The 144,179-nt window shown below is 38.5% G+C and overlaps 2 protein-coding genes across 5 annotated transcripts; one reads left to right on the forward strand and one right to left on the reverse strand.

Moving 5' to 3' along the window:
- Positions 1-2,482: 2,482 nt before the first annotated feature.
- Positions 2,483-95,211, reverse strand: APLF (aprataxin and PNKP like factor). 2 transcript variants are annotated; one of them, XM_081253495.1, is made up of 10 exons: positions 94,911-95,211; positions 78,505-78,576; positions 60,752-60,924; positions 51,271-51,415; positions 50,816-50,948; positions 43,665-43,849; positions 31,252-31,607; positions 25,848-25,973; positions 9,887-9,933; positions 2,483-3,001 (listed from the first exon to the last, which is right to left on the reverse strand). In XM_081253495.1, the coding sequence occupies exons 1-10, from the start codon at positions 95,004-95,006 to the stop codon at positions 2,799-2,801; spliced, it is 1,536 nt and encodes a 511-aa protein (XP_081109621.1). In that variant the 5' UTR covers positions 95,007-95,211; the 3' UTR covers positions 2,483-2,798. The 2 variants fall into 2 exon arrangements, with proteins under 2 accessions (XP_081109621.1, XP_081109622.1); XM_081253496.1 differs by lacking the exon at positions 60,752-60,924 and having other exon boundaries at positions 94,911-95,210.
- Positions 95,212-95,457: 246 nt separating this feature from the next.
- Positions 95,458-98,799, forward strand: FBXO48 (F-box protein 48). 3 transcript variants are annotated; one of them, XM_081253990.1, is made up of 4 exons: positions 95,458-95,538; positions 96,237-96,382; positions 97,741-98,087; positions 98,540-98,799. In XM_081253990.1, exons 3-4 carry the CDS (start codon positions 97,782-97,784, stop codon positions 98,699-98,701), a joined length of 468 nt encoding a protein of 155 aa, XP_081110116.1. In that variant the 5' UTR covers positions 95,458-95,538; positions 96,237-96,382; positions 97,741-97,781; the 3' UTR covers positions 98,702-98,799. The 3 variants fall into 3 exon arrangements, with proteins under 3 accessions (XP_081110116.1, XP_081110118.1, XP_081110117.1); XM_081253992.1 differs by having other exon boundaries at positions 95,466-95,538; positions 96,267-96,382; XM_081253991.1 differs by having other exon boundaries at positions 95,471-95,538; positions 95,681-96,382.
- The last annotated feature ends 45,380 nt before the right edge of the window (positions 98,800-144,179 follow it).

Consider the following 144,179-nt stretch of genomic DNA (forward strand, 5'->3'; position numbering starts at 1 on the left):
AGCAGAATCAGCGCCCATGTGTCACTGAAAAATCTTCATGTCTCCAGCTTCCCAAGATCCCAGAAAACCCACCTCCCTTCAAGAAGTCAACAAAAAATATCTGCTTTTAGAATTAAACATGTAGGTGAGAAATGTATATGTGATCATTTTTAGTTTGAAGGAGGAGGCTGGGATATAGTTTAAATTCCATGAACACCACGATAGGGAGAGTTGGCTCTTTTCCACGTTCAGGACAGCAATTAATTAAAGAATCAAGTTTTTGTTAATATTGCTTTTGAGCCCACAAATGTCATCAGTTTTCCCTCTATTTTGAGAGTCATAGACTTAAATATAGTCCAATTACAAGTGGCAAATTTTTCTTACACTTTAGTCAATTGAGTTACACATTTATACCTTTGTTATACTCCAAAGTGTCTTCAGGATGATTATGAAAGGCATATCAAACTATCCTTAAAAAACAGCTACCATGAATTATCATATAACACTACTTCCAGGAAGAATATATTCTGATATTGAATGCTTCTTTTTCTTTCTAAAAGACGAGTGTCACCTTTTGCATTCTTTTTTTATAATACCCTTATTGAGATATATAATTCATATGCCATAAAGTTCCCCCTTAGAAAGTGTATAATTCAGTGGGTTTTAGTAAATTTACAGAATTTTGCATCATCACCACTAATTTTAGGACATTTTTATCAATTCATAAAGTCTTCTATGCATTAGGAGTCACGCCCTACCCCCCTCCCTCCTCTAGACCCTGGCAACCACCAATCTACTTTCTGTCTCTATGGATTTGCCTATTTCGGATATTTCATATAAAAGAGTTTATACAATTTGTGGCCCTTTGTGTCTGTCTTCTTTCACTTACCATAAGGTTTCCAAGGTTTATCCATGCTGTAGCATGTTTCAATCCTTCAGTTCTTTTTAATGGCCAAAAAATACTTGGTTGTAGAGAAAGACCACATTTTGTTTATCCATTCATCAGCTAATGGATATTTAGGTGTCTCCACTTTTTGACTGTTACGAATAATGCGTCTAAGGACATTGTGTACAAGTTTTTACGTGGACACATTTTTAATTCCTTTGGGATAGATCTATGAGTGGATCAAGAAACACTTTAAGGATTAAGTTAGTGCAAAATGAGAATAAGTTCAAAGAATTTTTTTCACAGGTTTTTCAAGCTCCCAAGACTAAAGGGACATTAGGAAAAAACATTAGTTCCTAAATAACAACAGAGAGAAAATCAGAATAGACAATAGAGAAATACTTACCTTTTCCTTGCTGTAATTTAAGTAAATTTTAATATTATACAACTTCTTGAAAACAAATTTAAAGACACTAAGAAAACAATTATAAATCTGTCTTGCTCTTTCTAGATATACATTTTTAGGTTCTTTTAGAATAGAAAATATTATTGTTTAACAAGGAAACTTTTGATTTATGATTTATGATTTCAATACTGTATCTACTGTGTTGTGTACATACCCAAATTAAATATTCTAAACTATATTTCAAAGATTCTAAGTCATCTAAAATGAAGAGTATTACAGAGCCTAAAGTAGTTTAAGAACAGAGATACAGGGACTTCCCTGGTGGCACAGTGGTTAGGACTCCTTCTGACAGTGCGGGGGACATGGGTTTGATCCCTGGTCTGGGAAGATCCCACATGCCACGGAGCAACTGGGCCCGTGCACCACAACTACTGAGCCTGCGCTCTAGAGCCCGCGTGCCACAACTACTGAAGCCTGCACACCTAGAGCCTGTGCTCTGCAACAAGTCACCTCAATAAGAAGCCTGTGCACCGCAACAGAGTAGCCCCCGCTCGCCACATCTAACGCAGCCAAGATAACTTAATTAAAAACAAAAAAGAACAGAGATACACTACATAAAATTGGAGAAGGAGTTTCTTCTTGAAATAAAAGGCCAGCATCTTGAATGCTGGCAGACAACTTGCTACTTTCATCTGAGGATAAAAGAACTAATATCATTTGAGAAAATTATGGTTAAAAATAATTTCTTTATTCTTAATGTAAGGACAGCACATTGAGAGCTAAAATAATCAGGTAGGACTTCAGTTTGAAAAAGAAATGGTCAATTCTTTGAGTTTTCCTAAATACTTTTAAACTCAGACATACAGTAAATTACAGAGTTGGGACACAAAATAACATCCCCAACATGGTGGACATTTCTCTTCTACAGTCTAGTTGAATCTATTTGCAGTATCCATTTGGTACTGATTTCCCTGTTTCAAAGAATAAAAGTGGTAAATGAAATTGCAAACCTCACATCTAGGGTTCTAGAAAAAATAACAGCCATTATATGATGGCTGCTATTTTTTAAAGCCTCGTTCTGCTTGAAGAATTACTTTAATAGGAATGAAAGAAGCATGCTTTCCCACCAATTATGTAATCTGCCTGGTTATACTGGCATAAGTATTCTATATAAAGACAGAATCTCTGGAAAAAAAGAAAAGAGACCAGTGTTTTGTGCAACCTATGGCTTTTACTTTTATCATAAACACACAAAGTACATGAAAAATATCAATTATTTCTTTTTAACTCTGTCTGCTTATTATTTCCAGATGCTTTAAATAGGATAGAAAAAGCAAAGCAACAAAACAAATTCCATCCACTACACTGAAGGGTGACATTTCAGTGTTTCACTTGTAAAGAGTCAATAGTAAAGTCATAACTATAAAAAGAAGGAAAACAATTATCACTTAAGTGCTTCCTTAGTTCCTGAATTATTTTTCCACGAAGAAATGGCAAATATGAGCCATATATTACTGCAGAGGAGAGTTACTTTTTTCTTTTCATAAACTTTTTCGCTTCTTTCAAAAGCCCTTCCATATCTTCCTTTTCTAGGTCTTCCTTTCCTGGCTCCCAGTCGGAATCTTCATCTGTTGGCTCATATTCTTCTTCCTCATCGTCTGTAATGCTGTCATTCAGGTTGTACTCACTGGGTTGGCCAACATTGTCATCTTCATCTGAAATGTTTCTCACTGAAAAACAGTTTAGTACCTAATGCATTAGTTGCCACTCAACCTGGGATTAGAAACATCTAACTGTAAAATATCCTTTTCTGCCAAGAAGAATTAATTTTACTTAATACAAAGCTAACTACTACGAATTTCTAGAACGGGGGATAAAGCTCTCATTTGTTATAATTCTAACTTTTTTTTAACATTTGCTTAATTCTAACTTTTCCTACCATGAGGCTCCCAAGACTAAAATGTCCTCTAAGATTCATCATAATGGTTCCTTAATAATATCATAATCATATTCATGCTACCCTACCTTCCACTGTGGTAGAATGTATTTTTGTCCCAGTAATTCACTGTCGCTCCCTGTGATGTGATCGTATTTACCCACCCCCACTGACATCAGACGTGGCCAAAGAAAAGTGAGTGGAAGTAATAGCTTCCATGGAGAAGCTTTAAGGGCCTTTCTGTGGTTCTGCTATTGCCATTTCCCCTCTGCTAGAAGAACAGTGTGTCCCAGATAGAGGCCGATCCTTCAGCCTGGAGTTAGGATGAGAACACACGTGAGACAGAGCCACAGCCAACATGCAGCTACATGCATGTAACATGAAGGAGAAATACATCTATTTATCGTTGTAAGGCACTAAAATTTGAGGACCGTTTGTTATCACTGCAAACCTAGCACAATCTGATTGACACACCAGGGTTGTGACCAAATGAGGAAATATAAGCTTACATACTTTGGAAAATTTAGCTCATGCTTCAATAAGACTAGGATTACTATGGTAACAGCCATTAGAATTTACAGATTTCTAAATAACATTATAATAGTAGAATTACAATTCTAGAATTCTTCTGTCTCAAAACTCATTTCTTCCCTCATCCCACTCTGTTTTCTTTTCTTTCCACAGTGAGCAACAGAGTTGGTTTAAAATAAGGCAGTGAGAGACTCTAGGATGATGTGGAGCATTTAAGAAACAGGTAGGGAGCTTCCGTGGTGGCACAGTGGTTGAGAGTCCGCCTGCTGATGCAGGGGACATGGATTCGTGCCCCAGTCCAGGAAGATCCCACATGCCACGGAGCGGCTGGGCCCGTGAGCCATGGCCGCTGAGCCTGCGCATCCGGAGCCTGTGCTCCGCAACGGGAGAGGCCACAACAGTGAGAGGCCCGCGTACCGCAAAAAAAAAAAAAGCTGTGGAGGCACCGTGACCAGCATCTGTGCCCCGTGTGGTGCTCTGCTCAGACTTTCAGGGTGAACCGCTGCAACCTGAAGAGCCAAAGTCATGATAAGGGCAAGTCAGTGCCGGAACTCAGCTCTGTGTCCTTTGTTAGTGGTCCCAGGTTGACATTTCAGGATTTTGAATGCTGATATCTTTGTGGAATCAATTAAATGGGCCCACTTGTAGCAAATTCTATAGTAGTGACTTTAAATATTCCACAATACAAATGCCATCTAGATGGGAGGGGTTTTTTTTTTTTTTTTAAGTGCTAAAGGTATTTTTAGAGAAATAAATTTCTGCCTTTCAGTGTAACTGGGCCATAGAGATAACGCAACTTTCCTTACTTGGAAAATGCTCTGAATCCGCGCACCTGTTGATCTGAATTATTTCATGATTTCTTGAATCGTGGGATTAATCTCAGGAGGCATGGATCTGAAATAAATATGACTAGCACCTAACCTAGGAATCAAATATCTGTTTTTACCATAACAATTAATAAGTTTTTATGCAAAGGGAATTCAGAGAAAGCAAGAAAAAACACATATGCAAGTATTTTCTGAGCAAGCTGAAGCATGGTATCTGAATATCCAGATTTAAAGTGATGAAGCCAGTAAAGTTCATATAAACCCTCCTGTTTGCTACACAAAAATTTCAAAGAAAGCCTCTCAGACAAGCTTGTTGGTTAGAAAATCAGACAACTCAGTCATGGGAGTCACATCATAGAAGATCCCAAGCCAAGACCCCAAAACTGTACACAGAACACCACGGTTAGTGAAAAGCTTATTGAAGTACAAAAATAACAGGAGAGGGAGTAGTAGCTGTTTAATATTTTTAATCAATAGCAAAATATAATTTTTATAGTTTTATTTTTTGTAGTTGTGACTTCCAATAGATTTCCACAGAATTAAATAGCGTAATACCGTTTTTGAAAAAATAAGAGCCTACATTTAACATTTTCTTACACTGCAGCTACCTTATTTGAAATATAATTGTTGAACATGTCTAAGAAATCAGAAGTGAGCTTGTTTCTTCCAAATCAAGGTGAACTTGGAAGGAATAATTTTTCCTCTATCTTCACATAAGTCACTTTTAAGTTTCTAGCTGCTAGTTTTTGCTGTTTTTATGTGGTGTTCCATTCCCCTCAACCAACAAGAAGTCTCTTTAAAAAATAGCATGGTTTAAGAAAGAGATAGACTAGGAGTGTAGAAGTATAAAGATCTGTGTCATGAAGCCCATGACAATGAACAAGGGATTTAATGGAATTTATCTTTTTATCTGTGAATCAAAGGATGTTGATTAAATGACCTCAAAGATCCTTCCCAACTCCAAAGTTCTAATTTTAAGGACAAAGCAGGAATTTTCATTTTCTCTACAGGAATATGAAATGCAGAGACAGGCTGACAGCTTGAGTATTTGAAAGCAGCACAAGAGAAATAAGCTGTCACTTTTTTTAAAAATGGATGGGTAACACTGTTCTACCATAATAATGAAAAATAACAACCTCTAGAAAAAGTAACAAACTCTTTAACATATTTGAAACAACATGCTATTAACTATTTGGTATTAGGATATGGTAATTTCTGACTTTTCTATTTATGCAGAGGAATTTATAATAACAGAATGACAACTCGGAAGTTTGTATCCAATATTTCCTGTACAATTTAAAATTTCACCATCAAAGTCTTATCCCAAGAACCAAGTCTGCAGAGCTACTGAAGAGTATACTGTGTCACATACATGCTGGAAGATTTTTACATGGAGAAAAAAATCTTTCCAAATTGCTGACTTTCTCCAAATAGTTTTCTGGTAATAGGCAATAATAAGACAGATGTCTCATTACAGCTTAACATCAATAATTCTTCAGGTTTTATTTTCCTTTCTTTTCTAGTATATCTTAGGACTAGTTAGGATATTTTCATTTAAGTGAAAAAATACTTTAGCCCAGCATCTCTAAAGATGAAAGCTTACTACATACTATAAGAATAAACATTTTTAAATGCCTCATTTTACTACTAAAGACCAAGCTACTAGTTGGGTATTCATATTTTAACTTCGGGAAAGCAGTTTGTGCAGGTCTGATCCACTTTATTATACATTAAGTTTATTTCTTTTTTTAAAACACCATTGCATTAGCCTTTTATATGTTCCAAAATCTCTCAGGTTTCCCCACAGTAAGCAGCAGTTTACAGAATCTCATTTAAGTTTCACCAACCTTCCTTAATAGCTTTCTTTCTAGATCTTTTAATTTCTACTTCTGAAAAGAAGAAAGTCTACATAAGCACATGTGTGCATACAACTGCAGAACTAGAGAAATATGAAAATAGCTATCAGTAGTACATTCTAAATTTTGAGCCATGAATGGTACTGATCACCTAGAATCATGACTACCACATAATAATCAAAGCCAGAAAGAATGACTGCAATAATCAGGTAATAAAATGCTGATGATAATTTCTTTCAAATGCTGTCAACAAGTAAGGTAGCTAAGAAAGTTTAAAATAAAATTTTCCTGGCATTGATTACTCTTGTATTCAATATGTTGTGCTAAAACTGCAGCACTATGAAAAAGTGTGGAAAGTTAATGAAATTTTAAACCAATTAGATATACAAGAAGCTTAACAGATGATAGCAGTCAAACCTACAAAAATTGGAATACACTGCATAAACTGTTACATGTGTGGAAGAACTTTACAAACTGAAGTGTTTTAGGAGTGCTACAAATCAGAAATTAAATAATAAGAATTTCATGTAGTTATTCTGTATTATAAAATTCTATAGTATTTGGTATATAGTATATGGTCTATATTAACTTTTAGTGTTTTATTATGTATTTATGATACCCCCATCTCAAATTTAACATGTGTTAAAAAAAAAAAACCCACAAACTACCTAGTTCTTCCTCCTGATCTCTATTATCATCTCCAGCCTCCTGATAATCTGTACTTTAATTTTCAGTCATTCCTATTTCCTTTACCTCATCCTACCCACCCCCCACACCACAACCAATCAGTTGTCAAATCCTATTGACTCTTCCTTCAAAATCTCACTTGTATCCAATCCTATCTTCCTACTCTCATGGTAGACTAGTTCTGGTCCTTTATTCAACTACCTAACTAATCTCCAGAAGGCTTCCCCTACTCTAACTCAGACTGCTCATCATCAGGGGTAAAATACTGGCTCACCATTGTTTGTCAGTGCAGGTACCTCTTTGGTCTAGCTTTCAAGAGCTTCTATTATCTGACTTCAATACATCCCTTTAGTATCATTCACAGTAACTACAGAGACTCTCCCTGTCAGTTAAACTGATCCACCTTCTAACTCCAAACACAACTTTCCATTTTCTACTCAATGTCCTTGACTCATCTATTATTCACTTTGTCTGGGATGTCCTATACCCACCCACACAAAGCTAAGAAACAAAGATAATTGAAATCCTACCATCTTAAAGACCAACTTAAAATTCCCTTATCAAGTCTACCCTGATAAACCCTGGCAAAAAGTGCTCCATCCCTTTCCTCCAAGATTTTAGAGCATCTCACCCCAAGCATGTAGAGCCAGAGCTGGTTCTCATGTATCTCTGTAACTTTGCTCACTTGGAAGACACATAATAAATGAATAAATGAGTGAATGAATTGTTACATAAATCAGATTAAGATCTTGGGTAATGTTAAACTTTAAAGATTTGGGAAATAAGAAAAGTATGTTAGCATTTTATTTTAGATGTCTCTAAATTAAGAAATATGAGACCTCAACATTTAATATTTTAAATACCCCAGTCACCTTAATTTATAGGTTTTTAGAGTAGGAAGAGATATTCTGACTATATTGCCACATAACAACTCTTGAAAGTACCTTAAATATATAAGGCTAAACTGTTACATTAAAATATCATACTTAAAAAAAAAACTGTCTTTCCAACAAAATAAACAGTTTTTCTTAAGAAAAGTTAATTGTTCTAAAAATACGTTCTTCATTCAGAAGACACTTCAGTGATAATTCAAAGAGATTTTTCAAAGAAAATTCAGATACTTTTAACTATGCCATATGATGCATATTGTCGGTTTTAGGAAAATGGTTCCTAGTTCTGTAAAGATATACAAATGTGTCAAATGCTCTTTCATGGGGCAGTGCTGAAATCTGTCAATAAAATAGAGTTTTAATCAAATATTACTACATTATTGTTCAAAGGAAAGTTAATTTAACAACCACAAATGCTATAGCTTTAGATACAGCCCCAATAAAGAAAAGCATAACATATAAACTCCGTACCATATTAGCTCAGATAAAGTGATTAAATCTGTATATGGAGTATTAAAGCACTGAAGTGTGTTTCAATAAGAAATAGCAAATAGAATTCCCTTGTGGTGAAATTAATTATTTTTATCACTTGGTTACAAGTTGGCTGTGTTTATACATATACAAAGGCAAGTGGGCATAGCCTGGATAGTACATTTTATTCTCTCACTCTGTGGGCAGAAATACTGGACGATGAATCGGCCTCTGCATTATATAAATGATACGAAGAAGCCAGAATTTGTTAACGGGAAAAAATATTAGAGTTTAGAAGCAGGGGAAACAGAAGGTAAAACAGACTGATGTAAACAGAACTGACGGTCATTCGATAGTTGCATCTCTGGTGTCTATCTCCCCTTCTCCTTCTCCAAAACTAGTTTCTACTGGGGATCCCTGTGGTTCTGAAGAAAGGGACTCTGCCTTGGTTCCAAGGGTGGAACAAACTAATCAGTGGTCACAGTGATTAATTCAAGAATAAGAATGTAACCTAAGCCAGTTTAAAAAAGTTAATTTTATGATTTTTCCTAGGAATAGTGAGAGTCTCTCTCTCTCCTTACATGTAAACATGGGGAGTTCACCATGTTAAATGGAGTTTAGCCAGTTGAATAAGGATGCATATAGTTCCTTGGTGGGGAGAGAAGCCAGTCTTAGGATAAAAATCACCCTCTAAAGACAGGATGATGGAAGGAAATTGGGTTGTTGGTGACATTATTGACATTATTAATGAGCCAAAGCAACAAATCTTGTCTAATCTAGCCTTGCTTCTGGACTTTTCAGTTATAGAAGCCAATATGATCTCTTTATCATTTAGGCCAGTTTGAGATTTTGTTTTAAGGTATTTGCAAACAAAAGAATCATAACAGATACCAAGGCAAATATATATTGTTGGACAATGATTGTAGAAAACATCTGCTATATAAAAACTCATCAGTTGGGCTTCCCTGGTGGCGCAGTGGTTGAGAATCCGCCTGCCAATGCAGGAGACATGGGTTCGAGCCCTGGTCCGGGAAGATCCCACATGCTGCGGAGCAACTAGAGCCCGTGCGCCACAACTACAAAGCCTGTGCGTCTGGAGCCTGTGCTCCGCAACAAGAGAGGCCGCGATAGTGAGAGGCCCGCGCACCGTGATGAAGAGTGGCCTCTGCTCGCTGTGACTAGAGAAAGCTCTCGCACAGAAACGAAGACCCAGCACAGCCAAAAATAAATAAATTAATTAATTTAAAAAAACCCTCATCAGTTATTAAATCTAAGAAAATTATTAAAATCAGCAATTCAACAAATTCACAGAAGCAGAGATTTAAAAAATTCACAATAACTGGAAACTGTATCTAGGTTTAACAGGAGAATCCATTTGAAGGTTTCATTTGGAGTTTCCTGAAGTAAAATTACTTACCTGGAAATGTACTATGTCTATATTCTATCTTGTGCTGGGGATTCTTCCTTAAAAAAAAAAGGGCGGGGGGAGAAAGAAAGCAAATATAAGGTCTAGTTTGACAGTCACTGGAAAGGAATAGGACTATCTAAATTAAACTAAAGCACTCACTAACCTATGAATAAAATTAGCAGTAAACCTCTTATTGAAAAGCATTTGCTTTGTTACTGTTGTTGCTGTTAACTATAGTCACCATGCTGTACAAAGCATTTGCTTTTTAATTACATTTACTGAGTGCCTACTCCATGCCAGGCATACTTCTAGATGCAAAGACAGAGTGATGAACCAGATAAAGCTCTGCCCTCATGACTGACATTCTACAGAAAGGCAGTATGAGACAAATAAAATATAATACAATATACTGTATTTCTAAAATGTCAATGCCATATATCACATATATAAAGATATGAGGTAAATTAGTATATAAAGTATATAACACAAAATATCAAATTGTGTGTGTGTGTGTGTGTAATATCTAAAAGGATATTTCTAAGGCTCTTCTAGAATCCAAAGACAAAAGCATGTAAGTCATGTCTCTCCAAAGAACACCAATCAACTGTTATGAGAAAACAAGAAAGTCAGTTTGCATCCAGAAATTTATAATAACATATCCCAAAGTCAAACAGAAACTACTGTTGGAATATCTACTTTTGATTATATATATTGATGATCGCTTCTATCATTTTATTAAACAAATGTTTGGGTACACTGCGTATACAACACATCCTCCACAAAGTACAAAACTACCCAGGCAGCAAACCCCAAAGCAGCAACTGGTTGATCATGATCCATTTGGTGGGTACTTTTCTCTTAGGGGACTGACAAAGGAGAGCGGGGGAGCGCTGACAGTAGACATGTGCTGAGGTATACAGTTCAGATGAAGCTGTTGTGAGGATTCAGGAGTAATACACAATAAGTCCTCAGTTTATGGGCGTAGTAGGCAGTAAGTAATTAATGTTAGCCATTGATTCAGTCATCAGTGGTCCAAGAAATAGCCATGGGCCACTTATTACATTCCAGGCTCTGTGTCAGGTGTCAGCGACTTTTCTTATTGCTAATATCTCTTCTTTTGGGGTAACTTTTCCTAAAATATGAGCATTAAACACAGTATGAGAGTGCAACCACACAATTAACTGGGGTCATAACTCAATAGTTTTGAAAAGTGGAAAAATGATTCACCAAAGATTGTGTGTTTGGGGTAATTAACACAAATTTTACCTTTTGATGGAAAAGAAACTTCAAAGTTGAAAGAAATAAACTGGATAACTTAAATGTGATGAAGGGAGCTACAAATGAAGAAAGCTGCCATGATGCTTCATGGGAAGATCTTTCCTTACTGAACATGCTGGCACAGGTCATTAACTTGTTTAATTCAGTCTTTATTAAAGTACAATTAATGTTGGACATCAGGGGAGGTAAAACAAAAAAATGGGGGACATTAATACCAAAGGTATTTTTCATCAATAATCTGGAAAAAATTGCTGATTGAGATTGTTTTTGGTAACCTTTTTAAAATCTTGTGGATTTTTTTTTTTTTTTTTTTGTGGTACGCAGGCCTCTCACTGTTGTGGCCTCTCCCGCCGCGGAGCACAGGCTCTGGACGTGCAGGCCCAGCAGCCATGGTCCATGGGCCCGCCCGCTCTGCAGCATGTGGGATCCTCCCAGTCCGGGGCACGAACCTGCGGCCCCTGCATCAGCAGGTGGACCACCAACCACTACGCCACCAGGGAAGCCCTAAAATCTTTTTCTTAATTACTGTGGTAAAATATACTAGTAACTTTTTATTTTGAAAAAATGTCAAACTACTGAAAAGTGGCAAGATTAGTACACAGATATTCCATATATCTTCATCAAGATTCTTCAAGTGCTAACATTCTACACAGATGCCTCATTATTATTATTATCTATCTACAGTCATTTGAGATTTAAAGGCTTTTTCTCCTTCCTTTTAATACATGTTTGCTTCAGGTACCAAGAAGTCCTAACCTTTTCCTGCTTTGCCCTTAACAGAGCAGGATTATTGAAAAGTTCAGTATGGTCTTAGTTGTTTGCTACTGGAGCCTCCTTCAAAAGCTGCTTTCGAAACTCTCAAGTAACTAAATGTCAGACTTTAAAAACAAGTATAGAGGGCTTCCCTGGTGGCGCAGTGGTTGAGAGTTCACCTGCCAATGCAGGGAACACGGGTTCGTGCCCCGGTCCGGGAAGATCCCACATGCCACGGAGCAGCTGGGCCTGTGAGCCATGGCCGCTGGGCCTGCGCGTCCGGAGCCTGTGCTCCGCAACGGGAGAGGTCACAACAGTGAGAGGCCCGCGTATCGCAAAAAAAAAAACAAGTATAGAAATGAAACCAAGTGAGTTAATGGAGACAAGTACAGTTTGTGTACCAAATACCAGTTAAAAGACTGTGGACATCCACTGTCAGGCTAGCAAGACTGAAAGGAAGAGTAACTTTTTTTTTTTTTTTTTTTTGCGTTACGTGGGCCTCTCACTGTTGTGGCCTCTCCCGTTGCGGAGCACAGGCTCCGGACGCGCAGGCTCAGCGGCCATGGCTCACCGGCCCAGCCGCTCCGCGGCATGTGGGATCCTCCCGGACCAGGGCACGAACCCGTGTTCCCTGCATCGGCAGGCGGACTCCCAACCACTGCGCCACCAGGGAAGCCCCAAGAGTAACTTTTTTAAAAGGCCAAATGAAGACACAGTATCAGGACTGACATATATATATTAATATGTATAAAATAGATAACCATTGAGAACATGCTGAATAGCACAGGGAACTCTACTTCACTGTACAGTAGAAACTAACACAACATTGTAAAACAACTATACCCCAATTTAAAAAAAAAAAAAGAAAGAAACCACGGTGGGGATGGAGGTAATGGTTCAACCCAAAAGTTGCACAAGGTGGTTCCCCATCATCTTGGAACACATTCACAGTTGCACTCACATACTCCATTTACATAATCTAACCTCACACACTACCTAGGAAAAGGCAAGCCATTTCAGAATAAACGAATAGGGAAAAAAGTTTACACTGGTATATTGCAAAAAGGAGGAGCAGAAATATGTGTTATGAAATTTTGTGCTCAGAAAATTTCAGCTCCATGTGCAGATTCTCATCTGCCTTAGAGGGGAAAAAGCTGTTTCTCTGAGGTTCTGCTAATAGTTTCCATCCTTTCCTAGGAGAACTTGCTATTTTCATTAAAAGGCAGATATTAAGACTGCAATGTAGACCAGAAGACACTAGCTGAGTTGGTACTTTTCCACATTTAACTTAGGGATCAAACTTCCCATTTAAAACAAAAGTATTAATTAATTAATATCAATAGAGATTCTGCTAGTTAATTCATTGAAAATGAAGAAAAAATATCCTCTGGGACAGGTTCAAAAGTTTCCTGTTTTGGGGTATTTTCAAAAAAACTTTATTCTTTCTTGATGCTATAACTCACAGAATAGATAGACTTCAATATGAAAATGAGCCAAAGCAGAAACAAAAATGTATCATCACATTTATATGTGCAAAAGCACATACTCAAAAACAAATTTTAGGCATGTTTTGTTTACATAGCAATTTAAATGTAAAGAAGTTAAGTATTCTGAATGTTAAATTATCCTCTCCTTCAAGGTCCCTCCACCTTTATTTGCAGCCCAATCCTTCATTTCTACTTCGGGAAAAAAGTTTTTGATTTTTTGCCATTGATAGGCACTTGCTCACAGCCTTTTTTCTTTTTTAACATCTTATTGGAGTATAATTGCCTTACAATGGTGTGTTAGTTTCTGCTTTATAACAAAGTGAATCAGCTATACATATACATATATCCCCATATCTCTTCCCTCTCCCTTCTCCCTCCCTCCCACCCTCCCTATCCCACCCCTCTAGGTGGTCACAAAGCACTGAGCTGATCTCCCTGTACTATGTGGCTGCTTCCCACTAGCTATCTGTTTTACATTTGGTAGTGTATATATGTCCATGCCACTCTCTCACTTTGTCCCAGCCAGCTTACCCTTCCCCCTCCCCATGTCCTCAAGTCCATTCTCTAGTAGGTCTGTGTCTTTATTCCCATCTTGCCCCTAAGTTCTTCATGGCCTTTTTTTTTTTTTTTTTTAGGTTCCATATATATGTGTTAGCATATGGTATTTGTTTTCCTCTTTCTGACTTACTTCACTCTGCATGACAGACTCTAGGCCCATCCACCTCTCTACAAATAACTCAATTTCGTTTCTTTTTATGGCTGAGTAATATTCCATTGTATATATGTGCCACATCTTCTTTATCCATTCATCTGTCGATGGACACTTAGGTTGCTTCCATGTGCTGGCTATTGTAAATAGAGCTGCAATGAACATTGTGGTACATGACTCTTTTTGAATTATGGTTTTCTCAGGGTATATGCCCAGTAGTGAGACTGCTGGGTCATATAGTAGTTCTATTTTTAGGTTTTTTTAAGGAATCTCCATACTGCTCACAGCCTTTTTGCCAAGAATATTCTTCTAACTCTACACTGCCTGTCTAAGTACCTTGCGCGGGAAAACAACTCAGATAATTACTGGGAAATATCTCCAGAACATCTTGTCCATATCCACCGTTTGATACTTACCACATAATTTCTTATACTGTCATCTAAATTTTCAACACAAATGTGTGTGTGTGTATTATCTCATCATCTGCCAAATGAGCTGCTGGAGGTCATGGGTTTTTCTTACAATTTTAAATATCTTTTATAGCACTTACAAGCGTACCTTTTACAAGGTGGCATTCAACTACATTTTTCATAAATTATCTACCTACTACAATATAATCAACTCTTTTCCTTCAAAAAGAGTTTTTTTTTAATTAAGCTTTTACATGAGTTTCCAAAATGATGATATATTTTCTATTTTCCTATTTAAGAGGAAGAAAGACACTTGTTTTTGCTATCTATACTATTATTTCTTAAGAAAATGATTGTTGAAAAGAGCTTGAAAGAATCATTTGTGGGACTTCCTTGGTGGCGCAGTGGTTAAGAATCCATCTGTCAATGCAGGGGACACAGGTTCGATCCCTGGTCCGGGAAGATCCCACATGCCGCAGAGCAACTAGGCCCGTGTACCATAACTACTGAGCCTGCACTCTAGAGCCCATGTGCCACAACTACTGAGCCTGAGCTCTAGAGCCCGTGCTCCACAACAAGAGAAGCTGCCGCAATGAGAAGCCCGTGCACCGCAACAAAGAGTAGTAGTCCCCACTCCCCGCAACTAGAGAAAGCCCGCACACAGCAAAGAAGACCCGACGGAGTCAAATAAATAAATAAAATAAAAAAAAATGTCAATCTTTAAAAAAAAAAACATTTGCAATAAAATTCTCATTGGTTGGTACAAAACACGATTTCTAATAACTTCTAGACTGATGAGTTTTCTTACATTAATGTTAATTTTTTTTATTTTTGGAAATTGTAATCCATGGATCGTGATGTTTTTAGCAGTCTATCCTTTGAAAGGCAGTTTTTCTGTTGGATATAAGCCAAAGAATGCCTATTCTCATTAGGCTGAAAAGAATGTCAATGTGCTGAAATTGCTCTGCATTCACACCTACAAAGTTAATAATCAAAGTACTCACAGAAGCTTTTTACACAAACCTAGGACTAAAATATGTTAGAATTTCCTGCCATTAACAATTCATATTACTTCCCCAGGAAACAATGAAAATCTGATAACCATATTAAGGAGACTCCACTGCAATCAGGTTCCTGAGATACTGACTGCTCAGCATCATAGGACACTTAGCTCTAGTCAATCAATCACTCCGGTTAACAGGAACACAGAGTGTCCTTCACCAACGCTTAAGAGACAGATGCCACTGTGACTTGGACCAGTTCTCATCTGGCTTGTTAAACTTTAGATCACCAGCATTATGTTGTGGAAGGGGTTCAGGTTTCGAGATCAGAAGAACCGAGTCTGAATTCAAACTACAGTTTACTGGTTATGTGATTCAGGGCAAGTCCTGTGACCAAGTCTCCACTTCCTCATCTGTAAAGCAGGGAAAATACTGCTTTCCTCATACAGGGTTGTTTGAAGCATTAAATGAAGTGATGTGCATAAACATTTGTAGGCCATTAAGCATTTTACAGGTGTCAACTATTTATAGAAACAGAAATCAATTTTACTTTAGGATAGCCAACAGGGCTTCCCTGGTGGCGCAGTGGTTGAGAATCTGCCTGCCGATGCAGGGGACACGGGTTCGAGCCCTGGTCTGGGAAGATCCCACATGCTGCGGAGCAACTAGGGCCGTGAGCCACAACTACTGAGCCTGCGCGTCTGGAGCTTGTGCTCCACAACAAGAGAGGCCGCGACAGTGAGAGGCCCACGCACCACGATAAAGAGTGGCCCCCGCTCACTGCAACTAGAGAAAGCCCACGCACAGAAATGAAGACCCAACACAGCCAAAAATTAAAAAAAAAAAAAAAAAAAAAAAAGATAGCCAACAATGTCTAAAAATTCTATATGCCAGTAAAAGTAATTGTCAACTAATACTAGAAAGCTGAATTTTTCCTTCAATAATGCATATAATTATTATTGTTGAATATTTCTCCAATTGCATTTCACATATTTATAGAATATTTTATAACATTTGCCCATGCATATCCTATTTTTAAAAATCAGTTATTAATAATAAAGCAGAAAGTCTTTTTCATATAACCCTGGGTTAAGGCTAAGTGGCAATACTGTACAGCTCTTTGGGGACATATGAACATCTGAAATAACTTTCAAGGACAATGCAAAATTCCACCCAGGACTTATTCCTAATAATGAATGGAAATACTTAGAATTCATTCATAAAAGATTTATATCAACCTTTTCCACAAATAACATTTTCTGTAACTCAGCAGGCCTCAAAATCCTGTTTTTTGACTTTTTTTAAATCTTTGGGTTCTAAAGATAGATGTATACACTCATAACTACACCAGGTTTTTATGAGCTGTTATATTTTAAAATATACACTTTCCAAAGCATTTCTGGTGTTAATGATATAGACACATGAATAACAAATACATATCTGAAGGAAGAACACTCAGTAAGAGAAAATAAAAAATGTCTTCAAATTTGCCATGGCCCTAGGGTATTTGGAAAAACAAAGATTTGTATAGCTCAAGGAGAATGAGGGAGAAGGAAAAGAGTAGGCAATGAAGTCAGAGAAGAACTTGTAAGCCATGGTAAAGAGTTTTGTGGGAGGCTATCGGATGATTCTGAGCAAGAAATCAACATGATATGACTTATTTTTAGAGAATTGCTCTGGTTGCTGTGTGGAAAATGAACTATTAAGGGGCAAGAAAAGAAACAAGGATATCAGTTAAGAAGCTATTGTCGTACACCAGGTCAGAGATGACGGTGGTTATGACTAAGACGACTGAAGTAGAGGAAATAGGAAATGGTCAGGTTCTTAATGTATTTAAAGGTTGAAATGGCAAGAACTGCTGATGGATTGAATGCGTGATGTGAAGAAAAGAGAAGAGGGCTTCCCTGGTGGCACAGTGGTTGAGAGTCCGCCTGCCGATGCAGGGGACACGGGTTCGTGCCCCGGTCTGGGAAGATCCCACATGCCGCGGAGCGGCTGGGCCCGTAAGCCATGACTGCTGGGCCTGCGCGTCCAGAGCCTGTGCTCCGCAACGGGAGAGGCCACAGCAGTGAGAGGCCCGCGTACCACAAAAAAAAAAAAAAAAAAAAAAAAAAAGAAAAGAGAAGAATCAAGCGCACCTCTTGGTTTGGGGCCTAAACACTATGTGAATGGTGAAGTCATTTACAAAGGTGGAGAACACTTGGGAAAGAGCTGTTTTCATGACAAAAATCAAGAGGTCTGTTTCTGACATAAGTTTGCCTTATTTTACAACGAAGTGCAGGCATTTAAATAAACATTTGAGTCTGAAGACATTACCCTGAATTAGCTCACCTAGGGAATAAGAACAGAACAGAGAAGGGAAAGGATCAAAGAACTGAACCCTGGGGCTCAGCAATAATTACAGGTGGGAAAAAGGAGACAGCAAAGAAGGTTAAGGAAGAGTAGCCATGAATGTAACTGATCTGACTTTATGAATATGACTATATTTCTCTCTGTCCTAGATTTCCCCACTATTGAATGGAGGCCCCCAGAGCACAAATGATCCAACCTTCTTGTTTTCATGAGGAACTGAAGCCTAGGAAAATCAAACGACATTCAAAGTTTTGCTACAGAATTGGCATAACCATAACTAGAACCTAAGTCTGCTGATCTAAAAACCCATTATCTCTCCATCATAAAGAGCTACCTAAAAATTAACTAGGCAGTGACAAGAACAGAATAATAATTCTTATTTTTGTTTACTTCCAAAAATTTGATAACTTAATACCAAACCTACCACTCAAAATTTTAAAATGAACCTAAAGTACTGTTTTACATCAACTTCTATAAAACTGACTAGTATATCAGATGCTCAATGTTCACTCAATGAATAAATGATCATACTATATGTTTTTCATTCCAAAATAATTTATCTTGCACTTCTGAAATTCAACACTTACTTTAAAACCTAAAGCAAAAACATGAATCCTATGTTTTCAAATATCTAAGTCTCAAATTTAGGAGAAAAAGGAAAATTAACAGATATGGTCTTTATTAAATACTGAAAGAGTAAGCCAGCATAAAATAAGAGAAAGTAGTCAATCTGCTAATTGAAAATCATTACAATTTACTATCTCTGCCAAGAGAGCTCTGAAAATCTGTATACATGTGCAATTAACACTAAATATAACAAAGAAAAACAAACATTAATATGAAAGGGAATGTATATTCAAATAAAGGAGAAAGAAAAACAAAACCACAGAAGACACTCCAGCACATTTTGTCAAGGCTATATGACACATTACATGTCAAGTAGCAATGTTGTTACTGCTACTTCTTTTTTGTTGCTGTTACTGCTATTTCTAAATGAAGTTAAACAAAAATTTATAGTCAAGTCTCAGGTAAAACTGTGCAGCCAGTGATTAACATTTACTGTAAGATACTTTCTTCTAACATTGTATTCTTACATATGATTAAAGAACCGTAAGCGTGGCAAGTGATGACAGGTTACTTCCTATATATACAGACCCTATAAAAATGCGATCAGGGCTTCCCTGGTGGCGCAGTGGTTGAGAGTCCGCCTGCTGATGCAGGGGACACGGGTTCATGCCCCGGTCCGGGAAGATCCCACATGCCACGGAGCGGCTGGGCCCGTGAGCCATGGCCACTGAGCCTGTGCGTCTGGAGCCTGTGCTCTGCAACGGGAGAGGCCACAACAGTGAGAGGCCTGCGTACCGCAAAAAAAAAAAAAAAAAAATGCCATCAACTTTGATTATTCTTAACTACAAATAAAATAATTGACAGCCTCACATGACTGATTCTGGGAATCTCAACTACGAGGCAATTAGAGTTTCCCTATTAAAACCTATTTATTTTGCCTCAAATAATATAATATGAATTTACACTAAACACACACATTCCTATTTTTTTAATTAAGCAGCTTCTAAAGATCAGTATCTTGTAGTTTAAGGTGTACATTTGTATACAGGATCAATTAAGATAATACTGCAATAACTTGGAACACTTTGAAAATAAAAGAGAAAATAGGAAAAGACTAGATCATAGCTATAAATCTGGATCAACAAATAAAAAAAGATAGCAATTTCATTTTATTTATTTATTTTTAAGATAGCAATTTTAATATCAATGAATTATGCTTGTGGCAAAAACACTTATGCTTTTTCACACTATACAGATCATATTGCAGATTTACTACAATGAGAGCACTTATAGTTGATGACTGATACACTTCCTTATGTGATCCCTCTTAGAAAGTATTATAATTAATATAAAAAAAATGGGGCATTGGCTTCTGGAAAACATGAAGGCAATAACACTTTCATTTGTATTATACATGCCTACCTAAGGTTTTGTAAATCTAGGACAATATACGTGTTTGACTTTACATTTTTACACTAAGCTGGTTGAAGATGGATTCTGTTCATTTTAGTGTACATATATTCTAAGTTTAGTGCTTAACTTAACAAATAAGAACAGGAGTAATGCACTGAATAAAATCCTATTGTGCACCAGAGGAAGTGGGTCAGAGGCAAGCACAGCAATCACTGGATTATCCTGGACATTAAGTATCTAATGTTCTAATTTAGACAAGTACCTTAAGCTAATCAAATGCATTAAACAGAACGAGTCTTCTGACAGGCTGCAGTGTACAGCGCAAAGGGAAAAAAACTGGTTAAATGCGTGAGATACTGAAAATGATAACAACTAGTTCTTTCAAATTATCATTTTTCAAGTTGATTTAATTTTGCTAGATTTTTAAAAGTATAATGTCAGAGAAAATATTAATAATGCCTGTAGTTTTAGAAAAAATAAAATTTAATAATTAAAGATACTTTTTTCAACATCAATCTCCTATATTATATGGGCTATAGGAATCTTTATTTTTATTATAGAATACATTTATTAATATGTGAGCCATATCTGTTTTTCTATTTTACTCATGTTTTACTCATTGGATGAAATGTCTGAAAATTAAGTATACCCATGTATGTACAGTTTTATGTTTGCATATTTGCTCTCTAGTGATAAAAACTTTGACCACAGATGACAATACTTGTAACTACCAAAGGATACCATATAAATTTAGGTAGCTGATACAGTATAAGATTAAGATTATTTAATGTATTATACAACATTTGAGATCACCTAGATTTATCAAAACGAGAAACTGACTTGGACACGTTCAAGGGATTAGAAGGTAAGATTGGGAAGCAAACAAATTAAAAGCCAACCTAGTATTTCACCTGAGAGAATACTTGTTTTTACTTGAGAATAATTCTTATCCTGTTTTGTGAAGGCAAATTTTTTTTTTTTTTTTTTTTTTTTTTTTTTTTGTGGTACGCGGGCCTCTCACTGCTGTGGCCTCTCCCGTTGCAGAGCACAAGCTCCGGATGCGCAGGCTCAGTGGCCATGGCTCACGGGCCCAGCCGCTCCGTGGCATGTGGGATCCTCCCAGACCGGGGCACGAACCCATGTCCCCTGCATCGGCAGGCGGACTCCCAACCACTGCGCCACCAGGGAAGCCCTGAAGGCAAATTTTTAAAGATAAAAAGCAAACAAAGATGTTTTAGCTCATGAATTTCATCTCTCTTCCAAATGTGTCAACCATCATGGAATACAGGCTTATCACAACTTTACTTTTAGAACATATATATCTTTACTTTTCTAAATATATTAATTTCTGGCTGATTTTGTGGGTTATTTTATGATCAGTGAGGCTTCAATATTTTTCTTCTATGGCTACAGGAAAAACCTGGCATGCATTTACCTAAAAACTTGCTTTTAAGCAAGCTAATTTAGAACATTTTATCATTCTGATACAGTAGGCTTATATTCTAGCACTATTGAAACAAACATCTAGGACCAAGATGGAGCCACTCCTGCCTAGGGTGCCATGTCAGCAAACTGAAACTTAAGATAACTTTCAGGTCCCTGTAAATGCTCTGCTTGACCAGAGACACCGTGTATCCAGTCAGCCAATCCCCACAGGCCAAACCAACTCTGGGCTCTATACTTATTTCTTTGTCCCTTCTCACCCCAAACAAGGTTGACTATGGGGCCCCAGCCAATCAGACATTTTCTATTTTTCTCTTCCTTGTTCTTTATTCTTCATCCTATAAAAACTTCCTGTCTTCTGCCCCATGTTGCACTTCTCCAAATGGAGACCATCTGTTTCATAAAGTGTTAAAGTTAATTTGTATCACCCAAACTGTCTTCTTTAAATCATTTTTTAACAGCACTAAACAGTATATGGCTAAAAAAATAATTTATTCTTGCAAATCAGTATTGTTAAAAGAAAAAATAGCTCATAACATTATATCAATTTAGTTATAGAAATGATACAACATAAATTTACTACATGTGTTTTTTGCCTAACTAAAAATGATAATGTGACAAGAAAGGATATATAAATATATAGCATGCTTCTACAATCTAGTTTCTTGTATCTTGTTGATTTGAAAAATTCACGATTTCTTCAAAGTACTTTATCTGGGTTTTGTTTTTTTTTCTAACTCCAAAATATTATTTTGCCATGTGGCTAAAAAGGCAAGCACTATCAATACTTTAGAAGCGCTAACAATGGTGGAATCAGGCCACAACACAGAGAAGTGCTGGACTGGAGGAGGGAAGAGACTTGGTTTTGAGCTCACTAGCTTTGGAGTCTTAGGCAACTCAATCTTTCTTTGTTTCCATTCCCTTATTTGTAAAACAGTAGTCAGAGTAAGCAATCATATCTAACATTCTCCAAGAGTCTCTCTAAACTATAATTAAAATTAATGAGGGAGAAAAAAACTTAAGATTTTATCTTCAAGTGGAAACAAGGACACCAAGCAGCTCAACAGATGAAAAAGAAAAATACAATATACATACATACAAATATATTTAGATATAGATATGAAAGTTTCTACTAGTACATGTGAGTCACTGGCCTTTGAGTAATTTCTCTTGACTACTCCCTACTCTGCCCCCATTTAAAGAGATTGATGAAATAAAGGCAGCAATTTTTGCCATCATTATTATTCTTAGCAAGGCTTTGCATTTTGTTTTTATTCTCCTCAAATAGGCATATTTGTATTTTGCTTCTGAAAAGGGTGCAGGACATCACGGTAGACCAATACTCTTGTTTTAACAACTAGAAAAAAAAACCTTGATAAATGGTTAAAAATATATTTATGAGTGAATTGTGGGAGCAACGAGAATTTTATATTATCTAAAATTCCAAAGAGGAAAAAGTCCTTCCTAGGTGAGCTGACAATAACTGGCTCCTTTCTTCCGTAGAAGCCTTTGACAATTCTTAGTGTGGGCTAAGGATAAGAGATTTGGACCAAGTGGGGGCACACTATTTTAGGAAAGAGAAATTAGTACAGCTTATCATGATCTCATGGTGTTGTCTCAACAGTCTAGAAACTAAAGGAACCCCAAACACAAGGCTGATTTTTCCCAAGAAATATTTGCTGAGTTCCTGGGAGGTCTGAGAGGCTTAAGTTCTGAATCTGAATCTTCAAAAAGGCAGAGTGAAATCTCTAACTCAGGTAGTGTTTCAGAGACAAAGTACTACTAAAGTAAGAGATCTGTAACAAACACATAACTAGCTTCTAACCATCAATTATAAGGAAGTACAAGGGAACATAATGAATGACCATTTGGTAATGCAATCAGCAAAACCCAGACTAAGGGCTACTCCTCAGTACAAATGGTCAGCTTTCTTACACAAATATATTGCAAGGGAAAAAACAAAGAGAAACCTAGTGATTAAATAACTTAAGAAACATGGCCACTTTTTGTCATACATGGACCTTAACTGGATCTGGATGCAAAGACACAAAAGGAAAAAAAAAATATTATGAGACTGTAAGGGAACTGGGATACCTGACAGAATATTGAGATATTAAAGATTTATTTAATAATGCTATCATAGTATTGGGTTGGCCAAAAAGCTCCTTCGGTGTTTAAAGTAAAAATAAAAGACGTATTTTTCATTTTCACCAAGAACCTTACTGAACAACATATTCACCGTTTTGTTCCACTACCATCTGCCATTTTCCAGGCAACTTCAGAATTCTATCTTCTCAAAACTTTTTATCTTTTTGAGCAAAGAACTGTTCCAGGTGCCTTTTACAGTCTTCCAGGGAACTGAAATTTTTTCCATTAAGAGAATTTTGTAAAGACCGAAATAAATGGAAATCTGAAAGTGCAATGTCTGGTGAATATGGCGGATGAATCAGAACTTCCAAGCCAAGCTCTAACAGTTCTTGCCTGGTCATCAAAGAAATGTGCAGTCATGCATTATCCTGAAGGAAGATTATGTGTTTTCTGTTGACTAGTTCTGGATGTTTTTTGTCGAGTGCTGTTTTCAGTTGGTCTAATTGGGAGCAGTACTTGTTGGAATTAATCATTTGGTTTTCTGGAAGGTGCTCATAATAGAGGACTCTCACCATATACAAAACATCACCTTCTTTGGATGAAGACCAGCCTTTGGTTTGGTTGGTGGTGGTTCATTTCACTTGATCCACGATCTCTTCCATCCCACACTGTTGTACAGTATCCACTGTACAAAAAATGTGTACAGTGTACACTTTTCATTGCCCGTCACAATTTGTTTTAAAAACGAAATGTTTTTGTTACATTTAAGTAGAGAATTGCACGTGGAAATATGGTCAAGGAGGATTTTTTTGCTTAACTTACATGGAACCCGAATAAGATGACATATGGTCACCTTATCTTTGATAAAGGAGGCAAGAATATACAGTGGAGCTCAATATCAAAAAAACAAACAACCCAATCAAAAAATGGGCAGAAGATCTAAATAGGCATTTCAGCAAAGAAGACATACAGATGGCCAAGAGGCACATGAAAAGATGCTCAACATCACTAATTATTAGAGAAATGCGAAGCAAAACTACAATGAGGTATCACCTCACACCAGTCAGAATGGCCATCATCAAAACATCTACAAACAGTAAATGCTGGAGAGGGTGTGGAGAAAAGGGAACCCTTCTGCACTGTTGGTGGGAATGTAAATTCAGCCACTATGGAGAACAGTATGGAGTATAGAGGTTCCTTAAAAACCTAAAAATAGAGCTACCATATGACCCAGCAATCCCACTACTGGGCATATACCCTGCCTTCTTATTGAAAACCAAATCATAGAAATAGCAACAATTTCAAAAACGGCAGTAGGTTCAGTAACCTATATTTCAAAATTATCTAAGAAAGACAGTTGTCTAGAATTAAAGCGCTCTAAGAATGGAATCCTATTTCTTTCTTTGGTAGTTTGATTTATTTCAAGTTCATTCATTCATTCAACAAAGTTGCAGATAAAAAAGTCCTTACTGGAGGGACTTCCCTGGTGGTCCAGTGGTAAAAAATTTGCCTTCCAATGCAGGGGACGCGGGTTCAATCCCTGGTCAGGGAACTAAGATCCTACATGCCGCGGGGCAACTAAGCCCACATGCCGTAACTACTGAGCTTGCGCTCCTCAATGAGAGAGCCCACATGCTGCAAACTACAGAGCCCATGCGCTCTGTACCCTGTGTGCCACAACTACAGAGCCCACACACCCTGGAGCCTGAGCACCACAACTAGAAAGAGAAAACCCATACTCTACAACTAGAGAAGCCTGCGCGCCACAACGAAGAGCCCACACTGCAACAAAAGATCCCGTACGCTTCAACAAATACCCCAATGCCGCAATTAAAACCCAATGCAGCCAAAAAAATAAAGAAAATAAATAAATAAAAAGGAAATAAATTAAAAAAGAAATAAAGATGCTTAAAAAAAAAAAAGTCCTTACTGTCAAGGAACTTACTGTCTGGAGGAGAAGCCAATTCAGGAAAGAACTAAACACAGTCTCATGAGATAAATTCTACTGTACATGATACAGACGAGTACAAGATGCTATGGAAGGAGAGAGGGGAGGTACTGTTTCGTTTTAGGATTGAGTTTCATGTGCTGGCAAGAATGGTGGACTGGTAGGCATAGAGGGAGGCAGAGATAACATCCTGAATTGATTTATGTCAAACTAAGGAGTCTGGATAGAAAGTATAATGGGGTAGCACTGACAGCTTTTAAATTATCTGATTTACACTTTAGAAAGTTAGAAATGAGGAAAAATTTTAGGCATTTATAATATTAATAACTTTAACAATTTAGAATTATCTAAAAGAAACATTACAATCCTACCTATTAACAAAATGAAAACCTATTACCTATGGAAGTTTAAAAACTAAAAGTTAAAGGCTTGAGATGAGAAGCTTGCCTGCAGTTTCTCCTGAATAAGTAACAGAGATTAAGCAGAAAAGGAGTATAACCAAACACTTCAGGTTTACGTACCTATAACAAGATGCTCCATAGGGACATTCGGGCCGGTCATCAGCCTCACCTTGACACGTGATGTGTACACCTCCATAATCACTATCACCAGGGTGACTGAAGTGTTGAAAATGGACAGGATTCTTCCTATGAGAGTGATAAACATAATGTCAGAAAAAATAATTAATAGGATATAGCAGACTTCTAGATAAACTAGAAAAAAATAATTAATAGGATATAGCAGGAAACCAAACAATACACATCTGATTATTCTAGAACGTGAACCAACATGCTACATGACATTTAGTCAGTGTGGAACTCTCATGGTAGCAAAATAAATTTCTGGTGACATGGGGAAGACCATGAATGTCAACGGACAATCTGCAAACAGTACTTTATATAGGCTATATACAACAGAATATACAGCATAATATAAATAGTATAAGCATACATAGCTTTTAAAGACTTTTAATAAAGTGAACACATCTACACTCCCTTTGCTAAGATAAAAAACAATATTACCAACATTCTAGAACCCCTGCATGTCCCCTTCTAATCATTAAACCCATTTTACTACCCAAAGGTAACCACTATCCTGTCATCTGCAACAGTGTTTCTCAAACTTTTCAGTCTCAGGAAAAAATCTATGAAAACTCCAGAGAACTTTTATTTATGTGGGTTATTTAACCTATTAGAAATTAAAAATGAGAAATTTTTTAAAATAAATTTACTTTATAATAGTAATAAACCCTTTACATATTATCATAAATAGCACATCTTAATGTAAATACCTATCTTCCAAAAAAATTCGTGGAGACATTGTTTTATACTTTGGAAATTTCTTTAACGTCTGGCTTAAAAGAGGGCATCCGAATTCTCCTCCTATCTGCTTCTGCATTCAATCTTAACACAAATCATGTAGCCTCTGGGAATACTGTACACTTGTGAGTGAGAGAATCAGAGTGAAAATGGCACACACACACAAAGTATTATTATGAAAATGGTTTTGGCCCAACAGGTTTCCTAAAAGCATCTTAGGGACCAGGACCTGCAAGGGCCTCTGGAACATACTTTCAGAAGCAATGTTACAAACAACGTATTAGTTTTTCCTGTATTTGAATTAAAATGGAAATATATAGTATGTACTTCTTTGAGAATGACTTTTTATGTTTGTATGATTACTCCACATTATTGCATGTAACAGTAGTATACTTTTATTACTGTGTAACATTCCACTGTATGAAAGTGCTATAATTTATTTGTCCATTCTACTATTAATAGACTTTTGGATTCATTCTAGTTATTGGCTTTTATAAATAATACTGCCGTGAACATTCTACTTTTGGCGTACTGTTAGAAGTAATAAACTAATTCAGCAAAGTTGGAGGATACAAAAATCAACACCCAAAAACCAGTTGTGTTCCTATATACTTGTAATGAACAATCCCAAAAGGAAATTAAGAAAACAACTCAATTTACAATAACATTTAAAAATAAAATAGTTAGGAAATAAACTTAAGGAGGTGAAAGACATACACAGGTTTAATTTCTATTACAGAAGACACAAATAAATGGAAAGACATCCCATGTTCCTGGAATGGAAGACTTAATATTGTTAAGATGTAAATACTACCCAAAGCAATCTACAGATTTAAAGCAATCCCTATTAAAATCCCAATGACATGTTTTTGCAGAAATAGAAAAATCCATCCTAAAATTCATGTGAAATCTCAAGGGACCTTAAATGGACAAAACAATCCTGAAAAAGTTGAAGGTTTCACACTTCCTGATTTCAAAACTTATTACAAAACTACAGTTCTCAAAACAGTGTGGTACTAACATAAAGACAGGCATATAGACACATGGAAAAGAACAGATAAACTCTTGCTTATATGGTCAAATGATTTTTTTTTTTTCGGTACGTGGGCCTCTCACTGCTGTGGCCTCTCCTGCTGCAGAGCACAGGCTCCAGACGCGCAGGCCCAGCGGCCATGGCCCACGGGCCCAGCTGCTCTGTGGCACGTGGGATCCTCCCAGACCGGGGCACGAATCCGCATCCCCTGCATCGGCAGGTGGACTCTCAACCACTGCGCCACCAGGGAAGCCCTGGTCAAATGATTTTTCAACAAAGTTGCCAAGACCATTCCAAAAGGAAAGAATACTCTTTTCATCAAATGGTGCTGGAAAAAAGAGGATATTCACATGCAGAAGAATGAAGTTGGACCCTTCCCTTACACCATATACAAAATTAACTCAAAATGTATCCAAGACATAAAAGTAAGACCTAAAATATAAAACTTCTAGAAGAAAATAGGGGGAAAGCTTCATGACATTGGATTTGTCAAAGATTTCTTGCCAAATGCAAAGGCAAGAAATGTAAAAGTTCCATGAGACTGCCCCAAACTCTGCCTGTCCTCTTAGCCCTCAGTCTGAAACACTAAAAAATAGGCAAATGTCACAAGAGAAAAAGAAGTCTCAAGGTCCTGACTGCCTCTAATGTTCTCAAGCATGAGTATTCCACTTTGCTAGTTGTTTTCAGTGGGAGCTTTGGTCCTCAGTAAGACACATCACCTTTATTAGAGATAAAACCCTTATTTTATAGACTATTAACTCATAATTTATATGACCTTATGGAGATAAAATCTACAAGTTTTAATTAAGGTATAAATTTCTTACAAGTTAATAAAAGACATTTCAATTTCTGTCCAATTTTTAAAAGCAGTTTACTAATGGAACCATATGCTATTACAGAAAAACTATATGGCCCCAAAAGAACAAAATTTTCAAAAAGAATTTTTTGGAAGCAACAGTTTCTATAAAGTTAAATGCTATTTTGTTGTTTTTTTGTTTCACAAAGGATTGAAATAAGATGTGACTGCTTTAGACAGGTTGAATTTGAAGTGCCTGTGATTTTAGTGGTGATTATCTGGATCTAAAATTTAGTACAGAAATCTGTGTTGGAAATACAGACTTGGGAGTTAATACCATAACATGAAGGGAGTGAATAAGACTAACCCTGAGCAATAATTTTCTATTAAGACAGAACATGTAAATAAATAATTAGAAATCAATGATTAGATAGTAAATATCAGATCTAATATCAAATATTAGAAAGTGTATGAGGAAATGTTGTGTAGAATAGAAGATGAGCAATTTAGGGAAGAATGAACATGTTAGAAAAGGACTAAGAAAGGAACTGAATGTGTCTTTAAGCAGGACAGGAGAGAGGAAAAGGGAACAGCACATCCAAAGGACCTAACAACAGCATGACAGCATGGTGCATCCAAAGAATTACTGGGAGTTCAGGGTCTTCTAGACTATGCTAAGAAATCTGGCCTTTAGCCACTGATGGATTCTGTAAAAGAGAGTAATATTGTCAGATTTTTTCTCTCTCTTTTCTTTTTAACCTTTGTTTTTATTTTCTTAGCCAGATCATTCAGGCAACAATGAGGAAGGAATATGAACCTGACGGAAAGTTTGGAGACTTAGGAGGTTATTCACTTGTCCCAGAGAGATCATGGCATGAGCTATAGCAGTAGCATTGAGGCTGGAGAAAAGATACATTTAACTGATTGTTAAGATGCATGTATATAACAAGAACTCAATATAGGTTATTTTTCCCCCTTTGTTACAAATATAAACATTTTGTTTTCAAGATTTCAGTGGCAAATATTTCTCAGGTATTAATTATGTATATTAAAATTAGTGAAGAAGTAAAAAAAATTATTCATAAGCTATGACTGGTTAAAACTAACGTGTATTATCATCAAATATGTATGAATTCATCATGATCTTGATAAAACATTCAATCACATTTAACAAAGACAAGTACCAGCCAAACACCATTATGGACTGAATTGTGTTCCCTACCCCCAAATTTATATGTTCAAGACCTAACCCCTAATGTGACTATATTTGGAGACAGAGCCTTTAAAGAGATAATTCAAATTAAATAAGGTCATGAGGGTAGGGCTTTAATCCAAAATGACTGATGTCCTTATAAGATGAGGAAGAGACTCCAGAGATGTGCATGCACAGAGAAAAGGCCACGTGAGGACGCAATGAGAAGGCACTGTCTGCAAGCCAAGGAGAGAGCCTGCAGGAGAAACCCAACCTGCCAACACCTTGATCATAGGCTTTCAGCCTCCAGAACTGTGAGATAATAAACTTCTGCTGTTTAAACCACCCAATCTGTGGCATTTTGTTATAGCAGCTCTAGTGAACTGATACAGATACCAAACAGGATTTTTCAAAAATCCAAAATAATAGAAGGTTTATATACTTCCATTTCACAAGTTTATAAATTATGTTCCATATGCAGGGCTAAGGCCATTGTAAATAGACAAAATTGTGAATAAACACATAAATTATAATTGTTGAAACTGAAAAATATAATTATTCAGGTGTTATAATGGCACTGCATTTTATTTTTTTATTATTTATTTATTTATTTATTTTTGCGGTATGCGGGCCTCTCACTGTTGTGGCCTCTCCCGCTGCGGAGCACAGGCTCCGGACGCGCAGGCTCAGCGGCCATGGCTCACGGGCCCAGCCGCTCCGCGGCATATGGGATCCTCCCGGACCGGGGCACGAACCCGTATCCCCTGCATCGGCAGGCGGACTCTCAACCACTGCGCCACCAGGGAGGCCCAAGGCACTGCATTTTAAAGAGAGATACAATGAATGAGAAATTAACAGAATATGTGATATAAATATGCTACCAAATAGAAGACAAACTGTACTAGAATGTACTGATATGATACTTGGTTTGATATGTTGGAATGGCAAAGAAATACTTCTGAAATAGGGCTAGGTAATTATAAACATGCTAGAATAAACAGAGAGAAACTATAGCCTAAAACTAATTCACAAAGCATGAAATTAGAAAATATGGTACAGTGTTATCAAATGAAGTAAGTATAGGAGTAACCAATCAATCCAGAAAATATATATTCAGTTGTTTTAGAAGGCATCACGGTGACTCAAAAGCACCATTAGAAAAATACAAAGGAAAATGCACAAATATAAGATGCTTAAACACAACTTAGAATTATCTTGAGAGTTATACTGTATACAGCAACTATTTATGAAGGCATCTTTCCAACATCTAAATAAGACATTACATAAGCAGGTATTTCGATCTGAGTGATTCTGTTTTCAAGTCTGGATTCCCCAGTTCAGATCCCTGTATTAATCAGCATATCTACAATGAAACATTTAATCCCCCACAATATTTTAAAAACCTCTAGCAGGATTTGCTAGAATGCATAATGAGAAAGTGCAAACCAGGAGAAACATGATAAAGCTCCTAACCTTTAGGCCAATGGGTTTTATTAGGCTTTTAACACACTATAGCATGTATCTACATAGCTATTATGCTGTTGAAATAATGGAATTATATGCTAGCTGTAATTTCACTTCATACCTGTAGCAGTTTGCCCCATACATGCAGGATGTCCTCTTGACCTTGTTTTCTTCAGAACCCTGTGGAACTGAATCAGCTGCCTTTGCATGCAAAGTTTCAGGACTGGAGGGATCAGAGCCAGACTCAGGATGAGATCTTTCAGGCTCGTCATGGAAGGACTTGCCTTGGGCACTCAAACAACTCTCAGAACAACTCCTCGCCTTGCTGTCTTTATTTGGTGCTCCCTTAGAAGTGATCTGATGTTCAGGAACCTTACCAAGTTCCTCTACTGGGATTTCACTTCTCTGTGCATTAGTCTTCATGTTATTTACCTCTGTGTTATCTAATGTGATTGCAGAAAATGACTGTGACATTTCCTATAACACAAATCAGAAAGTAAATAATAAATAATAAAGCATGTTTCAAAAGAAATATGTAAATTTAAGCATAAAAGCGTGAAACTACAAGATTCATGCAATATGTATATTTTAAAACATTAAGATTCACATTTTAAAGTTATTAAAAATACTGTTATCTCTGTCTCTAATTTAATAACTTTGAAATACTCTACCGTTATTAGAAAAGGAACTTATAGCTGTATCAAACCTTTACAATCGTGTCAAACATTCAGTGACAAATAACCAGAAAAATACAAATGAAACATAAGAGAACACAACAGTTGCTTTCATTTGAATATAATCTTTCCCAAAAAACCTACTAGGCTCTTAAATTTCCTGTTCAAGAATGTGTCACACTCTTATGCCCTGTTCTTATAATTTCTTATAAGTTACTGTAATACTTTATTTCTACCCTCTAAATATAATCATGATTTTTTTTCCTACAGCTGTATGATGAAATTGCTCCTCCTTCACAGAAAAATTTGCATTAAGTTATGAGCAAGTTAGAAAATAAATGATTCCTTTGAAGTGATAGGAATAACAGTTTCAGTTTAACCAATTAAAGGCATCTTGAATCAAGTAAATATTCTCATTAGCACTACAGAACCTTTTTTAATGTGTACTTACCACCAGTGAGTACAAAGAGTAAGCCTAGTCTTATCCTATTAAAAATACCTCTTAATTACTTATACTTCCTGTGGAGTGAAAACATTGCTCAGATAAACCCCAGTCCTCCTGGTAAGGATGTGATGACCACGTACTAGATACACGTGAATGTTCACTCCCATGTATAACTAAGAACTCATGTATGCTGGCTGTCTTCTGGAAAAAGCTGGTTTTAATGTTATGTGATATCCAACAGATCAAATTTCTTGAGAAGGTATCAGCATGACTTTTTTTTAGACTAATTACTTAGGTGTTTTGATAGTTTTTTCTTTTCTAAGAAACACAGTATGCCAACTTTAAAATGTTATCCAAACTGGCTAAAGACCTTGCAAAAAGAACCTAGATCTAATCATGGCTCTCGTATAGTAGGTAATCGATAAACAATCATGTGACTACCTCTTGGAGCTGGCCCTCAGCTGGTGGCATTCATGCCACATCCCGCTAACATATACACTCTTTCCTCCAAAGCTGCTCAAGTACACCCCAATCTCATCTCCCTCTGCTACAGGACCAACTAACACATGCCAGGATCTGGACCTGGGTGGGGGGATGGGGTAACAGAGCAATTCTGATCCACCTCCCCACTTGGCAGTCCCCCCACCGGGTCAACTCTCACCAATTTTCTTTTTTTCTGTTCAGACAGTAATGGGGTAAGTCAGCAAATCCACTGGCTAAGCAGGTCCAATAAAATGTCAGTCTCTTGTTCCTGTTGGCATATCGAAATGCCACAATAAATTCTCTTAGAGCACATCTCTTCTCTTGATTTTAGAAAGGGAGAAAATAACTTCTTCCCCCAAACCCAGCCCTCTCCCAGATCTTAAAACCTCCTTGTCTCTCAGTTCTCTTTGTATACAGCCTGGGGGTGGGACAGTGAAAACTTCTCACCCCTTTCAATAAGCCCCACAGGGAAAGTCTAGCTCTCACTGCTGGGGTGCTCCTTTCAAACATGAGATACCTAACAGTACTTCTGTCCTCAGTGTTGGGTCTCAGCAACAGTTTTGTTGACAATAGGGAAAAATATCCCATTCAACGTCCTGTCACATTTAGTATAGGGGAAAAAAAAAAACACGACTAGGGAAATGGTTAAATAAAGTAGAACACATTCTTACCATGAAACACTGCAGAGGTTGAGAAGAATGAGGTAGATCTATATATATCTAAGGATTTTTAAAATTAAACAATATATATATATATACTATGATTCCATCTAGCTTTTAAAAAAAAATTCCCTATATATCTATGTGAGTACTTACTTATGTAAATCCACATAAAAAGATTTAGAAGGATGCAAACCAAAATACCAGTAGGCAATAAGACTGAAGGATGAGGCAAATCAAGATTTTCATTTTCCTTCACATGCGTCTGAATAGTCTAATTTTTGACCATAAGCATCTACTATATTACCACTTAAAAAATGAAAAGCAAACCAAAGAAATGAAATAAAAGATATGAAATGTAAAGCATCATATTTCAACTCCCTCTACTTCCATGAAATGTAAAGAAGGATTTGTTTTTTAAATATCTTCACAAGGAACATGTTGAACATGTTAATTTATTCCAAAAGAGAAAGGAGTAATAAAGTCACAGATATCAATACTATGGATCAGGGGTTCTCAAATATTTTAAGAGGCATAAAAACTGGAATTCATAATGTTCTTTATGGAACTCCATGAAATATTGATATTCAGTAGGCCTTTGGCATTCAAGAATTTAACATTCATGGTTTCAATTATTCATAAACGGTCTCAAAAATGTATTACATGCAGTAATTTGTAAGCTTGCTGAGACATAAATTCGTACTGTGCCAATTATAAAACTCATGAGCCAGAGCAGGTCACTGAACTGGTAAATGAGAGAAGAGGAAAGATGGAGGGTGCTCCGTACTTGGAAGAAGTAGGGGAAGGCAGAGCGCTCCACATTTTATGGCTCCCACATGGCTTATGTCCTAGATGAGATGAAAATGTGAAGAATGAAGTGTGGGAGGCTAGAGATTCATGACAGAAGAGCCAGATCTCCTACACTTTGTAAAACTACATGCTAGAGACCTCAGGGATTGGGGAGCATGGAGCTAACGGAAGGTGACCCTGGTGCTTGAAGGTGGCTAAAATGTACCAGATTAAGGCTATTAAAGTAGCCTGTTAACTTGCTCAATAAGCCCTCCCTCGTCCCTCAACCATCTGAAGTTGTTTTTTATTTTTTGGCCCCGCCATGCAGCCTGTAGGATCTTAGCTCCCCAACCAGGGACTGAACCAGTGCCCATGGCAATGAAAGCACAGAGTCTTAACCACTGGACTGCCAGGGAATTCCCCATCTGAAGTTTTAATACACTACAAGGGACAGGATAAAGAACTTTCCCCGGTACAAGTTCAATGAAGTAATTTGTTGTTGTTTCCAAGCTGCCCTTGGAAAGAATGTCTGTGCTAATAAATTGCCTTAAAAGTCCTGCATCAATCCCATTAGCACCCACATGCTAAGGACTAAAAAATCCTAAACTCCAGCCCCAGCCTCACTCTTGAGCTTCAAACTCATATATTCAACCATTAGCTAGACATTTCTTCCTCAATATCCTATGCACCTCAAACTCAAAATGTCAAAATTGAAATCCTCCCTCTGTATTCTGTATTCTGGCCATAGTTTTGGCCAACATAATTTATCTATTCGTTCTAGCCAGAACCTTGGAAGTCTATCTTTCATTTCTTCTTTCCTTCACTTTCCCCAGATCTAAGCAACAAGTGCTGCAGTTTGTTTCTTAAATATTTCTCTAATCCAATGCCTTTGCATCATCCTTAATGTCAATGCCTTGGGTCAGATTCTCTTCATTTCATGACACTGTCAATGCCCTTATTCCCCCATTTTTATCTTATTCTCTTCCAATCTCTCCTCTGAAGAGCTGGCTTATGTAGTCCTCCTCAAGGCTCCCATAAAAATCAATGTGTTGTCACTTTATTTTAGGATTTGAATCATGTCCCCCATAAGACTATTTGCTTCTTATCAACTATATCTTATTCATCTTTATTCATTTAATTCCATATTCTAGCATACTGCCTTGCATATAACAGAAAGACTGCTTTAGTGTAATGATTATTAGAATGGTCTCTGAAATAAAAGAATCAGATTTTGAATATCAGCTTTGCTATTTCCTAACCTTTGACCTTGAACAAGTTGATTTAAACTTTCAGACTCCCCTGGTCTGTAAACCAGGGATATTATCAACCAACTATACAGGATTTTCTAAAAATTAAATGAACTAAGTATATCTTAGTACTGGGTCTAGCCAATAAAAAGGGCTCAATAAATGAGTGTGGGTGTTTTTTCAGTTGTTGTTGTTAATAGCATTATTAATGCCACCATATTACTACTATTTGCTTAATGAACGTTTGTTAAATGAATGAATGATTGAATGAATGAAAAGGTGTTTCTGTGGGACTGATCAGAGACATGCTATAAATGGTACAACCTAAATGGCCAATCAGGAGCAAAGGATATAGGATTCTTTGATGCAGCAAACAAACACTAAGGAGCTCTGGGGGATACAGTCTTACTTAAGAGATAGCTATGTAAATAAGAGTTACACTCTTCACCTCTCCTGTTATTTTGGTCAGCCAAGCCAAGAATCTAGTGTACTCAAGACAAATGAAGATACTCTTAAAATATCACCTCCCTACCAGCTTTCAGGAATAAACAACCTATTTTTGGTAATGTTTCAAAGATTTTATTGAACATCTAGATCTTTTGATATTCCTGATAACTTAAAATGTTTTCTTTCTGAATAACCTTGATTGCAGTCCTTACAGTTGGCAGAAAGGTTTGACCTTTCTTAAAGGTTCACTTGTGATTATCAAACTTTATGGGTTGGTATAAACATAGGAAAACGTGTATACTACAGATTTTCCTCTGAAAAAAAATATCTCTTCTTGGAAAAATAAAGGGCAGTTATATTGATATTGTAAAAAATCAATAAAAAGACACCTCAACTAAATAGAGTCAGGATACCAGAAGATGGAGCTCTCATGCCCTGTGATGAGAGCAAAGCCCAACAGAAAGAAGACTCCTCTTCTTTCCTGGCAATGATTCAGCCAATAAAAAGCCATGGACTTTTAGTTTACTATAGTCCGCCAACCTCCTTTTCCTCTCTATATAAGAGAGTTCTCCTTCCCTTGTAAAGCGAGAACGTGCAGCACATGGCTTTCCATGGTTATAGACCTCGAATGGCTGATCACAAATAAAACCATTTCTGCTGAAGAAATATCTGGAAGTCCATTTGTTTTAGGTCAACATTTTGGTGGCCTGTATGGGGATCAGAAAAGACCCCCAATAGCTCCAGCGCTCGTGAGCCAACAGGTGCAGTCCCCACAATTGAGTCCACTGTGCTCACTGATTTTTCTCGCAGACCCTGCAGTTTGAACGTACATGTTTCTCCAGGATCCAAGCTCATATCCTCTTTGCATTTGAAGCTCTCCAGACTTTATCTGGAATATATTTTAAGGTTCTGTCTTCCAGGTTAAGGCCTTGTTCTGCATGAGGGTACTCATTTGGCACTTTGGTGTGACTTTGAGATCAGATTGTTTTAACTGAAGCTGGCTGAGAAGCCTCTGGCCTGGCTTCTCCAGGACCAAACTGCTTCCTTAAAACTGGCTGGTATTGGACTTGTGAGCTGTTTGAGTTGCGAGCTGTTTGAATTGAGCTGTTTAAGCTGTAAGTTGTTTAAGCTGTTTGAAAATTGTTCTTTTATTATAGAGAAAAACCTCTGAGAATTGGGATCCCAGTTATCTAAATATTTTGAGGGCAACCCACCCCCACAACAGGTACTTCAGCTGATTTTGTGTTTAAAAACCACAGTCCTTCCTCACGGGCATTTCCAACTAAATGGACCAACCTGACCAAAGGCAATTTAGAATATCAATGGCCATTATTGGAGACTTTTGAAATCCCCAAATTAATTTTCTTAAAACCAAGCTGGATTACAATAGCTCAAAAACTTCCAGAACTGAATGGAATGACTATTTTGATTTGAAATTCTGAGGCTCCCCAATGTTATCAGAAGTCTAAAATTGCCTCTCTGCAAAATAAGATTTTAAGATTAACTGAGGCAAATGATTAAAGAAAAACAAAACAGCTTCTGAAGCTTCAAGCTCTTCTTCCTTAGCTCCTTCATCTCAGGCTCCACCTCAGGTGCCATCTTGTCTTTCTCCCTCAGCTCCTATGGTCAGACTCTGCCTCTGGCACAAACTTCCTCCTTCCTTTTATACTGTCTACACCTCCTCTGTACCCTCAGTGCCCCCATACTAATTTTCTTGCTAAACTTCCCCTTTTCTCTGAAACTCTCCCTACTCCCTCTTCCTTTGAAATTGCCAGAACCTGTTGCTTTAAAATTAAGCCTTCTGAGGAGCCAGAGGCTAAACCCTTAATTTCTTATATTCCCTGGACTAAAGCTGAACTGTGAGCAATAGTCAAAGATTTCCCCAAAGTAACAGAAGATCCTCACAGATTTGCTGAGGAATTTAATATAGTCATTCAAACTTGACAACCTGGTTTCTCTGACTTACATCACCTAGTTCATATATTTGTCAGTGAAGGCCAGGTCTAGCATTAGATAAAAACTGCTAATTGGGAAAATCTTGAAAGGTCTCTAGCATTACAAGTGGGAGACCAGCCCAGTTACTTATTATATGATCACACTTAAGCAATCATGAGGCGACTTCATCAGGTAATTCCTACGGCTTTTCCGAAGCCTGTTGATTGGAACAAAATTCAGGCTTGCACACAAAAATCTGATAATCCTGTTTATGACTATTACAATCAACTTCAGATTGTTTTAAAAGAAAATTCTGGTCTTCTTTCAGATGTAGATTCCATCTGGGTATCCGTTAACTCTATGTTTATTACTGGGCTGAACTGGGTCCTTTCCTTTCTAGTAAAAAGGAACAGGATAGAATGGAAAACGATGTCCACTCCAGATTTAGCTAACCTGGCAAACCAGCTCACTCAAACTCTAGGTGGGTGACCCTGCCCCCCCCAAAAAAAAAGACTACTAAGATTCTTAATCTTCAAATCCAGCAACTGAAAGACTCCTAAACAAAACCAAAACCCTCCTAGTTTCTGCTATTATTGCGAAGAGCCAGGACATTGGAAAGAGACTGTTAACAAGTGTAAGTGCTTCAGGCCTTCAGCCCTCTAACCAGCCTTTCCAACATCTGCCCAATTCTCAGTGACAGGACTCTGATAAACTACAGGGGCTCTTCCCAATCCTCCCTCTCAATCGACTTGGAGAAACATTTCTCCAGATTGGGGGTGAATCTCTTCTAGTCTTAACTGACCCTGGAGCCATCCATACTCTCAATGCTCAACCCCGCTACTATAAAGCAGTCCCTAAAACAGCTCAAATATGGGATTTCTAACGAGCCTCAAGAGATTCCTCTCCCTGAGCCTATTCCCTTTTGTTTAGGCCCTTTGAGAGACACACACCCTTTGCTCCTTAGTTCCTCTGCCCCTATTCATTTATTAGGCTGAGACTTCTTAAAGAAGTATCATGCTGGAATTTCTTCCTCCCCAAAGGGGAAAATAATTCTAGAATTTGACAATAGTCATCAAAGTAACCAATCAGGTGAATTAAATGATCCTTTGACATCTTTTATTTGTTTTGCCTCTGATGGCACTAGAGCTAATTCTGGAAACACTTGATCATTTGTCCCTAGTGAATCAGCTGCCACCCTCCTTATGGGCAAAAACTCCAACTGATACTGGCAAAATTCACAGCACACCTCCCATCAAGATTCAAATAGAGCCCTCAAAACCACTTCCAGAATTAATATTCCATAAGAAAAGAAGCCCTTTAAAGGCATAAAGCCATAACAGAACATTACAAGGCTCAAGGTTTCATTATCCCTTACACCAGCCTGGTAAGAAAACCTAAGGGCTGAGGGTGGAGGTTCATCCAGAATCTCTGAGCAGTAAACAACATTGTTATCCCTTGACACCCCGTTGTTCCTAATCCCCGTACATTACTAACATCCATTCTTACTGGAAGTAAATTCTTCACTGTTACTGATTTATGTAGTTCATTGTTTAATATTCCAGTTGATGAAGCTGGCCAATACCTTTTTGCTCTCACTTGGGAAGAAAAACAATTCCCCTGGACAGTAATGTCCCAGGGTTTTGCTGAGGGTCCTTCTTATTTCTCACAAATCCTAAAGGCTGATCTGGATTATATAAAGTTCCCTAGAGGTTCTACTTTGTTGCAATATGTGGATGATTTGCTTCTTTCTCTCCTTTTCAATCATCCTCACAGGAAGACAGTATTCACTTGCCAAAGTTTTTAGCCTGAAAGGGACATAAGGCCGTCAAAGAAAAATTGCAGTTTGCCCAAACCCAGGTTCGATATTTAGGGCATCTGATATCAGAACAAAAGCTACATGTAGATCCAGATACACTTCATGATGTCCTAAGTTTTCCCAAACTCCAAATTAACCCGCCAACTGCAAAGTTTTCTCAGGATAGTTGGTTACTGCCAAAATTGAATTCCAAATTTCTCTCTTATGGCCAAACCTCTGTATGCTTTATTAAACAATAACAACCATGACTCAAACTTATGGGAAGAACCAAACAACACAGCCTTTAAGGCCTTAAGGTTGAGTCTGATGAACCCGCCTGCCCTTGAGAATCCCAATCATCAAATTCCCTCTTTTCCTTTTTGTATATGAAAAGGAAGAGAATGCCCTTGGGATACTCACCCCAAACCCACACTGCATTATCGCCAGTAACTGGACCCTGTGGCACAGCGATACCCTGCTTGCCTTAAAGCCATCATGGCCACTGCCCTTTGGGTTAAGGCCACCAAGAAAACTGTGGGATCCCCTCTAACTATTTCTGTACCTCATGCAGTAGAAGCCCTCCTGAATTCTCATCACCCTCAATATTTCTCAGCCAGCTGCCTCACCTCCTATGAAGTAAGTCCTTTTGTTAACTGCTCCTCGCATAACTCTTCTATGCTATAATAACCTTAGCCCTGCTACTCTTCCCCCCTCTGTCACGAAAGAAGTCCCTCTTGACTGCTTAATACTGACTGATCACCTCCTGACTCCTCATGATGATTTACAGGAAAGATCTCTCAGTAACATTGACTTCTCCTGGTTCGCTGACGTTCTTATTTAAAAGGTAACGATGGCAAATATTATGCTGGGTATGCTTTGCAACTCCTTTTGATGTTGCTGAGGCAGCATCTTTACCAATGGTTACTTTGGCCCAACGGGCTGAATTATACACTCTCAAATGGGCTTGTACTTTAGCTAAGGGCAAAACTGCCAATATTTATACTGATGGCACACACTTGAAGAGTAGCTCACGATTTTGGAATACTGTGGAAGCAACGTGGTTTCCTTACTTCCAGCGGAAATAAAATTTTAAGTGGCTCTTATGTTCAGGAATGCAATATTTTTATCTGCCACTTTAGCTATTACTAATATTCCAGGGCATTCTAAACTTTACTCTCTGGAAGCTAAGGGAAATCACTTTGCTGACATTTCTGCAGGGAATGCTGCCCTGAAAGGGGTTAACAGCATTCTGTTGGTCCAAAGGAACATTTCCCCAAGTGATAACTTAGAAAAACTGGCTAAAGAAGCCCAACAACTGGCCTCAGAAAAGGAAAAACAAGATTAGAAATTCAAAAATTGTTGGTTTGATAAAAAGAGAAAGCTTTGGTTTAGACCAACAACCCAGTCCTACTGGAGACTCTAAAATCCCCACTCATCACCCCTGTACATGCATTAAACCATTGGTCTACTGACAAAATGACAGCATTCATGAATCAGTACTGATGGGGAAACACTGACAAATCCACCAAAAGTATCTACCTCACTTGTCCCACCTGTCTGAAATACAACTCAAAGAAGTCTGTTTGTACTGCTCCTAAACAATTTAAACTGTCCAATGGACCACTCAAGGTCTGACAACTTGCTCTGGCTCATGGATATAAATATGTTTTAGTAATGGTCTATGTGTTTTCACATACAGACAGGCCTCCCTTGCAGACAGGCTACTGCTTCTTCTGTGGTTAAGGTCCTTTTAGAAAAGAGTATCCCTACCTGGGGAATTCCTCTCAAATTTCATGGTAATCAAGGAACACATTTTACTGATCGGGCACTTCAACAAGTCTGCTATTTAGCCAGTTTTACAACACTTTCACTGTGCTTACCACTCTTAATTCTCGTTTAGGTGAAGGCACTAATGGCATTATTATGACTCAATTGGCAAAATTTGTAAAAGCCCTCCAGATACTTCGCCATTGGTCCTTCTAAATCTCAGATCCACCCCTTTTGGAACTCATAAAGCCCTCACCCTTTAAGACAGCCACAGGATGCTCAATGTACTTGGCTCTTGCTTCTTTTGACTCACAACTGATAAGAGGAGAGATCCTCCAATATTGCAAAGGCCTAATTTCTTCTATTAAAAATAACCATGTTTTGGTAGAGCAATCTTTTCATAGTGTACTTGTGGGAGATGATGACCTTAAACATCACCTGGCAACCTGGATATTTCATCTATTGGAAAGAAACACCTCCAGAAGAACTCTCTTCAACCTCACTGGAAAGGCCCCTATCAGGTACTGCAAACCAGCCCTTGTGCTGCCAAACTCCAAGGAGTGGACTCTGGGATTCATGTGACATACCTAAAAACTGCACTGAACCCTGACTGGCCCTGCACATCATCTGATGACCTGAAGGTAAAGATTTCCCATAATTGAAGCCGCATCTGATGAGACAGCTTTCCCAAGATATCCAGACCAGGCCTGTTGGAACCTTGTCTGCCAAACCTTTGATGATGACATAACACTTCAGATGCTCTCCAAGCTCTATGATCTTGATAACATAGAGACTTTAGATTAAAAGTGCCTGAAAGTTCTTCCTCCTACCTCTCCTTGATCCTTGAATGTGACTTCAATAGGGTTCCAATCTGTACTTTCTCTCCAATGTGAGACACCACAACCAGCAAAGGCCCCTCCTGGCATTATGGGACAAAAAGCCACTGAAACCAGAAAACCTGATTCTTGATCAGTAGTGCTTTCAGAGAAAGGTCTTGATCAAAAGGGGTAAAATGTAAAAAATTAATAAACAGAAACTTCCATTAAATAGAGTTGGGAGACCAGAAGGCACAGCTCTCATGCCCTGTGATGATAGCAGAGCACAACATGAAAAAGAAAGACTCCTCTTCCTTCCTGGCAAGGACTCAGCCAATGAAAAACCATGGACTCTGTTTACTACAACCCTCCCAACTTCCTTTTCCCCCTCTCTAAAAGCATTCTCCTTCCCTCGATGTGCAGGAACTTGCACGTGACTCATCCATGGCTGCAGACCCCAAACTGCACTGATGATCTTAATAAGTCTCTATAGCCAATATGAGTCAGAACACATTTTGTTTTCATTTATTAAACTTGACTCCATAAGTAAGCAAAGGAGTTGAGCCTATAGTGATTACACCCCACTTCTCTAGCTTGAGGAAAGGATCCAGTGAGAAGCAGGATCTTCTCTAATGAGAGAGGAGGCAAGAGTGAGGGGAGAACTATAAAAGGTCTGACTCTCTGGGATAGCTGCTGGAATTTCCATCAATCCAGTGCATGCTATTCTAAAACCAATCCTACTCCTATGGCTCTCAATGAGACTAAATAGATGGGGACCCACAAAGTTTAGCCATAGGTCTACAAGGATCATGAAAACTGTCATCTAAAGCCACCCTACTCCTGAAAGGAAGAATACCTGATCTTTTTGTCCTAGGGCCATCTCTCTCTTTTTTTCCCCTTCTCTCTCTCTCTTTTTAAATTCATCCAATAAATAGGCCTCATTTTCTTAGAGTATCCAGTACCAAAGAATGCTTCAGTCAGCCAAACCATTCTAGTGACTTAGCAAAAACTGAAAGAGGAAAGAAAAGATTTATAAATACTGCAAGTTAGTCCAGAAGTAATCCTGCAACAGGCTGCTAAGAACTACCCATTTGTTGTTCCTCTCTTCATACTTATCAAGAAAAAGGTAGTTACAGGCAGTCTGAGAATGACCAATAGAATAGAAGAAACCAGATTTTCAAAATGGAGGTACCAAATTATGACCAAATTCAAGTGGTCTCCACCTTTTTTTCAGTCTGAAAATTTCTAAATTAAATAGCTTTGTTTTCTACATTGCAAGTGCTATATTAAAGATTAGTTTCAGTAAGCCAAAACCCAAAAACAAACAAAAGAAAAACTGGGGCTAGTTTTTATCTTGATAAACTCAATATAAAAAGCATTTTTGGTTTTTCCTTGATATATACAGCATATAACTATTCCTAACTAGAACACCTGATGAAGAAAATAAACAATCAAATTATGAATTTTTAAAAAATCACCTTGGATGAAATGATAGACTCTTCCTGGTCAGCATTTTTGCACTTTTTTCCTGTGTCTTGCTCTGCTGATATAATTTCTGTACTTCCTGATGAAATTAATCGCTTTCTTCCTTGTTGTGTGATGTTTACTTGGGTTTTGTCTTTGCAGATTCCTTCTTTTCCACTTTCCTGGATTACATTATTATCTTAATCACACACAAGTACATAAACACAAAGAAAAAGAAGAAGAAAATTATCTCCTGTACCTTCAAATGTCAATAATCCATACCAAAAAAAAAAAAGAAGAAGAAAAAAGAAAAAGGATAAAAGAGCAAGTAAATTTAAAGTTCTATTTATACTAAGGCCAATCTCCAATCTGAAAATGCATATTTGCAAATCTCACAAAGTATTAAGCAGCACCATGGCCAGGGGCTCCAGCCCTGAAGTCATCCTGGCCAAGATGCTAATGTGGGCAGGCTCCATCCTTTAACTGTTTCACCTCACCTCTCTCAACTTTGGTTTCATCATCTAGAAAAAGGGAGTTATAATAATAACTGATGGAGTTATTAGGAGGAGTAAATGAGGTAAGATATATAAACTCTCAGAGTACCACATGTATGTTAGTTATCATATACATTTTTTTAAATTTTGGCATTGAATTTCTCTAACAGAAAATCTGACATATAGCTATCCAATGAATTTTACATATTCTTACTGAGCCTCTATCATCCACAGTGAGTAATACAACTTAAGTTACCTTAAATACAGATTAAGTACCTAAAATAACTGAAAAGGAAGAGCAACCTCTACAAACTTCACTGATAAAGAAAACAAATCTCAATAACAATGGACATTGCATTGTCATAATACTTATTCAAGGTTCAGTGTAGCGGGGAAACTTAAATCAGCATCACATTTTGTTAACAAATTCATGAATTGTCTAATCAGAAAAGAAAAAAGATCTACTTATTTTAAGAGGAAAATCTTCATGGTTAGTTGTCTTTCTCCTCTACTTCATGAGGGCAGAGACTGTGCATTGTTCATTGTTCCCCATTTTGTGTCTCTAGTATCTAGACCTATGCCTAACACAAAACTGATACTCAATGAATATGTTTGAGTAATTGAATTGTTAGCATAAAGAGAAATTGTCCAAAGATCCTTTGAGAGACTGGATACAGGTATGTAAGGCAATCTGTAGTCACTATTTTAATGTTCTAAAGCAAAGGTTAGCAAACTTCTGTAAAAAGTCAGCGAATAAATATTTTAAGCACTGTGAGCCATATATGTCACAACTACCCAACTCTGCCTTGTAGTGTGAAACCAGCCATAGACAATACATACATGGATGAGTAAGGCTATGTTCCAATAAAACTTTCTTTACAGAAACAGGCAGTGGGCTGAATTTGGCTCATGGGCTGTAGTTTGCTCAGAGCTGTTCTAAAGGATATTCAAATGCCCTGAAATAACACACCCTCATTAAATTCAGAAAAGAAATACTAATAGAATACTGTCCATATTATTGAACAGGAAAATCACCGAACCAATATAAAAGTAATGTACTTATCAAAGGAAACTTATGAAAAAACTATCTAATAACTAAACTCAGCCTCAATTATTTAAATCTTTGTTTTGAATCTAAATTAGGGAACATTTCACATCATTTTAGAAACTGGCAGAAATAGGACTAAATAGAACTGACTATACAGTTTGGTGAAGCAAATGACCAAATATTACAGCAGTTATGAATTAGTGAAACCAAGGGAAATAATCAACTATGATACTGTTTACTATGCTAGGAACTAAGAAACTGTATATTAAATAAGGCACAGCTTTTCCACAAATGACAGGTCACCACATTCCAAGTGCACAGATGTATATAAAATTCTAAAATTAAATATGTGTATATTTAAAATATTCAATTCTTTAAAATTCCAAATGATATACTACAAATTCCCTTCTAGGAACCAGAGCTCATTTTTTTTTTTTTTGGCATAGGAAGAAGTCATTTTGATATTGTTAAAATGTTCTTCACAAAGCGTATATAAAATATATAAGTTAATTGGCCCATAACAATCTTTATATCTGGCATATAAATATTTTTCTAAATCCAGAATAGGTATACTTAAATGATAGAAATATAAAAGAAATTAGCTATTAGAACAAATCAGTTTATTTTAAACAATTACTAACTGCATTTACTTACATGAGCAGTTACACTAATACTATATGAATACTAGCTCAACTATATGCATATATGTCATTAAAATCACAACCATCCAATTTTATCCTCCAAAAAAAACACTACTAACAGTTATAGTAACAATTTGATGCGTATCCTTCTCAACTTTTTCCTAAGTATAAGCAAATATATTTACAAATACATAAATATATACAGGGCTAAAAGTATACATGTTATTATTTCTCTGGGATAAATACCTAGAATTGGAATTTCTGGACCAAAATGTGTTATACATTTAAAGATTTAAGAGATATTGGCAAATATCTCTATTTAATGTCTCTAAATAACTTTAAAAGGCTATACCAACTTATACTTCCACCAACCATGTTTGCTGATACCCATTTTGGTCAGTACTGAATATTATCAATTGCTTAGATTTTGATGAGCTTAATAAACAGAAACTGGTACCTGGTTGTTTTAGTTTACATCTCCCTATCTGATAGTAGTCATATATTTATTGGCTGTTTGTATTTATTCTTCTGTAGTACAGCATATAAAATGCCCCAAATTTCTACCAAGTTCTTTCTTTTCTGTTATAAGTAGACAATTATTACAAACCTTCTATCTATTTTATAACTGTGACAGATAATATCTCCCAGTATATTGTTTGTCAGTCTGCTATTTGCCTCTGACTCTGTTTACAGTGTCTTTTGCATTAAAATTTTTTTTTTACCTTTAATCTAAATAGATCTGCCAAATGTTCCCTTATGGTTCTAGGCTCCCCATCATCTTAAGAAAGTCTCCCAGAAGTAATAAAAAATATTTCCCCATATTTTCTTCAAATGCCTTAATAGTTTCAATTTTTACATTGGTTATTAATTCAGTAGAAGTTTATTTATGGATATGGCATGAGCAGTGAGTGCTCTAGTATTATTTCTTCCAAATGGAAAGCTAATTCTCCCAACATCATGTTTAATAATGATGCATCCTTTCCCCATCAATTTAACTGATAATTTCTTATACATTAAATGTGTGTCATTCTAATCTGCTTTGGGGTGTTTCATTCTTTTTTACTGGTCTAACTTACCTATTCCTATGCCAGAACTATCAACTACTAAAAGTAGGCACCAGCCCAGATTGTGATAAAGGAGAGTTCTATAAAGAAATGGATATTTCTGTTATTCAAACTGTCCTTGAGAGCATAAAAAATCTCCTAATGCACTTTATACAATGCTGACATAGCTCTAATGTCAAAATCTGACATGGATGGCACAAATGGAGAAAAATACTAACCACACTTATGAATATAGATACAAATGTCCTAAAATATCAGCAAATCTAGCACAGCATGAAAATAATAAGTCACCACAATAAAATTAACTTATTCCAGGAACACAAGCATGGTACAACATTAGGAAATCTACCAACATCATTAATTACATTATCATATGAAAATGCAGGACTGTTTCTATAGCAAAAATTTTTTTCAAAGAATTCAACAGTTATTCCTGAAGGAATCAATCACCCTAAACATGATGAGTATCAGAATCAAATACCCATCATATTAAATGCTGAAACACTAACAGAATTACTGTTAAAATCAGGAATACAGATGCCAATTTTATCCATTTTTATTCAAAATTTATAGGATCTAACTTATGAAATAAGAAATGTTTTTAAAAGCAGTAAATAGATCAGAAGAGCCAAAATTATCATAATTCTGTAGATATGAGTATACAGCTAGAAAATCCAAGAGGCTAAAAAACGATCAGAATTAATTAGATCATTTAACAAGGATGCTTAAAATAAAGTAAATGTAAAGAATAACTAGAGCTTTAAGTAAACTGAACCATAATCAAATTAAACAATGTCAGTTAAATATTTATAATCTGTATTGAGTTGTCATACAGAAAATATTTAGAGTACAAAATTAAGTGTAAACTAAATGGTTTGGGGACTACTTACTACTTCAACCTTTATCAGCATGTGACACTTTTCATAACTCCATGTTGGAGGATTAGAAGATGGGGAAAGAAGAATACTAAAGGGTAGCATGATAACCAGTGAAAATATAAAAGGTCCCTTTTCAATCTAGCAAGAGTGTCATACCCTAGGAGTTCTAACTTGTCCTGGGGTCTAGAAGGCTGAGGAAGCAAATGGAAGCAAAGAGAGGGGAGGCTCTGATACCCTTTGCCCAAATATTTATATTCACTTACCAATCACTAAGGGACATGGAAAAATTTTAGCCCAGGCCTGAGAAGCTCATGATAACATCTAAGGGTTAGTACCTGGGGACCCAGAAAAGTAAATAAATTAGAAGTATACTGGTTGAAAGACAAAAAGGATAGCGTGATCACAGCAAACATTCATGTACATATAAGAATTAAACTAACAGTTAAACTAAGATAAGATCTAGGAGAGAATGCAAGGGCATATTAATAAAATAAAAAGCAAAAACCAAACCAAACCAAACCCCCAAAGCATACAGAGGGTAAATTTAGGTGGCCATCCCGGTATAGTGATATGGTTCAGAGCATGGGCTTTACAGTCAGACAGAACTAGGTCTCAGTTATAGCTCTGGCATTTATTATGATCTTAGACAAGTTAGTTAACATCAATTAACGTTATTATTTGTCCTGTAATTAATGTCACAGATGGTTCCAAAACATCAAGACGGTTTCAGATAGTCTAAATAAAGATCAATGAACACAATAGAGTACTAAAGCTGCAGAAGACGTAAGAAAGCATCCTACATCTAAATGAGCCTAAAATGCATCTTGGAAATTGATTTTTCAAAATCATTAGCATTGGTCTATTGACCTGGGTGATATACTACTTAAACAAACAGAACAATAACAATAATTAAAAACTACACAGCAGAAAAAGTCAAATTATTCCAACCTTTAATTAGCTGGATTCAAGTACGAAACTGTCCTTTACTTCTAAATCTTTCTGTCTTTAAAGGAGTTAAGTAACCTAACTTTGCTTTTTTAAGTATTCCCCCAAAGTCTGAATTTATAAGACATGCCTGAATGCAAAGAATTTTTTATCTTATTTTGAAGCTTTAGCATTTTAAGTATATTATGTACTATATAATATTCCTGTCCAAATTAATGTCAAATTACTCTCATTTGTATTTTCAAGGTGAGGTGCCCAAAAAAGTGCTTCTTATTTTATATGGTGCATTTATCAAGTAAAAATTAATGGATATTTGCTTCAAATTTATAATTTGAAGCAAATATATTTTAGACGATCATAAGTCATGTAATAATGGTAGTACAGAAGCAGATACAGTACAAAATAACTCTGAAAGAAAAGAACTTGTTTGCAAGGAGGCAGTTCACACTGGTTCAATTTTTGGTCAAATAATATTCTTTCTATATTAGAGAAAAGGTTCTACTGAGGGAAAGTGCTGCCCCCTCTCCACTACCATCCCCCATTCCCTTCCTACAAACTGAGAAGAACCACACTTAATGAGAAATATTACTGATAAAAATATATTATACATGTAATGATGCGGGGTGGGGGATTGAAAACCACTGTCCTGGAATAAAACACTTAGCAGGAAATCTTAGATTTAAATACGAAAATTCTCTAGATTAAATCACATCTCCCTCACCACATGATATATAAGCTATTTTTGCCACAAGATCACTCTGATCCTACTACAATCTAAATTAGCATTAAATAAGGAATATTCTGTACACAACATATTTGATCAAAAACTTTAGAAGACTTCTATGACCACTATGCTGAACATGAGAAATAGTAAGAGTCGGAACATTCAACTAACATATATTGTGCTCTTAATTGTGCTGTCAATTGTGCTGTTAATTTATAAAAGACAATGTTCAAGGTAAAAAGGCAGATTGACTGAACTGATCATCCCAAACAAAACCATTACAAATTTTAGACAAAGTATTTTTTTAAAAAAAAAACAACTATTTGAAGGCACTAGAGAGTAACCAAAAAGGCAGAAGTGAAGAGTCTGACCTTGAAAAATTAACTACGGCCTGTGAGGTTTATCAATTTGTGGCTTTTTTCCTGAGGGCATCCCCCAATTCGCAGGTGACAGAAAGCTGCAGCCTTACTGGCTTAAGTGGTCAGAGGGCTGAGTTTGAGGCTAACAGAGTAGGTAGAAAGTTAAAGACAAATTTCCAGAAGGAAGAAAGGCTTAGAGAGCCAAGAACCAAAATCTACATTTAAAACTGACCCAGGGCTTCCCTGCTGGCGCAGTGGTTGAGAGTCCGCCTGCCGATGCAGGGGACATGGGTTCGTGCCCCGGTCCGGGAAGATCCCACATGATGCGGAGCGGCTGGGCCCGTGAGCCGTGGCCGCTGAGCCTGTGCGTCAGGAGCCTGTGCGTCCGGAGCCTGTGCTCCACAACGGGAGAGGCCGCAACAGTGAGAGGCCCGTGTACCGCAAAACAAAACAAAACATAACAAAAAAAACCTGTGAGCTAGGGCTTCCCTGGTGGCGCAGTGGTTAAGAATCCTCCTGCCAATGCAGGGGACACGGGTTCGAGCCTTGGTCTGGGAAGATTCCCACATGCCACCGAGCACCTAAGCCAGTGTGCCACAACTACTGAGCCTGCGCTCGAGAGCCCACGAGCCACAACTACTGAAGCCCGCATGCCTAGAGCCCATACTCTGCAACAAGAGAAGTCACCGCAATGAGAAGCCCATGCACCGCAACAAAGACCCAATGCAGCCATAAATAAATAAATAAACAAACAAATTTATTTGAAAAAAACCTGTAAGCTAATAAATGGGTACTGTTTTAAGCCACTAAAAAATAATCATAATCATAATAATTAGCAGAATGGTGTCTGATAAATGGCATAAAATAATAGTTTATGTTTAAAATTAGACTTCATGAACACATCTAAAGAAATGTTAGGCTAAGTTATACACTTACATAACTGCTATTCTGTCTTCATTTGTTCAGAAAAACTTTCAAATTCTGTTAAATATTTTCTTGAAACAAAACCTACCTCCACTGATGACTGGTGCTGAAAGGTTCTGATCACTTAGATTTTCTGTTAACATCCACGCTGGAAGGATTCTTTTCCTCTGGGAAGGGTTTGGCTGCTGCTTACTCACGTCTCTACTTTCATCTAGGAAAGACTAAAAAGGCACCTATATATTAATTGCTAAAAATAATCCTGCATCCTTAATAAAACCATAAAAATTATTTACTTTGCAGAAAACTACCATTAAAAAAATCCATCTGCAACTGTGGACTGAGTTGCTCAAAGTTCTCAAAAGAACGAAATTCAGTATCTCTATTAGTTGAAGTGTTGGTCTAGTGTGATATTCTCTAGAGCTTAACTTAAAAACAGCAAAAGCAGATCAATGCTAGAAATTTTGTCATGATATGTCTAATACCGCTTGTCTTTTCTTTCCTTAAGGAACATGTTATAAATGGAAGAGATCTTAAATTTCTTACCACACTATTTGCAGTGGTCTGGGTCTTTCCTATTTCTGTGCTTCTTTCCAGCTGTGGGGCCTCAGGTGTCTCATCAGGCAAATCAGTCGAGGAAGATTTTGGTGTTTCATTCAATATATCATCTTCATCAAGTATTTGACTATTTCTATGAAATATAATTGAAATTCATTTATTAATCACTTAAATTTAAAACATTTCTATTGCCTACCATGCCATTATGTGATTCTCCCAAGTACATCTAACTAATGGGTTATGCTACTTTTCTCAGACTTAGGAAGACAAAAAAGCAGATTATAGTATGCTAAAATAAAATATATAGACTAGAATGTTCTTCATCTTCTGCCCACTCTATCACCATAAAGTACATTAATCTTTCCAAAACATGGGCCTAGAAACCACAGCTATTTATAAGATCGGCAGTGGCCATCTCTATGAAGGCTTAAGAGTTATTTACTTACTATATAATTTGTTCAGATTGTCCATAAAAGATCGCCTCCAAGTATCCAAAAGGAAATGCAAACTGTAAGAGCATCAGCTAAGCTAGTTAGGATCTTGAAGAAAAAAGAAGTAAAATCCTGAGGTCAAGTTCACACACAGCTGCTACTGGGGTCCTGGCCAGTGCAGCCACTTGTGAAATCTCCCCAAACTTGTAGTCCAACACAGGAGCATCCACGGTCACATGTGGGACATACTAGCACAACCAATTACCTCCTATTTGCTGCAAAGTATGGTAAGATCATCCAAAGTTCTGGATCATTATTCTTTATGTATGCATAGAGATGATCCAACAGACTTATCTTTTTGAAAATTTGAAAATATAGATGGAAATACCACTCAGAAATAAAAAGGAAAAAAGTATGATATGTACATCAACTTGGATGAATCTCAAAGGCAGTTTGCTAAGTGAAAGAAGCCAGACACAAAAAGTACATTTCGTATGAATCCATGCATATGTCATTCTGAAGAGGTAAAGCTACAAGGACAGAAATCAGATCAGAAGTCGCCAGAAACAGTGGGTGGTGGGGGAGGGGAATGACCACAAAGAGGCAGGAGGGAATTTTCTGGGGAAATGAAAATGTTCTATATCTCACTGTGGTGGTACTTACATGACTACACAAATTTGTCAAAGTGCATTGAATTAAACATTTAAAAGGGGTGAATTTTACTATTGGTAAAATGTTCCTCAGTAAACGCTAACGTTAAAAAATTTGTCTAGCTGAGAAAAGAATAATTAATAGCTTGTTTTGTTTTAGTGTATCTTACAGGAATAACCTCCTTCAAAGGCAGAGTCGAATTCATGGCAGGAATCAGTCAAAAGAGAACAACTTACTTAGGCTAAACTTCCCTGCAACACCACTGTTTTTGTTCATTCAATAAATATTTTTAAAATACCTAGGGTGTGTCAGACACTGTGCCAGGCACTGGGGACTCAGAGTTGAAAATGTATGATTGCATGAAATTGCACTCCCATCACAATATTCAAATCCATTTCACTCACAACACACAGGTGTGCTTCCAAATTCTGATGTTTTTCCTCAAATTTTCTTAATATTTAATTTGAAAAATATTAAGAAACACTCCAGAGAAATGCAATGGCTCTTTACAACTTACAGTGTTACAAATTAAGTAATGTCATCCATTCCATTTCTAGTTTTTCTATTCTGGCATAAATTCAAGACTAATACACACACATCCTATAGCCATAGGGAATTTTTATTAATATTTACCAAGAATAAATATAACAACAACAAAAAATCCTATCCCAGAACAAAATTCCAACATTTAGTTTCAAATAGGTCAAAGTGCAAATTATTCTATTATACTTTTATTTAAATATAAATATTGTCACTGTGATATGGACATATTCTTGTATTATCTTCAAATACTTCCTCAAGCAATCAGCTATCACAGATTTATAACACAGTGTAACCAGAATTTGTTAAAAAATAAAAATAAAAACTTGGAATTTAATCTAAATACAATATAACAAAGGTAAATGAGTTACCCTTTGGTAATAGCTATCAAGACATAATTCACATAATCATGAAATTCATGCTGTTAAAGTATAAAATTCAGTAGTTTTAGTATATTCCAAAGTTGTACAAAGATCACCAATATCTAATTTTGGAACATATTCATCACCTCAAAAAGAAATCCCATATGCATCAGCAGTCACTTCCCATTCTCTTCTCCAGCCCCGGCAACTGCTAATCTACTTTCTGTCTCTAGAGATTTACATTTTCTGACACTTCATATAGATGGAATCATACAAGTTGTTTGTATACAGATGTTTTCAATTCTTTTGGGTACATCCCTAGGAGTGGAATTGCTGTGTCACATGTAATTCTACGTTTAGAATTTTGAGGAACTGCCAGAATGTGCTCCAAAGAGGCAGTAACACTTTACAACCCACTACCAAAGCATAGGAGTTCCAATCTCTCCACAACCTCACCAACACTTGTTATTATGTTTTTACCATAGCTACCCTACTGTACGTGAAATGGTACCTCATTGTGGCTCTGATTTGCATTTCATGTTGAGCATCTTTTCATGTGCCTATTGGCCAGTCGGGTATTTTCCCTGAAGAAATGTCTACTCAAATTTAGTATGCATTTTGAAATTGGGTTGTCTTTTTATTACTGTGCTGTAAAAGTTCTTTACATATTCTAGATAGAAGTCCCCTATCAGATATATGACTTGCAAATGTTTTCTCTCCTTCTGTGGGTTGTCTTTTCACTTCCTTGATGGTATCCTTAGAAGCAGAGAAGTTTTTAACTGTGATGAAGTCCAATTTATCTATTTTGTTTGCTTGTGCTTTTGTTCTTATATCTAAGAAATCATTGCCTAATCCAAGGTCACAAAAATTTATACTTGTGTTTTTTTCTAAGCATTTCATAGTTTTAGCTCTTATATTAGGTCTCTGGTCCATTTTAAGTTTATTTTTTCTATGTTGTGAGGTAGAAGTCTAACTTCATTCTTTTGCATTTGTCCCAGCACCACTTACTGAGAAGACTACTCTTTTCCCCATTTAAATGTTTTGGCACTCTTGTCGAAAATTAATTGGCCATAGTGTAAGGGTTTATATCTGGACCCTCAACTGTATTCCACTGACCTGTATGTCTTTCTTCACACCAGTACTACACTGTCTTGATTACTGTAGCTTTGTAGCAGGTTTTGAAATTACGAAGTGTGAATCTTCCAACTCTTTTCTTCTTTTTAAAGATTGTTTTGGAAATTAAGTTATTCTTAACTCTTAAAAATATATTCCAAGTTATATTTAAATATAAGTTATATATTTTGTCTTTAATACAAAATGTACTGCTAATAAGTATGAGCTGGATCTAAAAGTAAGTTTTAAAATAATTATAAATGAATTGTAAACATGCACGCTTTCATATTACAATGGCAGTTTCATCAACATTTTATTGTTTTGTCCTGTCCAAAATTAAAGTGATTAAAATTAGCTATTTATATGGAATCTAAGAATTAAGAACTTTAACAGTTTGAAAGAAAAATGTAATTTGGTACAAAAGATTTACTTTACTTTCCTCAACAGTGTTTTAAAGAAAATAATCCCTCTAGAGAGAGAATGTTATACTTCCTTATCAGCAATGAAATTCAGATAAAGAAAATGTTATACAATATTTCATTCATGTATTCAAGAAACCAATGCCTGCTAATCACCCACTACTGGGGAAGCAATAGGAATGCAAAATTAATGTTGGTCCTTCTATATGAAATACGTCAAAATTTAATTAGCTAAAATCTAAAACTTTTTTTTGGCTTTCTCTTACTTTGACTTCTCAAAAAAGTACGGATTTTAGTACTTCTCACAGAATAATTTCATAGAAACATATACAGAAAAGAGTGAAAAATAAACACACTAGAGCTGATACGTATAGACCCATGTGCTCTCATTGAGTTCATTATGAATGGGATTTATTATACAGAATCTAAACACTACACGAAAAGCATGTTGACATGAGTGAAGTGAGAACCTAAAGAAATGACAAGCTTTTGTACTGTTGTTTTGTTGTTCAAATCTCTTTCTTAAATTCATAACTGGTTGGAAGAAAAAATTTACAATGATATCAGGGGTCCTTACAACTGACACAAAGCACATAGGTTTTCTTTTCTGTTCTTATTCAAATTTAAAAATATTTCAACATGTAGAAATATAGAGAGACTATAATGTATGTATTCTATCTACCTATCTATTAATATAAATACTTCTGTATCCACCACCCAAATAGAAACATTTTGTCATATTTGCTCCAGATTAATTATAAATACAATCAAAGCTTCCTCTGTGTCCAGCCTCAATCTTGTTCCTCTCCCTCTCATCCCTTCTTTGAAGTAAAATTATTCTGATTTTATTATTCACATGCATGTCCTTATACTTTTACTACTGTATGTATATATTCATTACTTGTGTATATATATACACATAATATATGTATTATTCATGAAGTAATCCAAATAACCCATAATACACAGGTATAATATGTAATATATATCTATATACAAATGGTGTATGCTTTATATATTTGTAACCTTTTTGTTTGTTTTTTTCCTCAACATTACATTGTGGAGATTTACCCACATTTTAACCTGGAGCTCTCTCTAGTTCATTCACTTTCACTCCATTTTAAAACTACACCAAATTTATTTAGGCACTCTCCAAGTGTCTGCACTATTAGAATGACTGCTATAGTAGGCTTTCTTGTACAGTCAGGGAAGTCAGTAAGAGCTATAGTCCTAGTCAGCTTGTGTTTGAATTCTCTGCCACACATTAGCTATGAGACCTTGGGCAAGTCTCAAACCTTCCGTGTCTCAGTTTCCTAATCTGTAATATAGGGATTTTAACAGTACCTATTCCTTATAAAGATGGTTGTGAAGATTAAAAAGTTCATACATGTAAACCTTACACAACAGTACAATGGTGTTTTTATGAGGTAGACACTGCAAAATGGAGCTAGTTCTAAAATATATGAGAATCCCAATGGTATCAAAAAATGTCTAAAATATATCTCAATACTTCCACAGTCTAAGACATGGTTCACTCCCCCTTGCTAGAGGATAGTAGCCTTTCCTTGTCTGGAGACCAGGCAGCTGCCTCCTAATGGTATACCTGTCATGATGATACATGCCTTCCTCAAGACCTGCCCTCCCACCCACCGTGGCTTCTATTCCAATAACCAAGGTCAGCTCATCATTACCTGACTAGAAAAGTACTGTCCCTACTTCAACAGGAAAGCAAATATTTACTACTAAAGAGCTACAGGACCTGGCTAATATGTACTGACAGAAACCAGAAGAGCATGCTCAAGAATAGATCTTGAAGATGCTAAAACAGGGGATGCAGAATAAAACTGGATAAAAAACAATGTCCTGCAACCTAGGATTTAAGGTACTGGCAAGGACACCTAAAGCCAGTCCTAACATACAGCTGAAATGGCTTGTTCATGCTTGGAAAAAGAATATGTTTACAGTAAATAGGGTAGAAATAGAGAATGCCCTGGCATGATACTGAAAAGGGAGTCAATAGGCTCTAAAAGGTGGGCATGCTAAAATGGACGTATTACATGAGACTAGAAAATCCCCCACCTGACCATGTTCCCCAGAAGGGCCCAGAACACTAGGCTATAAGGTACACACTAGTGAGGCAGTGTTGAAGAGCTCAGTGGTAGCTGCCTCTATAGGTCAGTGTTGATGGTAGGAGAGGCTGCCAAGAACAAGGCTCTTTAGCATCAATGGAGATGACAGCATTCTAGAATTGTAGAGGCCAGGTGGTTAGCATTTAACCATCAGAAGCGAAGTGGTCATTATCTGCATAACGGACAGCTAAGTTGTAACGGCACTGATCTATAAGCACCTTTAACAATGGCTATCCACCCAGCTGGAGATTACATTGCCCAGCTTTCCTTGCAACTCTGGGTAGCCATGTGCCAAACAACCCGATCAAAACGTAGGCAGAAGACCCAAATAGGCATTTTTCCAAAGAAAACATACAGATTACTAACAGGAACGTGAAAAGTTGCTTAACATCACTAATTATTAGAGAAATGCAAATCAAAACACCATGAGATATCACTTCACACCTGTCAGAATGGCTATCATCAAAAAGTGTACAAATAACAAGTGTTGGTGAGGATGTGGAGAAAAGGGAACCCTTGTGCACTGTTTAAGACTATAAATTGGTGCAGCCACTATGGAAAACACTACAGAGGTTCCTCAAAAAACTAAAAATAGAACTACCATATGATCCAGCAATTCCACTCCTGGCTACGTAACCGAGAAAAACAAAAACACTAATTCGAAAAGATACATGCACCCCGATGTTCACAGCAGCACTATTTACAACAGCCAAGATATGGAAGCAGCCCAAGTGTCCATCAACAGATGAATGGCCTGTTGTTATACAAAGAGACATATATATACACACACACACACACACACACACAATGGAATATTATCCATAAAAAAGAATAAAATTCTGCCATTTGCAACAATACGCAGGGACCTAGAGAGTTTTACATTAGTGAAATAAGTCAGACAGGGAAAGACAAATACTGTACGTTATCACTTATATGTGGAATCTAAAAAATACAACAAATGAATGTATATACCAAAACAAAAAGAGACTCACAGATATAGAAAACAAACTAGTGTATACCACTAGGGAGAGGGAAGGGAGGATGGGCAAGATAGTGTTATGGGATTAAGAGATAAAAACTACTGTGAATAAAATGGATAAGTGAAAGGATATATTGTACAGCACAGGGAATTATAGCCATCTCTCAGTAATAACTTTAATCTATAAAAATACTGAATCACTATGCTGTAACTAACCTGTAACCTGAAACTAATATATTATAAATCAACTATAATTTTTAAAACAACAGAGAACATATCCATCACCCCCAAAAAGTTCCCTTGTGGCCCCCCTTCCTAGTCAATCCACCAGAAATAAACATTGATGGATTTTGGCCCCCTGTCAGTATAAATTAGTTTTCTTATAATAGAATGTAATATAAACGTAAGTATACAGTAGGTATTGTTTTGTGCCTTGCTTCCTCAGGATTTTCTAAATAGACAATCATGTCATCTGCAAATAAAGACAATTTTGCTTCTTTCTTTCCAGTATGATGCTTTTTCTTCCTTTACTGGACTGGCTAGGACCTCCAGTCAACATGGAATAGAGGGCTTCCCTGGTGGCGCAGTGGTTGAGAGTCCGCCTGCCGATGCAGGGGACACGGGTTCGTGCCTCGGTCCGGGAAGATCCCACATGGCGTGGAGCAGCTGGGCCCGTAAGCCATGGCTGCTGAACCTGCACATCCGGAGCCTGTGCTCCGCAACGGGGGAGGCCACAACAGTGAGAGGCCTGCGTACCGCAAAAAAAAAAAAAAAAAAAAAAAACATGGAATAGAAGTTGTGCAAATGGATATCTTTGTTTTGTTCCCAACTGTAGGGAGAGAACTTTTCAATACCTCACTATTAAGTATTTTTTTATAGGAAGGAAATTTCCTTCTTTTCCTAGTTTTCTCTAAGGATTTTTAACAGGTATTCAATTTTTGTCACAATTGTTTTTAGGCATCTACTGGAATGACAGTCCTTTAATCTGTTATAGTGAATTTCACTGATTGATTTTTTTTATATATATATGATAAATTCACCTTGCATTTCTCAGACAAATTTCACTTTGTCATAGTGTATTAAAATCTATTTCACACATTGTTGGTTTTGACTTCTAAATATTTTGTTATAAGGAATATGGGTTTGTATTTACTTTTCTTGTAATGTTCTTGTCTGATTTTGGTATCAGGATTATGGAAGCTTCATAAAATGAGTGGGGAAGTGTACTATCTTCTATTTTGGAGAAAAAAGTATAATATTGGTATTATTTGTACCTTGTAAGTTTAAGACAAATCACTAGTGAAGTTCCTTGCAGGAAATTCTTAAATTGGGAACTCAATTTCTTTAATGGACATAGGATTCATCAGATTTTCTATTTCTTCCTGTATCAGTTTTGGTAAATTGCGTTTTTCAAGGAATGCATCCATTCATTTAGGCTATCAGTTTTACTGGCATAAAGTTATAAATAATTATTTCTTTATTATTCTTTTAAGGTCTGCAGGATCAGTAGTGATATTGCCTCTTCCATTCCTGATATTGATAATTTGTGTTTTCCAGCTTTTTTTTCTTGGTAAGCCTTGTCAATTTTATCAATTTTATTAGTCTTTTCAGAAAACTAACTTCAGACTTTGTTGATCTTCTTTGTTATTTGTCTATGTTCTATTTCGTTGATTTCTAGTCCTATTCTTATTGTTTACTTTTTTCTGTCTATTTTCAGATTAGTTTACTCCTGTTTGTCTATCTTCTTAAAATAGAAGCAAAGGGCATCAGTTTTACCTCTTTCTTCTCTTCTAATATAGGCATTTAATATAAATTTCCCTCAAAGGACTGCTTTAGATATATTTCACAAATGTTTTTGTTATGTTTTCAGTATTATTCTGTTCAAAATGTTTTCTAATTGCCCTTGTGATTTCTCTTGGATCCAGAGGTTACCTAGGTATGTGTTGTCTAATTTCAAAACACTTGAAGATTTTCCTATTGTATTTTTATTGATTTTTAAATTTAATACCAGTGCAATCAAAGAACACACTCTATTTAATTTTGTCCATCTACTTCTATAGGTCCAGTTTAAGTATTCTATAATTTAAAAGCTAAAACAAAGGCGAATAATCTGCTAATGATTGCCTCATCAAAACTAGTGCATTAATTTCAATTTTACATCAGCTGTTTATTGTAACCTCATTTCATCCATTTCCCTATTCTATATTTTCTGTTATTCTTATAAGAAATAAGAGTTATACAAGTATAATCTAAAACAGAGGTTAATACCTTAAGAAAATTTTAAAAACTAAAAAAAAAGATTAAGAAAATGTAGTCAGTTTCAAATTAACTATCCTGGTTATTGTTAGATGCGAAATATATTCTAAACACAACGGTAAAAGATACAACATATGGGGCCTCCCTGGTGGCGCAGTGGTTGAGAGTCCGCCTGCCGATGCAGGGGATACGGGTTCGTGCCCCGGTCTGGGAGGATCCCATATGCCGCGGAGCGGCTGGGCCCGTGAGCCATGGCCACTGGGCCTGCGCGTCCGGAGCCTGTGCTCCGCAACGGGAGAGGCCACAACAGTGAGAGGCCCGCATACCGCAAAAAGAAAAAAAAAAAAAAAAAGATACAACATATGGAAGCAATCACTACTGAGGCATAAGTTTCCAAAATCAAATGTTTTCTAGAAACACACACACACACACACACACACACACACACACACACTCACACACTCACCATGTAAGACCTATCGCCAATATAGTTGAATTCTAGACTGGTTTCTACTGAAGCTTTTGTGGATGACTGAGGAATTAGACTACAAATACCTTTACTTAACTGCATTTCATCAGGCAATCTTACCTTAAAGTACATTCCACTTCCATTTCAGAATGTGTAGACAAAACACGGAAAATGTATTTGTCAACTAATAAAGAGAAACTATCTCCAGGATTCAACCAGTGCCATAGATTTGTCTTCAATGGTAAGAGCTGGCTCTTCTCAGAAGACTGATAAAAGCATGGATTTGTATGTATCTAACAAATTAAAGAAAAAGAATACAGTGATGTAGTAACTCAAAATCATGACAAAAATACAACTAAATATGAACTGATTCAAAATTTGTGTCAAAACAATTCTAAGTATAAATTTACACCTAAAAGTCTAATAAATCTGGCACTTCTAAGTATCATAATTGTTATCTAAACATAAAAAAATAGTTGTAATATACCTCCCATTTCTCTAGGAATCAAAGAAAAAAGCAAAGTTATCAATTAACTGTTTAAAAGATACTTCTATTTTGTTTGAGAGATGACTGGACATTAGAAACAGAAACATGAAAAATAATTATCAGTATGGAAACTGAGTCCCCCAATTTTGATATCCAAAATTCACTACTCCCTTGAAAATTCTCTTCTGCTTATTTTCCCCTAATAATTTCTTACTATGATTAAAAAATGAGAAACTATGGGAAGGAAATTCTTTTTTTTTTTTTTTTGCAATACACGGGCCTCTCACTGCTGTGGCCTCTCCCGTTGCGGAGCACAGGCTCCGGACGCGCAGGCTCAGCGGCCATGGCTCACGTACCCAGCCGCTCCGCGTCATGTGGGATCTTCCCCAACCGGGGCACAAACCCGCGTCCCCTGCATCGGCAGGCGGACTCTCAACCACTGCGCCACCAGGGAAGCCGGAGAAGGAAATTCTTGATCAAATTTCTCAAGCAAACAACATACCTTTTTTCTTTACTCCTCACAGAGGAATCTTCTTATTTTGTTTAAATGAAATTCCCCTCTGAAGATCATCATCCATATTCAAATTGCAAGAGGTAAATATATCTCAATGTCAAAACTATTACAATATCCCCTATTTTGATTATGTTTCCACTGATTACCTCATGTTAGCAAAGATAATGAGAGTTGCCTCCATAATTAATATCTATTGAAAGGCATCTTAAAAATTTTAACTAAAATCAAGCTGAGTTTAGCCATCTCCAGAATAGCCTTCTTGTCATCTAAACCATTGGGTCTTTTAATAAGCTTTAGCATATACCAAAGCAATCCACATTAATGCAGATCTTTTAAAAGAATTTTACATAGAGCAACTCCCCCTACCACCCATTCATCTGTCTACTTCATCAGTTTAAATGACATTTTTTTTCTAGAGACATCAACCATCTTTCCATTTATAGTAAGGTAAATGTCACCCTGAGATTGGACATATGCCAAACATTCTCAGTTTTTCTATTTATACTTCATTAAAGTATCTTGAGATACAACTAAATTTTCACACATCAAAACCTTTTCTGATCCCAACCATTTAATATATCTATAGGGGTTAAGATATGTTTTATTCACCCTGAGTTTGAACACACTAGAAATGAGTATAAATTCAGTAGGTAAAAACTTCTGTTCCTACTGTAAAAAGTATTCATTATGGAAAAACTAAGGAAGCTTGTAACAGTCCTCTTTTTAATGTATTTTGAAATTCTAGAAATGCATCAGTATTTTTTTTACCCCTCAAAAATTTTCTTTTCATTGGAAAACTTGGTTTTAAAATTTTTATTAAATATAGTTACTTTCATATTTTAAAAATCTCAATCATTTACAGAATATAAACTAAGTAAGACATAAACAAGTCTAGAATATTGTTATAAAACATGAAGCAAATAATGTTGTTAAGTTAGGTAGATTATTTTGCATTATAATTTATTTTTCATTTGTTTTTATTTCTTAAAATGCCTATTTCTATGGAAAAAGAATAGGGTATTTCAAGCGTAAATACAAGATATTCTGATTTAGTTTCAATTATATATTAAAACACACCAAAATATCCACAAACTTTTACTGAACATCTACAACATTCTTTCATTCCATTCAAATGTCAAGCCCCAGATCATTTACCTCTGAAGTATCCCGAGTCCATCTCTCTTTAGCATTTGCGGTCACTGCCCTAGTTCAAGCTCTTACCCACTGCTTGCATTTCTTGCTTGTGCTAACATCCCATCAAGTCTCCCTGATTTCCTTTACCTCACTGCTTCCTAAGTTATTTTTTTACATTTCCCTACATAAGGCCTCTGATGCTTCTCCAATATAAGCAAAGCATAGCAGTGAACGCTCTTCATAAATCTACAGTGGTTTGCAACCTCATCTCCCACCTTCATACACCAAAATCTTCACCCTATACATACAACCTTTGATCCAATCATTGAGACCAACTCAAAAATGCTCTTTTGTTTACTACAGCCTCAGTAATGTCTTATCCCACCCCACCTTTCTGCTTGAACTATTGGAACCAGTCCCTATCAGTTCAAAGATAGTCATCTGATAAATCACCACTAGACTCCAAGGTCCATGGGTGCAGATAACTACCTAACACAGTTCTAACAGTCTATGATTAAAATGACTACAGAAGTCTCTAGCAGCAGGAAGAATCTATGATATTTCAACTGTCAGTCATTACTGAATAATCTCAGGAACGGTTCCAAATAGTGTACTATAAGAAGTGAGGCTTGAAGTCTAATGTACTTAATAAAAATGCTACCTGTTGAGTCACTTAAATAGAGTCACCCCTAAAACTGTTTAATTGCATTGTCTATAAGATATCATATTAAATGATTTTTAAAAACTATAATCGGTACAATTAGGTAAACTAAATTTTAAACAGAATCCACTTTCATCTGCTAAAAAGCTCCTGGTAGCAAGCAGCTCAGCACATGAGCTTACTGGCTTTCAAAATACCAAGAAAATCACAAAAGTAACTTTAGTTGTCACTTCACATGACTTCTTCTGATCAAATACCATAATATACTTTTTTAAAAAATATATTTATTTATTTTCATTGGATGACTTGAATAATATATATGTATCTTTTATACAGAAGGCTCTTATTAGTCATCCATTTTATGCACATCAGTGTACACATGTCAATCCCAATCGCCCAATTCATCACACCCCCACCCCCACCACCCACCGCTTTCCCCCCTTGGTGTCCATACGTTTGTTCTCTACATCTGTGTCTCAATTTCTGCCCTGCAAACCAGTTCATCTGTACCATTTTTCTAGGTTCCACATATGTGCATTAATATACGATATTTGTTTTTCTCTTTCTGACTTACTTCACTCTGTATGACAGTCTCTAGATCCATCCATGCCTCAACAAATGACCCAATTTCGTTCCTTTTTATGGCTGAGTAATACACCATTGTATATATGTACCACATCTTCATTATCCATTCATCTGTCGATGGGCATTTAGGTTGCTTCCATGAACTGGCTATTGTAAATAGTGCTGCAATGAACATTGGGGTGCATGTGTCTTTTTGAATTACGGTTTTCTCTGGGTATATGCCCAGTAGTGGGATTGCTGGGTCATATGGTAATTCTATTTTTAGTTTTTTAAGGAACCTCCATACTGTTCTCCATAGTGGCTGTATCAATCTACATTCCCACCAACAGTGCAAGAGTGTTCCCTTTTCTCCACACCCTCTCCAGCATTTGCTGTTTGTAGATTTTCTGATGATGCCCATTCTAACTGCTGTGAGGTGATACCTCATTGTTGTTTTGATTTGCATTTCTCTAATAATTAGTGATGTTGAGCAGCTTTTCATGTGCTTCTTGGCCAACTGTATGTCTTCTTTGGAGAAATGTCTATTTAGGTCTTCTGCTCATTTTTGGATTGGGTTGTTTGTTTTTTTAATATTGAGCTCCATGAGCTGTTTATATATTTTGGAGATTAATCCTTTGTCCATTGATTCATTTGCAAATATTTTCTCCCATTCTGAGGGTTGTCTTTTCGTCTTGTTTATGATTTCCTTTGCTGTATAAAAGCTTTTAAGTTTCATTAGGTCCCATTTGTTTATTTTTGTTTTTATTTCCATTACTCTAGGAGGTGGATCAAAAGAGATCTTGCTGTGATTTATGTCAAACAGTGTTCTTCCTATGTTTTCCTCTAAGAGTTTTATAGTGTCTGGTCTTACATTTAGGTCTCTAATCCATTTTGAGTTTATTTTTGTGTATGGTGTTAGGGAGTGTTCTAATTTCATTCTTTTACATGTAACTGTCCAGTTTTCCCAGCACCACTTACTGAAGAGACTGTCTTTTCTCCATTGTATGTCCTTGACTCCTTTGTCATAGATTAGTTGACCATAGGTGCGTGGGTTTATCTCTGGGCTTTCTATCTTATTCCATTGATCTATGTTTCTGTTTTTGTGCCAGTACCATATTGTCTTGATTACTGTAGCTTTATAGTATAGTCTGAAGCCAGGGAGTCTGATTCCTCCAGCTCCATGTTTTTCCCTCAAGACCGCTTTGGCTATTCAGGGTCTTTTGTGTCTCCATACAAATTTTAAGATTTTTTGTTCTAGTTCCATAAAAATTGCCATTGGTAATTTGATAGGGATTGCATTGAATCTGTAGATTGCTTTGGGTAGTATAGTCATTTTCACAATATTGATTCTTCTAATCCAAGAACATACCATAATATACTTTTAAATTAACCACAGAATCATGGAATTTGGGAAAAGGAACCAAAAACTACTTAGCTAAATTAGGAAAGAAAATGACTACATTTTAGAAGCTAAACCATCCAAACAGTACATTTAACCAAGGCCTGGGGCAGGCCTGTGAGACTAATACAGAATAGGGAATGTTAAAGCAAAAGCTGCCAGGAAAATAAGCATTGTTACCTACATGCTCAAATTAAAGAAAAAGAAAAAAAAGACAATTCTGAAAGCTGCAATGAATATAATCTATCTAGTTCTGGCAATTAAAATTCATGAGGATCTGGCCTTAACTCCTTCCTGGGTGTTTCTGCAATTGGAAACATTTCTATTTCCTTTAAGTCTGTGTTAAAAGAAAGCAGTAAAATAAAATTTGGAGAGAAAGGGTAGAAGTAGAAATTAAAATCAGAGGCTATATAAATTTGGCAGGCAATTATTTCATTGGTCAGTCATTCTATAAACTATATTAATATAAAGTTTTATAAACAAGATAGCATAACAATGGAGATGCAATGTAATTTATTCAACATCATATTCCTAAAAAGAGCTGTGAATGTTTGATTTTTTTTTAAGTTATAATTGAAATGTAATGTTTAGAAACCTTTCATTATGTTATCAGCCATCCCTAACTTATCTCTCAATGTGGCTCTCTGGCATATGGCTAGAGCTTTTGAGTGTTTTTGCATGTTGCTGGGCTTGGAAATGTTCCCTGTTACTCCTCAGCCTTTAAAGTGAAGCCTCCCCTTCCTCGGGTATATGCCATGGTCACCAGTGAGGAATGGTGGGTAGCAGGAAGGACAAGAGTCAAAACAGGAATATACGTATCTTCTGCCTGAACCCTGAATATTCTCTAAATGAGGTTTCCTTCTTATAAGCTAAGAGAAGACCATGTTCTTATTCATGAGTATTTTAAAGATTCAAATGAATCTCTAAACAATATTAAATAATGATATAGTCCTAAGTTTATAAAAGCTAAGATGTTAAATACAAAGGCATAAAATTGTAAGAGAAGAAAAGGTAAAATACTTAAGAAAGGAAAATGATTACATGTCTTTAAAAACACATCACAAACCCAAAGTCAAGAAAAGTCAGTTTGAGTATTTTTTCCTCAGCTGAAAGCACTTAATATTTAAATGATAGGTGGTTAAATATTAGGCATTTAGCAAATCATCCACAAAGAAAGTGGACCACTCTGTGTGGTCCGTGATCATCTTTTTCTTTTCCTAAAAATGTTCATATAGGAGATCCCAAAACTAAGAGCAAAAATGACATCCCAAGAAATATGATGTTCGCTCCTAAAACTCACATCTAAATAAATATTACTCATTGAGTAAGCTTTTAAAAAAATCTATGTCAAACTATGTACACTCCAACTAAAAAGCCACACATACAAGAAGTCCAAAAGGTTGTTTCTTAAAAGTTATAAAATAGACTAAAATTTACCAATATTTATAAAAAAGGAGAAGACAGACACAACATTTGGAATGAAAACAATGATATAAGTACACATAAAACTTTTGAAAAACAATAGAATACTATAAATACTTTATTCTAATATATGTGTAAACATGGCCCAAACTGACAACTGTCTTAAAGAATACATACAAAACTGACTTTTAAAAAGAGAATTGGAAAAAGCAGCCCTGTTATTCCATGTCACCAGAAGAGAAACATCAAGAACTCCGAGAGTTCCTTTATGTAGAAGTCTCAGCCTGCCCCATAGGGGAGGCAACCTGGTTCCCAGCAGTATGTGACCAGGTGATACTCAAAATGCATTAATGGATTCAGGGAGCAAGAAACCAAGTATTTCTGTCACAGAGGAAAAGCTTGATTTACAAGGTTTTTACTGAGAAGAGGCCTTCAAGATGGAGGAGGAGTAAGACGTGGAGATCACCTTCCTCCCCACAATTACATCAGAAAAACATCTAAATGTGGAACAACTCCTACAGAACACCTAGTGAACTCTGGCAGAAGACCTCAGACCTCCCAAAAGGCAAGAAACTCCCCACATACATGGGTAGGGCAAAAGAAAAAACAAACAGAGACAAAAGAATAGGGATGGGACCTGCACCTCTGGGAGGGAGCTGTGAAGGAGGAAAAGTTTCCACACACTAGGAAGGCCTTCGTGGGCGGAGACGGGGGGCGGGGGGTGGGGTGGCAGGGGGGAAGCTCTGGAGCCATGGAGGAGAACGCAGCAACAGGCGTGCAGAGGGCAAAGCAGAGAGATTCCCGCACAGAGGATCGCTGCCGACCAGCACTCACCAGCCTGAGAGGCTTGTCTGCTCACCCGCCAGGACGGGCGGGGGCTGGGAGCTGAGGCTTGGGCTTCGGAGGTCAGATCCCAGGGAGAGGACCGGGGTTGGCTGCGTGAACACAGCCTGAAGGAGGCCAGTGCACCACAGCTAGCCGGGAGGGAGTCCGGGAAAAAGTCTGGACCTGCCACAGGGGCAAAAGACCATTGTTTCAGGATGCGCGAGGAGAGGGCATTCAGAGCACCGCCTAAATGAGCTCCAGAGATGGGCACGAGCCGCGGCTATCAGCATGGACACCAGAGAAGGGCATGAGACGCTAAGGCTGCTGCTGCAGCCACCAAAAAGCCTGTGTGCAAGCACAGGTCACTCTCCACAACTCCTCTCCTGGAAGCCTGTGCAGCCCACCACTGCCAGGGTCAAATGATCCAAGGACAACTCCCCAGGAGAACACATGGCACGCCTCAGGCTGGTGCAATGTCATACCTGCTTCTGCTGCCACAGGCTCGCCCCACATTCCATACCCCTCCCTCCCCTTGGCCTCAGTGAGCCAGAGCCCCCTAATCAGCTACTCCTTTAACCCCATCCTGTCTGGGTGGGGAACAGACACCCTCAGGCGACCTACATGCAGAAGCGGGGCCAAATCCAAAGATGAATCCCAGGAGCTGTGGGAACAAAGAAGAGAAAGGGAAATCTCTCCCAGCAGCCTGAGGAGCAGTGGATTAAATCTCGACAATCAACTTGATGTACCCTGCATCTGTGGAATACCTGAATAGACAACAAATCATCCCAAATTGAGGAGGTGGACTTTGGGAGCAACTGTAGACGTGGGGTTTGCTTTCTGCATCTAATTTGTTTCCGGTTTTATGTTTACATTAGTTTTGTATTCAGAGTTTATTATCATTGGTAGATGTGTTTATTGACTTGGTTGCTCTCTTCCTTTTTTAATATATATATGTTTTTCCTTTTTTTCTTTTTGTAAGGGTGTATGTATATGCTCCTTTGTGTGATTTTGTCTGTATAGCTTTGCTTTTACCATTTGTCCTAGGGTTTTCTCTGTTTTTGTTTTGTTTTGTTTTTTGTATAGTTTTAAGCACTTGTTATCATTGGTGGATTTGCTTTTTGGTTTGCCTGCACTCTTCTTTCTTTTTTTTATTACTTTAAAATTTTTATTTTTAATAATTAAAAAATGTTTTATTTTAATATCTTTATTTTATTCCTTCCTTCCTCCCTCACTCGCTCCCTCCCTCCCTTCCTTCCTTCCTTCCTGTGCTCCGGCCAGGTGTCAGGCCTGGGCCTCTAAGGTGGCAGAGCCAAGTTCAGCACATTGGTCGACCAGAGACCTCCAAGCCCCACATAATATCAAACAGCAAAACCTCTCTCAGAGATCTCCATCTCAACACTAAAACCCAGCTCCACTCAACGACCAGCAAGCTGCATTGCTGGACACCCTATGCCAAACAACTAGCAAGACAGGAACACAACCCACCCATTAGCAGAGAGGCTGTCTAAAATCATAATAAGGTCACAGATACCCCAAAACACACCACTGGACGCGGTCCTGCCCACCAGAGAGACAAGATCCAGCCTCACCCACCAGAACACAGACACTAGTCCCTTCTACCAGGAAGCCTACACAAGCCACTGAACCAACCTTAGCCACTACGGGCAGACACCAAAAACAAGAGGAACTACGAACCAGCAGGCTGCGAAAAGGAGACCATAAACACAGTAAGGTAAGCAAAATGAGAAGACAGAGAAATACACAGCAGGTCAAGGAGCAAGGTAAAAACCCACCAGACCAAACAAATGAAGAGGAAATAGGCAGTCTACCTGAAAAAGTATTCAGAGTAATGATAGTAAAAATTATCCAAAATCTTGGAAATACAATGGAGAAAATACAAAAAAACGTTTAACAAAGACCTAGAAGAACTACAGAGCAAAAAAACAATGATGAACAACACAATAAATGAAATTAAAAATTCTCTAGAAGGAATCAATAGCAGAATAACTGAGGCAGAAAAACGGATAAGTGACCTGGAAGATAAAACAGTGGAACTAACTACCACAGAGCAGAATAAAGAAAAAAGGAAGAAAAGAATTGAGGACAGTCTCAGAGACCTCTGGGACAACATTAAATGCACCAACATTTGAATTATAGGGGTCCCAGAAGAAGAAGAGAAAAACAAAGGGACTGAGAAAATATTTGAAGAGATTATAGTTGAAAACTTCCCTAATATGGTAAAGGAAATAGTTAACAAATCCATGAAGCACAGAGACTCCCATAGAGGACAAATCCAAGGAGAAACATGCCAAGACACATATTAATCAAACTATCAAAAATTAAATACAAAGAAAAAATATTAAAAGCAGCAAGGGAAAAACAACAAATAACATACAAGGGAATCTCCATAAGGTTAACAGCTGATCTTTCAGCAGAAACTCTGCAAGCCAGAAGCGAGTGGCAGGACATACGGAAAGTGATGAAAGTGAAAAACCTACAGCTAAGATTATTCTACCGAGCAAGGATCTCATTCAGATTCGACGGAGGAATTAAAACCTTTATAGAAAAGCAAAAGCCAAGAGAATTCAGCACCACCAAACCAGCTTTACAACAAATGCTAAAAGAACTTCTCCAGGCAGGAAACACAAGAGAAGGAAAAGACCTACAAAAACAAACCCAAAACAATTAAGAAAATGGTAACAGGAACACACATATTGATAATTACCTTAAATGTAAATGGATTAAACGCTCCAACCAAAAGACTGGCTGAATGGATACAAAAACAAGACCCATATAGATGCTGTCTACAAGAGACCCAATTCAGAAGAGGGACACATAGAGACTGAAAGTGAGAGGATGGAAAAAGATACTCCATGCAAATGGAAATCACAAGAAAGCTGGAGTAGCAATTCTCATATCAGACAAAATAGACTTTAAAATAAAGATTATTACAAGAGACAAAGAGGGACACTGCATAATGATCAAGTGATCAATCCAAGATGATGATATAACAATTCTAAATATTTATGCACCCAACATAGGAGCACCTCAATACATAAGGCAAATACTAACAGCCATAAAAGGGGAAATCGACAGTAACACAATCATAGTACGGGACTTTAACACCCCACTTTCACCAATGGACAGATCATCCAAAATGAAAATAAATAAGGAAACACAAGCTTTAAATGATACATTAAATAAGATGGACTTAATTGATACTTATAGGCCATTCCATCCAAAAACAACAAAATACACTTTCTTCTCAAGTGCTCATGGAACATTCTCCAGGATAGATCATATCTTGGGTCACAAATCATGCCTTGGTAAATTAAAGAAAATTGAAATCATATCAAGTATCTTTTCCGACCACAATGCTATGAGACTAGATATCAATTACAGGAAAATATCTGTATAAAATACAAACACGTGGAAGTTAAACAATACACTACTAAATAACCAAGAGAACACTGAAGAAATCAAAGAGGAAATCAAAACATACCTAGAGACAAATGACAATGAAAACACGAAGACCCAAAACCTATGGGATGCAGCAAAAGCAGTTTTAACAGGGACATTCAGAGCAATACAATCCTACCTCAAGAAACATCTCCAATAAACAACCTAACCTTACACCTAAAGCAATTAGAGAAAGGGGAACAAACAAACAAACAAAAAACCCAAAGGTAGCAGAAGGAAAGAAATCATAAAAATCAGATCAGAAATAAATGAAAAAGAAATGAAGAAAACAACTGCAAAGATCAATAAACCTAAAAGCTCGTTCTTTGAGAAGATAAACAAAATTGATAAACCATTAGCCAGACTCAACAAGATAAAAAGGGAGAAGACTCAAATCAACAGAATTAGAAATGAAAAAGGAGAAGTAACAACTGACACTGCAGATATACAAAGGATCATGAGAGATTACTTCAACCAACTATATGCCTAAAATGCACAACTGGAAAAAATCGACAAATTCTTAGAAAAGCACAACTTTCTGAGACTGAACCAGGAAGAAATAGAAAATATAAACAGACCAATCACAAGCACTGAAATTGAGACTGTAATTAAAAAATCTTCCAACAAACAAAAACTGAGGACCAGATAGGTTCACAGGCAAATTCTATCAAACATTTAGAGAAGAACTAACACCTACCCTTCGCAAACTCTTCCAAAATATAGCAGAGGGAGGAACACTACCAAACTCATTCTACGAGGCCACCATCACCCTAACGCCGAAACTAGACAAAGATGTCACAAAGAAAGAAAATTACAGGCCAATATCACTGATGAACATCGATGAAAAAACCCTCAACAAAATACTAGCAAACAGAATCCAACAGTACATTAAAAGGATCACACACCATGATCAAGTGGGGTTTATCCCAGGAATTCAAGGATTCTTCAATATACACAAATCAGTCAGTGTGATAACCATATTAATGAATTGAAGGAGGAAAAACGATATGATCATCTCAATAGATGCAGGAAAAGCTTTTGACAAAATTCAACACCCATTTATGATAAAAACCCTCCAGAAAGTAGGCATAGAGGGAACTTACCTCAACATAATAAAGGCCATATATGACAAACCCACAGTCAACATCGTTTTCAATGGTGACAAACTGAAACCATTTCCCCCAAGATCAGGAAAAAGACAAGGTTGTCCACTATCACCACTATTATTCAACATAGTTTTGGAGGTTTTAGCCACAGCAATCAGAGAAGAAAGAGAAATAAAAGGAATCCAAATTGGAAAAGAAGAAGTAAAGTTGTCACTGTTTACAGATGACATGATACTATACATAGAGAATCCTAAAGATGCTACCAGAAACCTACTAGAGCTAATCAATTAATTTGGTAAAGTCGCAGGATACAAATTAATGCAAGAAATTTCTTGCATTCCTATACACTAATGATGAAAAATCTGAAAGAGAAATTAAGGAAACACTCCCATTTACGACTGCAACAAAAGAATAAAATACCTAGGAATAAACCTACATAAGGAGACAAGACCTGTATGCAGAAAAAAATAAGACACTGATAAAAGAAATTAAATATGATATAAACAGATGGAGAGATATACCATGTTCTTGGATTAGAAGAATCAACATTGTGAAAATGACTATACTACCCAAAGCAATCTACAGATTCAATGCAATCCCTATCAAACTACCACTGGCATTTTTCACAGAACTAGAACAGAAAATTTCACAATTTGTATGGAAACACAAAAGACCCCAAATAGCCAAAGCAATCTTGTGAAAGAAAAACGGAGCTGGAGGAATCAGGCTTCCTGACTTCAGACTATACTACAAAGCTACAATAACCAAGGCAGTATGGTACTGGCACAAAAACAGAAACATAGATCAATGGAACAGGATAGAAAGCCCAGAGATAAACCCATGCACATATGGTCACCTTATTTTTGATAAAGGAGGCAAGAATATATAATGGAGAAAAGAGAGCCTCTTCAGTAAATGGTGCTGGGAAAACTGGACAGCTATATGTAAAAGAATGAAATTAGAACACTCCCTAACACCATGCACAAAAATAAACTCAAAATGGATTAAAGACCTAAATGTAAGGCCAGACACCATCAAACTCTTAAAGGAAAACATAGGCAGAACACTCTATGGCATAATTCACAGCAAGATCCTTTTTGACCCACCTCCTAGAGAAATGGAAATAAAAGCAAAAATAAACAAAATGAAACTTAATGAAACTTAAAAGCTTTTGCACAGCAAAGGAAACCATAAACAAGACCAAAAGACAACCCTCAGAATGGGAGAAAATATTTGCAAGTGAAGCACTGACAAAGGATTAATCTCCATAATTTACAATCAGCTCATGAAGCTCAATATCCAAAAAAACAAACAACCCAATCCAAAAATGAGCAGAAGACCTAAATAGACATTTCTCCAAAGAAGATACACAGATTGCCAAAAACACATGAAAGGATGCTCAACAACACTAACCATTAGAGAAATGCAAATCAAAACTACAATGAGATATGAGATTCAAAAAATCTAGAAACAATAAATGCTGGAGAGGGTGTGGAGAAAACACTCTTGCACTGTTGGGGGGAATGTAAATTGATACAGCCACTATGGAGAACAGTATGAAGGTTCCTTAAAAAACTAAAAATAGAACTACCATGTGACCCAGCAATCCCACTGCTGGGCATATACCCTGAGAAAACCATAATTCAAAAAGAGTTATGTACCACAATGTTCATTACAGCTCTATTTACAATAGCCAGCACATGGAAGCAACCTAAGTGTCCATCAACAGATGAATGGATAAAGAAGATGTGGCACATATATACAATGGAATATTACTCAGCCATAAAAAGGAACAAAACTGAGTTGTCTGTAGTGAGATGGATGGACCTAGAGTCTGTCATACAGAGTGAAGTCAGTCAGAAAGAGAAAAACAAATACCGTATGGTAACAAATATATATGGAATCTAAAAAAAAAAAAGAAAGAAAGAAAGAAAAAAAGAAAAAAAAATGGTCAGAAGAACCTAGGGGCAAGACCGGAATAAAGATGCAGACCTACTAGAGAATGGACTTGAGGATACAGGGAGGGGGAAGGGTAAGCTGTGACAAAGTGAGAGTGTGGCATGGACATATATACACTACCAAACGTAAAACCGATAGCTAGTGGGAAGCAGCCTCATAGCACAGGGAGATCAGCTCGGTGCTTTGTGACCACCTAGAGGGGTGAGATAGGGAGGGTGGGAGGGAGGGAGATGCAAGAGGGAAGAGATATGAGGACATATGTATATGTATAACTGATTCACTTTGTTATATAGCAGAAACTAACACACCATTGTAAAGCAATTATACTCCAATAAAGATGTCAAAAAAAAAAGAAATGGTGCAAAGGATGCATTATCCCTGAAGGACTAGAACTAAAATACAAATAAATTTTCTATAGCTTTCTACTGGAATTATCATTAAATATTAAACAAAGATTGATGTATACCGAAAAAAAGAGCTCCTCTTATTTTGTGTTTTTTTAATTTGGAAAGCATTTTTTTTAAACAAAATGAGTTGTGGAAAAGCTATTTTAGTATTTTATAGCTATTTTACAAGTGTACCCATAATTTCATGGGAAGCAAAACAATCACAACTCAGAAATGTCATTTTGCAATAGAAAAGATACAATCACCCAAAGCCGCATATTTTGAGAATCAATACCAAATGGCAAAAAATACGTTTCTTTTAGTTTATACACAGATCAGAACTACTCTCTCAATCATCCAAGAACCAAAGAGTAAGTTTTTATTAAAATGAAATAAAAGCATTGACAGCTATGAATTCACCCTGATGACATAAGTAACCACTGGTGATACAGTCATTTACAAAGAACATCATCATTTTGCCTTTAGAATGCATTTTCTCCCTGCTGATACCAGACCGTACATCAAATTTAAACGACACACAAAAAAGCTAACATCATCTCCCCATGAGCTAATATTATCTCTTCATGCACTATTTCCAAGAATTGCTAAGAGCTAGAGCCTTTTCTAAAGGGAAATATTAGAGCAGGAAAAAAAGACAAATTCATCCAATTTAAAAGTCCAAATTAGTTACTGCCCTAATTGCATTCATCTATCATTGTCAAAGCTACTTTTTTATTTACTTAGATTTCTAATTTGAGGGAAAGGAAAAAAAGATTTAATTACTTAAAGTGGAGTATACAGCATACAGAAGGGATCATCAAAACAAAATATCTGCTATATTTATTTATATAATTTTACAAAGTTTTTTAAACTAAAACTTCTCTCTCAACACTTTATTACAGTTGTATATATAATTTGCTTTAGCAGACCAAATAATTTGTGATTGACTAGAACAGAGAATAAGTGATATTTAGCACACATTATGATAAAATGAATAAACTGGAAGTTATTTGTCCATCTCATACTCATTATTTCTAATCTTAAACTTCCATTAACAAAGTCAGTGTTAGAATTCCTCTAAACTTCTCTAAATTGCACCTTGAAGGTGCAGCTACAATAAGATGCTGATTAAATAAATAAATCTATTTCAAGGGGATGGGTATTTTATTGAAACTATATTAATATAAACAAGAAATCAAGCATTACATTAAGCAAAGAACCCACACATACATCACTAAGTCCAAGAAGCAGCTTTCCTTCAACTAATATAATGTGAATTTCATAATTCTTGGAATAAAATTCAAAACCCAATTAAATATTTTTCTAAAAGAGCAATCAAATTCTAGTACTAGAACTGCACATTTCCTTAAAAAAAACATTTTTTATGTCTTCCAGTGTTTGGTAGTTCGGCATTACAGAAATAACTGCAATATACTGTACTATTCTTTACCCTTTTTTCATGTTATAAATATTCCATAATAATTTTTTAGAGACATAATACACGTAAGATATTATGTGTGGACCCACCACCCAGTTTAAGAATATTACCATTACCTTTGATGTTACCAGTGAGTCTTTACCTAACCACTCTCTTCTCAGTTTCCTCAGATGTAATTATCCTGATTTTTGTGTTTATCACTTCCTTGATTTTCTTTATGGTTTTACCACCTATGTTTATGACCCTGAATATATTGCTTACTTTGTAGGATTTTTAATCTTACATAAATGAAGCCACACTGTAAATATTCTTCCAATGCTTGCTTTCATCATTCAGTATTATGTTCCTGATTTTAATCCATGCTTTCTCAGCTTTCACAGTAATGTATCTTCACTGTTGTACTACATTTCATTAAATGAATATATCACAATATATTTATTGATTTTACTGTTGGTGGAAATTTATGTTGCTTCTAGCGTTTTGCTATCATATAAACAATTTTGTTCTTCAGGCTCTTGTACATATCTATTGGTACCTGTGTGTGCGTGAGGTCTGCTTGCAGGGAATACAAGCCTTCATCTTTAGGAAATAGCGTCAAGCTATTTTCCAAAGTGGCTGCACCGTCTAAGTTCCCAGCCACAGCTCATAACTATTCCACTGGTTCTACTACTCCCCCAACATTTAAAATTGTTAGACTTTTCATTTTTGCCAATCTGTTGGGTGTGGAACCGTATCTCATTGTGGTTTCATTTATTTCTCCATCTAATAAGAAGGCTGAGCACCTGCTTTTCATGTTTACTAGCCAGTCAGGTTTCCACTTCTGCAATGTGCCACTCAAATCTTCAGCCCATTTTTCTATTGGATTATCTTCTTCTCATTGACTGAAAGCATTTGCTATAAATTTTGGATATCATTCCTTTGTCAATTATATGTGTTTTACGTATCTTCTCCCTGCTGTATTTTTCATTTTCATTATAGTGTCTTTTGATCAGCAAAGGTTCTTAATTTTAATGTAATTGGCTTTTTTTCAATCTTTCTTTTACAGTTTCTGCTTTTTATATCTTATTTAAAAACCTTTCCCTACTCTAAGGTCATAAAGGTTTTATCCTACGTTATCTTCTAACAGTTTTACAGTTTGGACTTTGACATTAATCTATCTGGAATTGATTTTTGTGTATGGTTTGAGGTAGGGGTCTAATTATTTTTTTTATTTTTTTGCCCAAACAAACAACAAACCGTCCCAGTACCATTTACTGATAAAAACTTCTCTTCTCCATTTATATGCAATGCCAGCTCTGGCCCAAATCAAATTCCCACATACAAAAGCCTGAATCTAAGATTGCTTTCAGTTCTAAAGTTCTACTCAACTGAAGGCACTAAAACGTCTTGTGAAGATAAGTTGAAACAATTAGTTTTAACTTCAAGAATTTTTTTAAAGAAGAGAACGTGGCAAAAGAATCCTGACTTGGAAAATGTGATGGAAAAAAAAAAAAGTACTGCAGAGGGTTCAAAGAACCTGAGTTCTAATTCTCATTTAACAACTTGCTGACTATGTAGAATTAGACATTCTAAGTTGTCAAAAATAATAGTACCAAGAAAAGGGTAAAAACACTTACCTTTTTCCCATGTGTATAAGGTCACTTACTAAAAGTTCATAAAATTATACTAAACAATATTTAAAAGATAAATATAAACAAAGGTATAGTTTAAATAAAATGTTACCATCCCAAATGTTAGTTTTAAAAGTCTATAATCTAATGTGGAATGTTTGCTCTAACTTCTAATTTTGTATCTACCACAGTTTGGTGCTCAAAAGACACTTGTTGACTTATAACACAATCTAATTAAAGACCAAGCAAGGTAAAGAATGTTTTCTAAAAGGTGTCTTCTTTGTTTGAACATTGTTAAACACCCATACAGAAATCTGACCCACTTCATAAGGGATAAAGTTTAACCTGAAGAAAGAATTTTCCATTAATATAATCACCTTTAAGTATATTTATTTTATATTATCAATACTCCTTTAAATAGTCACAGGAGTTCAAAATACACCTGAATACTTTTCATCCAAGTATAGACATGACTCCAATTAAGCATCTCTATTAAGCCAATTTGGAAAATACGCTAGGTACAGAAATCTATTGAAACAAGCCTATAACACTTAAGTGACTTTGGCTGCTAACCCATCCCCCAAAAGCCAACCATTACACAGTTATGGACTTTCTTATAGAATCTTATTTGTAATACCTACTCATGAACAAAATCATAATGTACACATGAACTGGCAGTCGCCTTTCATTAAGATTCTAACTACATAAATGTGGCACTGCCCCCATGGGAAAAAAAAAGTAGCTTAAATAGTTTAGATCTTTATCTCCCAATTATCTTCTGGCAATAAGAAAAACATATTCCGACATTAATTCCCTATTTTCATAACCTTAAAGATAAGCCCCTCCAAGCAGGAGCTGGAAACACATGAGAGAGAAAATGTTAAAATAAATCACTAACAACATATTTACCGGTTTGATTCGAAGCTGACCACCCACCACTTCAAGAATGGCATGTCTTCTGGACACTCTCTTATCTGTTATCTACAGGAGAAAAAAAATTAAAATTTCAAACACAGCCACCTGCCTAAAAAACAACAACAACAACAACAAACCCCACAGCAATGTTTCTGAAATCATTAGGCTAGATATGAAATCTATTATTCATTCAACAACTGTATATTGAAATGACTGTCCTTACTGAACAAATAACGAAACAACTCAGAGATTAAGGGACCCGCCCAAAGTCACAGAAAAATAAACAGTGAAGCAGAGACTCAAGGTTGGAAACTAACGGATCCCAAAACCTTTCATGATGGTTTCCATTCAAGACAGACATTTAGTGGGGATTCTTATCAATAAAATTCATAAAATGAGAAAAAAATCTATATAATATGTACTTATCAGGAAGCATTCCAAATACAGATAAGTTAAATTATGTTATAATGACAGAAGGTCTCAAAAACCAGCCGTCTGGTAAATGTAAAAGGTAAGACTACAAGCTTTGGGGTCAAGCAGACGCAGGTCAGGCAGACCTGCGTTTGAGCTCAGGGCCATTAGCAGTAGTTAAGAGAACAGGAAGGTAGGAGAGGGAGCAGTGAAAACCAAGTATTTACAGTGAAGAAAAAAATTTTAATTATATATTTTCTTCCTGTTTTGAGCCAACACTGTTCTACTTACTCCCACAATCACTTCCGCACACCAAAGTTTAAAAATTGGGGACTTCCCTGGTGGCGCAGTGGATAAGACTCCACGCTCCCAATGCAGGGGGCCTGGGTTCAATCCCTGGTCAGGGAACTAGATCCCATATACATGCCGCAACTAAGAGTTCACATGCCACAACTAAGGAGCCTGCCTGCCGCAACTAAGACCTGGTGCAACCAAATAAATAATTTTTTTTTTTTTTTTTTTTTTTTTTTTTTGCGGTATGCGGGCCTCTCACTGTTGTGGCCTCTCCCGTTGCAGAGCACAGGCTGCGGACGCGCAGGCCCAGCGGCCATGGCTCACGGGCATAGCCGCTCCGCGGCATGTGGGTTCTTCCCAGACCGGGGCACGAACCGGTGTCCCCTGCATCGGCAGGCGGACTCTCAACCACTGCGCCACCAGGGAAGCCCATAAATAAATACTTAAAAAAATAATAATAATAAAAATGAATTGCAACCTTCACTTCTGCACTTTCTATCTCTCCTCTCCACAATTAAAAAAAAAATCGTTTGCACTTTCAATGTTGAAATTGCCAATCAAGCCTTCCCTGCATGGCTATTAACAGAACAGTTAAGATTACCTTTGTAATTTGTGACTTTATGTAATGAAAACATTTTAATCACCAATTCTACTTAGCACCATAATTATCCAGCCTACCTCCTCATTACCTTAGTATCTATCACTTCATCTCTGACCTTATCCACACCAGGACCAAACTTATCAGAAAAAGCAGACTGTAGCAAAGCCTAAATTCAAGTAAACCCATTAAGTTCTACAAAAACTTGCAAATATATGAAACTTCCAGGAATCAGTACTCCTTTTTTTAGCCAACGACTAATTCCACACTTAAGGCTGTGACTATACAAAAACAGTAACATCAAGCATCGCAGTGGAATAAGTTCCACATAGTGAATATTCCGCACAGCTACAGTGGATTTTTCGAACATTTTCTAAAATAAAATATCTTAAGGGTAGCCTATTTAAAATATATCCACTATTAGCCACAATGGCTATTTCAGAAAATTAAATATAAACTAGTAGCCTATTCAATCAGAAAAGAGAGGATAGAAATTTGGAGGTTCCTATATTCCTCCCATAATGTGCCTTAGTGGGCCCCAAACAGCAGTTATCTAACAATCCACTTTACCATTTGCATAGAACTTTCACTTAAATATTGAGCTTCACCCTAATACTGTCATAGCTATTATTCACATTTTACATATTTGGAAGCTGAAAGTCCAGAGAATTTAAGTTGCTTGTGCAGGTCACTCTTCAAGCAGGTAGGACTCCAAATCCATACTTATTAACAAAAATAAATACCTGAGAAAAACAGTCATATATTACTCTACGCCTACACGTAATCATTCAGAAGTAGTTTCAAGAACTGCAAATTATTCTGTGGTGAGGAGTAAGAAGTTTCTATTTATAACTTGGAGAGTAACATCTCATTGTTAACTTCAATAATACAAATTGATTTTCTAACCAACAGAGTAAGAAACCGTCCAATATAAAACCATGACATATAAAGGATGGTTCCTGTAATAGTCCGGCTTGGGTTTCTTTCTTTTTCAAACCATATTTTTGCAGGAAGCAATAATATAAAAGTATAATGTGACCTCTAGTGGACACATGTTTCCTCAACAATGTAATTTCATCACAAGCTGTGCATTTCTATAGTACCCACAAAAGTGTTTTAAAGAGTCTTTGAAATTAACATCATTCAGGCATTTAGCTATACCTGTCCCTTTTAAACCACACCTCTAAATAATAAGTAAGTTACAAAATAATAATTTATGCTTTTTCAATGGAAAGTTTAGAGATTTAACAAATTATCATTAAAGCTTATTTGAATTTCAGGATGTGGATGGTGAGAAGCAGGTAAGGTTACAAACAGATCCTAAAGATCTGATGACCTGCTCTATGTAACAGCAATCACTGCTCCTCGTGCAGAGTAAATATTCATACATTCTTATTAACATACTAACTGTAATGGCAATTATTTATCAAGACCAAGGCACTGTTCTATATTTATCACATATATCTTTTTTCATCTTCACAAAACCTGTGGAAGATACTACTATCTTTATTTTTCAGGTGAGAAATGGAAGTGCAGAGAAGTTAAGCAACTACTTAAACTACTTAAAGTTACACAGCCAATAAGCAGCAGGACCAGGATTTGTGATTCTAAAGACATCTTTGCTCTTGGTACTGTACTGCTTCCCTCATTATCATTATGTAAAATATTATTTTTAGATGATTTAACATCAGCTTGACTGTCTAAACTAAAACATACTAAAAAACTGGAAATAAGGAAGAATGGCTATTTATTAAGCAAATAGCAAATTCTAAGAAAACTCAAGCCCTAAATAAAGCTCCAAGAGGCCTTCAGGCTTTCACGTGGTCCTGTTTATTCTAAGATCACACCCAAGTCTAATGAGGTGAGTTATCTGAATTCCCAGCTGTCTATTCACAGCAGATAATAAAGTGCATAGGGTTTAGTAGTCAGTGCATTAACAATGATGTTGGTCTGCAGGTGGAAAGAAAAAGGCTGTAGAAAAACAAAGAAACATAAAGGCTCAAAGGAGTACACTAGCTAGAGACTGCTGGGAGCAGGACGAATGGCATAACATCCTTCGCAAGGTACTAAAGGCTTATCTGAGTTAACTTACTGATTATCAAGAGTCACCAGGTTTAAACAAAAACTTCATTTGAAAGTCAGACATTTCGCATCTTAGAAAACCATAGAAGTAGTTAAAATAGAGGAATTCCAGTGTCCTACCAAGTAATTGTAGCCACCTAACTTCTAATCACACCACACATCCTCCAAAAAATCAGAGATCAACAAATACAGCAAATAAAACCACCTATTTTCCACATCTAAAGCACAACTAGGATACAGATTACCACTAACTTTAATTTACATGTAAGAGGGGAAAGAAATGCCAAATGCGGATGAAGTGTCAGGATCTATGCTGGAACAGAATTTAAGTGGCAATTCGGAGGAAGAGAGAAGACAGGGAGCGAGAACCACAAAAAAGTCACCCCTTGAATGGGAAAGGCTGAAAATGCATCCCACATCCAAGAGTTCAGAGATCCAGCAAAATTGAAAGTAATTTGGGCATCAATATGAATAATAACAATAATGGAATATAACACACTCAATACAAAATAATCCATGAGTTCATACTGAACTCAAGAAAGCGGCTGGGGTCAGGGCTGGGAGAAAAAGCCTTTCTTTATAAAAGAACGACAGCTAACACAGAAGAAATGATGGAATGAGGAAATCACAATTTTGTAACTACTAACATTAATTGACTCAGTAAAGTATCAATGGTGATACTTTTTTATCACCATTATCATTTCACCTGATAATTTTCAGGTGAAAGCTTGATGGGAAGCAGAATACTCCTGAAGTCTCAAAGCATCACTCACAGATGACTCACAAAAAGAAAAGCATCTTCTCTGGAGAAGTCTGATAGACACCACCTTCCGCAAGTGATCACATTTATAACCACCAACAACAGGACAAAGAGAGAGAGACCTGGGCCTCCTGACATGCTGCTCTGAGTTCATATCACCGATGGAATGTTCTTGCCCAAAGTGTTTAACCTGAATCTAATTATGCGGAAACAATCAGACAAATCAAAATTCTGGGCATTCTATGAAACAACTGGCCTGGACTGCTAAAAGCATTAATGCCATGAAAGACAGCTCTAGATTAAGGAAGATAATATAGATTTGATTGGATCCTAAATTTTTTTAATGCTGAAAAGAGCACTATTTGAAAGTTGGGTAAAACTGAATATGGAATATTAAAATTTACTGCACAATTACAAATTTCTCGAGTATAATTTATATTACTCACATATATAATGTATATAGAAATGTCCTTGTTTTTAGGTGATACATGTTGGCATATTTAGGGATGAAGTGCCATAACACATGCAATGTACTTTCAAATGAGTTCAGGAGAAAGGAAAAAAAAAAAAAATATATATATATATATACATATATTTATACACATGAGAGATAAAGAAAAAGTAAATGGGACAAAATGTTAACCATTAACTAACCTAAGTTAAGGATACATAGGTGTTAGTTGTACTAGTCTTTCAACTTTTCTGCAGGTCTGCAATCTTTCGAAATGAAAAGTTGAGGCAAAAATAGTTAAAATTTCAAAAATGTTGGTACATTTTTGGTTGGTACTAAAAGGGTTATCATCAGGTAATGGAAAATGTAGTGTACACGATTGCTAAATAACATGATAATTGAAGTGTGATTTAATTTACACCTGTTCCAGTGAAATTACTAACCCTCTATTTTCTATATGCTCTTTCTATTTTCTACATTTCTATATGCTGCTTTAAAATATTTCTTTGATTTAGACTAAGCACCACAAACTGGTAGCCAACACACGACAAATCACTCAGACAGTATCTTTTTTAATTTTTACTTTGAAGAGTGTAGATACCCTCCACTTCCCCAGCGTGCCCAGCACTCCCTATAATCTTCCACTTAGCCCGCTTCACTCCTTATTGCATACCTGGCCTCTGCAGGCATGTGAATTTGTAACTCATGGTTTAAACTACACCTATACTTCTTAGATGCTAATTCTTCACACATGACACTGTGTACCAGATGCTACTAGTTGCTTAATCAATATCTATTCGTTTCTTCTTTCATACTACTATTACTTCAATTTTGTTTAGGGTAACAATGTACCCAGTTAAAAACATCCAAATGCCCAGAATTCCTCATAGCTGTGGATGGCCAAGACACAATTCTAGCCAAGCACATAAGAAAGAGTGTGTATTACTCATCCTGCTCAACTACATGTGAAACGTTTTCCAGCACAGATGACATGCTAGGCTATAAGACAAGAGATTGAAAGCCACATACATTGCTGGTGGGAATGTCAAATGGTGCGGCCATTTTACAAAACAGCTTGAGAGTTCCTGCAAGTGTTAAACATCGAGTTACCCTATGACCCAGCAGTTCCATTACTAAATATATACCTAAGAGAAATAAAAACGTATGTCTGCACAAAAGCTTGTACGTGAATGTTCAGAGAAGCATATTTCTAAAAACAAAAGGTGGAAATAATTCAAATGTTGATTTGATAAATGAATAAACAAAATGTGGAATATCCGTACAATAGAATAGCATTCAGCTATAAAAAAGAATAAATATTGATCCATGTTACAACATGGATGAACCATGAAAGCATTATGTAAAGTGAAAGCAGCCACTCACAAAAGATCACATATTGTATGGTCCCATTTATATGAAATGCCCAGAATAGCAGATCTGTAGAGACAGGAAGTAGATTAGTGGTTGCCTAGGGCTGAGAGGGTTGAGGAGGATGAAAAAACATTGTTAATGTGTAATGGGTTTTTTGTGGGGGGACAAAAATCTACAATTGGATTGTTGTAATGGTTACACAAGTCTTTTAGTGGTTACACTAAGAACCACTGAATTGTATACATTAAAGGGTTGAAACTGTGGTATGAAAATTACATCCCAATAAAGCTGTTAAAATTATGATAATTTTATATTTATAAATTTGAAAATTCATCCAAAATTACACATTCTTAAAAAATGCAACCTAACAAGATTAACCCAAGAAAGAAAAAAATATCTAAAAAACCTGTATCTACTCAAAAAGTTGTTTGTATAGTTAAGTGTACCTTTACAGAAAATGATTTCCAGGGATAAGTGGGTTTCCAAGTGAATTCTTCCAAATATTTAGGGAAGAAATATTGGTAATCTTACATAAAAATCTTCCAGGAAACAGAAAAGTATATATTGCTCAAAATATTTATAAGGCCAACATAAGCTTCAGATCAAAACTAAAAAGAAGGGCTTCCCTGATGACGCAGTGGTAAAGAATCCATCTCTCAATGCAGGGGACACGGGTTCGAGCCCTTGTGGGGGAAGATCCCACATGCCCTGGAGCAACTACGCCCATGTGCCAAAGTGAGAGAGTGGCATGGACATATATACACTACCAAACGTAAAATAGATAGCTAGTGGGAAGCTGCCTCATAGCACAGGGAGATCAGCTCGGTGCTTTGTGACCACCTAGCGGGGTGGGATAGGGAGGGTGGGAGGGAGGGAGATGCAAGAGGGAAGAGTTATGGGAACATATGTATATGTGTAACTGATTCACTTTGTTATAAAGCAAAAACTAACACACCATTGTAAAGCAATTATACTCCAATAAAGATGTAAAAAAAAAAAAGTGTGTATTAACCATGTTTTCTAGTTTCTGTATCTGATGCTTTGATAGCTAAGACTTTGCTGACTAGGGAAAGGCTACCCCTCCCAGGGTTACTGATTCTAAGAAACAGTAAATGACTCACCGGCAAGTGCACCTTTCATATGCAAATGAACCCATCCAAAGCCACACCCCCAATGATGGCTTTACCTAGTTCTTACACGGCCCTAACCACCCTAGGACTAGGTATCAGACAACTAGGGGTGGCCCCTAAAGCCCAGAGCCCCATAAAATTATTCAAACTAGATCATCCTCTGTTTACACGGCCTTGCCCATTCACTCCAAAGAGAACCACAGTAAAGGCTTTCCTGCAGTTCCCCTAGCTCTCTTTGCCTTCCACCAACCTTGTGTGGCCCTGTGTGGCATGGTGTGTCCTTACTTCTCTCCGGAACTATGAGTAATTAGTTTTTCAACAATAATCATCTCCTGGTCCGTTGGCCTCACCATACCTAACAAAACAATAAGACTATATTTCAAAATACAGTGGAGCTTCTGGGAAGATTAGTGTCTTCCTGATAAAAAGGAACGGGCTCAACTGGCCTGTACCTTTTTCCCTCTGCCTTTCTCTTTTTCTTCCTGCTTATGTGTAACACCTCAAGGTACAGCAGCCATCTTATGAGTACAGATGCAAAAGCCATATGCAAAGGATGACCAAGGAGAACCACAGAAAAGCCTGTTCCTTGAGCAGCTGCACCAGCCCTGGACCAACTGCCCAAGATTCTGTTACAGAAGAAAAATTAATTTGATTGAGTTGCTGTTTGTCACATGTCTGTTACTTGCAGCCAAAGCAATTATGATTAACACACACTACTCTAACAACTGTTATTATTGATACTGGACACTAATAGCAAATTCGTTTATGCTCAGTCAGTGAGAGAAGGAGTATTAGAAAACAGAAAAGCTAACTAAATTAAGCATTCAAATACAAGAAAATTTAATACTAAAAGAACTGCACAGCATACAGCAGGAGCTTAGAAAAGAAATTCTGAAGGATACACAGGCTGAAGAATTACGCTGAAATCACTCCTATCTCTTGTTAGCAACAGCTAAAATGACAGTAAGTTTTCTTCAGATACTATAAAACAAACCCTTTTTACTTGAATTCTTCAGACCGTGTCTTGAATGGGGACAGGGATCTCTGTTTTTATATGACTTTTGTATTAATACAATGTGGATCCCTTATCTTTGATTTTCTGGCTTTGAATTGGATATTTCATGTATTATGACACATGTACAAGTTTTCTCCATTTTTAAGGCATGGAGTTTGTGGTAGAAGAAAAGACATGAAAACATAAAAGAACTGTTTGTGATTTGTTTGCCAAATATTTATTTTTGGCATTCACTGAAGTCAAACAAAATGAAGATTTTCTTATGCTATCAGCAGAAATGTTTAGATATTTTGAACCAAGGTCTCTAACCTATTTGTTTATTATGTCCAAAACCCTAAAAGTAAAAAACAAACCTGAATAAAGTAAAAGTAGAAAAGCTACCGGACCTTTCATTTCATTTTTTTAAATTAGTTTCTGCTTTATATCATTTCATTTTTGTCCATATATAATATTTACTGAAAAACCAACATCAGTTAATTTTTCTGACAATGTTTTCCTAGAGAAATTTCTGAATATCACAGACAGGAATAATATATCTCATGAATTCAGTGTTCCCATTTAGCCTGGTTTCTATAAATGGAAAAACAGAGAAGAGGAAAAATTTGTTTTTTTCAGAATAAGCTACATAACAAACCACAGGCTAAGATAAGAACAATTTTCTTGTACAATACTTTATAATTTACAGTGCTTTCACATAAGATTATCTGGTTTGCTCTATCAACAACAGACAAATTCAAACTTTCACAGTAGAGAAAAACAGAAAATCATCTGCTATGGGATTTAAGCCTGTATTATGAGAAAATGCCTAAATCTAAAGAAGCATGGGATCTATTTTAGGCATAATTTCCATAAAATTCTTTCCCCAAACTTATATTGTGTGGCAAGTAAGCAAAATCTAAAATTAAGACCTGAAAATCACAGCAAGATCCTTTTTGACCCACCTCCTAGAGAAATGGAAATAAAAGCAAAAATAAACAAAATGAAACTTAATGAAACTTAAAAGCTTTTGCACAGCAAAGGAAACCATAAACAAGACCAAAAGACAAACCTCAGAATGGGAGAAAATATTTGCAAATGAAGCAACTGACAAAGGATTAAACTCCAAAACATACAAGCAACTCACACGCTCAATATTAAAAAAACAAACAACCCAATCCAAAAATGGGCAGAAGACCTAAACAGACATTTCTCCAAAGAAGATATACAGACTGCCAACTAACACATGAAAGAATGCTCAACATCATTAATCGTTAGAGAAATGCAAATCAAAACTACAATGAGATATCATCTCACACTGGTCAGAATGGCCATCATCAAAAAATCTACAAACAATAAATGCTGGAGAGGGTGTGGAGAAAAGGGAACACTCTTGCACTGTTGGTGGGAATGTAAATTGATACAGCCACTATGGAGAACAGTATGGAGGTTCCTTAAAAAACTAAAAATAGAACTACCATATGACCCAGCAATCCCACTCCTGGGCATATACCCTGAGAAAACCATAATTCTAAAAGAGTCATGTACCACAATGTTCATTGCAGCTCTATTTACAATAGCCAGGACATGGAAGCAACCTAAGTGTCCATCAACAGATGAATGGAAAAAGAAGATGTGGCACATATATACAATGGAATATTACTCAGCCAAAAAAGGAACGAAACTGAGTTATTTGTAGTGAGGTGGATGGACCTAGAGTCTGTCATACAGAGTGAAGTAAGTCAGAAAGAGAAAAACAAATACTGTATGCTAACACATATATATATGGAATCTAAAAAAAAAGAAAAAAGAAAAGAAAATGGTCAGAAGAACCTAGGGGCAAGACGGGAATAAAGATGCAGACCTACTAGAGAATGGACTTGAAGATACAGGGAGGGGGAAGGGTAAACTGTGACAAAGTGAGAGAGTGGCATGGACATATATACACTACCAAACGTAAAACAGATAGCTAGTGGGAAGCAGCCGCATAGCACAGGGAGATCAGCTTGGTGCTTTGTGACCACCTAGAGGGGTGGGATAGGGAGGGTGGGAGGGAGGGAGATGCAAGAGGGAAGAGATATGGGGACATATGTATATGTATAACTGATTTACTTTGTTACAAAGCAGAAACTGACACACCACTGTAAAGCAATTATACTCTAATAAAGATGGTAAAAAAATAAAAATAAAAAAAGATAGAAATAAAATTAAGACATGAATTGAAGAAAGACTGGTTACTGTAAACCAGTTGACAAACCATAAACTTTTCTTACCTAGAGTGATCCCCAGTATTGGGTCCAGCCCACAGTCCAGAGCTCAGACATCAACACTAAGGCTGCCATGATATTAGATGATAAGTAGACCTTATTTCTCAACAGAGCAAAAGCTAGTTGACACAAGCTGTTTAATATCATTCCATGTGGAATGTATCAAAGTGCAATTTCTGACACTAAGACAAGTTTGAAGAAATGGACTTGATTTTGGCCAGAGGCTCTCTAGGCAGACTCCAACTTATGCATGATCTCTCTTTATAAGGTTATTAATATACTGGATGTGGTCTTTGAAACTTGTGAATATACTTTCTCACATGAGTAATGATGTAAATAAGAGGTAGGTTATCAGACTACCTCACAAACACCCATGTAATCCACAATACTAATGAAATATGGATCATTCAGACTTTTAAAAGTAAAATCCAATACTTTCTGAGCTCCTACTTCAAGGCTGCCAAATTGTTAGCCAATATGATGAAATTGTGCTGACTCACTGCCATTGAAATTTCAACTCACTCAATCCGTTTGGCTTGCAATTCTGCTTGCACAGTGAATGCTATACAAATGTGAGAACTTCATCCTCAACTTTAATATATTATGACAGAGGCAACATAGTGAGTAAAAATATAAGCACAGCTTAGTAAGATAAAACTGGGTCTAAATCCCCACTTGGGACTTTGGTAAATGAAGCTTTCTAAATACATTTAGTTCAGGTCAGCAGACATTTCTTAAAGACCTATTCTGTGCCAAGCATTCCACTTAGTGTGTCTAAAAGTGGTTTTCAAATCTGGTTTCTCGTATTCACATTGAGTGGCACCCGGGAGATGACAATTTAAAGAATTAAATTGGAAAATACATATGAAAAGCAACTTACTACATACCTATTAGAATGGCCAAAATCTAAAACACTGACAACATCAAATGCTGACAAGGATGTGGAAGAACAGGAACTCTTATCCACTGACAGTGGGAATGAAAAATGGTACAGCCACTTTGGAAGACAGTTGGCAGTTTCTTACAACACTGAACACACTCTTGCCATACTATCCAGAAACTGTACTCCTTATTATTTACCCAAAAGAACTGAAAACTTATGTTCACACAAAAACCTGCACGTGGATGTTTACAACAGCTTTATTCATAATTGCCAAAATGTGCAAGTAACCTAGATATCCTTCAGTAGACAAATGGATAAACTGTGGAACATCCAGACTGTGGAATATCACTCATCACTAAAAAAACAGGAAAAGACATGGAAGAACCTTAAATACATCCTACTGAATGAAAAGAAGCCAATCTGAAAAAAAGTCTACATATACATACTGTATGATTCCAACTATACGATACTCTGGAAAAGGTGAAACTATGCAGATGGTTAAAAAGTTCAGTAGTTGCTAGGGCTTGCAGGGGAGAGGGAAGATGAACAGACAGAACATTGAGATTTTTAGGGCAGAATTCTGTAACACTACAATGGTGGATACATGTCATTACACAGTTGTCAAAACCTATAGAATGTACACCAAGAGTGAACCCTAGTGTAAACTGTGGGCTTTGGGTGATAATGACATGCCAATACAGGTTCATCAAATATACCACTGTGGTCGGGGATGTTGATAGAGGAGGTTAGCCTATTTTTAAAAAAGAAAGAAAACCAGTACCTGTTGTAAAAGCAATGTCTGTAAAAGTTAAACAGAATCACTGATGTAATGTGATCATCCCACAAGTCTACTCAACGCTTATCCAATTATCCAATGTGCCTTACCCTTTACCCTTTCCAACCTTAGAGCCTTAAATCATTCATTTAGCCTTAAGGGCCCTTCCCTTCCTATCTACTCTCGACCTATCAATATTCTAACTGTTCTAACACTTTAAAGTCAGCTCAATATGTCAGTGTGTTCACGAAGCCTTCTCTGAGCCCCCATCTTAATTGTGGGTTCCTTCCTACACCTCTCTGTATCACGTCACATCCTTCTGTTTGGCTCAAGGTATTGAAACAAAACTTTTAATGTGAACTTTTAAAAATCAGAGGTTATATCTAAAAATCTAGATTTCTTACTACTTTTGAGAAAAATGATATGACACTTACTAGGTGGGAATGGAGGTGAGTAGCAGAAACTGCATTACACAGTCCTCTCCTTGTGGCCTCAGCACTGAGGCAGTTGTCATTTACGACACCGCTGTCATCTATCAGTGTGTCCCTGTGTTATTTTTCTTACTCTCTCCCACTTCACTCACTGGAGGTGCCTGCCTAGCTCCCCTTTCTAGTTACTTGCTTCTATGTCTCTCATACCTACTAACTATAAGTTTCCTGAGAGCAAGGACTTATTTCTTCTTCATTCCTCCCATCTAACTATAGTATATATTCATTAGCTATTTTCTGAATTTACTAATTAGTCAATAAAATAGAAAAAATGCTAACACAATCCACCATGAATGTTGCTCCTCAAGCTTTAGCAGTTGGTAGCACTGCCTCGTTACTATATTTATATTCACTTCCAAACTCTACGCTCTCCTTTTTACACTCAAGTTGCAAGTGGGCTCTTTATGAGGGTTGGAAGAGTGAGGCTGAGATGCAGAAAAGGAAGAGATCATGTGGTGAAGGCCTACGATGCATCAGGAATTGTACTAGGCTTAATAACTGAGGGCAGGGCAAAGCTAGGAGTGCTTGGCACGTCCCTAGGGACAAACCTTGTCAGACCAGACAGCTGCAGCAGGTGAAGTCTGGAAACAAGTAGGAACAGTGCAGAGTTGCCAGGCCTGGGAGTGCTTACTTTGTGTAAACTTTGTGGGACACTTACAACAGTCTTAGAAGTGGTGAACTGACGCCTGGTGAAGAGTCTGCACTAGAGCCCAGGACTATCCCCATCCCCACCTGGGGGCCCTTTCTCTTTTTAATTAGAGCAGTAGCTTCAATCACATCTGCCTTTAGGAAATCCCACTAGATACCTGGTGCTGTCCTATTTCCTTGGAGGAAAATAGATCATAAAGGAATGGGTCCTATAATCCCTGCTATCAAAACAGAATAAGGAAAATTTGAAATCAGAAAGAGTAGTTTTCATTTAAGAGCAAAATCGGATTTAAAGAAAAACCATAAAGCAAATAATTGGGCCTAATGGTATTCTGTTGTTTGAGATGCTGTAAAATTTTTTAAACTAATTTTTTTACTTAAGATAGTTGTAGATTCATGGTGAAAAGATACATTACAGAAAGATCTCTTGTACTGTTTACTGTTTCCCCCAGCAGTAACATCTTGCAAAATTACAGTACAGTACCACAACCAGATATTGATATTGGCACAGTCAAGACACAAAACAAATCCCTCGTTGTTGTTTTACAGGCATACCCAATTCCCTCCTGCTCCCCTCACCTCTTCGTTAAGCCCTGGCAACCACTAAGTTGTTCCCCATCTTTATAATTTTGTCATTTCAATAACAGTATGTAAATTAAATCATACAATATGTGACCTTTGGAACTGCTTGTTTTCACCTAGGATAACTCCCTGGAGATGCATCCTGCTGTAAAACCTTTTAAATGGTGATCAGGAAACAGAATTACAACTTAGTAAAATAAAGACCTTGGGTTCCCTGATGACTTACACTAAAGCAAAGGGAACAAGAAAATGAAATTTCACTGTGCTCTGTTGTCTACAAGTGTTCTCTATAAGGGTTTTCTTGCCACTGTAAAGACATGAAGGCATTCCCACGGTCAAATTGTTTTACCACAAAGAATGCTTCACACGTTGGAATTATAAACCTAAAGGTTGTGGCCATGAAGATTCGTGAAACTTGTCTCCAAAAGACATGGCTAGTTAAGACAGTTCAAAAATCATCCTGATTATTATTAATCACTTCAGATAGACATGAATTTACAATAAACTCCCTGAGTTTACTAAGTCTGCTCTCTCACACACTACAAACAAAACAAACCAACCAACTCACTGGAATTGCTGTTGTTTGAAACAGCAGCCCTCAGGTGGAGCTTAAACCACTGCCGAGAAGAAACACCTGTCTGTCGGCTCCAAAATCTTTAGAACCACAAGGTAATTTGTTTTTCAAGGTTTTCCTTCCACACATCTAGTATCGTTCGTAACCACCTCTAATAACCTGCCAAACTTGGCAACAGAATCTCATCACTGAATGACTATTCAAAAAGGAAAAGCTAAATCCTGACCAGATAATTGACTTTCTATTCCTTACTATTTTTAAAAAGAGAAACCGGGCATCCCTGGTGGCGCAGGGGTTGAGAGTCTGCCTGCCGATGCAGGGGACACGGGTTCGTGCCCCGGTCCGGGAAGATCCCACATGCCGCGGAGCGGCTGGGCCCGTGAGCCATGGCCGCTGGGCCTGCGCATCCGGAGCCTGTGCTCCGCAACGGGAGAGGCCACAACAGTGAGAGGCCCGCGTACCGCAAAAAAAAAAAAAAAAAAAAAGAGAAACCAAATAGGCTCCTCTCGCATTAGCGAGCCTATTAACACAAAGATCAAGCTACAAATAATGAATCCGTCTGTGACCCGATGCCAAATTTATAAAACAGAGGCCTAAAATTCATCCATCATTTAACCGGATCCTCAGCACTCTGTGTTAGTGATACAGTACGTTAAGGAAATTAAAACTCATTAGTAATCAGACATAACATTTCTAGATGAAGCACATACTCTGTTTCTAACTGAGATAAAGTGAGGGGGGGGAGGGAGGGGAGGAGGGAGGAGAAGGGGAAGGAAGGAAGAAAGGAAGGACAGGAGGAAGGGAGGAAGGGAGGGAGGAAACCTCCAGACAGTTCCACCAAACGTTTGTATAGGTTAATAAACTATGAAAAAAATAACAAACATTTAAGTCAAAACAAAACAAAACAAAAAAACCCACAAACAAACCAGCAAGTGAACTTGGAACTTTCTCAATGATCTTACCACATACACACATATGTACGCACACATACACTCAACACCCCTTTAGAACTGACTTCCCCACCACCACCTTGAACCACCACTCCTTTTCCTGCTTGGAGAGGAGTCCTAAGGCTAATACCTATGGTTCCATTTAGACACTGGAGGTTAACCAGGGTAACAGACCACACTCCTTACTCCCTGGTATTGGCTCACTGATACAGGTGTGTCGGGACAGTCCAAGAGAAAACTGGAGGGCAAGGACCCATTCATCCCTGTGTGCCCCACAGTGCTAGGGTCTGCACGACATGCTGCGCAAAGCAGGCACTAAACAAGACATGCTGAATGTTGAGAAAACAATATATATGTATTTAGGGAGAGAGCTACAAAATTCCAGACCGGTACAGGCAAGTTTTCTAACTCCTAAACATCCCAGAGGAAGAATACACAGCCCAATGGCACTTTGCGTCCAAAAGCTTGTGTGTGCCCTTTAAATAACCAATCCATAGCTCAATTTTCTCATCTGAACAATGAAGATAATAAGAGCACCTAACTCATAGGGTTTGGAAAGGATTAAGAAGTTGGTATAGGTAAAGTCCTTAGATCAATGCCTGGAATACTACACACTACAGAAGGGTGAGCCACTGTTGCTGAAAAAGGCTACTGCAATAAAAGTAAAGCCGACACAGTACCACCAAAGGAGCCAAAGCTTAAAAGAAATTATTCTAGAAAAATTAAGATCAGAGGTTGGCAAACTTTTTCTGTAAAGGGCCTGAAACTACTGTAAACACTGTGGCTTATCAAGCCAAGAGGCAATATCACCAACCCTTAGAGCAATTATTCTCCCTGAAACGCTTAATATGGATTTTTTGTTTACGTTTTACATTTTAAAATTTGAGAACCATTCTTGGTATGTGGGTCCAAACAAAAGCAGGCTGGATTTGGAGCCAGAGCCACAGTTTGCCGACCCCCGGGTAAGATTATAATGATGATAACCCAAGTCAAGTTCACTGAAGAACGTGCTGCCCCCAAACTTCTAAAATCCAGACAGGCCTGGCCGGCGCGGTGGGGAATCGGGGCAGGACCCCGAGTAGGGCCTCAAGAGCCGGCCAAGATCTCGCGGCTCTCCGGGGCCGCCGAGCCTCCGCCACACTTACTCCCAGCAGCGGCCCGCGGCCGATCACCGTCTCCCCCGGCGCCAGGGCCACCCGGGGGCCGCCGTCCTGCGGCTGCAGCTCGAAGGCCCGGGACATGGCCGCGAGGACTAGACCCCTTCGCGAGGAGCCGGACCCCGCAGCCGTTTCCGCCTTCCATGGACAGGCGCGGGGCCTACGCAGGCCCCCGGAAAACACAGGGGGAGGTGGAGCAAAGACTGCCCCTGAGTGTGACCAGGCCGCGCGGAGCTGGGGCCCCAGCGCGGGTACGGAGTCCCGCCCCTCCACTCAGACCAGTGACTGACTCAGGGATTTCCCCCTTCACGCCGCCTCCAAACTATTGTTTAAAAGCCCCGGTTAAACCCCCCCAGCCCTTCTCACCGCCCACCTGTCTCGGAGGACACCGGTCTTTGTAGTCCGTGGCGCCTCCACTTCTCTTCGTTTGCCGAGCTGAGACGCCCTGGAAAAACTACCAATCCCAAGAGGTAATGCGCGCTCCTCTCTGCGCCTGTGCGAAATACTAGCCAGTAAGGCGGGACTAGAGTGGGCTGGACATGAGGGACTTGCAGGGGCAGGATTCGAAACCCGGAAGATTTAAATCGTTGAAGGAGAGGTCGCTACGGACCAGTAGGTAGGAGGGTCTTCGCTTCCAGGTGACTTTGGGCGGGCGTGCTCGGGGGCGCGGCCCTGGCGCTAGCACAAGCGTCCTCTTAGCCGGCCGGAGCTGCGGTGACATTTGGTGCTGACGGTTGTTTTTGTTGCTTATTTGTCAGTGCCCCGTGTGGTTTGGACTCCGGCAAATGCAGTCTGGGCGGGACACGCCAGGAGGGTGGCTCAGAAAGGACGTGGGGTCATTTCTTCCGACCTGCGGGGTCCGCAGGGGGTGAGGGCTCCCCGAGAGCCGGGCGTCTGAGCTGCCTTCCGATCCCTCCCTCCGTGTAACACCCGAAAGAGGGGCGATCTCTCACCTAACTAGAGAGGTAATTCAGCAAAGTTTGGTTCAGAAAGAAGAAGGGGCAGAAGAGGATAGGTTTCTAGGTATCCAGGCAAAACTGGACTTAAAAGAAGAAAAATGCCTAGTGGGATTTTAGGAACCTCACCAAGGCACCCCCATCTGTTAAATTCAAAAGTTTCATCTGCCCCCTGTGGTATAACTGTAAAGGCAGGACGCATTTTATCCCCAGTGAAATCTTGGGAGAAGTAACAAATGTGCATTTAAACGCACAGTAACTTTTTCCTAATGAGATAGAGTAGTTTGGCTTTGGTTTATATTAATGGGGCAGGAGGGTGGGCTGACAAAAACTTGACTCATGGACTTGTTTTTACCAGTTTGCTTTCTTACTTACCCAAACTCTCAAGAGGAAGTCCTCTGCTGAACTCAGACATTAAAATCCTAACCACCATAGCTAATTTGGATCATAAACCACCAAATGAATGGGAGCATCTGTGGTCTTGGCAAGTACAGAAACATATAGGTGAGTAGCACATCTGGAAAGGGGAGTTTGTCATTAGCTGAGCTAGAAGAAGTATTTAGCTGTATCTGAAACCCCTCCTGTGATGCCACCCCTCATTATAAAAGGAAGTGCAAAATGGAATAAACTGATTTTAAGTAAATATGAACTGTCTTTATATGCCAAAATAACTTCATGCTTTCAACTGATTTCAGAAGCCTGCACCATGCACCTTACGTAAATTAGCTGAAACTGGACTTTAAATTTTTAGTCACGTGCTATACCTCGATGAGTTATAAACATTGTTTATAGTTGTTAGTCACTGTTGCTTGACGGTCTCGGTGACTGTTATCTTAATTCATAATTGACTATGCATTTAGTGCAGCTTCAAAAAGCCATTTCTAGGGGCTTCCCTGGTGGCGCAGTGGTTGCGAATCTGCCTGCCAGTGCAGGGGACACGGGTTCGAGCCCTGGCCTGGGAAGATCCCACATGCCGCGGAGCAACTGGGCCCGTGAGCCACAACTACTGAGCCTGCGCATCTGGAGCCTGTGCTCCGCAACAAGAGAGGCAGCGACAGTGAGAGGCCCACTCACGGCGATGAAGAGTGGCCCCCGCTCGCTGCAACTAGAAAAAGCCCTCGCACAGAAACGAAGACCCAACACAGCCATAAATAAATAAAAGCCATTTCTAAAACAGTACTCTTATTGAATATTTGAAATTTTGTCAGTATAACCCAGACCTTCCTGTCTATTTCAGGTAGTATTTGTGTCAAATGTGAGCACCTACCCATTAGATGTAAGGAGATAAACAATTCTTATATAAACTACTAAAAGTTGATCAGGTTTATGATTAAGTCACAAACTGTAGATGAAGAATTTAATGACAAGGCATTGATTCCCACAGACAAATATTAATGAGTTCAATAGAATCGAATACTTTTCAAAAGTATTTTCAATCAATACTTGGAATCGAATGTGTTCTCACAATATTCGTTTCTACTGCTAAAAATAAATTATAGTCTGATGACTGTGAAGAATCACTTCTCTTTTTTAAGATAATGTTCTTTGGGAGTAAAAAAAACCCCAAATATTTAGAAACAAACCCATTCACCAAAAATATCTAAAAAGAAGAAAGGAAGTAACATGTGTTGGGTGCCTCCCACATGCAATTCAGATGTGGGGCTAGATGTTTTACACATTATCCCTGTTCGTGCTTGCAAGAACACACCCCAGAGCAGCATCATTGGCCCCATTTTACAGACTGAGAAGCTCAAGTCAAGAAAGTTAAAGTTCATTAAATCATACCCAGAAAGTATCTGTCTCAGAGTAGGATCTATAGTCTGATCTAAAGGGAGTGAGTATTTTTAACTTTTGCCTTTTAGCTTACTTATGAGGATAATTCACTAAAACATCTAAACAAGCTATGAAGAAAAACTCCAAGAGGAACCACAGTTCAAGGGTTTCTGACCTAGAATTGAACTCTCCAGATGCTGAGAAGGAAAAACAAGAGCATCAAAATAACTTTGTTGAACTGCTGCCTCCAGAAGTTACTTTTAAAATTTTCAGTCAGCTGGACATCTGGAGTTTGTGCAGGGCTTCACTGACATGCAGGAGCTGGAATCACACAATAAGACACAGCGATGCCTTGTGGAAACCTCATTGCCTGACTGTGAGAGCTGTATGCCAAAGAGAGATAGATGATGATCTAGAGAGTGGTTACCCCTGGAGGGTAAGTTTAACCTATGGATTCTGCAGTGTTCTTGTCAATATGGTGGTCAGTTTGAGCCCAAGCCTACCTTCTGCTTGGAAGAGGGAGGATTTCATATACAGAATGACATACAGAGTGTGTTGGCTTTGGGAGTGTAAGTTGAATTTTATTATTCTTTTCCTGCAAACCACACTATCTCCCATCCATCCTTTTACATTTTGGGGGCATTTACCTCTGTTAACCACAATAGCTCCTTCATTTCACTCTACCTTATCCAAAACCCCCGGGAGACTCTGTGAGTCACTCTGTTCTGTACACACACACACATACACACACACACACACTTATTAGTATATGTGTATATCGATGTAAATAATCTTTTCAGCCCTCTCAATCAGCTTCTCTAGTTTCAAACAAACTCACTCACCAACCACTGACTACCTTCTTTAACCATGGTGGTTTACCTCTTTCAGGTAATACTACTGAGGAATTACCAGAAGAGTAAAGTGAAACATGAATGGCTAAGTGGCAGATATAGCAACATATGTTCTCCTATCAGCCTACCAGAAAAAATCATGTACCCAATGGATGCAGACACGTGGGGGGAAATTCTAGAAGCAGAACTGGAAAGATAAGCAGAAAAATCACACACAGATCTCCTAACTTTGAGAGTTTAAAACTAAAATGACTCTTAGTTTATAAAAGGTATACCTTTAGCCATCCATTTTTTTGTTTGCCTTTTTACTATTTAACATTTAAAAGAAAACTAAGTAGAAAATATTATAAAAATAAAGCTTTGATTTTACTTTGCACTTTAGTTAAAAATACATTTCTGGTTTTATTGTAATATGGAAAAATCATGAAATGCTATTTATGTAAAAATACTATACTGATAGAGTGATTTCAAAATGTATTGTTTCATGTATTTGTGTTAGTCTGTTGCAGTAGTTTAATGATAAGAGAGTTTGATTGGTATTTTCTGCTTAATGATAATTTGAAAATTCAGGAAACCATTTGAAGAACCTGACTTAGAGATTTATTAATTAGTAGACATAACTAGGCTCATGGGGAGACTCCCTAAATGAAATTAATAGCAATGTGTTTAAATGTATAATAAATTTGTATTTCAATAACTTTAAAATTTCCATTTCAGTGGAATCAGATTGAATTGTCAAACACTGAAACCATTTTGTGTTAAACTTGTGGTTTAATTTTAAATGAATCTGACCAGAGGGCTAAAACTTGTGAGATTAAGATTCCTATTACTTGCCTACAAACCTAGAATTGCTCTCAGGAACTGAAAATATATGGAAAGTTTTCAGCACACGTAACGGCCATCACAACCTCCGCACTATTTTTATTGGTGAAACTTACCTTCTTTCTGACAGCCTTATAGCACCATCTAGTGTACTCCTTGTAGATAACCAAGACAAAGGACCAGCTCCTTTCTGTTTTCTCCACATTGAAGAGAAAGAAAAATATTATTTTCGAGAAACCGGTATACTTTGTTGAAGTTTAGAGCTTTATAGGAGTCTTTAACTTTTATTCTCTTTTTCTTAAAAGTAGATGATATAATATTCACTATTCCAGATTCTTCATTCTGAATCTGTGATCAGCACCATAGGTAAAACAAAACCTTTTAGTTAGCATGGGATTTTCTTCTTAAATGGTGCTCTATAGCATGAAAAAAATGAGTCCAGGAAATCAGTATTCCACGAATAGGCAAATATCAGGAAGATGCCCCACTCTATACAAATTCCCTTTGTTGGATCAAGTAGATGATGATTGATTGTCTCCTACTGTCTTCTTGGGGTTGGAAGGGGCCTTGAAGATCAGGCAGTCCAGTCCCTAGGACTATTCAGTCATCCCTGCTATAGGAATGTTCTTCTTCCACCCACCATTAATTCTTTTCTTGGCAAATTCTTTCATAAAATATATCATCCTGACCTGGAAACCATCTCAAACTTCTACCATTCTGGATTAAGTGACCCTCTTAAGGTTCCCATAGTTCTTTGCCCATACCGTTCTCAAAGCTGCATACTATATTAAATTGTCTGTTTTATTTGTCTGTCTCCCCTTTTAGGCTGTAAGCTTCTTAATAGCAAGGTCCATTTATTTATTTTTGTGTTCCCAAACCTGGAACATAGTTCCATAAAGATTTGTTAAATTATTTCTATATTATTTATTTTAATCCTACCCAAAATGTAAAATAAAAAGAATTTAACGTATTGATAGTGGATAAGATTGTATTGAAATGCAATGTACAACCCATAAGATATATGGGATGCTTAATATTAATGCTAATATATGAAGAATTATTCTTGTTTTCTGAAAAGCTGTAAGAGAAAAATAGGAAAAGTTGAAATATTTTTTTAAATTCTTTGAATAAACACTTGCAAATAAACTTCACCCAAAAGTTTCACCTATTTTTAATTATTGGGTCACCCCAATCAGTCTTAAGTATTATTTTGTTATATGAATACTCTTCAGTTTGGTTTTTGTTTTAGTATTATACCACTAAAATAATTCTCTGTATATAATAAGTTATAAACTATGATCACAGTCTACGCTGAAAGGAAAGTTTTGGAACTTAATGACAAATTTACAGAATGGGCTTAGAATGAATTGTGCATTTATCAGACCAAGCCATTAGCATCTGAGGACATGTGCGTGTGGAGTAGAATGAAAGGAAGGAGTGCTTTCACTCAGAGATAAATAACATGTTACGTATACACAGTTTGTAAAAAGAGGCAAGGTTATTGGGGATAGAGGATTAAAGAATTTCCAATGTTGTATAATGTTTGATCAGCTCAAGACCTAGTTTCTTTGTTCATTTGTTTGTTTTTAGAAACCTTTCCTTAGTTGCTTCTAGTTTATAACCCAGTCTTAAACCAGGATAATCATTAATAAAATCTATGGGAATATAAACTTTAGACCTTACAATAGTCATGTATAGAAGCCTAATTTGAAAAATATACCCCTAACCACTTTAATTTCATCTTTGCTTTGACTTTACATGATATCTTCTCTCTAAAACTTCCAGTGCCCTAATAATATTAACAAAAATAAGATGAGTAGTAACACTAGGAAATGGCTTGGGAAGTATATATAAGATGGAAGATCACACATTTTTATTTAAAGTAGAGTTGAAAGAAAAAACCATCAAATGGATGAAATTAGGTCAACAGTGGACAAAGTTGATTAATTACAATAGCCAACCTTTATTGAATGCCTACTCTGCCCCAAGCATTGTGCTTATGTGGGGGGTACTCTAACTCTATATCCATTTTATGCATGAGGGAACTGAAAATTAGAGAATGATCTTATCTGTCTAGTTCAACCCCACTCCTCAGCACCTATAAGAGTAATACATAGTAGGTGCTCATTAAATTTTTATTTTGAACAAATAAAAACTAATCTGAGAACAAGTAACTCAAATGAAAGAGCCAAGAATGTTCCTTCAACTTTTTATTTTGAAAAATTTCAAACCCACAGAAAAGTAATAATACATGACAAAAAACTCTTACATGGGAGGAGCTTCAAGACGGTGGAAGAGTAAGACGAAGAGATCACCTTCCTCCCCACAGATACATCAAAAAACTCTTACATGTGGGCTTCCCTGGTGGTGCAGTGGTTGGGAGTCCGCCTGCCAATGTGGGGGACGTGGGTTCATGCCCCCGTCGGGGAGGATCCCACATGCCGCGGAGTGGCTGGGCCCGTGAGCCATGGCCGCTGAGCCTGCACGTCCGGAGCCTGTGCTCCACAATGGGAGAGGCCACAACAGTGAGAGGCCCACATACCGCAAAAAAAAACAAAAAAAAACAAACAAAAAAAACTCTTACATGTATATCTTCACCTAGATATACCAGTTGTTAACGTTTCCACATTAATTTTATTATTTATTTTTGCTGAAACATTTGAAAATAAGTTGCAGACATGATACTTCACTCCTAAATACTTCAGCATGCATCTCCTAAGAATAAGTACAGTCTCCTAAGTACAATTTCATTAGCACATCTATTTTTTTTTTGCAGTACGTGGGCCTCTCACTACTGTGGCCTCTCCTGTTGCGGAGCACAGGCTCCGGATGCGCAGGCTCAGTGGCCATGGCTCCTGGGCCCACCCGCTCCACGGCATGTGGGATCCTCCCAGACCGGGACACAAACCCGTGTCCCCTGAATCGGCAGGCGGACTCTCAACCACTGCACCACCAGGGAAGCCCAGCACATCTATTTTTTTTAATATTAATTCAATAATATCATCTAATTTGCAATCCCTATTTAAATTTACCCAATGGTTCCACAAATATCTTTTATAGATTTTTTTCCCCAATTCAAGATCCAGACAAGGTTTACATATGCATATCATTTTTTATGTTCCTTTAATCTCTTCTAACCAGAAGCATCTCCCTGCCCTTTGATTTTGTTTTTTCAGGATATTGACTTGTTTTGTTTTGTTTTTTAATAATCAGGCTGGTTATCTTATAGAATGTTCTGTAATTGATTTGTCTTATTGTCCCTTTATGATCTGATTCAGGTAAAACACATTCAGCAATTAGACTACATAGGTGATGTAATATACTTCTTATTACTTCTTATTGTACTACATTAAGAAGCACAAAATGTCCGATCACTTTACAATGTGAGAGGGTAATCTGATCATTTGCTTGAGGTGATAATCACCAAATCTCTCTATTTAAAGGGTTATTTTTTCCCTGGAGCTAAGATTTCTTTTTTCAACAACGTGTTTCTAGATTATTCCCCCATGGCTGCCCTATGCTAAATACTTTATAATTTCATCTTCACAATTAATTTTTAGATTTTTAAAGAGCATAGGAAATCATCACCAAGTTCTTTGCCAGGTAATCTAAAAGATAAATATAAAAAGAAAATGAGGGCTTCCCTGGTGGCGCAGTGGTTGAGAGTCCGCCTGCCGATGCAGGGGACACGGGTTCGTGCCCCGGTCTGGGAAGATCCCACATGCCGCAGAGCGGCTAGGCCCGTGAGCCATGGCTGCTGAGCCTGCGCATCCGGAGCCTGTGCTCTGCAAGGGGAGAGGCCACAACAGTGAGAGGCCCGCCTACCGCAAAAAAAAAAAAAAAAAAAAGAAAAGAAAATGAAAACCTATTTAAACACAAATCTCTTTGATTTCAGAGACCAAGCTTTTAACCACTAGAGTAAAGTGGCTTTTATAAATTCAGCACTTTGTTCTTATGTTGAGACAACATGACAGACTAAGACTAACATAAAACATCTCCCATTACAAGTATAAAGAGAATCTAAGGGAAATTAATATTAAATACATAGAACTTGCATTTCTACTAATGGCAGAACACATAATTCTGACAAGATATCCTACTCAGGACAACTTGAAAACCTGGGGGGGAAATTAATCTATTTGAAGGCATCCCAGAGCTAATAAGATAGAAAAGAAATATTGGACCAGTTTCTGGGGAAAGAAAGAGAACCAAAGAGGTAAGTCAATAATTGAGGTTAATCTTGCCATGAAGCATTTGCCAATTTCTGCAGGAGCAGCTGAGAGATTAAATAGATTTTGAAAGCCTGCAAGGCTACAAGGACAAGGAGCAAAATCTAGGATTCACTAAGAGAAAGGGAACCAGTAACCCCTCTCCTTAGTAATCTACCTTCTTGTGGTTTGGGACCCAGAAGGACAGCATCCTAGGAATGGAAGTGACCTGGAAGTACATAATACCTCACAGGAAAACTATGCACCTTCAAAACATCTCAACCTCTGAAACTGGAATGAGAGGATCCCAGAAGAATAATGCCCTAGACACCTGGCAGAAGCAAAAAAAAAAAAAAAAAAAAAAAGTCCTCCCTGGAGAAACATATCAACATTTTAGGCTTTATATTATCTCTACAAGCATTTAAAAAAATCAGTGTCTGATGTGCATACACACACACACACACACACACACACACACACACACGAGGAGACATTATAATGAATAAAATCAAAGAGAAAAACCCAATGGAAAAGACCCACATTTGGAATTATCAGATGCAGTCTCCAAAATAACAAAGCTTGAGGTAACCAATGACATAAAAAGCAAGTTGAGAATTTCATCAGAGAAATAAAAATAATAAAAAGAGCCAAATGGGAATTATACAAGTAAAAAGTAAAATGACATGCTAACAAAGCAATAGGTGGATTTAACAGCAGATTAAGCACAGCTAAGAGAGGAGAAAGTATTCATGAATCTGAAGATAAGTACAAAGAAAATATCCAGAATGAGGCAAAGAGGAAAAAAAAGGATGAAAAATACAGAAAAGAGAATAGTGGAAAAACATTTATAATGAAGTGAGAAGCTCTATACATGTGTAATTAGAGTTCAAAAAGGCAAGGAGAGATAGAATGAGGTAGAAGTAATTTTGAAGAAATGACAGCTAAGAACTTCCCCAAATTTTTGAAAGACCTTAAGTCACAGATTCAAGAAGCCATACAGTCTGCAAACATGCTAAATAAAATATATACCCCCTCTTAAGCTAAATATGCTGAAAAGTAAAGACAGAGAAAAATGAAAGCAGTCAAAGAAAAAGGACAAACTACCATTGGATAAACAATAATTGAATGATTTCTTCTTAACAAGAACAAAAGGTTGTTATCTTCAAAAAGCTTTCCAAAGAAGAAAAGTACCAACTGAGAATTCCGTACCCAGAGGAAATACTTTACAAGAAGAAAAGTGAAGCAAAGACATGCTCAGGAAAACAAAAACTGGGAGAATTCTTCATGAATGGACTTGAACTAAAGTATATATTGAAAAGGTAAAAGAATATGTTCCCAGATTTAACCTGGTTGGAATACAGGAACGAATAGAAAGCAAGAAAAGTGGTAAATATGTGGACAAATCTCAATGAATGCCAAGTATAAGGTAATAATAAAATCTGCAATGGAAAGACAAAGATATTAAACTGGATTTTTTTTTAAACTGTGTTACCAAACTGAACTTGGGTCTGCTTGCCTGATACACAGCAAAGCCAATTTACTGACACCAGGTTGTGGTGAAAGAAAATACAGCATTTATTTCAGGTGCCAAGCAAAGAGTACAGGCAGCTCATGCTCAAAAGACCCAAACTCCCTGATGGCTTTCTGGGAAGCATTTTTAAAGGCAACATTTGGGATTGAGGGTTTCAGGATGCTTGAATTTCTTCTGATTCGTTTGTGGTGGGGTAACAGGGTGGTTTTCAGAAATCTTAATCATCAACTTTCTGGTTCCAACCACTCTGGAGTACCATCCTCCACCTGAGTGAGGGAGGGAAGCCTTAGTTCCTGAAGAACAACTTAAAGATATCCATGTCTATCAGATTTTGTCGGTATCTAGATATCTACAATATCTGATAGATTATGATATCTGATATCTGATAGATTATGATATCTATCATATCCTTTGAGAAGGAACTAGGACTCTGTTTTATTGCTGAATTATTGTCATTGCTTTTCTTGTTTAACTGCTTTTCCTTTGTTTCTGCATTCCCTCACTTCCCTAATTAGTAACTGCCTGTGCCTGCTCTTTGGAACTCAGGGAAGGCCTAGGAGACTAAAGTTTTTTTCTACAAACAAGAAACAGGGGACACAGAGGGGCTTTTGTACCCAGGAGGGCCCCAAAGTGTCCTGCTCAGTTCCATTCCCCTTTTCTTTGGTACTCCTCAATCTTGGGGGGAACAGGTGTGGGACAAGAAAGAGAGTAAAGTTTTGTATAGAGAGGTTAATCATAAACTTAGCAGAGGAACTCAGTTTTAGGGGGACTTGTTTTCAACTATATGCATTTTACAAGAGACACATGAAAACTTAAGCATATAAAAAAGTGTTAAGTAGAAGGATGGAAAACTATATGCTATGCAAACACTGACAAAAGAAAAAAGATGTATCTAATATCAGACAAATTAAACTTTAAGGAAAAATATATAACTGGAGTATTTTTTACAAAACTATACAATTATAAAAAACACAATTCACCATGAAGATTAAGTCTTTTCTATTTGTATGAATTTAATAATACAGCATGAAAATATAGAAATAAAAATTAACTACAAGAACAAGTAGAAGAATCCATAATCACAGTAGGACATTTTATCACACCTCTGTCAGCAGTTGATAGAAAAAACACAAAAAATATAATAACGATATATAAGAGCAATGCTACTGCCTCAGATAAGTAGAAAAGACATAAAACAGAAAACATAACAGAAAGGCAATGGAGAGCTGCCAAAGCAACCAGAGCCAGAGGGACCAAGATTCTGGAGAAGGATGGACCTGGAGAGGTAAGTTGATATTCTTCAGTTTTCTTTTCCCTGAAAACATTTGGCAATTCCAGGTGTGATGCAAAAAAACTGAGAATCTGGCTTTTGTTAAGATAGAGGACCTTGGCAGGGGAGGCAGGGAATCTAGCAGAGCTATGGGTGGTCTCAAGGGGACTGAAGAGACAAAATTGGAGACTTGAAGGCTCAACCAGAAGGGAGAGGCAGAGAGCTAAGTCTTAAGACATTTGCCAAACTCTGAAGCTCTGCAGAATTGGAGGTTAAGAAGCTAAGCAGAGAGCCTCTGAGAAACAGAGCAGAGTTTTCACACGGTCTCACACTGCCAAGAAAACTAATTAGAGTTGGGGTCCACCCGACAGAGGGGCCCAGGTGAACATCCAGGTTCTCAGTTTAAACCCCTGGAGGGCTCCACAAAAAAGTCTTCAGCCTCAATTCAGCTAAATCTCTAATTTGATTAAAATGAGCAAACCCCTGGGCCTAGCAGAAGACACTTCCTCTTTAGAGGAAGATAACATCACTTGGAGCCTCTATAGGTTATAATATACAATGTCTACATACAATAAAAAGTTACCAGGCATACTAAAAGACAGAATTAAATGATGGAAAGTCAAGAGAAAGGACCCAAGTCAAAGGGAATTAGTGGAGTTTGCCAACAAGGACTTCACAATAACTATGTTTAATAAGTCCAAGTAAACGGAAGAAAAGAGATAACAATGAAAATTTTTACCAGAAAATTCTAGAATAAAAAAGAACTAAATGGAAATTCTAGAACTAAAAAGTACAACAGCAGAAAGGAAAACTCAATATGTTGGTTTAATGGCAGATTAGAACACTGCAGAAAAAAGACATTTGTGAACTGAGAAATAGAACATTAGAAAAATGTTTTGAGCCAAAGCACAGGGAGAAAAATTATTTTTAAAAAAAGGATTTAGAGGGGCTTCCCTGGTGGCGCAGTGGTTGAGAGTCTGCCTGTCAATGCAGGGGACACGGGTTCGTGCCCCGGTCCGGGAAGATCCCACATGCCGCGGAGCAGCTAGGCCCGTGAGCCACGGCCGCTGAGCCTGCGCATCTGGAGCCTGTGCTCCACAACAGGACAGTGAGAGGCCCGCGTACCGCAAAAAAAAAAAGAATTTAGAGATTATGAGTCAGAATACAAAACTTTAGTATATTTATAATTGGACTTCCAGAAGCAATGGAGAGAGAGAAGTAACCCTCAAGTTTCCTCAGGTCAGTGGGACATGCAGGAGACCATTGAAAAGGATCCCATGCTCCATGAGAGGGCTATAGAAGTAGCTGAAAAATAAGGCAAAAGGACCCCAAAGTAGAACCCTGGGATTGACAACCAAAACCAGGAGCCAAATAGAGAATGCCACAGAGTTCTTACAGCACCATCAGCGCAGTAAGATTTGCAGTGGGCCAGAGGCAGCAGTGGGAGGACACCCATGCCCTGAGCCCTGATCGCTCCCAGAGAAGAGACTGCAAATTACAGGGAGAAAGGATACAGTGTGAGGAAAAGCTACTGCCCACAAGGAAAGAGGCCTTTCAGGAGGCTGTTAGAAGTGAAGGCCTCACATAGGTTTCAGGGCGACCACAGGCTTTGCCCTTGACGCTGTTACTCAAACTTCCTGCTCTGCCTGGATGCCAGGAAAGGGGAAGGAGAAAGGAAAAAGGAAAGAGGAACTCCAAATAGGATTGCCAGATTTAGCAAATAAAAACACAAGGTGCCCAGTTAAATTTTTATTTTAGATAAACAACAAATCATTTTACTATATTGAATAGGATATACTTACACTAAAACATAAATTGTTCATTTTTTTATCTGAAATCCAAATTTAACTAGGCATCTGTTTTTTCCCTGGCAACCCTAACCCTGAAAGACGGAGTAAGGTGCTGAGCCTGAGTTAACCTGGTAATGACTGGAGAACGTTTAATAGGCAGGGTTAGGTCTCACAGCGTGTCCCAGCCCCCCTCCCAACTCCACACCCCTCCATGAACACAAAATGGTTGCTGACGAAGCCATGACCCTGTAAGGTAACCCAGCCTCTTCTCAGGCCCACTCTGCCTAAGCACCCGCAGCATGCCCCTTTCCACTCCCCCGCTGCGGCCTCATGCTGTTATAGGACACAGGCGTTCTCCCAGGTTTTTGGAGGAATATAGAATGTTCTGCCGTGAAACCCCTCAAACATGTCTGGGGTTGGGGGTTCCACTCTCAGGGAATGTAGGAGCCGGACTCTCAGAGGCGCCCCATATAGACATCCTGTAGTCTTCTCCGATTTTCTTCTGGCAAACATCTCAATCGCTTTTTGAGTGGGAATGCTGAACTTCAGTTGTATCTTGCATCCTTCCTATTTTATGGTAGTTCATTCAGTAAACGCTGTTCTAGATTTATTTAAAGTGAATCTTTTGGAATTCAGAGCACCCTTCTCAAGTGCCTGGGTCTTTGCATTGAAAGCCAGACTATGAAAACCTTTGTTTCCTCTGTGCTTTTTTTTCTTTTTTCTTTTAGTCTTTTGAAATTCAGAGCAGCTCTGACTCCCTTGTTCTTAGCCAAATCCACTCTCCCCACAAAGCTCTGGAGGCCTGTCTTCACAGGTGGAGAGCAGCAGAGAAAAAGGTCTCACTGGGAGTGGGTAGTACAGTGCAAAGTGTTACCAAAAAATCAACTCATTCTATTATTACTCTACACGATAAAACAATTCGGGAAAAGGAAGAAAGAGTAAGACCAACAGAGACTGCAGTGAGACCAAAGAAGGTCATAGTACAAACGAAGGATGCAAGTCGGGTCTGATTAAAGCTCAGCATTTTTGTATTCAACCCTACTATAAATAAACCCACTTTTTAAATAAACCCATTTTGCATTTTCCAACACCTCCCTAGTCCCTGACAGTCAGGCAGAATGGATGGTAAAATAAGATAAAACCAGAGGTTTGCAAACCACACCAATTATGCTGTGTTACCATAAACATTAACTTGTCAAGGAAAATTTTTTTAACATCCATTTTCTAAGGCCTGTTTTTCAGCTATGGGTCTTCTGAGCCATGTAGAGAAGAAACCGACTGCTGGTTTCCCAATCTGCTTGTTTTGATTTAGTTTTAATAGGACAAAATTATCTGTTTGATCATCAGTGAAAGCCTGGGAGAAAATATTTACATAAACTCATAAAAGAAGTTTTCTAAAAATCACATTTGAAATTTTCTCAACTTAATGTGGTGTCTTGTGGTTTTTGTTGCCAATAAGTAGATTAGGCAGAATTTTCTGTCTTTTCTTTATTCTCATAAGAATAATAATAATAAAAGAATTTTTACCATTGTTTTTCCACGTGTGGCCAATTGTTTTAATCAGTTCAGCTTCTTTTTTCTCTCCTAGACTTCTTTTATTATATATTTATTAAATTTATCTTTTCCCTAAATGTTTTGTTGAAAAAATTCAAACATACAGAGAGTTGAAAGAATAAGATAATGGTACAATCACCTAGATTATCCAGTCGTTAACTTTAGCTACATCTGTTTATCTATACCAGGTTTCAAAACCTTGGCACTGTTGACATTATGGGTTCTTTAGGGGGCTGTCCTGTACTTTGTATGATGTTTAACAGCATCCCTGGCCTCTACTCATTAGATGCCCAGAGTACCCCTTCCCAAGTAGTGACACAAAACTGTCTCCAAATGTTGCCAAATGTCCCTGATATAGAACTGGTCTATGATAAAAATACATACCACTTCCGTTGAGCTGAAAGTAGGTTTTCAGCCCTCATATTTTACCCATAAATACTACAGTATGTTTTTCCTCAGAACACACACATACACACTCCTACAAAACCACAGCCCCATAATCACACCCAAGAAGTTTAACTTTCATACAATAATATATCATCTAATACCCTCAGCTCAGATCCAAATTTCACTCAATTGATCACAGAAAAGTATGATTTCAAGCTTTTGAACGCTCGTCAATCTGTTAGTAAGAAATGATATCTTCATGTAGCTTTTTGCAATGATTTATTATGAACTTTTTCAAACATACAGTAAAGTTGAAAGAACTTTCTCACTGTAGATTTGATTTGCATTTCTCTTGTCAAAAAAAAGTTCATATGTTTAAAGGTGCTTATATTTTTGGTGTGTCTGAATCTTTGCTTTTCTCGGCTTCTGAGTGCTTTGTAAATAGGGAAAGTTAGCTCTTTATCTGTGGTATATGTTGCAGCTATATTTCTCCCAGTTTGTCACTTGTCTTTTGATTTTGCTTATAGTGCTTTTTCCATAAAACTTCTTTTTATTAACATAGTCAATTTTGTTGATGTTTTCTGCTATTGCATCTGGATGATGAGTGTATTTTAAAAGTTTCCCCCCACAGCAAGACTATGAATAAATTAACTTGGGGTTTTTTCCTAGTGCATTTTTGGCTTATTTTTTCATTTGAAGTATGAAATACGAAGTATGTTATGGATCCCAAATTTTTTTTTGAAATAGCTGTGCAGTTGTCCTAACAGCATTTTTATCAAGTCTGTCTTTAACCCAGTGATTTGAGATGCCACTTTACTCATTAATAAAGTTTACTTGGTTCTATTTCTGAATTTTCAGTTATGTTCCTGATCTATCCATCTATTCATGCCATATTGTTTTAGTTATAGAGGATTTATAGTGTATTTGTATTTAACAGGGTTCTCTCTCCTCACTGACCCTTTTTCCCCGCAGATTTTCCTATATATGTGTGTTCATTTTTCCATGCAAATTTAGAATCAATTTGTCTAGTTTCTAGAAAAACACTTGTTGAAATTTTATGGAAGTAGTGTTAAATTAGGGGTAAGTTACATCTTTTTGATGTCAAGTTATCTTATCCAAGACCAAGGAATTCGTCTTTCAGGAATGTTTTACATTTTTCCTAGACATTTCTTTTTAAGTTTATTTTTCAAGTATTTTTATCTTCTATGCTGTTATTGTAAATGGGATTTTCTCTTATTTTATCTTCTAATTGGTTACCATTACAAACACACACACACACACAAACGCACACACACTATTAATTTTTGTATGTTAGTTTTGTAGCCTGCTAACTTACTGAATTCTTTTGTTCATATTAGTATTGGGTTTTCCTGATGTATTATCATATCACTTGCAAATGGAATTTTCCTTTTTTTCTGATATTTATATATTTTTTTCCCTTTAAGGAGTACGCTGACTAATGCATCCAGTATGTTGTTAAACAGTGAACATCTCTGCCTTGTTCCTTACCTTAGTAGGAATGCTTCCAGCATTTCTCCATCTTAACATTCCCTCTCTCTATCATATATATATACATGTGTATATATATATATATATATATATATATATATATATATATATGTCATACATATATAATATGTATAATCATGTTGGGGGAATATCCATTAATTTCTATTTCATCTAATACTCTCATTAGGAATTCATACTGTATTTTATTAAAGGACTTTGGGGCATCTATAATTTAAGTTATGCATTTCTCACTTGAGAATTTTTAAGAACTTTACACATGTTATGTTAATATCCTATACACTCTAAGAATAGCTTCTTAGGTTGACATAACACATGTATGTTTTCTCAGATCCAGAAAACCAACAGTATTGAAGATCATATATTACAACTTTGAAAAACTTGCTGAACAAGCTGGCTTTCTTCTCCAAAACTGTCTTAATAATACCTTTTATTTATTAAGTACCTTTTATGTGGCCATTTACCCATAAAACAGTCTTGAAAGGTAGTCTTTTTAACATGACTATTTTAAAGATGCAAAAATCAAGGCTCATAAAAGCAAAGTAACTTGAATAGTATCAAACAGCTTTTACATGGAGGAGAGACACCCTGACCCTATGTCTGACTCAAACTGTTTCTGCCACACAATCCTTGAGAGCTGGTCAATGCTAACCGGCTGCCAGCAGAGGGAGCAATGTTTCTATTGAAACCTAGACAGACAAAGAACTTAAGTCAGAGAGCAAAGAGCTCATTTCAGCCCTGTTTGCTGATTGGAAAATTTCAGACATCAGAGTTTGTCCAAACGCTTTTAGTTGCAAATGACAAAATTGAAACTAGTCCTGCCCATCCCAGGGATGAGAGGGATGGACTGAGAGTGGAGTGGAGTCTTTCCTGGAAGAGAACATTTGTCGATCCAAAAATGACAAACAGATTCTACAGCTAGAAAGTTAAGATGTCAGGAAACATAATACTCCAATGAAGAGAATTCTCATCCTAGACCATCCTCCACTCCTGGCCTGACCATCCAAAGGGTTTCTACCTTAATCTAGAAAGGCACAATTAAGAACATTTGAATCCAACTTTTTTTGTTGTTGTCAAAAAAAAAAAAAAAAAAAAGTCCAAGTCATTATTCCGTGTAGATGTTTTTCCATAGGGGTATTATTTCATTTTCCATGGGTTTGTTCTCCAAATCTCCAGTTCAGTGCCTCCACTGATTCTGTAGCTCTTTGAGGTTGAGCTGTAGTAGTGAGTATATTATACTGAAGTAATGAATGCAAGCTCTGAGGTTGTTGGCTCTAAGAGCTTAGAATTAAACATTCATGGTTTCACAGTCTTTAGGTGTAAAGAAATTTCTCACCATTTTACTAACATTGTGAATAAATTCCGCTCCCATATATGAAAAGACTATAAAAGGAATTCACCCAGAGGTCAAAACACTTCTAGAATCATGTTTTATTCTTTCCCTTTGAAACTTACTTGGGCAGATAGAGTGAGCCAGGGACCTTGAGGGGCTGAGCAAGGCAATCAAAATTCACATGCAAGAGCCCATTTCATTTGAAAACACACCTATCACATGAAAGTTCTGAAATTCATCTCCTGAATTACACACTTTATTATGTATACAAGATCCACATCTCAAAAGGGAAAGCAAAATGTGCCCAAGTATGATGTAGAATTTCATCTCAGTATGACTTAGTTTTGACTCAATATGACTACTTTCCTGACCTTGCTTAAAGCACAGTGTATTTGTGATACAAAAATCACCACTCAAATTTAATGCATAGATATTTATAGCTACCCTAAAGTCTGTGCTTACTATGGAGAAGGTATCCTCCCAACAACCCTTGAAGGTTTTTCATTCCTGAGACTGTCCCTTATTAACTATGTGGGCAAGTTGTGTATACTTCTGATTTTCATCTATAAAATGAAAATTACACAAGTATCCACCTCCTGGAGCTGCTCTGAGGGTTAGCAGTCATGTCCCATCTCCCCAAACTTCCTGCTCTGGCTCAACCACTACTAAGCTACTTTCTGTCTCTATAGCTTTGCCTATTCTGGACATTTCATTTTGAGTTAATTTCTTGATACAGTTGACCCTTGAACAACATGGGCTTGAACTGCAAGGCTCCACTTATACTCGAATTTTTTTACTAAATATGCACTATAGAACTGCATGATCCACAGTTGGTCAAATCCATGCATGTGGAATACAGAGGGCAGACTATAAAGTTTTGTGTGGATTTTGGGCTGTGCGGAGAGGGGGCACCCCTAACCCCTTCGTTGTTCAAGGCAACTGTATAGTATGAATTAGGGGACTTCATTCTTTTGCACCTCGCTCTCTGGTTGTCTGGGCACCATTTGTTAAAAAACTGTTTCTTCTCCATTGAGTGGTCTTGGCATCCTTGTTGAAAATCAGATGACCATAAAAGAATGGGTTCATTTCTGGACTTTCAATTCTTCTCCACTGATCTATCTATCCTTATGTCTTATCTTTTTTTTTTTTTTAACATCCAACACCTTTTTTTTAAATTAATTAATTTATTTTTGCTGTGTTGGGTCTTCGTTTCTGTGCGAGAGCTATCTCTAGTTGTGGCAAGCGGGGGCCACTCTTCATCGCGGTGCGCGGGCCTCTCACTGTCGTGGCCTCTCTTGTTGCGGAGCACAGGCTCCAGATGCGCAGGCTCAGTAGTTGTGGCTCACGGGCCCAGCCGCTCCGCGGCATGTGGGATTCTCCCAGACCAGGGCTCAAACCCGTGTCCCCTGCATTGGCAGGCAGATTCTCAACCACTGCACCACCAGGGAAGCCCCTTATGCCTTATCTTGATTACTGTAACTTTGTACTAAGCATTGAAATCAGGAAGTGTGAGTCCTCCAACTTTGTTCTTTTTAAAGATTGTTTTGACTATTCTGGGTCCCAGGAGGCTATTTTGTTTTTGTTTTTTGTTTTTTTAACTTCACCTTAGCTGGCTGAGTGTTTCATAAAGAGGAGAGAGAAAAACTGTCCCCCCAAAAATAAAACAAAAGAACCTTCCAAGTGATTGAGCTCTTCCCCGCCAATCTCAACCTCAAGTATATCTCTTTTGTAGCTGAAGTTGCAAAGTCATTAACAATTCACTGATACTCAAGGAATATTGTCCTTCTGGTATTTTCTATATTATACACTTCTGTGCAGTAATAAATAGGAGCAGAGTTAGGGCAATACAAATATTACTAACACTAGTTAGTAGTGACACTTCAGGCTGATTACTTGCTGTTGACCAATAGCTGCTGGCATTAAAGAGGCACTGGAGGAATCACAGACCCTGGCAATTCAGGCCATCTTGACCTTCTAGATGCTCTGCTGGAGACCCCAACCCACGGGAGTTAACTTCAGCCCAGAGGTCGGTCACTCTGAGTAACTCATGTCACTTGTCAGCTTTTTTTTTTTTTTTTTTTTTAAGTAACGGGAACTTACTTTTCCAGACCTTCATTCCACAAATAGTTGGGGACTTGGAGTTAGATTTTAACAGGTTTTAACATTTCGATTTTATACTGTATATGTCTTCCTTTGGTCTTTTGTCACCTCTCTATTTTTGGTCTCTGTATTTATCCTTTAGCTTATTTTAGCTTTGTCATGATTTTACCCTTCTAAATCTTAGGATCTAGAGTTTTTACCTTTTACCATGTCTATTTTTTACTTTATAGTGTATATTTTATCCTGTTTATATTCTTTTTTATTTAGCCCTAATTTTTATCCTTAATTTGTGCTTCACTTTTAGTTATGTCCAATTTCATCTTTCCTTTTTATTTTTTAAAAATTTCTGCCAAATATATTACTTTAATTTTCTGATTCATTCTGGGCTCAGACCTCTTACTTATAGTTCTTTTTTTAAATTCTTTTAACTTAAATTTCTGCTCACATGTTTTTCTTTTTAAATGTTTTCTCTTGTGTCCACAGTAATTTTTAAATCTTTTGTTCTTTTTTTTTTTAACTCTCAAGCTATAATGGTGGGCAGGATTTATGGGTCTAGGAGTAACATAGCTGTGGCGAGGTCCACACCACAAACAGAAACGTTGCATACTCTTTTCCTTCTAGCTGTCTCTATGCTTACCTCTCTGGCTCTGCTCAGCAGATCATCTGTCTTAGTCAGTGTTTTTCTCCAAAAACAAATGTTAACTGGGTTATATCAGAAACTCAGGAACAAGAGCTCCTTCACGTGCCTCTAAACTTCCTACTTATGTAAAAAGCATATTTGAAATGCTGGAATGAGGGCCCTTTCTAAGGAGTTACGTGTTCTAAACTCTATAGTCTATGACATCTATAGCTATTCAATATATGGGGTAGAGATTTAGGCCGAAAGTACCTCTTCTTCCTCCAATTTTCCCTTTAGCAGCAAATCAGGTACCAGATGCTCAAGCCAGAACCCTGTGCGACATCCTGCAGCAAATTATACCCCTTCTGCCTCCATACATCCCACATTTGTCCCCTCAGCTTCGCTGCTCACCTGGGCTACTGTCATATCATCCCAACTTTGCTTCTCAATTTGACCCCTTCTATTCACATAGCAGCCGAAGTGATGTGTTAATGTATCAAATCATATCACTCCCTGAGTAAAACCTGTCAATATCTATTTTCCCACTGAACCTCAAATAAATCAGTACTCTTTACGAGAGCCTCCACTTGGTGATCCGGTCCCTGGCTGTCTCTTCCTCCTCACCTTGTTCTCTGAGCTTCCTCCCTGCACTGACTCTTCCCTGACTATGCCAAGCTCTTTCCCACAGCAGAGCCTTCGTACTTGTGATTCCTTCTTCCTGGAGTGCTTGTTTCCTACTCTTTGTAAAGCTGGCTCTTTCTCATCCTTCAAGCAGGGTGAGCAACCATCCTGGTTTCCCAGGTCTAAAGGGATTCCAGGGATGCAGGACTCTTAGCTTTAAAACCAAGAAAGTCCTGAAGAAACTGTGTCCGTCAAATTGATGACTTATTTTCAAGTCTCAGCTCAAGTATCATTCCTTAGCAAAGCTTTCCAGGCCCATGATGTCCTCAGCTGGTTCCCACCCAACCGCCCATTAGTTCTCATTTCAACGTACTGTTTCCTTCACGAGGAGGACATACTACATATACTTTGCACTTACTTTATGTACGTCTCTATTTGCTTCCTCTTTGTCTCATTCCCAAATGTCTAAGTATCATGGGGTACCAACATGCCTGTCTTACTCCCCATAATATCTCCAGTGCCCAGCACTGGCCAGGCACACATTTGTTGAATGAAAGAACGGAAAAAGGAAGGATGAAAGGAAAGAAGAGGGAGGACCCCTTAACTTAACACTCAGGCTTACTTTTGTAAGGAACCGTATAATGTTTAACCTTCCCCCAAAGCCCTATGGAACGAGGCAAACCCATTCTTCACAAGCCTACTTCTGTGTATTTTAATTAGATTTGTGTCCATTTTTTAGGGAATTACTAAAAGAACCTTTCACTGTCTGAATTTAGTGTGTGGGTTTTCTCCACTCTCCGCCCTTTGAATTCCTTTCAGAGTCAAGGAGCTCCTGAAGAGTCATTTGATTTCTTTATATACAGAAATTATAAACCCCAAATGCCTTCACGAGCCAAGCCGGCAATATACAGGAATGAAGCAGGCTGAACGTAAGAAAAGTCAACCGAGGAAACACATACTCAAACATATTTTGTTTTTATTCAGCTGTGGCTTAAGCACACAATCTCATACACATCTGTAAAATATTGGAAATTTTATTTGAAAAATGAAATGGAAATCCAACCCAAACAATGAAAAATAGAAATATAATTATCCTGAATACTGTCACAGGTTTTACACAACTTATATACACCTAGAATGGTGTTTTTCCTTTATTTAGCTCAGTGGTCCCCAACCTTTTTCGATGGGGAGAATGGTTCAGATGATAATGCGAGTGATGGATCAGGGGGTAATCTGAGCGATGGGGGCGATGGGGAACGATGGGGAGCGATGGGGAGAGATGGGGGTGATGGGGAGCGATGGGGAGAGATGGGGGCGATGGGGAGCGATGGGGAGTGATGGGGAGCGATGGGGGCAATGGGGAGCGATGGGGAGCGATGGGGGCGATGGGGAGCGATGGGGAGTGATGGGGAGCGATGGGGGCAATGGGGGGCGATGGGGACGATGGGGAGCGATGGGGAGCGATGGGGGTGATGGGGGCGATGGGGAGCAATGGGGAGCGATGGGGGCGATGGGGGGCGATGGGGAGTGATGGGGGCGATGGGGGGCGATGGGGGGCGATGGGGAGCGATGGGGGCAATGGGGGCGATGGGGGGCGATGGGGGCAATGGGGAGCGATGGGGAGCGATGGGAGTGATGGGGGGGCAATGGGGAGGGATGGGGAGTGATGGGGGCGATGGGGGGCGATGGGGGGCGATGGGGAGCGATGAGGGCGATGGGGGCGATGGGGGGCGATGGGAAGCGATGGGGGCGATGGGGGCGATGGGGGGCGATGGGGGCGATGGGGATGATGGGGAGCGATGGGGAGCGATGGGGGCGATGGGGATGATGGGGGGCGATGGGGGCGATGGGGAGCGATGGGGGCAATGGGGGGCGATGGGGACGATGGGGAGCGATGGGGAGCGATGGGGGTGATGGGGGGCGATGGGGAGCGATGGGGAGTGATGGGGGCGATGGGGGGCGATGGGGGGCGATGGGGAGCGATGGGGGCGATGGGGGCGATGGGGGGCGATGGGGGCAATGGGGAGCGATGGGGAGCGATGGGAGTGATGGGGGGCAATGGGGAGCGATGGGGAGTGATGGGGGCGATGGGGGGCGATGGGGGGCGATGGGGAGCGATGGGGGCGATGGGGGCGATGGGGGGCGATGGGAAGCGATGGGGGCGATGGGGGCGATGGGGGGCGATGGGGGCGATGGGGATGATGGGGAGCGATGGGGAGCGATGGGGGCGAGGGGATGATGGGGGGCGATGGGGGCGATGGGGAGCGATGGGGGGCGATGGGGAGCGATGGGGAGTGATGGGGGCGATGGGGGCAATGGGGGGCGATGGGGACGATGGGGAGCGATGGGGAGCGATGGGGGTGATGGGGGGCGATGGGGAGCGATGGGGGCGATGGGGATGATGGGGGGCGATGGGGGCGATGGGGGGCGATGGGGGCAATGGGGAGCGATGGGGAGCGATGGGAGTGATGGGGGGCAATGGGGAGCGATGGGGAGTGATGGGGGCGATGGGGGCGATGGGGGGCGATGGGGGGCGATGGGGAGCGATGGGGGCGATGGGGGCGATGGGGGGCGATGGGGGCAATGGGGAGCGATGGGGAGCGATGGGAGTGATGGGGGGCAATGGGGAGCGATGGGGAGTGATGGGGGCGATGGGGGGCGATGGGGAGCGATGGGGGCGATGGGGGCGATGGGGGGCGATGGGAAGCGATGGGGGCGATGGGGGCGATGGGGGGCGATGGGGGCGATGGGGATGATGGGGAGCGATGGGGAGCGATGGGGGCGATGGGGATGATGGGGAGCGATGGGGGCAATGGGGAGCGATGGGGAGTGATGGGGGCGATGGGGAGCGATGGGGAGTGATGGGGAGCGATGGGGGCGATGGGGATGATGGGGGGCGATGGGGGCGATGGGGGGCGATGGGGGCAATAGGGAGCGATGGGGAGCGATGGGGGCGATGGGGATGATGGGGGGCGATTGGGGGCGATGGGGGCGATGGGGAGCGATGGGGGGCGATGGGGAGCGATGGGGAGCGATGGGGGCGATGGGGATGATGGGGGGCGATGGGGGCGATGGGGAGTGATGGGGGGCGTTGGGGAGCGATGGGGAGCGATGGGGGCGATGGGGGGCGATGGGGGGCGATGGGGGGCGATGGGGAGCGATGGGGGCGATGGGGGCGATGGGGGGCGATGGGGAGCGGCAGATAAAGCTTCACTCGCTCACCCACCGCTCACCTCCTGTTGTTCAGTCTGGTTCCTAACAGTCTGCGGACCAGTACCGATCTGTGGCCCAGGGGTGGGGGACCCCTGATTTGACTGATAACTGTGTTCCTTGCAAGCCCCTACCTCTGAGTTTCAGAAGGGGAAAGATTTACTATCCAACCCATTGTTTAAACCTTAGACCAATCCAATAACAGAAAGTATTATTAAATTTCAGACTTTTGAGAAAAATACTCATTACCTTGTATTTCCATTGCTTACTACCCTACTGTCATTCAAAATGGTAACGAATTCCTGGGGACAGAGGGATTCACGTGATTTTGCACCAGAAGAAGTCATGTGACATCTGTTCTCCTGTCATCTGGTCTTATGGATGCTGAAGCATACATAGTTGACTGGGACTGTCCAAGGGCTTTCTACTGGCATCTGCTACTGACATACATCTACTGCATACATGGTCTTTTCTCTGCAGTCTCATGCTGCTCAGGTCTACCTTTGGCTATTGCTTGGCTGTAGACCTGAGAGTCTCCTCCAGGTCTTCCACATAGTCTCATAGCCAGTTGGTCCCCCACCCTCAATATCTGCTGTGGGGCAACCTGCTCCTACCAATGGCAGGCATGATGACAAGCCCCCTGGCTCTCAGCATGGAACCAAGAGAGACTTGGTGTCTAAACTAGAGCTACTCTCTTCTTGGCCATGCCTAGCAGCTCTCTTGGATGTGTTGGTTCACCCATATTGGCATGGAGCCTTTACACAGGAGTCTCCTCCAGAACCTCAAACTAGGAGCAGGAAAAGCCACTCTCCCTTCAATTTATCTGAGTCTTGCCACTGTCCACACCAAGACCCAAAGATGGGCAATCACAACACACTCCCTCTATCCCTCCTGATTCTTTCTCTCTGCCTTTCCCCACAATCCCAGAACTAGAATGGGCAGGTTTCCATGAGCACCAGTGCTTTCTGTGCTCTAGTTTCACCACCTCGCCATCCTAGCAGTGTCTTCTTTACAGTAATGATCTCAGTGTTCAGACCTTAAAAAACTTAAACCCTTTCTCTCTCACCTTTAACTGGATTTTAAGCCTACTCTCTTGCCGTAAGTTTCAAAGAATGTCATAAAAGGAATATTACCTTATTCTTACTCTCACATTGCTTCTGTAACAGATCACAGTTAACTAGGGAAATGATCATATACTAGAAAAGGCACAATAATAGTTTTCTCTAAATGTCACCTCTGTTAAATTACATTTTTTTAAAAATACGTTACTCCTTTAATTTGGAACTAAAATCTCACGCATTTCCTTCCTCACTAAGACATCACTGTCAGGTTTGTATTTCTTGTTACAGTTTGCAATGCAAAATTTAGCCTTAAATCCTTTAAGTAAGGGAGATACTCATTTTTATTCATAATGAAATCTGCCGACCACAAAAATAGGTATTTCCAAATATGGATATAATTTTTGCACCATGGTTTTTATATCTAGACTAACCACTCAAGATATTTGTAAAATTCTGTTCTTCTGAAATCCCTTTATTTCTTCTTTATGATTTTGTTTAACTGCAACTTAGTAACTTCCCTTTGTAGCAATTTTCCACACTATCAATATTCAGTTAGATGGTAAAAGGAACAGTTTTAGCTCATTTTCATAAAGTTTTAAATCAGAGAACTTTTTGAAATTTAGTTCTTGGTTTCACAATTATACTTCATATGATGATTTCTATTTTTGGAGACTGACTTCAGTGTAGCAAAGTGGGTCAGATTATTATGCGCCAGTTGAGTTTCCTCAAGAAAGACTTCTCCAGGAATAAGTAGATTACATAATATGTTTATGTCACCACCTAAGGATGCCCAAGCAGGATAATATTCAGTGTGATGAGTTGAAATGTCAACTAAATGACCAAGCCTCTGATCCAATCTTGCTGGTTATTTAAGGTAGAGATTCTTTTTCAATGGCATAAAACAAGTTGGTTTGTTTGCTTTGTTTTGTTTTACATTTTAAACAGTCTCTTCAACATTTTGCAGAACTAAATCATTCAATTGCTGCTGTCACATTGTGCAGCTAATTTATTAAGCAGAGTATAGAATTATTTGGGTATTAAGCAATGGGGCCATGTTAGTTCATAGTGATGCTTTCATAGTGTTTTCCATATTTTATTTTAAAGACAGTATTCTTGATGACTCTGTAACGGACATCTGAATGCATCAGATCCATGCAAAATATTTTGTCTCTGAATTTAAGTTTTGTGATAAGTCCAGCGTTAACACCAACCTTCGCAGGAGCATAATCATTTTGATCAGCTTACATTGAAACATTTAATTCACATTAAAACATTAATTACACATTAATTACATTAGAACATTTTCACAACACAGGCTTAAGTAGATAAGGTCCAAGGATTGAGCCCTGAGACACCCCATGATTCAGAAATGAAGAGGATGAAGAGGAGACAGCAAAGGAGACTGAGAAGTGAAGTAGAGGGAAAACTAGGAAGTAAAGTGAAATACTTTAAGGAGGTAGGTGGAATCAATGACGTCAGGTGTCACTGATACGTCAAATAATAGGACCACTGGGACCATTGGTTTGAACAATGTGGAGGTCACTTTTGTGTCTAAGAAACTGATAGGTGTAATTTATTGCATTTATAAATCTAATTGGAAATATTGTTGCTCAAGAGTTGAGAAAATGCCTGAGAACTTATAGGACACATTGCATGGAAATTTTCACTTATTTGTGGTATTTCCTAAAATGGTCCCATATGACCTGGACTCCACTGATGCTCTGATCTTACTTTCAGGACCTTTTTCTCCCCCACCTCCCACTCATATTTGCCTTTGCTGTACTGTCAACCTTGATGTTCCTCAAGCATACTCCCACCTCATGGCCTTTGCACTTGCTGTTCCCTCTATCTAGAATGCTTTTCCTCCAGATATCACCATGGCTCAATTTCTTCCTTTATGTTTCTGCTCCAATGCCATCTTATTGAAGAGGATTTCCCTGACTCCTTTCACTAAAAGAGTACACCTAGCCACTGACCCCCCAACCGTTTATTCCTATTAACTAACTTTTTATGCAACAATTATTGCCATATTATAACTTATCTATTTATCAAGAATATAAACTCAATGAGATCAGAAGCCAAAACAGTGCCTGACACAGTGGTTATTCAATAAATATTTTGAATGAACATTAATTAAATAAATGAAATGAATGAAAAATAACTGCCAGGATATTTTCACAGTAACTAGATACAGCATAATTATTCATCTGCCAAGAACGGTGAAAACACCAACTTTGGTTAAGGGGCATATTTTTAGAATCTACAAGGCAAATGTCTTGCAAACATCGCCCCACACACACACTTTTATCTATCAAGATGTAAATGGCTACCTGAGAGCATTCTCTTCAAAGCTCTAGTGTGAATTCTTTCCCATTTTCTGAATACCGTGCAGTAACAACTGTTTCTGAAGTTTTTGATTCCATTTAGAATGAATAAGAAAATATATACTATATTAGCTTTTATTTAAACACTGATTAATAGAGGAATTATATAATAATAATGCCTATATATTCCTTTCAATTTTCTTTCTTTTTAAATGGTAATTTGCCTAAGTTAAACTCTTTAATAAACTGTACATCCAATATTTTATTTCGAGGCTTCACTATAATAGCTTCACTTTAACTTTTTACTTCACTTTTACTGATTTTAGAAATTTCAGCTTTAAAAAACTTTCAAACTTTGTAAGAGAAAGTACACAAAGCATTCAACCAATTAGCATTTTTAGCCAACATCCGGGTGTCCAGATAGAGTAGAAAAGATAAATAGACACTTTGCATGTGGGCGCCATATGTACAGACACCATGGACTTTAGAACAGCATCCCTGGCACCCTTGTTTCAGTGTCACATTGAAACAAGTCAAATAAGGGGACATCTGCATCTTTGCTGACTCATTTGACAAAGGCAAGAAATTCATAGGTAAATGCAAATGAAGAGTGAAGGTGGAGAGAATGTGGGATGGGGTGGGGGGATCGACTGTGAAGGTATTTTCCAATTTCTGATAAGAGAGTGGACCTGAAGGATCATCCATATAGAGAACACTTAGAACAGATGCGTGGATGAGTAATAATAGCCACACAAATGTGTGAAAATGTACAAGTAACATGATAGAGTTAACAACTTGAATGTGCCTTACTCTTTTGCCTTCCTGAGAATAAAAACGTGACCTAGTCATCTACCTGCACGGGAAGAATAGGGAATTAGAATTGCCAATAGGTTGTAATAAAGGCCATTAGGGGTTTACCATTGTTTTATTTTCTCAGCCTTGCTGAGAGCAGGAAATCAATAAGTATCTGTTGAAAGACTGAATGAATGAGTAAGTAAAACAAAGAAAAAGGAACTTTCCATTTTAAGGGAAGACTTTTACGCTCTTACTTGCAGGGTAAAGACTTTTACGCTCTTACTTGCAGGGTGAAGACTTTTACGCTCTTACTTGCAGATTAACCCAAAACAACACGAAGAAAAAGAAACAGCAATACACCTTGCATCTTCGTTAAGACTGAATCACAGTATGAAAACAGAAAATACATGGAGGGATGGGAAAAGGTTTGGTAGAGAAGGAGGAAAAGGAATCTTCATTGCCTGCAGGGAGAGATACCAAAAAGAATGTGAGGGAAGAGCATGGTGGAAACACAGAAGGGCTCAGAAATTGAAGGCACAATGCCTTAAGGAAGACAGATACATAATTCCAAGTCAAAAATAAATTTTACTCAGAATTTTTCTTTTTTTAAGAATTAATTTTTTTTTTTTTTTTTTTTTTAGATGTTGGGGGCAGGAGTTTATTTATTTATTTATTTATTTATTTATTTATTTATTTTTGCTGTGTTGGGTCTTCGTTTCTGTACGAGGGCTTTCTCTAGTTGTGGCAAGTGGGGGCCACTCTTCATCGCGGTGCGCGGGCCTCTCACTATCGTGGCCTCTCTTGTTGCAGAGCACAGGCTCCAGACACGCAGGCTCAGTAGTTGTGGCTCACGGGCCTAGTTGCTCTGCGACATGTGGGATCCTCCCAGACCAGGGCTCGAACCCGTGTCCCCTGCGTTAGCAGGCAGATTCTCAACGACTGTGCCACCAGAGAAGCCCTTACTCAGAACTTTGAAGGCATTGATCCACTGTCTTATAGTTTTAATGTTGCCGTTGAAGAGTCCAATAGCATTCTTATTCCCAGTTCCTTCTGTGTGCCCTACTTTTATTTCTTTTTTCCTCTGATATTCTTAAATTTCACAATGATGGGCCTGGAAAGATCAATACTACACCCTCTATTTAAAAGCTTCCATTTTTATACCGTAAGCTCTTTTAAAAAAAGAAGTTTAAGTCAAATCCAAGCTTAGGAGTTTTTCGGCCTTCATCCCATTGCCTTATTTGTGATCAAACTGCATGTTTCTACTTCTAAATTACACAGGATTACAAAATTACCATCATAATAGCGGTGCTTCACCAATGGAACATTAGAGATCTAAGAGAACGAGGACCAGTCAACCTTGCTTGAAATTAAATGCAGCATAAACAACCTTAATTGTGTGCCTTATCTTACCCAGAAAATATGTTTTTTATAAGTGTTGTCTAAAAAGTTGGAAAATGCCCCATATATACTGAATCATTACCATTGAAGAACTTTTGCTGGACTGTCTCACCAGGAGAATGGCATAACAGGCAAAGGGCAGAAGTCCCAGAAAACAAAGGCCCAGTCCACACCAAGGACAGAGCCAGCCTTCTGGGTTAGTCAAGGAGGTCGCTGCATATTTGTGATGCTTCTGGAAAGGTCCTTCTCCATCAAAAGGAAAATAAAACTATTTGAGGGTTGAGTTGAACTTGGTGTTTCTTGAAATGGAAGTCACAACCGATTTTTCTTTCTTGATGTGCATTTTGCCATTCTTTTCCCCACAGAAAACTATGTTCCTTATTCTTTATAGCTGAATTTTCTCTATTATATTTCAAAGAATGGCCAGGACAAGGAGGTTGGATCGTCATGAGGCATGTTATCAACATGTGAGCACTAAGTAAGAGGACCCTTTTATCCAAGAATAATCGGTACTAGGAAAAGTCCATTTAAGAAGATGCCACTTGAAAATGGGATCAAATTTGATAGTGAATAGTTAAGAAATTTTTTTGATTGGGACTTTACCTTGAAAACTTTAATTATAAAGTAAGAAACTATCGTAGAATAATAATTGTGGTAGGCAGGATAAGAGCCCTTTCAAAGACATTCATATCCTATTCCCTGGAACCTGTGAATATATTAGGCTACTTGGTGAGACTTTGAAATAGAGAGACCACTGGATTATTCAGGTGGGCCCAATGCAATCACAAGGGTACTTAAATGGGGAAGCAGAAGACAGAAGAGTCAGAAGCAGGCAGATGGCATCAGGTGGCCATTTTTGGCTTTGAAAATGGAAAGGGATTCTGAGCCAAAGAATGTGAGAAGCCTCTAGAAATTCAAAAAGGCAAAATAAAACACAGCTTCTCCCCCTAAAGCCTCCAGAAAGGAACGCTGCCCTGCCAACACCTTGATTTTAGCCCAGTGAGGCTCATGTGGGGCTTCTAACCTCCAGAATTATAAGATAATAAATTTGTGCTATTTTAAACCATTAAATTTGTGGTAATTTATTACAATAGCAACAGGAAACTAATATACTAAATTTTTATTGAAAGACAACATACAATTAAATTCAAAAAGCACATTAATCTTAAGTGTGCAGATCAAAATTTTGTCTTCCACATATTAATACACAACTCCCAGTTATAGAATGTTCCAGCATCCTATAAGATTCTGTCCTGCAATTTCCCAGATTACATACCACACCCCTAAAAGTAAACAATATTCTGACTTTCATGAACATTAATTTTGCCTGATCTTAGACTTCACATAAAGAGAATCATACAGTATATATTCTTTGGGGGCCAGTTTCTTTCATGCAACATAATATCTATGAGGTTAATCCATGCAGGGTAATAATTTGAAATATTGTCAGAGCACATTTTATTCCTGGCAATTTTTATTACTCCCTTAGGCTCTTCAGAGGGGTGAGCAGAACCCAGCTACAGAAAAGGGAAACAGTGTTCAGCTTTTAGTTCCAAACTAGGCTTTCGATACCCATTTTCAAGATAATAGTTATGAAAGCCAATGTTTTCATTAGCAAGTGCTTGGTTTTATTGGGAGAAGAAAGGAATTTTATGTTCAATTGAGTCAAAGCTGCAAGATGAGATGCAGTTCATTTAAAAGTTAACTAGACACAAGGGAAATCTCAGGGTAAGATATAGAAGGATATTTTCTGAAATGCTTTTTTAAAAATCCATATAGACCAAATACCTTTCCCCAACTGCTGTGATGGTGCATAGACACCACAACCCTCACACAGGCAGATATCACCTTAGGGAGAGGCAGGAAAACAGCCCTGAGTCTGAATCTTGAATATTTAGAGCAAATGAAAAGAGAATCCAGGGATGATTCTTTTTTAAGGACCTAATTTTTGTGACTAAAGAGTATGATTGCATAACACAAGATCCTTCTTTTCAGTTTACTTTTTCAGCATGAACTTAAGATGTTTTGTAGAAATCTTTGTGGCCTCAACATTTTGATCTTCAAATCATTCTCTTTTGAAGTGTCTATCTCGCATCAACACTGCTGAATTTTGCTTCTTCCAATATAATCTTTTTTTTAACATCTTTATTAGAGTATAATTGCTTTACAATGGTGTGTTAGTTTCTGCTTTATAACAAAGTGATTCGGTTATACATATACGTATGTCCCCATATCTCTTCCCTCTTGCATCTCTCTCCCTCCCACCCTCCCTATCCCACCCCTCTAGGTGGTCACAAAGCACCGAGCTGATCTCCCTGTGCTATGCGGCTGCTTCCCACTAGCTATCTAGTTTACGTTTGGTAGTGTATATATGTCCATGCCACTCTGTCACTTTGTCCCAGCTTACCCTTCCCCCTCCCCGTGTCCTCAAGTCCATTCTCTAGTAAGTCTGCAACTTCATTCCCGTCTTGCCCCTAGGTTCTTTATCGCTAGCTTTCACAGTCTTTGAGCCACTGTTGAAACGCTTTTATCGGTCTCCTAGAACCCTGCATCCTTTGGGATTCCTGCAATTTTTTTTTTCACTCTATTACCAGATATTTATCCCAGCCAACATCCTGGCTGACGAACAATACGCTCATGTGATGTGAGGCCATGGACATTAATATTAGTGGGAAGGATGTTTGAGAGGGGCATAATTTTAAAAACGGTCTGCTTTCTAGTTAAATTTTTGTGTTGTACTGGTTTTGTATCCAATAGAACCTTCTGGATTTGGTGATTGAAATAAGCAGTGCTTGACTAACGAGGACTCCCCATAGTTCACTAGTGTTCATCACAGAGTTTAAGCAAGGGAATGGTTAGAGATGAGGCTGAGACTTGGGAAACCGGTGGGATTAAATTTTCAAGAGTCCTTCATCCTAAGTGGAGGAGTTTAGAGTTAAAATAATTGACTCTGTAGGTACAGAAAATATGTTGAAGGGAGCCAATAATAAGACAGCAAAACCAGTTAGGAGGCTCTTGACAAAATCCAGGTAAGCTAATGACAGAATTGTGAAGATGGAGAAAAGAGGGTGGCTTCAACATACATTAAGCACTTGGCAATAGTTGGACTAGGATAGGCTCAAGAAGGACAAAAGGGGTTGGGGGATGTGTCAGTTATCAATTTGTTCACTCTTAGCCCCAGATTCACCCTTCATTGCCTGCTCCATGAAAATGGAATGGTCCCTTTAAATGATTTTCTTTGCCAGCTGGTGTGATACTAAACTTTATCAGCAGAAGGGAGTGGACACTTAGGTTTCCAGTGTGTTCTCTCTGCAGGTTCCTGCCAAATGCACCCTATCTCCAGCACCAGGCACCTACGTGCAGGATGATCAGCGGTACCCTTTGGCCAGCATCTTGCCCTAGAACCACCCGCAGGCCATATCCTAGCAGAATCCCTCCTCTGAGACCTCCCTGTGAACAGCTTTCCCCAGCATCCTGGAGGGTGGATTTCCAGCAAGTTCTACCAGTAGGGCACCTGAGTGAGGAGTGAGGTTACTCCTCTTCCACCCCTTGGTTCTCAGACACAGCATCATATAGAGGTCTCTGATTCAGTTGATATTTGGTATCCTTTTTATGGACCCCATCTTTGCAGAGTATTACCTCTGAACTATCATTTCAGCTATGTTTTAGCAGGCCATTCCAATGTTCTACCACTCCAGCAACTTCTGGATAGTACAGCATGTTATATGACTAATGGAGCCCATGGTCATGGGCCCATTTCCTCACTTCCCCCATTGTAAAGTGGGTCTACTGGTTGGATGCTATGTTGTATAGGACCCCATGCCTCTGATCAGGTACTTTGTAAACACTTGGATAGTGATGCTGGTTGAGGACTCTAGGGTCAGAAAAGGGAAACCCACACCCAGAATCAATGCCTATTTGTATGAGACTAAATCACTGGTCCTTCCAAGATAGAAGGTGTCCAATTAGTCAACTTGCCCAGTGGCTGGTTGGTGTCCTTGAAGAATAGTGTCATACTGGGCACACAGCATTGTTCTCTGTTGCTGACAGGTTGGGCATTCAAAGGTGGCATTAGCTAGATCAGCCTTGGAAAATGGGAGTCAATACTGTTGACACTATGCATAGCCACCATCTCTGCCACCGTGGTCACCATCTCTGCCACTGTGACCACTCTATTCATGTGTCAGTTGTGCCAGTTCTGTAGTGACTTTAGACAAGGACAGGTAAACATCAACTGGCCAACTACTTTTAGGGTGGATGCTCTTGGGGTGTTGACATACATACAAAAATCTTCCCACTTCAGGCCACTCCCATACGACCATACGCCACTACCGCAGAACTTCTTGTCTCTGATCTTCCAGTCTTTTTCCTTGCAGGACCCTGACTACCTGTACAGGCCATTTGCCACTGTTCACGAGCCCATATGTATTATCACCTTGGACCGTTTCTTCTTCCACATGAAGCTCAAAGATCTGTCCATTGGGAAGACTACCCTCTACCACGTCTTTAAAGGCCACCCTAGTCAGATTTGCATTGCAGTCTGAAGGCCTTACTTACCCAGCTCTGCTTTCTTCTCCTTTCATCTTTCATGAGATTCCACCCCCTCCTCCTCAGTAAACCTCCTCCACTCCTGATTCTGTCTCAGTTATCTGCTTTCCAGAGAACCCAGCTGATGTGTTAGGCCTTTGGCAGCAGGGTGTGTGAGGGAATGGAGGAGGAGGAACTGTGCGCACCTGTAGGGTGAGGCTGTATGTAGAGAGTGAATAATAACTGCTGTATTTTAGGGAGCAGGTGATGAGAACTAAGACAGGAGAAGAACTCAGAATGAGAAGGGATGAAAGAATGTCAGTCTTCTCCCCTACCCTTGAGAATTTTTGGAAAAGTTGGTGAGGTTGCTAAAGAAAGTTATACAGGGTTAAGTCGTTTTATTTGGCTGCTAAAAGAAAGGGTAACACTATGGGCTTCCCTGGTGGCACAGTGATTGAGAGTCCGCCTGCCGATGCAGGGGACGCGGGTTCGTGCCCCGGTCCGGAAGGATCCCACATGCCACAGAGCGACTAGGCCCATGAGCCATGGCCGCTGAGCCTGCGCGTCCGGAGCCTGTGCTCTGCAACGGGAGATGCCACAACAGTGAGAGGCCCGCGTACCGCAAAAAAGAAAAAGAAAGGGTAACCCTAGAGGCTAGAGAACTCCTGCTACAGTGGATGCTAAGTAAAGCGATGGATTTGAGTGACATGCCCAGGAAGTGTGCGAGGGGCAAAAAAAAAAAAAGAGAAAACATAACAAAATGAAAAGTGCAAAATCTGGGTTTGAATCCCATTTCTGCTAGTCTAATCGTGTAACCTTACTTCACCCTTCTGTGCCTCAGTGTCCTCATCTGCAAAATGCGCATCATAGGAGGAACTACCTCAGAGGTTTAGAGGGAGTTTGAAATAAAACAATGCTTGCAAAGTCCTTAGCAGAGTTCCTGACCCAGGCTACATATTCTGTAAATGGCTGTTATTTTATTAAATCCTAGGAAACTCCAGTATCACATGTGTCACACCTCAAGGCAAAAAATGGTAGTGTGCATTTTCCCCCAGAAGAACTGCAAGCATGTGCTTAATATAGTGCCACCGAAATTGTACCACCTTTGCCCTTGCAAACAAATCTGCCAGTCCACAAATAACTTCAATCCATCTTTCGTCCCCCAAGAAAGACAAAGGACGTTAAAGAAGCAAGACCAGGATTCTTCATTATTCTCTCACGTATATACACAGTATTGCTATAGCTCAGGCAGAACCTATAATCGGAGGAAATTTAAAAAGTAGGACATATTCACTAAATGTCTTAGAAGGTATGCATTCTTTCTACCCTACATGTGCCACATGGCAAATTAAACATTCCATGTAGCCTCACACATCATTACGTTGAACACGTAACATAGTGTTTCATCAGTGCTCATTTAAATGTATGGACACGCCACCATCAGAAAATGGGAGACTTCCAAATTGCTTACCGTCTAGTCAGGGGCAGTGGAGGGCAGCTCATCCCCTTATTTCCTGGTTTTCCTGGTTTTCATTTGTAACTGGGTTACTACAAAAGCGATTGCATTGCTGCTATGGGCTTATGTAACAAAAAGAAAAGATATAACAAGTAAAAAGTGGAAGAGGCCCCAAGCATTCCATCCCAAGACCTGGGCTTTCCCTCTGTTGCTTCTAATTCTCCACATCAAAATTTCCACATCTTGCTCGCCTTTGAATAGACCTTGGTTTTCGTTTCCTGACCAGCTCCTTCAGATCAGGGGTGTATCTTGTCTCCTCAATCCTCCAGGGTTCCAGGGTTCTCCTGAACTGTCATGGTTGGTGAGGACCTTCAAGGCAATAGTCTGTACCTGAAGTGGCCCAAAGACCTCCAAGCAGGAGCATCTGTTACATTGTGCTAAAAATTTGCTTTGCTTAGTGATCTCTCATCCTGGTACAGTCCTATTATATAATGATAACTTTTTTTTTGTATTATGTGCTGGGAACTGTCCTAAGGCATTTACATGAATTTTTAATGGAATTCTTACATTTCTCCTATGTGCTATTATTTGCATACCCATTTTGCTGATAAAGAAACAGAGGCTAGGATAAGTAACTGACAGAAGGTCACCTACCAGGAAGTAGCTGCTCTGCGGCTATACCACCTTCCAGGGATACTTCTTGGGGGAGACAGAACATCTGAGAGACCCTCCCAGTTATTATTCTGTTCATTCTACTATTGGAACAGGCCCTAAGAATGCGGCTGAGCATCCGCCTCTTCACACATATCCATATCTCCCACTTCTAAAACGAGTATGTTCTTTTTAAAAAAAATTTTATTTTATACTGGAGTATAGTTGATTTACAATGTTGTGTTAGTTTCAGGTGTACAGCAAAGTGATTCAGTTATACATATACACATATCTATTCTTTTTCAGATTCTTTTCCCATATAGGTTATTATAGAGTATTGAGTAGTGTTCCCTGTGCTATACAGTACGTCTTTGTTGATTACCTGTTTTATATATAGTTGTGTGTGTTTGTTAATCCCAACCTCCTAATTTATCCCCCCCGCCCACCTTTCCCCTTTTGGTAACCATAAGTTTGTTTTCTCCATCTGTGAGTCTGTTTCTAATTTGTAAACAAATTCATATGTACTATTTTTTATATTCCACCTAGAAGTGATATCATATAATATTTGTCTTTCTCTGTCTGACTTACTTTGCTTAGTATGATCATCTCTAGGTCTACCCATGTTGCTGCAAATGGCATTATTTCATTCTTTTTTGTGGCTGAGTAATATTCCGGTGTCTGTGTGTGTGTGTGTGTGTGTGTGTGTGTGTGTGTATACCACATCCTCTTTATCCATTCATCTGTCAGTGGACGTTTAGGTTGTTTCCATGTCTTGACTATTGTAAATAGTGCTGCAATGAACATTGGGGTGCGTGTATCTTTTCGAATTATGGTTTTCTTCACACATATCCATATTATCCACTTCTAAAACAAGTATACCTTATTTTTTTAAATCAGAAAAACATAGATATTTTTTAAAGTAGAATATATTAACCTATAAGAAAGATCCTCTGATCTTCAGCAGAAATACACAGATCTTGTTTTTAAAAGTGTTTAACCTTTGAAAGCTCATTCCCTAGAGCAGCTCATTACAGATTGTAATATGCATAGGACATTACCTGATGAGTCTAGTTAAAACTCATGTTCTGACTCAGAGATTTGGGTTGGAACTCTAGCTTCTGCATTTCTAACAGGCTTCCAGGGGTACTGATGCTGCCAGTCCATGGCCCACACTTGTAGCCACACTTTCACATCTCTACCCCACAGAGGACTCACCCAGCATTTGCCTACATCAGGAACCTAACTCCTCAGCCCCACTCAGCACACTAAGGCTCTTCTGGCTACTCCAGATCCCCTCCCCGGATCCCACACATGTCCTTAACCTAGTCTATCAACACACCCTTGACTTCCTTCTAGCGTCTCTACCCCAACCTGTGTGCCCAGGTCATTTCCATTGGATTCCTTATTCTTGTTTAGGATCACTAAGGACTTCTGAAAGATGTCAGTTGTTTTTCTCCCTCCTTGCACTATCTAGAGATTGGTGATCTTTACTCTCAGCTGAGTCTCCAAAATATCTATTCCAAACCTCTCTCCTCAAGCTCCCATCAATTCCTCTCACTCAAATCCCCCTCTGCAGGTGACTTCCTCTCTTGCTTTAGAGAGATGTCAAGGGCAGTCAGCATAAGCTCTACCCTCTTTCTTCCTCATTTCTTCCTTTCTTCTCCTCTCCAGCATATTCCTACCCCCAGTCTACGATTTACAAATATTCAGTGTTCCGCTAAGAAAAAAAATATTTCACTTGGTTTTAACCAGTCCTTTGGACCTCACCTCTACTTGGATGACTCAGAGCATGCCACATGTGAGCAAAATGAACCCCCTGATGCTACCAGCCTACCACACCCCACATCTGCACTTCCCCCAGTCTCCCCATATCAGCGAATGGCTCTGCCATTTGTCCAGTCACTCAGGTCAAAAACCTAGGAGTCATCCTTCATTTGTCTTTTCCCCTTATCCTAACATCATTTAGCAGATCTTAATTGATCATCCTACCATCAAAACATATCTCAAATCTGACCCTTTCTCTCCATTTTCAGTGCTACCAGTCTGGTCTAAACCAACCTTACCTCTTGCCTGAATTAGTCAGCAGCTTCCCATGTTTGCAAGCTTTAATTCTTGCCTTCTGTAGTCCATTCTTGATGAAGCCAAAGAGAACTTGAAAGTTGTCAATCTGATCATGTCACTTCTATAAAATCCATCAGTGATGTCCCCTTGCACTTAGAATAAAACCCAAGTTCTTTCCCTGTCTCTCTGATGTCTCCTATCACTTCCCCCCTAGTTTATCAAGCATCAGACACACTGGCATTCTTTTTGTTCCTTGATCATACAGCGCTCAATCCTGCCTCAGGATCTATACACTTTCTCTTTCCACAGACTGGAATGTACTTATTTCTTGCCTTGTTTTATTTTCATCAATAGCACTTTCAGTATCTGAAGTTGTCTTGATTGTTTATGGACTCTCCCTCCACACTAGAATGCAAGCTCCCTGATCGTGAGGATCTTGCCTGCCTTATTTACCTAACAGTGAGCAAGCACTAGTGGACTCTAATTAATACGAGCCTGTTGAACAAATAAATGAGTGAGTTACTATACTTCTGGAAGGTACAGTCCAATCCTCTACCCTATAATGCACTGTAATGAACTTCTAGAATGAATCAATCATCTGCAACCACTGCTTCCCCTTTTAACTACCCACCCCATTTTCTCTGTGTTGCGACTTTTCCCCACACCATCCTTCTGAAACTTCTCCCTTGAAGGTCACCATGTGCTTTCATGACCACACCCAACTGCGTTCTGGAGGCCTTGGCCTTCTCACCCACCGTGTTTTGACGCTGTTGAAGGCATGTCACACGTGCCTTCTTACGGAATCATGCTTCTCCCTAGGCTTCTGACAGTCTTCTTCTCCTGACCACATCTTGATCAACCCCTTTGCTGGCCCCTCTTCCTGCTTCTGATCTCCATCCATGGCTTTTCCCAGTTGCCCGACATAAAGCTGTGTTCATCTTAATTCTACATGTTCTCCTTTGGCGAACCCATGTCCTAGGACTGCAAGCCTTCTTTGCTCATGATTCTAAGCAGACCCCTACATCTCCAGTCTCTCTCCTTACAACAAACTCATGTCCCAAGCCCACCCTCATGTTATGATTTTCTTTTTTCTGCTAAAGAACTGCTCTTCTCAGAGGATCAAAATACTACAGTCCTCTCTGAGTACCTCTCAACTCTCACCATCTTATTCAGTCACTACCATCTGTGGATTCTTCCTTTGAAATGGTTGTGTTCATCCTTATTTCTACTGCCTACACTCTAATACCTGCCATACAGATAAAGGACGAGAGTCCACTAACTGATTTCCTAGCCCCTGAGTCACCTGCCCTCAAGCTACCTACAATCCAGGCCCCCTTGAACAAATGGCTCCCCATTGCCTCCAAAGAAAAAGGGAAAACTCAAACTCTTTAGTTATTCATTCAGTATAAACAGAGCCTCAAGCGGGTTTTCTAGACTTTTCTCAACCATTCCACTTTCTTACTTTTTATGGTATTAAATGCAAGTATAATCTCATCACAGGGATCATCTATACAGTTCATGCATATTAAGCTTTATATACAGATGCTATGGCCCAGAGGGCATGACTGGGTCTTGACTCTTCTGCCCCTGCATAAGGAGATGGTCAATTAAAGTTTATCTAGCAAGTTTCTTTTGAAGCAGAAGTCTTCTATGTCCATTTGCAAAACAGAAAAATCAGATAATACATAGATGTGAATTATTAATTATAATCATTAATAAAGATTGAAATCTCTGCCAATTTAACAATATTAACAACTACATGTACAATCAACTGAAATTTTTAAGCTATATTTCTCTCATGGCAAAAAATTTTTTTCAAGTGTATGCGAAATTCAACTAATTTTCCAACTACATAAAGTCTTTCTCATCCTTAAAGGGTGTTCTCTTGGTTTTCTATCCCATTTCTAATTATCAGCTATTTATCTATTTCTCTACACCATCAAGAGTCTTGAAAGAAGAGTCTATAGTCCTGTTTATCATTAAAGTACTGACCCAGGCTGAACTCACATTTCTTCAGTTACCACGAAGTGGGCACACAGTAAACATTGAATGTGTGAGTGAATGAATACAGGGGCTCTTGTTCTCCCTGGACATTCTCATTCATTATTACAGCTTCAAATGTACACAGACAAGCTCATGACTCCAAAACCTCACATTCTACTTTGACCCGTCTTCTTTGCTCCAGTCCTGTAGATTCCTAACTGCTACTGGGCAGTCATTCCTAGATTCTAAGTAGGACTTTAAATTCAGTATTTTTCTATCTAAATAGAAAAATTATCCTTTCCACTAACTAGGCTGGGGTTTTTTGTATTTCTTACACTCATCAATGAAATGATCATCTTCCAGGTCGCTAAGTCAGAAACTGGAAATCATCTTAGATTTCTTACCCTCCTGTTGGTTCTTCCTCCTAAGTATCTGTCAAATCTGTCTCCTACACTCTTTGCCTACTAAATCTTATCCATCCTTCAAAACTTCTCTCAGTTATCATGATCTCCAGGAAGTTTTCCCTAAACAGCCCATTTCCCCTTCTTTATCCACCCATAATAACACTCAGCAATCACAGGGTATTGAAATCATCAGCCTAGGGGCTCTCTGAGGGTAGAGAGTAAGGCTAGGCTACTTCTCATGCCAACACAACTCCAGATATATGATGGACCTTTTGTAAATATTTGTCCAACTGTTGACTGAAATGGACTCTCACCTGCTTTACCTTCACGTGAGGCTGTGATTCAGTTACCTCTCACCTGGATTATGATAACAGGCTTGACTGCCACTGTTCTCTCAGGGATGTTCAGCTCCAAATACCCTCCACACTGCGGTCAGAATGAGCTTGCAAAATGCTAATGCAAACACTTCACAGAGAGGGCCTAGAGAGCAAGAGGAATAGGAAGTGAGGCATAACAGAAAAAGTGGGCTGTTTATCCAACTGGATCACTCACTGTGGCAGGAAATAAATGACCAAACTGGGACACTGAGTCTTCTGGCCTTATGTTGACCTCATTTACTAACCCCAAAACGAGACAAGTGGAAGGTTATCTTCCTGTGCATCAGGACACTGCCAAAAAAGAAAAATCCACACAAAGTTATTGGATTTGCCATTCTCTTCTAAATGACTGCTAGACCAGAGTCCGCTTCAGAAGACAAGGAAAATCCTAAAAGATTCTGACATTTCTGGTCGTTGATCATGGAGATGTGGAGTCCAAAGAAGAAAAAAAAGACTTTCACGGAAATTTGAGAGGATAGGAGAGTCAGGAAATTCACTTCTTCTGCCTTTTCTCTTCCATGTTGACCCAATCAGAACAGCTAGGTAATTAATGCTGCCATAACAAACAACCCCAAACCCCAATGGTTTAAAAGAGCAAACTTTTATTTCTTGCTTATATTACACATTCATTATGGGTTGACTGTTGGAACTTCTCCATGTTTTTGACATCCTCACTTTAGGAATCCTACAGACTAATGGAGGAAACACACTATCCAATAAAAAACATTATGCACTTTGCTGTACATCAGAAATTAACACAACACTGTAAATCAACTATACTTCAATAAAATAAATTTTTAAAAAACATAATGCAAGTCACCTGTATACTTAAAATTTTCTCATAGCCATATTTTAAATAGTAAAAAGAAACAGATGAAATTAAGGATATTTTCATTCAACCCACTATATTCAAAATAGTATCTTTTCAACAAATAACAAATGTAAAAATTATTAGTGAGATATTTACAAGAATTTGGGGGCTACTAAGTCCTTGAGATCTGACATGTCTTTTACACTTACATCTCAGTTTGGACTAGTCACTTTCGAGTGCTCAGGGATTCCATGTGGCTACAGTGGCTACAGGGTGGATCTGGACATTGATAGAGAAAAGAGAACTCTGGAGGGTCTTACACCACAATGAAATGCTCAACCCAGAGCAAGTCACACGACAATACCCAACCCCGAGGGGCTGGGAAATGGCAATCTTATCAGGTTCCTGGAAAAGAGAGAGCTGGGACTATGCAGTGAACAGCCTTCAGGACTGTCACATATGCCTTCAGGAATAATATCTTCCTGTCATAACCATAGCTACTGTAAGCATTATGTTGGAAAGCTGGTCTCATAAGAAGCAATCAGAATAAGTCTTTATTTTTTCTCTCCCATAACCCATTCAAATCAGTTCTTTGTTTACAACAAATGCTAAAGGATCTTCTCTAGGTGGGAAACACAAGAAAAAAAGACCTACAAAAACAAACCCTAAACAATTAAGAAAATGGTAATAGGAACATACATATCCATAGTCACCTTAAATGTAAATGCTCCAACCAAAAGACACAGACTGGCTGAAGGGACCCGTATATATGCTGTTTACAAGAGATCCACTCCAGACCTAGAGACACATACAGACTGAAAGTGAGGGGATGGAAAAAGATACTCCATGCAAATGGAAATCAAAAGAAACCTGGAGTAGCAATACTCATATCAGACAAAATAGACTTTAAAATAAAGGCTGTTACAAGCAACAAGGAAGGACACTACATAATGATCGAGAGGATCAATCCAAGAAGATATAACAATTGTAAATATTTATGCACCCAACATAGGAGCACCTCAATACATAAGGCAAATGCTAACAGCCATAAAAGGGGAAACTGACAGTAACACAATAATAGTGGGGCACTTTAACACTCCACTTACACCAATGGACAGATCATACAGATGGAAAATTAATAAGGAAACACAAGCCTTAAATGACACATTAAACCAGATAGACTTAATTGATATTTGTAGGACATTCTATCCAAAAGCAGCAGAATACACTTTCTTCTCAAATGCACATGGAACATTCTCCAGGATAGATCACATCTTGGGTCACAAATCAAGCCTTGGTAAAATTAAGAAAATTGAAATCGTACCAAGCATCTTTTCCGACCACAACGCTATAAGATTAGAAATCAATTACAGGAAAAAAACTGTAAAAAACACAAATCAGTTCTCTGGGGCTAGAACTTTCCCCACCCTGGATGGACTCTCAGGCCGGTTCCATCATATTTTCAGTCTCTGGGGTAAAGAAAAGTCCTCCAGTCACTTCAAGTCACAAAACCATCTCAACTGGGTAATTAAAATGTAGCCTTCCGTACAATACCCTAAAACTCATTTAGAGGTAAGGAGTCTGCCTTTCACAGATCAGGCCTGGGGAGCTTGAGAACTCTGCAGGAGAAAGGGTGACAGTATGGCAAGTTCCGCTCCATTTCCCTGCCTCGTACCCCTGCCCCTGCTTCTTGCAGCTCCTCCAGAAGTAAAAAGGGCTGGGAGAGGGCTGGCGAGGAAGGCAAGGGACAGGAAAGGTTCTACTTTGCCGTTACCAACCTTATCTTGTGTTACTCTCCTCTCAACTTGTGCAAGTTCAAAGCTGCCTCTTCAGGGAGGTTTTGGTGGGTTCCCAAAGGCACTGCCCCCCATCTACCCCAAGCAGCATTAAGATGCACTTCTCATGAGGCTGGCCATGTGTGTTCCCATGGCTGACTGTCTACATTTTCTCCTTCAGCCCCTGAGAATCCGATGGTCCATTCCATTTGTTGAGGTCATATCCCTCCTGTTCAGGCAGTCCTCTCTAGCAGAATTTTTTAAAGCCCCATGTGGCCCTCTCTTGCCTGTGGCCCACACTGGGATGCACTCATTCAAACAGGCTTTGCTCCAACAATCCAGGCGTAGAGGCTGATTCCAAGGTAGCCTCTGTTCCTTGCCTCTGCCACCAGGGCACACCAGTCACAGCCTCAGGACTTAGGCTGTTTCCAGGCGTGATCTGCCACTAGCCTCTGGGCTACATGGATTCCATCGGATACAGGTCAAGGTCAGAGACTTCTTGAAGCCTTTCACGGTCTACTTAGGCTGAAGGGAAATACCCTCACGCCATCCCCATGGAGTCAAAAGGAAAATTCCATTGCATTGCAAGTGCTTTCCCCAAAGAAACAGTCTCCCTGATTTCCAACTGATCTCTCCAAATTCTTCTCATTTAGATCTTCAAGATGGGCGAAGAGCAAAGTGTCGTACATCTGGCTTTTATCCTTCCTTTGCAAGTCCCATGTTGTTTTGTTTTTTGTTTTTTTTCTTTTTTGCGGTACGCGGGCCTCTCGCTGTTGTGGCCTCTCCCGCTGCGGAGCACAGGCTCCGGACGCGCAGGCCCAGCGGCCATGGCCCACGGGCCCAGCTGCTCCGCGGCATGTGGGATCCTCCTGGACCGGGGCACGAATCCGTGTCCCCTGCATCGGCAAGTGGACTCTCAACCACTGCACCACCAGGGAAGCCCCCCATGTTGTTTTGATGTGGGGGTACCTGGGCTTTTTAAGGGCATCAGCCAAATAGAGAAAAAAAAGGATCCCATTTTAACATCTTGCTAAACTATTGTATGTTGACCATCCATGCCCGCCTAAGTCATTTTACTTCCATGATCTCATTTAATCCTCAGGTCAATGGTGCAGTGTTGGTGCCAGCCTCCCTGTATTACAGATGCATATGCAAGGCTCAAAGAGGTTAGTTAGGAACTTGTGAAGGAGGTCTGGCATTTGATCTGCCTACTGACTGGGAGATAAAACTCCCTTTTGTAGTAGGGGTAGAAAAATTCACACTCATTTAAAATTATTCGACTTCCGTGGGTTGATCTTCTGTTAAAATTGCCCGGTTAAAAGGAACTACAGTCTTCCTTGTCTGAACATGAAGCCAACCACACTTCAATTTTAATGTGAGCTCATCAGCTAACCCATCATTTTTTCTGTCATTCTGGTCTTTCTTGGAAGTGTGTTCAGCTTCACAGATTTGCACACATCAGACAATCTATTTCCTCTGAGCTGCCATTCAAAGGGAAATTTGATTATGGAAATCATAGGAAACACTTGACTGGACAAGACCCAACTGATCAGAACTCCAAAATAACAGGAACTTTCTTCTATATTACAGTTTAAAATAAAGAGGCAAGTCACAAGACAGCAGGTCAATGTGAGAGACTGGGGACGGAGAGGGGGCATGGGGTGTTTCAGAGAAAGCTTCCTAGTGGTGCCCTGACTCCGTCCGGATGCAACCACTTCCTTCCACATTTGCCCATTCCCTTCTCCTGCCCCACCCCCGGCAATGGTAGCTGAAGCCCAGAAGGCCCACCTCCAGTAAGACAAGCTCCTGAGTCAGCAAAGAGAATCTCAGGCAGCTTCACTGCACTTCTTAGGAAGGCAGGAGCCTGGCCTTACAGCTTTAGGAAGGTTATCAAATTAAACACTTGATATTAGGAAGCTGCCTGCTTAATATGCAAAGAGCAAGAAATCTGCATTAGCCGGAACACTCCCAAAGCATACTGGGTATCCAGATTGTACTCTCAGCTGCTCCTCATCCCACTAGGGAAGGAAACAAGGGAAGGTGCTTTAAATCCTGCTGACTTCTGGACTAGCCCCTCAGGAGTGCTGAGAGCAGGGGGGTCCCGCTAAAAAAGTCATGAGCAGCTACTCATGCTACAGGACACTTGTGTCTGCCAAACCCCAAATATAAAGCCTCTCATGTGCAAAGCATGGCTTTATTGAGATAAAACTGACATACAAAAAGCTGCATACATTTAAAGTATACAGCTTGGTAAGTTTTGACCTATGTATGTGTTTGCGAAACCATCACCACAATCAAGATAAAAGGACACATCTATCGCTCTCAAAAATGTCCTTTTCCCTTTGAAATTCTTATCCACCTCCACTCTTCTCTGCCCTCTTCCGCAATCCCAGGCCACCACTGTTCTCTGTCACTGTAGATTCATTTGCATTTTGTAGAACTTTATATCAATACAGTAGGTACTCTTTTTTGTCTGGCTTTTTTCACTCACCACACTTATTTTGAGATTCATCCATGTTGCTAAATAATATTGTTCAGTAATTTTTTTTATTGCTGAGTAATATTTTTTTCATTTTTTATTGCTGAGTAATATTCCCTTGTATAAATATACATTTCTTTTTTGCTGAGTAATATTTTTTTTGCTGAGTAATATTCCCTTGTATAAATATACATAATTTGTCTCTTTATTAACCTTTTATTGTGTATTTGGGTTGTTTTCAGTTTTTGATTATTACAGGTAAAGTTGCTATGAACATTCATGTATAAATTTTACATAGTCATATGCTTTCATTTCTCTTGAAATACATCCAGGAGTGGAATGGCTGGCGTATGTTTAAGTTTTTTAGAAACTCTCAAACTGTTCTCCAAAGTGGTTGCAACTATTTTACTCTCCCACCAGCAACATACGAGAGTTTCAGTTCCTCTGCATCTTTGCCAACACCCAGAGTGGTCAGCCTTTGTAATTCTGGACATTCTACTAGGCATGCCTTGGCATCTCACTGCAGCTTTAATTTGCATTTCCCTCATGACTAATGCTATTGAGCACCTTTCCATGTGCTTATCTGCCAACCACATGCCTTCAGTAAAATGTCCCCCTTTTTATTATCTTTTGTTTTCTTATTATTGACAAAACATGGCTTTTGACCACATAGCAGTTTTTCCTGTGATACACCCAGTGATATCAGTAGAGTTAGGTTAAAAAAGTTTAAATACACAAATAAGCGCACAAGTATATATGTGTGTGTCTATACACACACATATATAGACACATACACAGTAATCAACTCAGGAAAATGTTTCGCCACATGTAACGTTAGAGGATAAACTCCTCAGAAGCCTCAAAACCAGTATCAAGGGCTTCCCTGGTGGCGCAGTGGTTGAGAGTCCGCCTGCCGATGCGGGGGACACGGGTTCGTGCCCCAGTCCGGGAAGATCCCACATGCCGTGGAGCGGCTGGGCCCGTGAGCCATGGCCGCTGAGCCTGCGCATACGGAGCCTGTGCTCCGCAACGGGAGAGGCCCCAACAGTGAGAGGCCCGCGTATCGCAAAAAAAAAAAATATATATCAAGAGGGCAGAGCTATTTGCATAGCTCTATCTAACCACAGAGGTTTCCCTTTAGATAAAGAAAAGCCTAGAGGGTGGTCCTGGCCTAACAGGAAGTGTTGCTGCAGCTGACAGAGCATGCGTGGTGGGTGTAGTAAGCTGGGTGTTCCCATGGCAACAAGATAGAGAGTCAAAAGGTGGTAAGAGCCAGATATATCCACAGCAGAGCAGAACACTTAAGCACCAGGACTCTGAAGCCAGGCTGACCTGTGCTTGAATCTCATTGGGCGACCAGCTTGGGGCCCTTGAGCAATATGATTAACCTCATTTCCTTCATCGCTCAACAAATGTCTACCCCATTTCCAATTGTTCCTCCACTCTCTGCCAACGGCGTCACTTCTATAGCGTGCAACTTCTCTCTTTGCCTGCCGCCCTGCTTTCCAATCAAAATAATGCCCTCCATTACCTGTAGATTAAGTATAAGGAAGCTAATATTTATCAAAAGCTTAGCAGATTAATTTGGAAAAGGTGATGCAAACTAGCATTCATCTAGACAAAGGCAGATATGGAATCACAACATGGTTGGGTTAATTCTAAGTGGGGTCATTCTACCATAAACTGCTACTAACTACAGTGAAATGATGCAAGTTAAAATCAGAACCTGGACTCAAATATATCTCCCAGTTTTTTTTTTTAAAAAATTGATTGTTGTACAAATTAAGTGAAAAACTTGTGTGGTATGTAGCCAAGTTCCTAGCACTCATAGTCAGCACTAATTAAACTTCAGCTCTTATGAAGGGGAAGTCTAAAGTAGGGGTTAAAAGCATGAACTCTGGGGTCAACCAGAGCTGGCTAGAACTTCAGCTCTGACAATTCCTAGCTGTGTGTCCTTGGACAAGTCCCTTCGCCTCTCTGGGCCACAATTTTTTCATCCGTAAAATGGGAATAATACAGGATAAATGTCCTAGAGTTATTATGAACATTAACTGCGTTCATGTCTGCAAAGTCCTTAGAATGGTGGTAGCAGACAGGAATTGTTTGCTGTTACAGCTGCAGTGATCTCCCTAAGCTCAAGGCGATGTATCAGGAGCCTCCTGACTGTGACTAGTGATTACTTCATTCACATTACTTAACCAACAGCCATTTATAGTGCGCCTGCTATGCAAACCACTCAACTAGGTGTTAGGAGGGAGTGAAAGAGTTGTAAGACACAGGTACGTTTCTTACCCCAAAGAACACAAACCCTAAATCAGGAAGCGTGGTTGGTAACTTCAAGCAACACGGTATGCAACTGTTCCTAAATGCTTGATGCAAAAGATGATGGAGAATTTCAGAGGTGAAAGGTCTACCATGGACTTGGAGAGAAGGACAAGGGAGAGGGGTGGGGAGCTAAGGCACGGCATCGAGCTGGATCTTGAGGGAGGAATAAGAATGAGAGAGCCGGGCTTCCCTGGTGGCGCAGTGGTTGAGAGTCTGCCTGACGATGCAGGGGACGTGGGTTCGGGCCCCGGTCTGGGAGAATCCCGCGGAGCGGCTGG

The sequence above is a fragment of the Mesoplodon bidens genome (genome assembly GCF_964165515.1).
Source record: "Mesoplodon bidens genome assembly, chromosome: 14".
In the NCBI taxonomy this organism is placed as follows: domain Eukaryota; kingdom Metazoa; phylum Chordata; class Mammalia; order Artiodactyla; family Ziphiidae; genus Mesoplodon; species Mesoplodon bidens.

Excerpts from the sequence above, each read along its gene's own strand:
- APLF (XM_081253495.1), bottom strand. The coding sequence starts at position 95,006 with ATGTCCCGGGCCTTCGAGCTGCAGCCGCAGGACGGCGGCCCCCGGGTG. Across the intron at positions 78,577-94,910 it reads GCCGCGGGCCGCTGCTGGGA|ATAACAGATAAGAGAGTGTC; the intron begins GTAAGTGTGGCG and ends TTTCTCCTGTAG. Across the intron at positions 43,850-50,815 it reads AGCACCAGTCATCAGTGGAG|ATAATAATGTAATCCAGGAA; the intron begins GTAGGTTTTGTT and ends TGTGTGATTAAG.
- FBXO48 (XM_081253990.1), top strand. The coding sequence starts at position 97,782 with ATGAAGAAAAACTCCAAGAGGAACCACAGTTCAAGGGTTTCTGACCTA. Across the intron at positions 98,088-98,539 it reads AGAGTGGTTACCCCTGGAGG|GTAATACTACTGAGGAATTA; the intron begins GTAAGTTTAACC and ends TACCTCTTTCAG.